We start from the raw sequence: 144,179 nt of genomic DNA on the forward strand, positions 1-144,179 counted from the left end.
GGGATCCCTGTAGAGCACGGACATCGCCCGATGTCACTGTTCTACATGGGAGATCGTCGTGGGACACTCATTATTAACTGGACTATGGCGAACAGGTAAGTATAGATTGGTTTATGTTATTTTTATTACAGGAGAATCAAGGGCTTTGGGGACTAGGTGTTTGGTAAGTATATACTCTATGTTACGTGTTGTATGTTATGTGTATGTACTGTATGGGTTTTTTTTTTAATACTGAACACAGCCATTGTCTGTTGGGACTACTTTCCCATCATTGGCAATGCTGTCACTGTGAGCATTCATTTCTGGATGGGAGTAGTAATCCCATCAGACAATGGCGGCTTACACAGACCAGCACACACACACGCGCGTGCACACACACACACACACACACACACACACAGACAGACAGACAGACAGACCCGTGCACACACATATATGCAGACATCGGCACACACACACAGCTATGCCCACACTCTTCCCCCTCCTGATCTGCAGCACTTCATGCGCAGCAAAACCGCAGATCTTTTTTACATCAGCGGGTTTGCTGCGGATGTGCCTGACTCAATGGAAGTCAATGGGTGCAGAAACGCTGCAGATCTGCCAAAAGAATTGACGCGCTGTGGGAAAAAAAAGCCGCAATTCTGCGCGTTTTGTTACGCAGCATGTGCACACCAAATGTCACTTTCACATAGACTAACATTGCTTGTGCACTGAACTGCAGATTTGATGAGAATCCGTGCGGCCAAAAACGCCACAGAAATGCATCAAAATCCGCAACGTGTGCACATTGCCTTATTCTTGTTTCCTTAAATCAGAAAGTTGTGTCACACAAAATAGTTAGTAAATGACATTTCCCACATGCCTACTTTACATCTGCATCATTTTTTAAACATTTTTCTGTTGGGAAGTTAAAAGTTGACCGGCAATTTCTGATTTTTCCAGCAGAATTTACAAAACCATTGCTTTTTTTTAGGGACCACATCACATTTGAAGTGATTTTGCGGGGTTCTAGGACAGAAAATACTCAAGTGACCCCATTCTAAAAATTGCACCCCTAAAAGTACTCAAAATATTCAAGACGATTATTAACCCTTCAGGTGAATCACGGAAACTAAAGCAATGTGGAAGGAAAAAAATGAACATTTTTTTTTTTTTTCACAAAAATTTTACCTTAGCTCTAAATGTATTTTCACAAGGGCAACAGGAAAAAAAAATTGACGCTAAAATTTGTTGTGCAATTTCTCCTGAGTATGCCGATATCCCATATGTGGAGGAAATACACTGTTTTGGCACACAGTAGATCTCAAAAAGGAAGGAACACCGTTTGACTTCTTGAAAACAAAAATGGCAGGAATCGAGATCGGAAACCTTGTTGCGTTTGGAGACCCTGATGTGCCTAAACAGTGGAAAACCCACACAAGTGACCCCATTTTGAAAACTAAACCCCTCAAGGAATTCATCTAGAGTGTAGTGAGTATTTTGAACCCATAGGTGCCTCACAGAATTTTATAACATTGAGACATGGAAATATGACATTTTAGTGGTAAAAAAAATAATTTTTGTATTTCCTGCAAGTTTGTCAGGTACACAAGATTTAATAGGTGAAACTAGACCACTCAATTTATTGCACAATTCCTCGCGAATGCGGTGCAAGCCCCATATTTTGTCATTAAATACTATTAGGCCACATGTCAGGGTTGAGAAGGAAAGAGTGCCATTTGGCTTTTGGAGCACACATTTTGCTACAACCGTTTGCGTGCGACATTTGCTGAGCCCAGAAGGTGCCAGAACAGCAGAAAACCCCCAAAAGTGACCCCATTGTAGAAACTGCACCTCTTAATGAACTAATCTACGGCTGCAGTGACTATTTTGTAACATCTACACCAGGCTTCATTCTGGAGCATTGCAAATCTGCCACTCTAGTACCCATACATTGTGCCTCCACGCAGTGTAGAGCCTCCATATTTTGTAGCAACCCCCACACATTGTGCCCAGCTTGTACTATGGCGATATGCAGCTGTAAATTAAGAGCCTTCTCCCCACTACAATAATGCCAAACATGTGGTCGCTTACAGTGGTTTAGGCATAGTGGGGCTCAGACGGAGGGGGGCATTTGGAAGCGCAGAATTCACTAGATTTTATTTGAGGGGGTGGGAGCCATATCGCTTTTCTACAGTCTTTGTTCTACAAGTAACGTGGGAACCCCCTATAGTTCCAGTTACAGATGACGGACCTGAGTGGGGACTGGTTTTGTTCAGGATAAATTAAGGATTTTATAGGTAACATTTTGGGGTGCATAAATATTTTGATGGTTTTCAGTATAAGGCTGGAATCACATTCTTGCGTTCAACGCTGAGCACTTACATTGGGATTTCTGTGTAAATGCCACAAAAATGCGATTCACACTAAACCTCCACAGAACCACCCACCATGAGGCACATGGAAACACTTTGTACTCCGTTTAGCGTCGGCTCCGGTGTTATCCATCTTTTTAAGCGTTCACAGATCTGTGGTCGCCCACACTTATGCGTTAGAAACACACCTTAAATGATGGGACACAACAGTAACAAAGACCAGTCCAAAGTGGCTCCATCAGGCCGGTTTCACATTAGCGTTTCTGGGCACAGGCTTGCATACTTCTTTCCTTAAGATCCGCATGCGTCTTACGTACCTACATTTAACATTGTGTACGCAGGGACATGCGTTGTATGCAGATGCGTCCCCGTGTGTCCTTTTGTCATGCCCGCCTAACGCACAGAAACGCTGTGAAACCGGCCTAAGGCTTCTTTCACACTTCCGTCGTTCGGAGGCCATCACAATGCGTTGTTGTGACGTATCGACGGATGTCAGGAAAATAAAGAAAAACGGATCCAACGCATCCAGTTTCTTGACCGATCCGCCGAATGAGGAAGTGCCTGATTTATATTGCTTTTTTTTGCTTTGCTATTTTTACACACTAAAAATATTTTACAAAAATGAATTTGTGCTTGCATTGGCATACCCAGAGCTGTAACTTTATTTTTTTACCGAATGAGCCACATTGGAGCTTGTAGTTTGCGGGAGAGTTTGGAATTTTCATCTATACCATTTATTTTTACACATGACTTTTTGATTACTTTTTATTCACTTTTTTGAGAGTCACTATGATGAAAGAGACATTTTTGGAATTTTTTTTTTTTTTTATGGCGTTCGCCAAACGGAATAAATAACATGCCAGTTTTATGGAGCGGGTTGTTACAGACGCGGCAAGACCAATTATCTTGTCAGTGTCTTCCGATTTATTCACATTGCGGGGCTGGGATTCACAGGCAGGGCGGCCGCGTAGGCGCAGTCAGCTGGACCGCATATGAGGAAACACGGACAGCGCTCACTGCGCCTGCACCAGGCAGGGGATAAGAGCGTAGACGCCGGCTATTTTGAAAACAGCGGTGAGGAGGCGGCGCCCGGCGCCAAGAAGATGTGAGTGACAGCTGTGTGGCGTCTGCAGCAGGGGGGAAAACGCCGGCCTCCTTGACTGAAGACCAGGTATTTCTGACAAATTCAAAAACTGATTATTTCTCTAGTTACAGCACCCAGAACTAAAAGAGCCACCTTGTCAGAATGCAGCATTACTGCTGCACAAGGTGGCTCTTTTAGTTTGAAACGACTGGGGGGGGTGACAGGTTCCCTTTAAGGGATTCTCTTCTTTTGGGGAGTGGAATAGCTGCTCTCCCATATAAGCAACGAGTTTGATGCTGTCGATATCCTGAAGGTCTGCATGTTAACACCACCACCCAGTGTCTTATTGATGAGGATATTGAGGAATGGCAATTTCATGGTGTTTGTTTCAAACATGAAGGATGAGCCTATATCACTGATTTTCAACGTTGGTACAAATTTAGAAAATTCTTGCGTTCATCTTCCTCAATTGCAGACTTGCTTATTTTCATGCTGTGTAACCAACTATCTCATAAGAAAATTACTAAGTCACGAAAGTATATTGGGGATTAGCCAATAGTGGATATGGACACAAAGCAACCAGCCGATATGGAATAGGGCGGCACCAGCTGCGAGACTGTAGACTCACATTTCACTTCCAGCTCATCACAACTGGCATTGCCCTATTCCATAGTTCCCTATCTAACCAAGGGGTCCTGAGTGTGGCATCCCTTCTAACATATGCTCGAACATGGGGGTATCCTAATCAGGCAGAAAATTTACCGTAAACTAGAGAACATGCTTAGCCCTATATCAGATGATACTACAGCATTTATTTCCCACTTGAGTATAAAGGTTTTGAAAATGCATTTTCATATATCATATTAGAGCATTATGGATAAATAGATTAGGAGTTGCTCCTTCTAAAGCCTTATAAATTAGCTAGAGCAGCTACAAAAATAATCTCTACCTCTGGAGGACTTGGCATGTCCATGTATTAGACACCTCATAGCTCTCAAAGCACTTGCTACAAGTTTCCTCTATAAAGTGAGTGCAGCAGAATTCTGAGGTTCCCAGCAGTGAGAACTTGTGAACAGTATATTTTAAGGTAACCTTTTGACAAAAATAAACAGCTTTATTTAAAAAATAAAAAATGGGGGCTGAATGTTTTCCTCAGCAAAAATGGCATTGTGGAATATGCAGCAGCTTCTCACAAAATTAGATCAAAAAGTTTATTTCAGTTCTTCAATACAAAAAGTGAAACTCATTATACAGTCATTACATACAGAGTGATCTATTTCAAGTGTTTATTTCTGTTAATGTTGATGATTATGGCTTAAAGCCAATGAAAACCCCAAAATCTCTCTCAGTAAATTAGAATACTTTATAACACCAGCTTGAAAAAGGATTTTAAAATCCGAAATGTTGGCCTACTGAAATGTATGTTCAGTAAAAGCACTCAGTAATTGGTTGAGGCTCCTTTTGCATCAATTACAGCATCAATGTGGCATGTGACAGGCGATCTGCCTGTGGCACTGCTGAGGTGTTATGGAAGCCCAGGTTGCTTTGATAGCAGCCTTCAGCTCGTCTGCATTGTGGAGTCTGGTGTCTCATCTTCCTCTTGACAATACCCCATAAATTCTCTATGGGGTTAAGGTCAGGTGAGTTTGTTGGCCAATCAAGCACAGTGATACTGTTGTTTTTAAACCAGGTATTGGTACTTTTGTCAGTGTGGTCAGGTGCCAAGTCGTGTATCATAAATACCCCTTAAAAGTATAAATTTTATTAGATATATTTTAAAATTACCACTTCCCAGTGAAAACAAATATAATAATTGTAACGGACCTAAGAAGTGCACCTGTCCTGATATCCTGACCCTACACTTTTCTGCTATCCCTTCCTAGCCTGTGGAGGTTGGCACCCTGATAGATGTTTTTGGCGCCCCCACTCCGCGACGGCTTTCGCCTGCTGGCCCTATAAAGTTTCTAACCAGCTAAAGGCGAGAAAACAAAAAGCAATAAAAGAGATGAAGGAAGGGCAAAAAAGAGACTAAGTGCACAGATTATGCCAAATAACCTCCCTTGATAACGTCCTACCCAGGACGATATAAAATATCACTCAAAATGCATATGTAATTATTTTATCACACAATGACTCAAATGAGCCCATACATACATGCAACAAAAATGGGAGGAAAAAAAGCATAAACAAAAATGACCTGGATCAGTCCAGATTAATTGAGGCCCATGCATGACCAACTTGCTGGCAGTATAAATACAGTCATAATAAATAAATGCATAAACATCCAGCCAATATCCTAACGTCTAGCAGCGCATAGAATAGAATGATGAACAAATGCCTATAGTTGATAGGCGGTAGTCAATGTCTATATTAATGCATGGAACACTGGACTAAAACAAACACAAAAGAAAAACAATTTGACCAAAAAACAGCCAGTGAAGGAGATATTGTCCCCCCCAAAAAAAACAAACACTTAGCTGTTAGTAAACAGACGCCCCGACGCGTTTCCCCGTCATACGGTTCCTCAGGGGGCACATATAGATATGATGAACCGGAGGTCAATGATGCAGGTGCCCTGATGCCGAGGTCTGTCCCAAATTAGTGAAGAATTTGTGGGTACATTTTTTTTTTTTTTGTTTATGTTTTTTTCAGTGTGGAGTTTAACACTTTTTTTCCTCCTTGTGTGAGAAAAAAAAAAAAAAAAAAAATTGTCAGTCCCCACCCAAATTGACATGCAGGGATATCTGCTATAAAATGTGTTCAGATAGATCTGTTTATATGCATGACATTATACCTGAGGAAGACTCTAAGAAGTCGAAACCGGTTGTATTTTAGTTTGAAATAAAAATCATCCTTGAATCAGAATATCGAGTTCCATCATCATCCTTCAGGAGCGCATATTGCTGGGAAAAACATTCACAAAGAAATAAACACTTGAAATAGATCACTATTTGTAATGACTATATAAAGGAGTCTCACTTTTTGTATTGAATTGAAATAAATTAACTTTTTGATGGTATTCTAATTTTGTGAGAAGCACTTGTAGATAATTTTGTGTCCAAAAATTTATAATTGGTGGAGAAATGTTAAACTTAATGGAACCAAATCTTTTTTCAACCTATGTAACAGACGATTCCTCCTTACCTGCACATATGTATGTCACGTGTCAAAAGCGGGTGTAGGGAGCCTACTTAGGAGCTTGGCCAGCTCCACCACGTCGGGTGCTGGCTGTGTTATACACAGTGTACATAGTAAGTGGTCAATCACCCCCTACTGATCAAATGCTACAAGCTCTGAAGGTTGCTGCGTGAAACAGTTTATCAGATGCTACTTGAGAGAATAGGAGCTGCTCTGCAGTACCCAGCAGTGGCTGCTACACAATAAATGAAGCTGTGCATTAAAACTTCTTTAAAAGGGTTCACATCTGGCAGCCAACCAGAGCTTGCAACAGCTGATTGGTGGGGGTGCCGGGCCTACCTCGATCTTATATTACCTATCCAGCGGATAAATCAATGTGATCGCATAACCACTACTTACATAAACACGTTTGAGGAGACAATTGATGCAAAGTAATAAACTCACTTAACATGTATTTTTCCATAGTAATACAAAGTTTTTATTAGCATATTTACACAATTGTATACTATACCTCTATTACAAACTTATACACTTCAGATAGATAGGCTGGTTTTAAATAGTCCTTGAGTTCATCCTTACTAACCCAAACATAATCTCCCTTTTTCTTATTTGTGGGTACAGATTTGTTCTTGAGCAGAGCTTTGAAAAAGAAAACCTTAGCTCCCATCTTATCTTCACTTCGCAATGCTTTGGGAAACTTGTACTTGTAAAATCCACATGGGGCATTGCCTAAAAAATAAGCCTCAATGCTATTTTCTGTGGAAAGAAAAAAAAAACGTTAGAGATGGTAGATAGATGGGCTGTGACCATTCACATTGCAAGGCCATCAGAATCCCCCAACATTTCACTGTGGCTTATAGTCAAGCCCTGTGATCACTCTTCATTCCACCGCTCAACATTCCCTTATTGAAAGGTCTTGCTGAGTAACTAAACATATGAGATTTTTCATTTGTGTGCCCTCTTAATTGCAAGTTGATCAGTTGGGGTTCTAGGTTTTGAGACCCCTACTGATTTCTCATACCCCCCTTCCCTTCCTGAGTAAAGTGCAGCACAAGAGACGGAGTGCACAACTCACATATAAAGCAGATACAATAGAAAACCACATTTCTCTATTGAATCCATACTGCACGCTGTGTGTGTGATCAAGCAGGAGTTTTGTGCTCCCGTCTCCTGAGCTGCACGCTTGTTGGGTGGGAGGGAATAAGTGATCAGTGGGAGTTTCAGGACCCGGACACCCACAGATGATATTGCAATTAAACGGATACAGATACAAAAAAAAAAAAAACAACAACCCCCCAAAGGTTTAGTTACTCAAGTAAAATCTAGCATCACACCTGGACAGCTTAGTTTGATTTATTTAAAACTTTGGTGCAAGATCCTAGATCAAAAATTTGAAGGTTGGGACTTGTACGACTGATTATGTGTCTTCACTTTCAGACTGGAAAATGCTTAAAAGGAATGTCCACTACTTGGACAACTCCTTCTCAATTCCTTGGTCCCTCACCCCCAGTATAACACGTAATGTCAACTACGGTGCCCTACGAGCAAGGTCTACGTTAGCTCTCCCGGGCTTGAGTCACAATGTTATCCCTGCAGCCAACCAGTGCTGGATTCACTCTCCTAAGGAGGTAATTGAAATCAGGAGGAAGTAAGGGTTGCGGCTGCTCTCCCAATTCCTTTAGCTATCTTGATTTGTTCGGAGGAGGAGATCGTGACACCAGTGATGGCTGACGGTCAAGGGAGCTCCAGGAGAGCTAGTGCAGACACTGCTGGAATGGCGCCAGCACCGAGAAAAGGTTTTATTATTTTACTGGGGTAAAAACATAGGGATTAACACGGGGTTGTCCAAGGAGTGGAGTGTCCTTTGAAGTGTACCTATCACTTCCTGGTATTTCATGACGTAAAAGACCACCAAATTATGCAATCTTTCTCACGTATAATTTGAGGAACTAAAAACAAAATTACCTAATTTAGTTAGTGAAGTTCTGGTCCTTTCAGAAATAGAGACTAAAGTTGTGATCTCCATTGCCTCACTGATTTAACAAGTGCGCTGAGAGATACGCTGTGTGGAGGAGGAGGAGTGTGCAGCATGTACACACAGGCGAAGGTTGTGCTGCAGTTTACAATCATGCTGGATGTCATGATGAAAGTAACATGGATTGCTGTGCAATCTGCAACAGCAAAGTGCTGGGCAATTAAAGGGGTTGTTTATTCAGTTTGGAAGTTATCCCTCACCCTATTCTTAAATTGCTGTGTGCCCGACCACTGTGAACCCCACCAATCCAGAGAACTGGAGCGGTCGATCATGCACACCACTGCGTTATTTGTTCTTAATAGAAGTGGTGAAGCCCTGATAAAAGCTGTGCTCTGCTATCTATGGTGGTCACAGAGAATTAATGGAAGTACACATGATTGACTACCTCTCCATTCATAAGGGGATCTTGGGTTTAACCTCTTAGTGACAGGGCCATTTTTTTTTTTTTTTTAATCTGCCATGTCACTTTATGTAATAACTGGAACGCTTCAAGATAGCCCATTGATTTTGAGACTTTTTGTGACACATTATACATTTAGGTTTATATGTTTTCCATTTATAAATATATCAGAAATGTGACATTTTAAAAAACAGAAAAACTGACCGGCACATCAACAACTAGTCTGAACAGGTGCATACAAAAAAAAGCAACTTGCATATCAAATCACATCAGGTTCCGACCAACCCATAAATATAGGCTTTACCAAGAGAGGTGTTTATATTCACCCATGCATTCAGATATTAGCCATAGGTAAGTGTTCACACTGGGCAGTTAGGTCAGGGACACATCCAATTCATGAGATTACCTTGACAATGGTTGATGGGCTCACACTATTTGGCCAAATTTTGTGTTAAACGTCTCGTGTATTTTTCCTACATTTCAAAAGCCATTTTGCTATTCCCATTTCACATTGACTTGCTTTAACGCAATTGAGTGCAACCATTTTCGTACTTTGATTTTAAAAAATGTGCAATTGTTTTGAAACTTTGAATGATTATCCCTTTAATCTAGATAGTCATACCACACAACAACATTAATAAATATAATTTCACTCATGTCTGCTGTACATCAGCAACATTTGTAAAATGTTTTATTTTGTTAGCATTTTAGGTTTAACCCCTTAATCCCATATGACGTACTATCCCGTTGAGGTGGGGTGGGCCTTAATTCCCACCGACGGGATAGTACGTCATATGCAATCTCATATGCGCTCACGGGGGGGGTTTGAGCGCGGCTGAGTGTCAGCTGACTAACGCAGCTGACATTCGGCACTATGTGCCAGGAGCGGTCACGGACCGCCCCCGGCACATTAAGCCCCGGCACACTGCGATCTAACATGATCGCAGTGTTCCAGCGGTAAAGGGAAGCATCGCGCAGGGAGGGGGCTCCCCGCGGGCTTCCCTGAGACCCCCGGAGCAACGCGATGTGATCGTGTTGCTCCGAGCGTCTCTTACCTCCTATCCCTGCAGGCCCCGGATCCAAAATGGCCACGGGGCTGCATCCGGGTCCTGCAGGGACTACTTCCGGGTCCAGAGCAGGCGCTGGTAAGCCTGCAGCGCTGTAAGTCAGAACGCTGATCTGACAGAGTGCTGTGCAAACTGTCAGATCAGCGATCTGTGATGTCTCCCCCCCCCCCCCCGGGACAAAGTAAAAAAGTAAAAAAAAAAAATTTGTAAATAAAGAAAAAAATATATATATATTATTCCCATAAATACATTTCTTTATCTAAATTAAAAAAAAAAAATAATAAAAGTACACATATTTAGTATCGCCGCGTCCGTAGCGACCCAACCTATAAAACTGTCCCACTAGTTAACCCCTTCAGTGAACGCCGTAAGAAAAAAAAAAACGAGGCAAAAAACAGCGCTTTATTATCGTACCGCCGAACAAAAAGTGGAATAACACGCCATCAAAAAGACGGATCTAAATAACTATGGTACCGCTGAAAATGTCATCTTGTCCCGCAAAAAACGAGCCGCCATACAGCATCATAAGCAAAAAAATAAAAAAGTTATAGTCCTCAGAATAAAGCGATGCCAAAATAATTATTTTTTCTATAAAATAGTTCTTATCGTATAAAAGCACCAAAACATAAAAAAAATGATATAAATGAGATATCGCTGTAATCGTACTGACCCGAAGAATAAAACTGCTTTATCAATTTTACCAAACGTGGAACGGTATAAACGCCTCCCCCAAAAGAAATTCATGAATAGCTGGTTTTTGGTCATTCTGCCCCACAAAAATCGGAATAAAAAGCGATCAAAAACTGTCACGTGTCCGAAAATGTTACCAATAAAAACGTCAACTCGTCCCGCAAAAAACAAGACCTCACATGACTCTGTGGACCAAAATATGGAAAAATTATAGGTCTCAAAATGTGGAGACGCAAAAACTTTTTTGCTATAAAAAGCGTCTTTTAGTATGTGACAGCTGCCAATCATAAAAATCCGCTATAAAAAATGCTATAAAAGTAAATCAAACCCCCCTTCATCACCCCCTTAATTAGGGAAAAATAATAAAATTAAAAAAATGTATTTATTTCCATTTTCCCATTAGGGTTAGGGCTAGGGTTAGGGCTAGGGTTGGAGCTAAAGTTAGGGTTAGGGTTGGGGCTAAAGTTAGGGTTAAGGTTGGGTCTAAAGTTAGGGTTAGGGCTAAAGTTAGGGTTAGGATTACATTTACGGTTGGGATTAGGGTTGGGATTAGAGTTAGGGGTGTGTCAGGGTTACCGTTGGGATTAGGGTTAGGGGTGTGTTTGGATTAGGGTTTCAGGAAGAATTGGGGAGTTTACACTGTTGGGGCACATCAGGGGCTCTCCAAACGCAACATGGCGTCCGATCTCAATTCCAGCCAATTCTGCGTTGAAAAAGTAAAACAGGGCTCCTTCCCTTCCGAACTCTCCCGTGCGCCCAAACAGGGTTTACCCCAACATATGGGGTATCAGCGTACTCGGGACAAATTGGACAACAACCTTTGGGGTCCAAGTTCTCTGGTTATCCTTGGGAAAATAAAAATTTGGGGGGCTAAAAATTATTTTTGTGGGAAATTTTTTATTTTTTATTTTCACGGCTCTGCGTTGTAAACTGTAGTGAAACACTTGGGGGTTCAAAGTTCTCACAACACATCTAGATAAGTTCCTTGGGAGGTCCAGTTTCCAATATGGGGTCACTTGTGGGGGGTTTGTACTGTTTGGGTACATCAGGGGCTCTGCAAATGCAACATGACGCCTGCAGACCAATCCATCTAAGTCTGCATTCCAAATGGCGCTCCTTCCCTTCCGAACTCTGCCATGCGCCCAAACAGTGGTTCCCCCCCCCCACATACGGGGTATCAGCGTACTCAGGACAAATTGGACAACAACTTTTGGGGTCCAATTTCTCCTGTTACCCTTGGGAAAATACAAAACTGAGGGCTAAAAAATCATTTTTGTGAAAAAAAAAAAGGAATTTTTATTTTCATGGCTCTGCATTATAAACTTCTGTGAAGCACTTGTTAGGTCAAAGTGCTCACCACACATCTAGGTAAGTTCCTTAGGGGGTCTACTTTCTAAAATGGTGTCACTTGTGGGGGGTTTCAATGTTTAGGCACATCAGGGGCTCTCCAAACGCAACATGGCGTCCCATCTCAATTCCAGTCAATTTTGCATTGAAAAGTAAAATGGCGCTCCTTTCCTTCCGAGCTCTGCCATGCGCCCAAACAGTGGTTTACCCCCACATATGGGGTATCAGCGTACTCAGGACAAATTGTACAACAACATTTGTGGACCATTTTCTCCTGTTACCCTTGGTAAAATAAAACAAATTGGAGCTGAAATAAATTGTGTGTGAAAAAAAGTTAAATGTTCATTTTTATTTAAACATTCCAAAAATTCCTGTGAAACACCTGAAGGGTTAATAAAGTTCTTGAATGTGGTTTTGAGCACCTTGAGGGGTGCAGTTTTTAGAATGGTGTCACACTTGGGTATTTGCTATCATATAGACCCCTCAAAATGACTTCAAATGAGATATGGTCCCTAAAAAAAAAATGGTGTTGTAAAAATGAGAAATTTCTGATCAACTTTTAACCCTTATAACTCCCTAACAAAAAAAAAAAAAAATTGGTTCCAAAATTGTGCTGATGTAAAGTAGACATGTGGGAAATGTTACTTATTAAGTATTTTGTGTGACATCTCTCTGTGATTTAAGGGCATAAAAATTCAAAGTTGGAAAATTGCGAAATTTTCAAAATTTTCGCCAAATTTCCGTTTTTTTCACAAATAAACGCAAGTTATATCGAAGAAATTTTACCACTATCATGAAGTACAACATGTCACGAGAAAACAGTGTCAGAATCGCTAAGATCTGTTGAAGCGTTCCAGAGTTATAACCTCATAAAGGGACAGTGGTCAGAATTGTAAAAAACAGGATTTTTGGTTGCTTACCGTAAAATCTGTTTCTCGGAGCCTTCATTGGGGGACACAGGAACCATGGGTGTATGCTGCTGCCACTAGGAGGCTGACACTATGCAAATAAAAAAGTTAGCTCCTCCTCTGCAGTGTACACCCTACCGACAGGAAGTAGGATATTCAGTTAGTGAGAAAGCAGTAGGAGAAACAACGTGTAAATGAGAAAGAATAATAATAATCTTCAATTATACAGCGCCAAAGACTGTAAAGCGCTGCTTAAGTTTGAACAGTTTCAAACCCTCAAAGAGCGTTCAAAGAACACAAACTTTAACAGTATAACACAATAAACAGAGCTGTTCAACATGGGAGGGTGCTGTGTCCCCCAATGAAGGCTCCGAGAAACAGATTTTACGGTAAGCAACCAAAAATCCTGTTTTCTCTATCGCCTCTCATTGGGGGACACAGGAACCATGGGACGTCCCAAAGCAGTCCCTGGGGTGGGAACAGCAGAAAACTCCATTCAGGTCAGAGGACACATCACTGCCGCCTGCAGGATCCTCCCGCCTAGGCTGGCAACTGCCGAAGCGCAGGTATATAACATTTGGCAAACCTTGGAGGCCGACCGGCCTCTTGGCGTGCCGTCTGGAATGACAAATAGACGGTCCGTCTTCCTAAAGAAGGCGATCCTAGATAAATAGATCCTCACCGCCCTGACCAGGCATAGCCTGCTCAGCGAACGACCCCAGAGAATCGGTCGGAGCAGGACAAAGGTGGGACGGACGATCTTACTAAAGTAGAAGGAGCGATGAAGGCCGTAAAACTACCCTATCCTGGTGAAGAATCCAAGAAGTGGGGCGACAGGAGAGAGCCACCAACTCCGAGGATAATGGAGGAAAAGGCCACCAGAAAACGTTACCCTTCAGGACAGAAAACAGACAGTGAGACCTCATGGGGGGGGCTCAAGGGGGGAACCCCACTGAGCCTCCAGAACAAGATTGAGGTCCCAGGGATCCACGAGAGTCTGGTACGGGGGAGCCGCATGTGCCACTTCTTGAAGAAAAGATCTGATCTGAGAACTGAACGGATATAAATCTCTGTACCGTGGTAGCCAGTAGCTAAGGACTACTGAAAGGGACTTCAGAAAAGGAATGGCAAGGGATGCTATCTGACCCTTTAGAGAACTAAGGGCAAGGCCAGCATCAAGTCCCGCCTAGAGAAAACGGCCAAAATGGAAGGTTTCAGGGGCAAAGCTGTTAAATCGAGCCACCAAGAACTCTGTGGCAGATCGGTCCTTAGTACAGACGATCTGGCCTGTCTGGGGCCTGCAGTGGGAGTCCACGAGGATATGAACGATCTCAGCAACCAGAACCTTCTGGGCCAATCTGGTGCGGTCAGAATGATCGGAACCCCCTCCGCATTGAGCTTCAACAGCCTGGGAAGGAAGGGAAGGGAGGAACAAATAGGGAAGTACAAAATGCGACCCAGGAATGGTCAAAGTATCGGTATCCGCAACAAGAGGATCACCGACCTGGAGACAAAAAGTGAAACCTTGCTAAGCAGTCGGGACGCCAGGAGATCCGCGTCCGGAGTTTTCCATTAAGGCAAAATTGAAGGAAGGCCCCCTGAAGAAGGGACCATTCACCTGCCGTAAGGCCCTCGTGGCAGAGAAAACACCTAGTTGACCACGACGGGGATATGCACTGCGGATAGTGCCGAAAAGGTCGCCTCTGCCCAGGAGGATGATCTTGGATACCTCCGCCATTGCCAAGAGACTCTGATTCCCTTCCTGGTAATAGACATATGCCACAATCAAGGCATTGGACGTCTGGATTCTGACTGGCAGACCTCTGAGAAGCCTTTCACAGTGACTCAGATAGAGGAATGGCCCCTATCTCAAGGGTGTCGATCGGCAAAGAGAACTCTTGCTCCAACCAATGCCCCCATCACTGACAGATGGCGAGAAACCACATCTCAGCCAGGAAGGCGGGTGACCGTCGTCACCACCTGCCTTGGAAGGACCGGACCTGGGGAATGAGAGGGAATGTTCCGACCAATGTCCCCATCACTGTGACAGCCACCAGTTGAGAGGCTATTGGAATCAAATGGAAACCCGGATCAGGGATCCAGAGACCGTACAGACGTGTCCCACTGAAAAAGGATGGCCTGCTGAAGTGGTCTCAAGTGGAACAGCGTAAAAGAGAACGCTCCCGATGCTGTCACCATGCGTCACAGTACCGTCATTGCTGAACGGAAGGAAGGCAGCTGAAGGCCTTGCAGAGGGCGTATGTAGAATTGCCCGCTTCTCCTCGAGAAGAAAAACCCCCGACTGACGGTGTCGAACAACATGCCTAAGAGGACAAAACGCTGACTCGGAATAAGAAAAGACTTTGTTCTGATGGCCAGCCACCAGAAACGGGACAGGGAGTCGAGGACAATGGTCAGACTCACCTGGGCCTGAGAGAGAGGCAGAGGCATGATGAGGAAGCACTAGGCCCCTGATCCTCAATATGGCCATAAATGTGGCCATGATCTCTATGAAGACACCAGGAGCGGTCGCAAGACCGAGCGGCAGGACGACAAACCAGAAATGACCCTTCTGCGTCGCGAAACGCAGGAAAACTCAGGTGTGCTGGGAAAATCAGGGCATGGAGCAAGGCATCTTGGATATCCATGGAGCACAGGAATTCCTGTGGATCCATGGGAGCCAGAACCTTACAGAGGAACTCCATCCAGAAATGCCGCATGCGGAACCTTCTGTACACTAACTTCAGAGCCAGGGTGGGTCGAGCTGCGCCGCTCTTCTTCGGCACTACAAGCAGGATTGAATAGAAACCTGTGAAGCGTTCCTGCTGTGGGATGGAAACGATAACCTCCGAACAAAGAAGGAAGGTAATGGACGCAAAGAAAACCTGGGATCAAAGGAGGATTTTTAGAGGGCGAGATTCGAAGAAGCGATTTCGGGCCGCGAAGCGAACCCTACCTTGTATTCAGAGGACACCACCTCCCTGATCTAAGCGTCCTCCACCGAGGCCAGCCAAACATTCCTGAACAAAACAGGAGACGCCCGCCCAAACTGAAGGGAACGCTGGGCCCCTAGCCAGAGTTCTGCCGAGGAAGATCTGCCAGATCTAGGCCTGGTGGACAAACTATGGGAGTTGCGGGGACGCCAGGAAGGGGTAGGCTTAAAGGAAGCCATTTGTCTAGCCAGACGAGATCGCGGTCTGTGTTAGCTAGAGGAATCTTCCGACACTGCAAAACAGCGAAAGGACAAGGGAGCTCGTGCCTCCCGTGGCGTCCTTAATAATTTGTTCCAGCATGTAGCCAAAGAGACGGGCCCCCTGGAAGGGGAGTCTGGTAAGGGACTTCTTGAAGACAAGTCCGCCTGCCGGGAGTAGAGCCGAATATTCCGTCGGATGGCCCCCATATTGCTGGACGTGTGAGTTGCACAAGCCGCACATCTGGGGAGACAGATACCAAATATTTCCCTGCACAGGAAATCTGGTCCGTCAGGTCGGCTAGCTCTCCCAGAGGAGCTCCAGCCGGGGTGCTCTTACAAGGCTGATTGATCCATCTAGCTATAGTCCTTGAGACCAAGGTAGAGGTGATGGCCGACAAAGTAGAAGCAGCCGTTTCAAAGGCTGATTTATCCAGCGATTCTAGAATTGTTGTAGAATTGCCCGCTTCTCCTATCCTTGGAACCCATGAGGGAAGTGGAGGGGCCAAGTTGGTAGCCAGTCTGGGGACTGACAAGTCCACAATTGAGCTCAGACGAGAAGGAATATAGGATGCAGAGATGCTTCCCTGTCTGAAGCATCTGGTATGGTTCGCCTTTCCCCTGACAAGTACCACCACAAATTCAGTGAGTGGGGCAAAGACCTTGGAAGGTGGTTTTGACCGTCTAAACGAAACCGCCTATCCTGCGGGTTCCGTAGAGGTATCCATGATGCTTAAGGTCTGGTTTATTGCAACAATAAGGTTATACCTGTTGAGAACCAAGTCTGAAACATCCTTTGCAAACATGACAGAGGACGCCCGTCTCTCTCTCTCTCTTGAGAGAGAGAGAGGAGGATCAGGAAGAGGGATCTCACCGTTCCAGACCGGAGGGCGAGAAGGAAGGTGTCAGACGTCCATGGAGCTGATGGTGGACGTCCTCGTCTCCTCCAACCGACAGGCTCTGGTGGGCGAGTGGGTGGGTGACGGAACTGGGACCGAACTTCTAAGCACGCTTGTGCGCTAGGATCATGGTCCTGCTGTCGGATCTGTGCGGATACGGGGTGGCAGTACATGCCGTACTCATAGTCCCTAATGTGGGAATACAGGTGTGAATATTCACCCTGTATCCCTCCGAAAAAGGAACCTAGAATTTCGCTCCTGTCTGGATCTCTTGTGCCAGAGTTGAAGAGGCCAGACGGAGAATCCTGTGACCCACTGGCAACTGCGGTCAAGCACAGACCCCAGGGTCGTGACATCCTGGTGTCTCGGTCTCGCCCGGTGAGGGGACTCCTGGACGGACAGTGGAGTTGCTGCAGCAGGAGAACGGAACGCTGTCGTTTTAGGATTAGGCCTGGGAGCAGACCCACTAAATGATTAGGGGAAACAGGAGAGGGGAGTAATGGACTGCATGGCAGAGCTACTCACAGCAATAGTAGGGTCCTGTAGACTGCTCCCGGCTGTAGCTGCGGCCAGATCACGGCACAGGTCCAGGGCACCAGCAGGGAGACGGAGGATGCAGGGGACCCAGTCACCGGGTCCGGAAGAGAACGCTCCTCAGCAAGACAGCGGCGATCCCAGGCCGAATGGGGCGGCTATAAGTGGGCGGAGCCAGCCGCTCTGTACCAGGGGAGCACCAAGATGGCGCCGGTGGGCGGCTCTGACAGTCGGGCGGGAGAAAAGCCCGCCCGACAGAGGAGGAAGTGGGCGGAGTCAGCCCCGGAAGAGTAGGCCTGAGTAGAAGCCGGGGGCTAAATTAGGAACCGCTGACCGCCGGAGAGTGCAGGGAAGTGCCGCGGCACCGGCACCGGATAGCGGAAGATCGGCGCGGCAGCTGCCAGACCGTCGCAAGAGCGCGGCCTAAGGTTAGTTGCCGGAAGTAGGCCCCGGGGAAGCCGGGGCCTAAATTAGGAACCGGCGACCGCCGGAGAGTGCCGCGGCGCCGGCGCGGCAGCCTGCAAGGGAGCGCGGCCGCAGGCTAGCACATCGCCAGGAATGGGCCCCGGAAGGAGCCGGGTCCCAAATTAGGCCAAAAACGGCGACCGCCAGAAGGGGCCGCGGCGGTTAAAAGAGCACGGCTGTCAGAAAATCAGCCGCTTCGGACAATGTCCTTGCTGCCCACTCCTAAAGGGGATACTCACCTAAAACATCCCACGTCGTCCATTACTAACCTCAAACCTTGTGAAGGTATCAGACGTCCATGTGAGCTGCTGATGGACGTCCTCGTCTCCTCCGACCGACAGGCTCTGGTGGGCGAGTGGGTGGGGGACGGAGCCAGGACCGGACTTCTGAGCACGCTTGTGTGCTAGGATCTTGGTCCTGGACAGGGATCTATGAGGATACGGGGTGGCAGTACACGCCGTACTCATAGTCCGCTATGTGGGACTACAGGTGTGACTGTTCACCCTGTATCCCTCCGGAAAAACCTGAAAAGAAACGACGCACATTGAGGTAGATAAGGGTCTAATGAAAGACCCGTGTCCACCTCCTACTGACACTAAGCTAAACTGAATATCCTACTTCCTGTCGGTAGGGTGTACACTGCAGAGGAGGAGCTAACTTTTTTATTTGCATAGTGTCAGCCTCCTAGTGGCAGCAGCATACACCCATGGTTCCTGTGTCCCCCAATGAGAGGCGATAGAGAAATTGGCCCGGTCATTAACGTGCAAACCACCCTCGGGGCTTAAGGGGTTAAAAAATGTAGCACTAATTTTTCAAGTTTTCAAGAAAATTTACCTAACTTATTTTTTTAGGGACCTGTTCAGTTTTGAAGTGACTTTAGGGGTCCAATATATTGGAAACCCACAAAAGTAATACCATTTTAAAAACCGTGCCCCTCAACGTATTCAAAATTGCTTTCAGGTAGTTCATTAAGCCTACAGATAATTTTCAGGAATTAATGCCAAGTGGCATGACAGGAATAAAAAAAGTTTATTTTTACCACCTAAGTCTACGTTCACATTTGCGGTCGGCGCCGCAGCGTCGCCGCATGCGTCATGCGCCCCTATATTTAACATGGGGGCGCATGGACATGCGTCGCACTTGCGTTTTGCGCCGCATGCGTCCCTGCGGCGCACGCGTCCGGGCGCAGAGGACGCAGCAAGTTGCATTTTTGCTGCGTCCAAAATCAATCAAAAAAAGGATGCATGTAGCGCAAAACGCAGCGTTGTGCATGCGTTTTGCTGCGTTTTTGTTTGCGTTGTGCGTTGCGGCGCCGACGCTGCGGCGCACAACGCAAATGTGAACGTAGCCTAACTTGTGATAACTTTTGAACAGGCCACTTTAGCTGGCAGACTAAGTCCACTATTTGGTCGTAAACTGCCATGGCAAACATGAGGACCACATGATCAAGATCTCTGGGAGCCAATGGGATTAAAAAGGGAGCCCCCCTCCCAAGCGATGTTAATTATATAGACGCCGTAGTCATTATTGAAAGCATTTAAGGGGTTAAACGAGGAGGGTTTAAACAACGCGGTTCCCGGTCTTGCACCCTAAGCTGAATAAAGTAGATACCTGATACGTTAGAAAGGGCTCGTTCTGCTGTCTGCCTCATGGTTTCTCCAGCCATCCACTCAACCTGAGGGAACATCCAGACTTCTTCATTGCCAATCTTTTCTTTAACCAATAGAACTAAAGGGTTTTCTAGTTTCCTGTTGAGCGATGCCCGATCATTCTGTTCATCTGCTTCTGTAACAAACGGAATATAGAGCGATTATGCTTTAATTGTCGCAAATATTACATTATACCCACCAGTCTTGTGCCATCTACACTATGGAGACCCTATTAGTAGCCCCCAGAGGCATTAAATATCACTCCTGCTATCTAATGTGGCCATACAGTGAGCTATGAAATGAAGTCAATGGAAAATGCGGACTAAGCTGCTGCTACACTCTCTGGCAGTGATTTCTGTGCCAAGAGAACAAAGGATCCTCTGACATTAAGGGTGGAGATGACCACATACACATAAGATGCTCAGCCAAGTTCAGCGATAACGGTGGGTTCAGCTGTCATTTATATTAAGTTTAAGGCCAGACCTAGAGCATAAAAAAAGGCAGAGCTCAGGCTGTGCCACTACAATGAATTAGCCAACCAAATCCTACGACCTGCATTGGCCAAAAAGCTGGAAGCATTCCTGGGAACTGGAGCATGGCATGACATGACACAGCCTACAGGCTACAATGTGCTGATTTTTTAACTTGGACATCGCACAATGATGAAAGCAACTGTTTAAGGCAACACGTTCTAGAAGCAGCAGAAATCTGGAGTAAGGAGAGCGGCTAGTGAATAACAGGTCACTGGATGAACCAAGAGCGTAGCAAGGTTAGTAGAGAAGAACCCAGTGTGTAAGGAAAAAGCCATTAATGTACAATCCAAAAGCAGGCGCTGCCCAGGGAAAGGAGTCAGGAAGATAGAGACTATATTACATTTTTAGTACTGTTTTATAAAATCCATTTTTATCTTTGTATCTCCTTTACCTGGCCAGCAGCTGTTTTTGGATTGTACAGTAACGGAATTTCCTTTCTTCCATGCAACACCTCTGGACGGCACCCTGTATCACAGAACCACAATCCCATGGTGCTGCAGCTCATCAGCCCAGCAAGAATCAAGTGTGTAACATGGATGGAGTGCTACATAGGGACATAAGGCTACTTTCACACTAGCATCGTTTGGAATATGTCGCAATGCGCCGCTGTGGCAAAAAAACGCATCCTGCAAACGTGCCCGCGGGATGCGTTTTTTTTGCCCATATACTCACATTAGCGGCGCATTGCGACGTGTGTCCATACGTTGCAAGCGTCGCACACTGGAAGTGTCGGCCCGTCGGCACAAAAAAATGTTACATGTAACGTTTTTTCGTGCGTCGGGACGGCCATTTCTGACCGCGCATGCGCGGCCGGAACTCCGCCCCCTCATCCCCGGACTTCACAATGGGCAGTGGAAGCAGTTTTACAACGCTTCCGCTCCCCACGTCGGGCATTATTTTCACAACGGGCGTCCGCACGTCGGGCCGACGCTAGTGTGAAAGTAGCCTAAGGTGGATGCACATAGATTTAAGGGATGCGGATCTGCTCCAAAATCCACATGCAATTTGGATGTGGATTTGCTGCAGTTTTTAGCTTAAGCCAATAAGTAAATGTGCAGCCAACTACACCCAAATCTACATGGAACACATTAATATGGTGCAAAAGATTCATTGTAGGCACATCAGTATTGTAAAAGGTTATTCCCATCCTAGCAAGTTATAACCCATTGTAAGGCCGGGGTCAGACTTGCGAGTGTGATGTGAGAAACTCGCGCAAGTCTCTCGCATCAATACCCGGCACTGCCCCCGGCACTCAGGACCGGAGTGTGCAGCTGCACAGAAATACATACAGCCACACGCTCCGGTCCGAGTGCCGGCGGCAGTGCCGGGTATTGATGCGAGAGACTCGTGCGAGTTTCTTGCATCACACTCGCAAGTGTGACCCCGGCCTAAGGGATGAGCTCTCTGGTAGACGCTGGTGTGCATACAAGGATCTTGATCTTTGGTTCAAAACAAAAGAGAAGTTTATTAAATGTCCACAAACCATCCAGCTTAACAAAACACAGCAGCCTCTTCTGGGTACAAAAGGTATAAGAAAACCAAAACGGAAAATAAACACTCTATATATAGCATGGGCTCACCCGTTTAGATGTCAGTCCTTCACTCAGCCTCTAGCAGAGACTACGCCACACAAGCAAGGTCTTTCTCCATACACACATCACCCCAATGAGACAGCCTGGCTACTTTACAGAGGCTGTGCCACATCCAAGGCTGGAGATATGGGAGCAGACAGTCCCGCCCATTTCTGACTGCTCCTAAAAACCGAACCCTTGCTATGCCCCAGTAACCCGCTCAGCACTACTTGTACTGGAGCCTGCTATTTTCAGTCTTTCCATCACTGAGGCTAATTGTCACACACATCACCCCAGGAGAACCTGTCCGTCTGCAAGCCTACACCATCTGATTGCTGGGGTTGATTCTATTATGGGGCTCTGAAGTGGATGCTTGTTAGTGCTCGATTTTCCCATCTATGGGACCACCAGGAATAGCTCAGGACAGCGCTCGCCTGATGGTCCAATAGGCAATAAATGAAGTGGTGGATCACGTGTGCAGTCACCTTTCTTTTTAAACGCCCTGTTCTCGGAATTAGTGGGATTCCCAGTGATCAGCAAATTACCTATTCTGTAAATACATGATTTAATATACTTGCTTATATGCTATTCTGTATATATATATATAGAGAGAGAGATTAGAAAAAGGAAGGCAGCACTCCAATATTTGCAAAGGTGAAAAAAGCTGTGACGTTTATTTCAGACCCACATCTTCATACGACGTTTCGGCTCACACTGAGCCTTTCTCAAGCCTTGAGAAAGGCTCAGTGTGAGCCGAAACGTCGTATGAAGATGTGGGTCTGAAATAAACGTCACAGCTTTTTTCACCTTTGCAAATATTGGAGTGCTGCCTTCCTTTTTCTAATCTCTATGATACTTGGGTGGATGAGTGGACTGTCCTGCCTGGAAGGCTTGGCACCCGTCGGTGAGCTTGTGCTGTTTTCATCTTTTTTTGTATGTGTATATATATATATTAATTATACTGTCCCAATGGGGCTCACAATTAAGGCGTCAGATTGTGAGCCCATCATACCATGGACATGGTGGTCACATTTATGTGACTGCGCTGTCCACTGTGGTGATTGCGTGAGAGACCTTGTAAATGTGAAAAAAGGCATGTTTTGTAAATTTCCTCCCCATTTAATATTGTCAGTCACCATATCTACATATCGAGCTGCTTGAGGGAAGGGAACAATACCTGTTACTCTTGGAGCAAGCTTCATTTGCTTCCATTTTTGTTCCCATGTATCCTCCATGTCTTGCGCTATCACAATGTCCTGCTCCTCCTCTTCATCATCAGAATCATAGGTATCAGATTGCTTCCTCCGCAGACGCTCTGCATCTTTCATAAGCTGGAGCTCGTGATCTGAATAGAAACTTTTCTCCAGGTCAATCTGGAATATACCAAGAATATGACAATAAACCCCCAAATGCTGATTAGCGGATGAGCAATAGCTACCTGTCCTAGGTCCTGACTCATCACCATGTCTAAGCCAGGATTCTGGCACAAAACACTTTCAATTGTTGCAAAATGTTTGCGTAATTTACACTCGTGCAAAAAGTTTGAAACTTTTGGTGTTTTTGCGCCAATCCCAGACAGCTTTGCCAAAATGGGCAGACCAGGAGTGGAACGGGTTGGCATGAAGCGCGCCACCAGGCAATTTGGCAAAAACGCACTTTAGTGGCATGAACATTTCTGGCACAAGCACACAGCACTTATAAAATGCACCCAATTCATTAACATACGCCTCTTCATTAATTAGGTGCATCTTACGCCCATGGTCCCCCCATTAGAACCGGCGTACAAATCAACCTTCTTCATTAATCGGGCCCATATTGTATCTGCTGCAAGATACTAACTTCAGCATTATCCTGGATTTACACCAACCCTCTGTGATCCACGAAGGGACTGACTACCAGACGATACAGAGGACACTGCTCTAGTCTTCAAATGCCCCAATAATAGCAGGCAGTTAGTCGCCTATTGCACTTGCTCCACAGGCTTCATACATCACCAGGCGTCCCATCAGCCCTGCTCGACTACATTACATGGCAGTCGTCAGTCAGTGTGTCACCATCTACAGTAATAGCAATGGCTGAGAGATCGTTCCTTAATGAATGAAACGCGAACTTGTGAGGCAGTTTTCTCACTATCGAAAACGGCAGAAAAAAAATAAAAATTAGGTGACCTAACATCTGCGGTTACACTTCTGGGGGTCTATTTGACCACGAATAACCTAGAGCTCAATTTTCATTCTGGCCAATAATCCATTTAGGTGTCCACCATACTGGAGACGTATAAAGTATCCCCGATGCTTTCAGGCCCCATGTGCAAAAATCATAATACCCTTCTACAGAAGTCTTTCCCTGTACCAGGTGATGATACACTGGTACCATACGCCACCAACATCTCTTCAGTGAGGGCCCAATGCAGGTAATGTGCAGCAGACTGGATCAGTGTGCCATCCCCTAGTATGGTGGGTAAGGGATGCGGAATTCTTATTACATAACCTCTGTACGAGCCCAACCTGCCCTTCCATTCACTGCACTGGGGTAGACTGAGCCAGCGCCATCCACAGTGGGTGTGGGGTCTCTCCCGTCCCATCATCCCCAGATACATGGCTATACGTATCCCAAAACGTTACCGACAAGATACAGCTCAGCATCCAGTAAGAAAAAGAATGGCAGAAAGATAAGTAAAGATTAGGGGGTTTTTTTTTGCACCATTTGCTGCACTTGTATTTTTTCCCCTCATTTTCCTGAGCACTGAACGGTAAAATTAAATTTCACCATCACAAAATTACAGAAAATCACAACCCGTCCTGCAAAAATACAAGCCGTCATATGGCGGTCAGGAGAAAAAGAAAAAAGAAAAAGGTCATGGCTGTGTGATGAAGGAAGGCGGAAAAACAATAAATGTCTACAATGATAGGATACATAGAAAATATGGAGACAGGCCCCGTGCAGCCGAAATGCTGCCTGCAGCACAGACACTGGCCGAGAGAGCTCACTGCAGTTTCCCGGCTTTGTATAGCTGACACCAGAGAGCAGCAGCGCACATCTCTCCGGGCTCCCCCTGTACCTGCTTGAGCAGCTCCTCCACCTCCCGCTGCAGCGGCGTCTTGCTCTGAGCCACCACTGCCGGCCTCTTCAGACACACAGCCCCGTGCAGCCTCCACGGAGACCCCGTGCTCCCCTGTGCAGAAGCCAAACCCCGGCATCCCGCAACCGAGGCCCGAAAACCCAGTGCCCTGCACCACAGCGCGCCGGTCAGCAGCCTCCGTACAGGCGCAGCCATCTTGTGATCACGTGATGCCGCACGCTGCTGACAGGGCATACTACAGAACGAACTTTACAGGGGGGCTGATATGTTTTGCCGTTACGTAGCTATTAAAGTTTTCTTTATGAAGAAATGATTTATACATATGAATATACATTTCAAAATTCGAACAAGCCGTTATTTTCAGCTTTAGTCTATACTTCTTAAATAACTCTCCTATTCGTATACTCCCCTTTCCTCCTCAGAAGAAATGGTTTAGTCCAGAGGTTGGCGCTGCTCATTTCTAAGGCGGGGGACGTGCAAGATTATTCTTCTACCTCAGCGCGTTTAGTTGTGTTAATATGAATAACATTGAAGAGAAATATGTTATTATTAATTCAATCTATTGGTAAGAAATAACAGATACTCCATTATTTGGGTAAATAGCCGTGGGAAATATGACCTGTTGACGACGCCCCCTCGTGTAGTGACATGGTATGGACCAGTGACCTTGCTGCTTGTTGAAGTGTGATGCTGAACCGGCCGGGAGTATGAGTCTGGTAATGAGGAGGGCAATGCTGCTCCCGGGAATACTGCACCGAGCATGGGGGTGAGTGGGGACCGCAGCCCGGTGCGGTCTAGTGACGGAAAGCCTGACCGGCACACACTATATACTACTGAGCCACGTGACTTACTGTTCCTCAGCAACTGCTGTAGACTGCAACCAATCAGATCACTTCTTACATTTTGTATCTTGACCTAAGAATGAACGCTGCAGTCTGATTGGCTGTTTTGGACCACTGCTGTGTACATGACATTTTCTCCACAGAGGTTGTTAGACTTTCTAACTTATGAGGAGAGACATCAGTCAGGGAATAGGACACAGCGCTGCAGGCCACCTGGGATGGCCCGGCTCATGTGCTGCCGAGTCATGGAACACGCTTGTAACATATGGCACGCCAAGTAAAAAGCGTACATGCACCCCAAAAGTAATACACCGTGCACAGGCCCTGCTAAAGAAGCGGAGACCCCCAGACCAGATTCCTAATCTATCCAGACCCCCTTATACCCAAAATGGATGCCACACCTCTTCAGGCCATAGATGTGACCCCCTAGGTAAAACGAGAGCAGTCTCCTCAATTATCCAGGCCCTCTAATACACCTGAAGACCCCCGCCCCTATCCAGACTGCAGCCATGAGCACCCGTTCCATATACAGTCCGTCCTTTGGGCGGAGGCGGCCATGAGCCTTGCTGCCAGTTCCCTGCTCACATACGTCCAGAAATCTGACCTTGTTTCCTTCTGGCTCAACCAGGGCTGTGGAGTCGGTAAGCCAAACCTCCGACTCCTCAATTTCCATGACGCCGCCTCCACCAAAATGGGCTCCGACACCACGACTCTAAGGCCAGCGTCACACTCAGCATATGGAAATACGGTCCGTTTTTTAAGGCCGTAATACGCAGTAATTGTCCCAAAACACTTCCGTATTCAATGCGAGGGTGCGATTTTTACGCACAAATTTATCCATGTGTGTCATCCGTATGGCGATTCTTTTCACGCAGGCTTCCAAAATGAACATATCATGGATCCATCGGCTCAAATATTCTAAAAAAACATATATACAGTATATATATATATATATATATATATATATATATATATATATATATATATATATATATATTGCCGGCTTTTGCTCTCTCCTTCACAAACCCGACAGGATATCAGTCATGGTTTACATACAGTAAACCATCTCATATCCCTTCTTTTATTACATATTCCTCTTTACTAATGTAACAAGTGTCTCTGTGTAAAATTTGGGGTCTCTAGCTATTAAATTAAAGGGTTAAATGCCGGAAAAAATTGGCGTGGGCTCCCGCGCAATTTTCTTCGCCAGAGTGGGAAAGCCAGTGACTGAGGGTAGATATTAACAGCTGATAGAGGGTCCATGGTTATTGGCCCCCCTGGCTAAAAACATCTGCCCCCAGCCACCCCAGAAAAGGCACATCTGGAAGATGCGCCTATTCTGGCACTTAGCCACTCTCTTCCCACTCCCCTGTAGTGGTGGGATATGGGGTAATGAAGGGTTAATGTCACCTTGCTATTGTAAGGTGACATTAAAGGGAACCTGTCCCCCCCCCAGGCGTTTTTAACTTAACGAGCCACCTTGTGCAGCAGTAATGCTGCATTCTGACAAGGTGGCTCTTTTAGTTATTGGTGCTGTAACTAGAGAAATAATCAGTTTTGTAATTTGTCCTAAATACCTTTCTTCAGTCAAGGAGGCCGGCCTTTCCCCCCTGCTGCAGACGCCACACAGCTGTCACTCAAGTCTTCTTGGCGCTGGGTGCCGCCTCCTCAGCGCTGTTTTGAAATGAGCCGGCGCCTGCGCTCTTTTCTCCTGCCTTGGGCAGGCGCAGTGAGCGCTGCCCGTCCTCTGTCCTCATATGCAGTCTAGCTGACTGCGCCTGTGCGGCCGCCCTGCCTGTGAATCCTGGCCCCGCAGTGAGAATAAATCAGAAGACACTGTGGGGCTGGGATTCACAGTGGGCATTTTTGCTGCGTTTTTTATGCTAATCTTCAGCTGCTTTTTACAGTACCAGCAAAGCCTATGAGATTTCAGAAATCTCATGCACACACATTGTTTTTTTGTTTGATCAGTATTTTGTGTTTTTTGGACATAGAGCATGTCACTTCTTTCAGTGTTTTTTCACCCATTGACTTGAATGGTTGGTGAAAAAAACACAGGTATTATTTGCAGCTAAAAATCCAATGACATTAGCATGGACAAAGAGAAAACAAACGCACCAAAAACGCACCTAAACCTGCATTTTTGACGCAGCTTCTTTCCTGCCAAGAAGATCAGGTTTTGCTGCAGAAAAAAAGAGCAGCAAAAACACCCTGTGTGAACTTACCCTTACTCCAACTCCACAGCCCTGGGCACAGCCTTTGTGACCCCGGACCAATGATCACTACATGCGGCATTTTCCTGTCTGGACCAGTGCATGGAGTCTACAAAAAGTCATGACTTGTGACCCCCAGCTTAAGCATAAAAATAAACGGGGCGCACCTGATAGATGTGAACTCGGCCATAGACATGCAGAGAAAGGATACAAAGAAGCACCACAGCAGTTTAAATATCCAAAGTAGCAAAAAGGTATATTTTATTTATAAAAGATAAAAAAACAGGTACATTTGAAGGCATGGGAACACATACAACAACACAGCACTATAGTGCCCAAAGAGAGCTGTGGACGGTATCCATATAGTATATTAAAAAAAGTTAATGGTAGAAGCAAGGATTTAACATGGCGTAATCCCTTATAAAGCCATGCTTGGCTCCCCAGGTACTAGTAATAGAAAATACATAAGACAATGTAGTAAATACGCTAGGATAGCAACATACCAGGGTATAATGTCCGTCACCACGCCGTCCACTGCGATCCCCGACGCGCGTTTCGGTTAAGAAACCTTCCTCAGGGGAACCGAAACGCGCGTCGGGGATCGCAGTGGACGGCGTGGTGACGGACATTATACCCTGGTATGTTGCTATCCTAACGTATTTACTACATTGTCTTATGTATTTTCTATTACTAGTACCTGGGGAGCCAAGCATGGCTTTATAAGGGATTACGCCATGTTAAATCCTTGCTTCTACCATTAACTTTTTTTAATATACTATATGGATACCGTCCACAGCTCTCTTTGGGCACTATAGTGCTGTGTTGTTGTATGTGTTCCCATGCCTTCAAATGTACCTGTTTTTTTATCTTTTATAAATAAAATATACCTTTTTGCTACTTTGGATATTTAAACTGCTGTGGTGCTTCTTTGTTTGCTTAGTGTTTATTGTAGTTTATCCCAATATGGTCCATATATGTGAGGGGGACCATATATTATATTCTTGGCTCTAATGTTGGGCCCTGTACTTAGGTCTTCTTTCCCTGCACATATAGGATGTCAATGTTGATACATGTGCAGAGAAAGGATGCCAAGCCCCCCCCCCCAATATCCGGAGTTAGGGGTCCACACGCTGAGCACATCAGCTGACTCCTATCTAGTGTGTGTTCAGCTTTTCTTGGTGGTCCAGTCGTGTTGTGTATTTTCGGTAGTTGGGTTTTCCCATTTTGGCTGGGCACATCCCGGGTCCATTGGCACAAACGCTTTCTGCCATGTGGAAGAGCCCACGTACACACTACTCCTCTTTACCTGTAAATCGCTCTGGTGACAACAACACGTGTACAACATAGATGGCATGTGACATTACACAATGGCCTTTCTGTTAATAGATGACAATAAGACGTTATAGAAAAGGTTCATTAAGCAGATGGAACAGGTAATGAATTTGTGCAGTGGATAAATAATTATAGTGGTGGCGTTCTCCTAGAGATAACTCAGCAGGGAAGATGCCACACTGAGCCGTGTTATGACTCCATTTTCTTTATATTCAGAGCGTTAGGATCTTCCTGGCTCCGGCCTCTGTGTGTGAGCGCACAGAAAACTCTCAGCTCATCAGAAAATCCCATCAGTGACCGAAGCTCAAAAGAACTGGGGTAAGTATAATGTCACACCAAATCTGTCATGGTGAAATGTGTCCTCATATAGGCCCTATAATGGGAGGAGGGGGTTAAAGGTCAACTATAGGGTGCAGTTATACTGCTGTATAAATCAGACTGAGATTGGCCAGCATCTCTCGAGTGTGATAGCTAAGTAGAAATACATGAAGCTGTCACACTTTGGTCGGTCGAGCCACCGGTCAGTCCATTCTCTCCATTTTTAAACTGGAAGGTGCCAAGGTTGGTTATCAAGAATAGAGGGGTCCTCATGCTGTTTTTTTTTAATTATTTAAAGAATTAAAAAAAGAAACGGCATGGGGTCCACCCCCATTTTTGAGAACCAGCCAAGCTAAAACAGACACCTGGGGGCTGGTATTCTGAGGCTGCTAAGGGGCCATTGATATTGATATCCCAGTCTAAAAATAGCAGTCTGCAACCACCAAGAAAAGGCATATCTATTAGAAGTGCCAATTCTGGTGCTTTGCCTGGCTCTTCCCACTTGCCCTATGGCTGTGGCAAGTGGGGTTGATGTCACCTTTGTATTGTCAGGTGATGGTCACAAGGTTAGCAATGTAGAGGCGTCAAAAAGACACTTATCCATTACTAATCTTATAGTTATATGTAAATAAAGACACAGCAAGAATAAAGTCATTTATTTGAAATAAAAACAAAGCACACTTAGGCCAGATGCCCACAATCCAGAAGTATGTTCGCTGCGTCCAAAGCACTATCGTCTATTGAACGCAGGTGAATCCGCATGTGTTCCCTGAACCATGCGAATTCACCACGTTTAATATATTCTTTGGGTGAAATTTCTCTGAAATTGACATGCAGTTTGGAAAGACGCGCCGCATGTCAGTGGACATGGAATTTATTGAAATCCCATCCACTATGCTGTAACATCTGGCCACTGCCCGGCTGGGAAAGCAGCCTCAGTAATCCGCGATAACCTCCATGAGGTCACCGCTGCTCACTGATGCTGCACTCGCAGTAGCTCATTCATCAGTAGTTCTCAGCCTTGACGGTCACATTTTGGCACCATCCAGGTTGAAAACTGGGCAGAATGTTATTTAAATAATTAAAAAATACGACATGGTGACCCCTCAATTCTTGATAACCAACCTTGCTAAAGCCGACTGCTGAGAGTTGCAGCCCGCAGCTGTCAGTTTTGCCTGGCTGGTTATCAAAAATACAGGGGAACCCCATGACATGTTTTAAAATTATTTATTTATAGCTCAGGTGGTGGCTGATGAATACTACCATCAGCCTCTGCCTGCTCTCACTGTTACCAGTTGAATAAAACTCTCAACATTGTCCCCTGCTAGCGCTGATCACAGCATGAGCAAGGGAGAATGATGAGCTGTCTTCAGCATCCAGCGGCGGGAAACAGTGATTATCATCGTACTGGTAATCTTATAAAATCATCATTATCGCACTTCAATGTGAACTTGACTGCATTGCATCTTCCCTCCCCTTCCCTGATAGTCAGATGGCCATAAGTCACATTCTGATTGTGGGTGGAACAAATGATTCATAGCCTTAGGACCCCCACCCCGGGCTGCCACCAGGAATTTCAGGGCCCCATACTGGCTAAATTTTCAGACCCCCTTGAGACTCCATCCAGTCTCCACCCCCACCCTCGAACCCTCCACAGCCCCATCGCCCACTCTTGAAAAAACTCCACTTCTGCACCATGTCCTCACCAATCACGAGTTAACAGTTCCCATCACCAGATCACATACATAGCTTTTATTGTTTTTGGCCAATAGATTTTTTTAATCCACCACAACAAGGTAGACTCCTTGCTGGACCCTACTCTGCTCTAACCTATTAAACATTTGTTAAAATATCCAATACTCTTTAGGTATATTTTTATTTATTTTTCAATTTTTAAAATGACCAATAAAGTCACATACAAGAGACAAATACTACCACACCATGACCAGAAAACATATTACCACCACATAGTGACCGAATAATACCACATACCAGGAACAAATACCGCCACACCATGACCAGATCACATATTACCGTCATGCAATGACTGAATGCTACAATACTGATCATTAATTAAAAAAAATACTAATGTTACCATAAGTGCCATTATACACAGGAGCTCTGTACATAGTATACAGTGTCAGTGTACAGGTAATACTGGGATTACCGATGACACTATATACGAGCTTTGTATCTAATATACAGTGTATAGTCTAAGTGTACAGGTAACACACTGACTCACAGGGAACATCTCTAGGTGAAGTCCTTCATATTCGCTTTTCTTCTTTATCCAGCACACACCACCATCACTTTTTCCAGCCAGGACTCGTCTCTGCATAAAATAATACAGTTATCTAGAGCACCGCTTCCAGATCACATTACTTAATTTTTTCCCAACTTCTACACTACACCAGATGAATTTAAAAAGACGACAGCGTCCCCCTGCACAGTACCAGCACCCCTCCCCCATTGAAAACACTATCCTCAAAAGTAAATTACATCACTGCAGTACTAATATCCCTCATCCTGGCCCCCTTGTCTCATTCCTGGCCCCAGCCATATGTTCTCCCATCCTGGCCCCATATGTTCTCCCATCCTACTTTCATGTGTCTCCATTCTCCCCCCACGTGATGTCCTATCTTGCCCCATGTGTCCCACGATGTGTCTCCATCATCTCCTTCCAGCCCCATGATCCTGCACAATCGGTCTCCATCCTGCCCCATGATCCTGCCCCATGTGTCTCCATCGTCTCCTTCCAGCACCGTGATCCTGCCCCATTTGTCTCCTTCTTTCCCACGTGTCTCCATCCTGCCCCATGTTCCTGCCCCATGTTCCTGCCCCATGTTCCTGCCCCATGTTCCTGCCCCATGTTCCTGCCCCATGTTCCTGCCCCATGTTCCTGCCCCATGTTCCTGCCCCATGTTCCTGTTTCATGTTCCTGCCCCATGTAACTCCATCCTGCCCCATGTTCCTGCCTCATGATCATGTTCCTGCCCCATGATCCTGTTCCATGATCCAGCGCTATGTGTCTCCATCCTGCCCCATATGTCTCCATCCTGCCCCATGATCCTGCACCATGTGCCTCCATCCTGCCCCATGTGTCCCATGATGCTGGCCAATCAACCTGCGTACATATTGCGGCTTGCCGCTTTCAAAAAATAAAAAAAAACACTTCCTCCTTATCTGGCCACGATCCAGCGTCATCTTCTCCTCCATCCATTTGAAGCACGGACTCACCGGCGTATGACAGTGACGTCATACGACGACTACATGTGCATGAATGTCAGCTGCCAGCCAGTGATTGGCTTGTGGCTTTTAACTATTGCCGAGGATACATGTTCAGTTACTGAAATGGCAGGATCCTCTTGCCCATGGGTCCTGGTGAGCAGAGGGGGGTCCAGTCCGAGCCCCCTCTGCTCACCGAGCCCCGTATGCCAGTAAGGGCAGTAATGCCTTGATGGTGGCCCTGACCCCTACCCATCTTGAGGATAAAAGGGGTGCAACTTTCCCTGCAGAGTTGCTGCCTCCTTCCACTCACTGCAGTCTGATCCATGTAAGTAGATGTGGCCAGCAGCAGTTCCCTGCACAGCTGAGTAGCGGGTAGAGCTGTGCAAGGGGATCTATGAAGGGGCTTCAGCGATTACCGTAGCTAGGGAGGATTGTGGCCACATCATAATTGGGGGCTGTTTGGGTCCCAGAACTCTAATCCCCACTGATTATAAAGTGATGAAATACTGTTCTAGCAATATGCCATGAGTTTTTCCTAACTATTTAAAGGGTATTTCCAGTTCACCACCTGACAGCACCATTGGAGGACGTCCTTCTTACCCTCAGGGTGACAGGAACAACAAGCGGTTAAAAGGACCCTCCCCACTCCACCCACCAGTGTTTTTCCTGTCCCACTGTGGATAGGAACGGCAAGCGTATCCTCCGATGGTGCTGTGCAGATGGTGGGGATCGGGGGGCCCAGCCTTTCCCTTCCCTGCCGCAAGATATCTGCGGCTGATACCTGCGATGGGGGGTCCCTCAGCCTCCCCAGTGTAGCGCTGCTCCTGGGATTGCATCCGTTCCTCCATACTGGGGGCTCTCGGTCCGGGCGCCTGTTTGCTGGGGGGTGTATGCGGGGGCCATCTCCAGACTGCGGTCAATCCCAGCATGCGGCTGCGTCCATTCCCGGCGAGCGCTCTCAGCGCGGCAGCCGCTGCTGGCTCCAGGACCTGCGGCCGCGTCACTTCTGGCCGACGGCCGCTTCACTTCCGGTTGCAATGAGCGCCGGACAGAGGGATGCCAGCGACGGGACGTAAGGAGGGCAGGATCAACCAGGTAAAAAACAATATAAAAGGGGGTATGTGGATTAGGTGCCGCCGGCCATCCTGATAAGGAGCACCCGGCTATTGTACCGTTATAATGAAGGAATCCGCCAGACCTGAGGGGCCAGAGCTGTCACAGGGGCAAGTGAGTAGGCTATTCAAAGCCATGCTACAATGCCTCCTGACTATTCCCTACCCCCCCCCCCCATTTGGTGATTTCTGTATTTTTTATGAAGAGCCTCCCAACCCCGCACCTGAAAAGAAAAAGGCTGGGAATAATAAGTGTCCCATTTGCGCAGCTAGATTTCCTGAGAACTGGCAGAAACCGCTCTGCAAATCATGCACATCTAAGATCGTCGGCGAATAACAGATCTCATTATTATCTAATATGAGAGCAATGATACGTCAGGAGGTTCAGGCATCCATCTCGAGCCTGAATCTTTCCCAGACCAGCCAGACAGAACCACAAACATCGCGGAAAAGACCAAGGGAGTCCAGCCCTTCTTCTGACCAAGAAGATACAGAGGGGTCAGATCAAGAAGAAAGGGAAGAACCATTAGGAAGAGGAAAGAAATATCTCTTCTCGGCAGCAGATACGGATGAACTCCTACATGCAGTACGTAATACCATGCAGTTACAGGACACTCAGGAGGAAACCTCAATCCAAGATGAGATGTTTGGCGGTCTGCATGCTCAACTCACGAAAGTTTTCCCGGTTAATAATCATATCCGTTCCATGATATTAGAGGAATGGCAGGAGGCGGAGAAAAGGCTAGTGGTACCTAGATACTTTAGACTCCGTTTACCTTATAATCCAGAGGATATAAAGGTTTGGGATGAAGTTCCTAAGATAGATGTGCCATTAGCAAAAGTGGCAAAGAAGACGGCAATTCCGTTTGAAGACTCCTCCGCTCTGAAGGATCCGATGGATCGCAAAGCAGATGGACTGTTGAGGAGACCTTGGGAATCCTCGGCTGCAATAATACGTGCTAATATAGCAGCAACCTCAGTAGCCCGGTCCATGCATTTGTGGATGGACGATCTGGAAGAACATCTCAGGGCTAAAACTTCTAGAGATGTTATCCTCAAATCCCTACCATTACTAAAGCTGGCAACAGGTTTTATGGCGGACGCTTCGTCGGAATCAGTACGATTTGCCGCCAGAAGCAAATCTTTATCCAATGCAGCCAGAAGAGCAATCTGGCTAAAAACTTGGTCAGGCGATATTCAGTCAAAGAATAAACTTTGTGGTATTCCGTTTTCAGGGGGTAAAGTGTTTGGGCCTATTCTAGACGACATATTAGAAAAAGCCTCAGACAAAAAGAAAGAGTTCCCTGAGGAAAATACTAAAAAATACCAGCCCTTTTGTAGATCCCGGCCTAGTCAGAAGACAGACTACAGGGGGAAAGGGAAGACTGGGAGATGGTCCTATCCCAAAGGTGGAAAAGGTAGAGACTCCATCTTCCAAGGTTCAGGCTCAGGGAAACCGAATAAATGACATCAGAGTGGGAGGTCGATTACAAAGGTTTCTGGGGGGTTGGCAGAAAATATCCAAAAACCCTTGGATTCTGCAGGTGATTGCTCACGGTTACAAATTAGAATTCACCAGTCCTCCTCCAGAAAGGTTCGTAGTAACCAGATCTTCTCCCCTCTTAAACTCTCCTTTGTGGCCAGACATCCAGGAGTTGTTAGAAATAGAAGCAATCATCCCAGTACCCATCTCGGAGAGAGGCAAGGGCCATTATTCGCACCTATTTTTTTTTCCCGGACGATTATAAATCTGAAACCCCTGAGCAAATGGATGAGGTACAGGAGATTCAGGATGGAGTCCATAAAGTCCACAATTCCTCTCATAGACAAGAACATGGTGATGTGCACCTTGGATCTAAAGAGTGCATACTACCATGTCCCAATACACGCTTGTTACCAGAAATTCCTGAGATTCGCCCTGACGAACAGAGAGGTAGTTTATCACTTTCAATTCAAGTGTCTCCCCTTCGGCCTAGCCTCGGCCCCAAGGCTATTTACCAAACTAATGTCAGAAGTAGTCGCCTATCTAAGGAATCAAGGTATTGCCATAGTACCATATCTGGACGACTTTTTGATAATGGCGAGGTCAGAGAAACTTCTCAAAATCGACCGCGACTTCACACTCTCTATTCTACAAGACCTGGGGTGGATTGTGAATTATGAAAAGTCATGCCTAGTTCCAAATTCCAGAATAAAAATTTTGGGGGTCATATTAAATTCCAACACCAGAACATCTTTTTTTACCAGAGGAAAGACAGATGTCGCTAATCGAGAACATATACCAGTTCAAGAAAAGCATTCCCTCTATAAGGGAAGCAATGAGAGTCCTAGGCTTAATGACGGCCTGTATTCCCTGTGTGAAATGGAGACAATTTCACTCACGGGGGTTACAGAAGCAAATCCTGAAATCTTGGAACAGAAGGCAAAATTCTCTGGAGAAGAAGATGGTTCTCTCTCCTCCAGTAAAGAAGTCCCTAACCTGGTGGACCGTCCCGGAAAACCTGAAGGTGGGAGTTCTATGGATCCTCTATCCCTGTGTCACCGTTACCACAGACGCCAGTCAGTACGGATGGGGCGGGCACATAGGAAGGACATACTACCAGGGGAAGTGGAGTCCAGAAGTATCGGCCAAGTCATTAAACTTCAGAGAACTGTATGCAATTTGGAAAGTGCTCTACCAGGCCCAGTCTCAGGTCAGAGACAGACACGTGAGGATTCTGTCCGACAACGTAACAGCAGTGGCATTTCTAAGGCACCAGGGAGGGCCAAGACATCCATCTCTACAACACTTGGCAGACCAGATTTTCAGATGGGCAGAAAAATCCGTCAGGTCCATCTCGGCAGTTCACCTGGAGGGTGCCAGAAACCAGGTAGCAGATTTTCTAAGCAGAACGACAGTAGATCCCAGAGAATGGGAATTAAATCCAGAAGTGTTCAGCAATCTGTGCCAGCGGTGGGGGACACCTCTAGTGGATCTCTTTGCCACCAGATCAAATGCAAAGGCCAGAGCATTTTTCTCTCTCAATCCTCTAGAGGGAGCAGCGGGAGTCGACGCACTGTCTCAACATTGGGGAGAAGGTCTTCTGTACGCCTTTCCACCCCTGCCACTGATCCCGAGAACACTCAGGAAGATACAGGACGAAAGAGCAACTGTAATCCTAGTGGTTCCATTTTGGCCCAAGAGGAGCTGGTTTTCTCTTCTATCCAGAATGACGACAGAAACACCTATCCTCCTGCCGAAGAGGCAGGACCTTCTGTGCCAAGGTCCAGTGTTACACAGCAATCCGGATTCACTACAGCTCCCTGCATGGATCCTGAACACCTGAGTGTAAGAGCCAGAGGCCTGTCAGAAGAGGTTGTCACCACACTGCAGGCAAGCAGGAAACCGGTAACCTCAGCGATCTATAACAAGATCTGGAAGCGGTATTGTTCCTTTCTAGGAGAGACTCCTATAGATACCTCAAAACCAGACATTCCTAAAATCATTGACTTTTTACAACTTGGATTTAAAAAAGGCCTCCGGCCTAGTACTTTAAAAGTACAGATTGCGGCCCTTAGTTTGTTTTTTGACTCATCATTAGCCTCCCATCCGTGGATAGCAAGATTTGTTAGGGCCATACAAAGAATGAGACCTCTTGTGAGGAAATCGTCTCCTCCTTGGGACCTGAATTTGGTCCTTAATGCACTGTGCAGATACCCATATTTAGCAGATACCCATATTTACTATCAGAGGACATGGACATAGCCAATCTCTCTTTTAAAACAGCCTTTCTAGTGGCCATCACTTCAGCTAAGAGATTAGGGGAAATGCAGGCTCTATCCATTCAGGATCCGTACCTCCGGATCTTTGACGACAGAATAGTCTTAAGACTTAATCCAGCCTTTCTCCCCAAGGTAGTCTCATCTACAAACATAAACCAGGAAGTAATTCTTACCTCATTCTGCCAACACCCTAGAAACACAAAGGAAGGGGGTCTATCATAACCTTGACGTTAGAGAGACAGTTCTGAAATACCTAGGGGCAACTGAGGGTTGGAGACGAGACACAAACCTGTTCACACACTACGGGGGTCCAAATAAAGGTTGTAAGGCAGCCAAGTCAACCATTGCTAGGTGGATTAAGACTACTGTAAACCTAGCGTATACAGTCCAAGGGAAGGATCCCCCAGATATCCTTAGAGCCCACTCCACCCGAGCTATTGCTACATCATGGGCAGAGAAAGGGGGAGCTTCAGCAGAGCAGATCTGTAGGGCTGCGACTTGGACTAGTCTTTCTACTTTTGCCAGACACTATAAACTAGATGTCTCGTCAGAGCAATTAGCTTTTCGTAGAAAAGTATTACATGCAGTAGTCCCACCCTAGGTTTCCATTCTTTGGTATTCCTCCAATGGTACGGTCAGGTGGTGAACTGGAAAACAGTAATTAGACATACCGGTAATTGTATTTCCAGGAATCCATCCTGACAACACTACTAGTTCCCTCCCACTGCAAATATGTATTAATAAACTAAAGTGATGTAACATTGGTATAAATTTGTTGAATAAACTCTTTTTTTGCATCCATCCAGATGTGGTACTTGGAAAATCACTGGTGGGTGGAGTGGGGAGGGTCCTTTTAACCGCTTGTTGTTCCTGTCCCACTGAGGGTAAGAAGGACGTCCTCCAATGGTGCTGTCAGGATGGATTCCTGGAAATACAATTACCGGTATGTCTAATTACCGTTTTTTCAAGTTCCTGTGCAGAAAGCAAGAACAATAATTAAAAAATTGCTAAAAGAAGCTTTACCCGCCTGTTAAATCACCTGCCGTATTGATGCTCCCAGTTGGCCTTTGTATAACTGACTGCAGCGATTATGCCCTGACTATATACTGGACCGCTGCTGCTAATCACTAATTTAAACTTTGCACCAACAAAGGCCTATGCGGATCACCAGGTGTAGGTTCTTGATGCCTTTCTTATTTTATATCATTCACTACCTTTCTACACATTTGGTAGGAACTTAGAAGTCCCCTTTATTGGCCAGGTAAGTCTGCTTTAACCCACATCTGCTGCAATATAAGAATTTATATTTCCAGTTATCGACCTAGAAAAAAAAATAACAGCAGCAAATAAAGTGGACCAATAGAAAATTGTCACATCAATAACTTATTTTTATTTAGAAATGTTAGTTTTGCTTGTATTTCATTGATCACAACAAATTCTAAGGAGATTGAGTTTTTTCTATTTTGCTTATAATATTTTACATTTGCAGACAATGGATAAAAAACACATTTTATTGATTATTGTTGTTGAATTACTTGGCAGTTGCTTTATTACCGTCATTGTAAATGCTTGCAGCCTGCAGTGATTGGGCGCTAGACCACAGGCTGCTTACCCCAGATCCATAATGCAGGTTCCTATAGGGACAATGAGCGCAGAAAAACGGAGAAATTTAGAATTCTTTATTGCTTTACATGTATTTAAATGGCAAATAATGTACCCAAAGAAATTGCCTAGTACAGCCGTCATAGTATGTGTGTGCTGGGTTCAGCATTTCTTAAAAATACTCAAGTATATTCAGTATTTTTGACCCCTAGTAATGGGATAAAAATATGGCCCATAAATATGGTAAATGGGTTGTAGAGCTAAAAAACAACACTTTATGTTTAAAAAGGCAAGATATAGAACTTACTATTGTACTTCAGTGAGCAAAGCCACCTGATCTCCAGGTCCAGGCAGCCTCAAATCTGGCTTGTCTTATGTCACCATGTCCTCAGTGCTGGGTGTGAAGGGGTCTGGCTGACTTGCTTATTTCAGTATATATGTTTTCAGAGGGTTTTCAGAGCAGAATAAGTTTGGACATTGGACTGGATTTGTAAAAAAAAATAAATAACAAACTCATTCCTCCTTCCTGAGTTAAGTGGCAGCACCTAGATCCAGCTTAGGCTGCTACATGTAAAACCTACAAGAGAAAAAATGAGCAAAAACTCTGCTGTAAATAAGTAAAAAGCAAAAAGTGCATCTAAATAACAGAGTTTTTAGTAATACTCTTTTTGATCAAAAATAGCATAAAAGCCATCCCACCACGACAAGGTGACTCTGATGGGGACAGTCCTACACTGTCTAATATTAAAACCTAATATTAAAACCTTACCCTGTGTCAATATTGACCTCAGTGTGAATAAGGGCAGAAAACAGGACTGGGCACAACCAGTGAACACCAGCCTGGGGGAGCTTTATATACAATCTCCAGCAAAGGGAGGCCACACCCTGGCTTGCACAGAGTGCAACATTACAAAGAAAAAACACAAAAATTGAGCACAGGCTGCTACATGGTCTGTGCAGATTCAGGAAGCGGGAACGTCAGCTCCACCATTCGCCGAACGGCTGTAGCCCATGATTGACTGCATTAGACAGGTGACTTAGAGTAGCGAATCCTCATATCTAATACACTCCTCAAAGTGATGTAACCGCTGCAGCCAATCACTGGCTGCTGCAGTCTGGCGGAACGGTGAAATCGACACTTGCGCGAGATGCAGGTGGGTGTCAGTGGGAGGTATGACTGCGTTTGTTATTTTATACATATCCCGGCCGCTGGGCAAAGTCTTATCTCATCCGGACAATACAATCAAATAGACGCAGAGCTATAAATAATCTTCCCTCTGTGTCGCCCACAAGCTGGAAGTTAGGCACAGTTATCTTCACCTCTGTTAGTATTAATAAGTCCTGTGTGCTGCTGTTTGTAACACATTGGCAGATATTTTTGGGGAGCTGGACAACCCATTAGATAACTGGTGACACTGGGGAAAATAAGTATTTCATACACTAACGATTTTGCACGTTTTCCCACCTACAAAGAATGGAGAGGTCTGTATTTTTTATCGTAGGTATACTTCAACTGTCAAAATCTAAAAATAAAAACAGAAAATCCCATTGTATGATTTTTACATAATTAATTTGCTTTTTATTGCATGAAATAAGTATTTTATATAATAGAAAAACAGAACTTAAAGGGAACCTGTCAGCAGTTTTTGCCAATATAAGGTACAGCCACCGCCTTTCAGGGCTGATATATAGCATTCTATAATGCTGCAGATAAGCCTCCGGTCGGACCTGCAAGTGAAGAAAAATAAGATATAATACTCACCTGGGGGGGGCGGCCCTGTGTGGTCCTGTCCAATGGGAATTGCAGGTCTGGGTCCCATCTTCTTATGATCGCCGCCCTCATGCTTGCGTCATGGCTCCCCGACACCGCGTTCCTGTGCAGGCATACTTTGTCTGTCCTGTTGAGGACAGTGCACAGGCGCCAGGGAAAGGTCAGAGAGGCCCAGCGCCTGCGCACTGCAGTACTTTCCTGCACAGGAGGGCGATGCCGGGGAGCCATGACGCAAGCAGAAGGGCGGCGATCATAAGAAGATGGGAGGCGCCAGACCCAGACCTGCGACACCCGTCGGACCAGATCACCCCCCCATGGGTGAGTATAAATAAAACTTATTTTTCTTATCTTCCCGGTCGCACCAGGGGCTTATCTACAGCATTACACTGTGTTCCAAATTATTATGCAAATTGGATTTAAGTGTTATAAAGATTTAATTGTTTTGTTTTTCAAATAAACTCGTGGATGGTATTGTGTCTCAGGGCTCAATGAATCACTGAAATCAATCTTAAACACATGTGATAATTAGTTTTCCAGGTGATTCTAATTAAAGGAAAACTACTCAAAAATGATGTTCCACATTATTATGCAGGTCACAGGTTTCAAGCAATATGGGAAATAAAAAGGATCTCTCTGCTGCTGAAAAGCATTAAATAGTGCAATGCCTTGGACACGGTATGAAAAAATTAGATATTTCACGAAAACTTAAGAGTGATCATCATACTCTGATGAGATTTGTGACTGAAACAGAGCACAGACAGAGTTCATGCAAATAAAGGCATAATGAGGAAGTTTTCTGCCAGACAAATTCATTGGATTAAGAGAGCAGCTGCCAAAATACCATTACAAAGCAGCAAACAGTTATTTGAAGCTGCTGGTGCGTCTGGAGTCCCTCGAACCTCAAGGTGTAGGATCCTTCAAAGGCTTGCTGTGGTGCATAAACCTACTATTCGGCCACTCCTAAACAGTGTTCACAAGCAGAAACGGTTGCAGTGGGCTCAGACATACATGAAGACTAATTTTCAAACAGTCTTGTTTACTGATGAGTGTCGAGCAACCCTGGACGGTCCAGATGGATGGAGTAGTGGATGGTTGGTGGATGGCCACCATGTCCCAACAAGGCTGCGACGTCAGCAAGGAGGTGGAGGAGTCATGTTTTGGGCTGCAATCATGGGGAACCAGCTGGTAGGGCCCTTTAAGGTTCCTGAAGGTGTGAAAATGACCTCAGCAAAGTAAATAGAGTTTCTGACTGACAACTTTCTTCCATGGTCTAAAAAGCAGAAATGTGCCTTCAGGAACAAAATCATCTTCATGCTGACAATGCACCATCTCATGCTGCAAAGAATACCTCTGAGTCATTGGCTGCTATGGGCATAAAAGGAGATAAACTCATGGTGTGGCCACCATCTTCCCCTGACCTCAACCCTACAGAGAACCTTTGGAGTATCATCAAACAAAAGATCTATGAGGGTGGGAGGCAGTTCACATCAAAACAGCAGCTCTGGGAGGCTATTATGACTTCATGCAAAGAAATACAAGCAGAAACTCTCCATAAACTCACAAGTTCAATGGATGCAAGAATTGTGAAGGTGATATCAATGAAGGGTCCTATGTTAACATTTAACTTGGCCTGTTAGGATGTTTTGGAGTTAAATAGCTTTTTTGTTCAGTGAATGTGACCTCCTAATGCTGCAAATTCCACAAATGAGCATTTTCAGTTCTTTAAAACAAATCAAATGTTTAGAAATTCTACTGTGCCTAATAATTTGGAACAGTGCATTTTGAGTTTTTATTCATTTTGGAGATTATACTGTTATCATTGGGAGGTTTCTTCAATAAAATTCGATGTATACTCTAACGGGTGATGACTTTTATTAGACTGACTGTCATTTGCACCGACCATTTAGTAAAATCCGAGAAAAATGTCATTTGCATAATAATTTGGAACATAGTGTATAGAGTGCTGTAGATAAGCCCTGAAAGGCGGTGGCTGTATCTTACAGCGGCCAAAACTGCTGACCGGTTCCTTTTAGTATTTGGTACAGAAACCTTTGTTTGCAATTACAGATGTCAGACGTGTCCTGTAGTTCTTGACCAAGTCTGCACACGCTGTAGCAGGGATTTTGGCCCACTCCTCCATACAGATCGTCTCCAGATCTTTTAAATTTCAGGGCTGTCGCTGGGCGACATTGAGTTTCAGCTCCCTCCAAAGATTTTCTATTGGGCTCAGGTCTGGAGTCTGGCTTGGCCACTCCAGGACCTTGAAATGCTTCTTACGGAGCCGCTACTTAGTTGCCCTGGCTGTGTGTTTCGGGTCATTGTCACGTTGGAAGACCCAGCTATGACCCATCTTCAATGCTTTTACTGAGGGAAGGAGGTTGTTAATCAAAATCTTGCGATACATGACCCCATCCATCCTCCCATTAATATGGTTCAGTCATCCTGTCCCCTTTGCAGAAGAGCACCCCTCAAAGTATGATGTTTCCCGCACCATGCTTTGCGGTTGGGGCTGTATTCCTGGGGTTGTACTTATCCTTCCCATACCAAACACTGCAAGTGGAGTTGATACCCAAAAGATCTGTTTTAGTTTCATATAACCACATGACCATCTCCCATGCCTCCTCTGGATCATCCAGATGGTCGTTGGCAAACCTCAATCTATACTGGATATGTGCTGGTGTGAGCAGGTTTATAATCCATGACAGCGTAGTGTGTTACTAATGGTAATGTTTGAGACTGTGGTCCCAGCTCTCTTCAGGTCATTGACCAGGTCCTCCTGTGTAGTTCTGGGCTGATTCCAGACCTTTCTCAGAATCCTCCTTGCCCCATGAGGCAAGATGTTGCATGGAGCCACAGACAGAGGAAGATTGACAATCGTCTTGTGTTTCTTCCGTTTCCTCATAATTGCACCAACAGTTGTTGCCGTCTCACCAAGCTGCTTGCCTATTGTCCTGTAGCCTGTCCCAGCCTTGTTCAGATCTACAATTTTGTCCCTGGGGTCCTTGGACAACTCTTTGCTCTTGGCCATGGTGGACAGGTTGGAGTGTGAATGTTTGAGTGTGTGGACAGGTGTCTTTTATACAGTAGGAGGGCTTCTAAAAGAAAAACTTACAGGTCTATGAGAGCGAGAATTCTTGCTGGTTGGTAGGTGATCAAATACTTCATTCAATTTAATTATTTAAAAGTCACACTGTGATTTTTCTGGATTTTATTTTTAGATTTTTACAGCTGAAGTGTACCTACGATAAGAATTGCAGACTTCTCCATTCTTTGTAGGTGGGAAAACTTGTAAAATGGGCATGGTATGAAATATTTATTTTCCCCACTGTATATAGGTGTCGTCTGTTCTCTAGAACAAGGCTCCCAGCAGAGGAGAAGCCACATGTTCTTTATGAGCTGCTAGAAGACTGGATGAGGCAGTGTGATTTATTTGGTATTCTGGTGTTGAGAACATCTCAAGATGGCAACTGAAAAAATGTCACGTTTCTGGTCACACTGGATACCAGTAACCTCTCTCTGTAGATATATACGTGTAACAGAAATGGCTTTTATCAACTCATTGCATTGTCTGATCACCCAGCAGCCTGTTTCCACCTATGCCTGGGGAGCCAAGTTTATTGAGGTGGAGAGGACTGAAGTATGAAGAAGTGCCAATCGTTCATATCAAAGCCACATATAACAAGTAAGTGGCATATCACAGAAGATCTGTCACCTGCCGGAAATATGTAATTGTATTACCCTGATATAAATGCCGCTGTTCCTCTGAATCTGGTGGTTTTCATTTGTTTTTGCACCTCTCCATTCCGGAAGTATGGACTCCTTTTCCCTTGTTTTTTCCCAAATGGGCGTCTTCCTCTGATCTTTTCCATGGGCGTCTTCCTCTGATCTTTTCCATGGGCGTCTTCCTCTGATCTTTTCCATGGGCGTCTTCCTCAGATCTTTTCCATGGGTGTCTTCCTCAGATCTTTTCTATGGGCGTCTTCCTCTAATCTTTCTATGGGCGTCTTCCTCTGATCTTTTCCATGGGCATCTTCCTTTCATCTTTTCCATGGGCGTCTTCCTCTCATCTTTTCCATGGGCGTCTTCCTTTCATCTTTTCCATGGGCGTCTTCCTTTCATCTTTTCCATGGGCGTCTTCCTTTCATCTTTTCCATGGGCGTCTTCCTCTCATCTTTTCCATGGGCGTCTTCCTCTCATCTTTTGCATGGGCGTCTTCCTCTGATCCTTTCTATGGGCGTCTTCCTCTCATCCTTTCTATGGGTGTCTTCTAGAGGACTAGATTTACATACAGGGAATGGAGAAACAGAGGGGGCTGGAACAAAAGGAAAACGACAAGTTCAGGACGGTGGCATTTATTTCACAATTAGAAGATATATCATTATGGCATTTGTTAGTTGCAGTAATGTTGACCCATCATTCCTTAGTTCTTTACAATTCAGTGTGCTTAAGCATCAGGAAGTGAGTGGCGCCAATGACGTCACATCTAGATACTTGCCTGTAAGAGCAGTTTCCACGCTGAGATTATATGTTTAACTATTTAAATGCCCTGTTCAAATACTGAGGCTTGGTCTCATAGGAGAGCCTCAATTTAACATATACTGCAATAAGTTAAAGGGAATCTGTCAGCAGGTTTTTGCTATGTAGACTACAGCAGCTTGTGAATGCTAGTCCGACTCCACCCCCTCCTCTGATAAGCCCCCCACTGTCTATAGACAATGTACATACAGAGCCTGGTGGGGTCAGGGTTAGCTTTCTCAGCTCTGCTGAGAAAGTGAATCGAAACAAAAGAATTGCTGTATTTCAGTTATCGCCTTTCCCATAAAAATATAATTAAAAGCAATGAAATGAGTAGAATAAGGAGTGCACTACTCATATATGCGTCAAAATATGAAACTAAGAGGGTGCTGCATGATGCAAAAGGTAATGTAAGGAGAGAGTCTAATGCATATATAATGGGCACCGACCGACAATAATAACTGACAATATCCACAAGATATCAACAGTAAGAGAACTATTACAATAGACGAATGATCACCTATGGGAGAGGTACCACAGAAAAAATAGAAATAATAATAATCCAAAATGGGTGTCCCCATAATTGGTAGAGTAACATACTCTCAGACTACAAATAATGCATAAGGGGGAGGGGAGGACACTACAGCATAGTCCCCAATAATAGATGGCAGTGGAGAATGAGTCTCTCTAGAGATAGTCAAAAGCATATAAAGGAGGGATGCATATGAGGAAAAGATCCCTACAAGGAATAATAATAGAACCCAAGCCTATGTAGATGTGGCATCAATGAAGAAACAACGATACTCTGTCAGGATTAGAGCAAATGATACCATTGTATTACTGTTGATACCTTGTGGATATTGTCTGTTATACCGTCTCTCATTAGTGGTTTGCATATGAATACAAGTGTTATTTCTTAGACCACCATGTGTTCTGGGGTGTTACTCCATGGGTTTTAATTGTTTTTAATTATCTTGTGTTTTTGGTGTCAATAAAATTGTGCTTTTTCATCTATATACGCCAGGTGTGTGCATTATATATGCATTAGACTTTTTCCTTTTTTGTTTGTTTAAAAAGCAATGAAAACATTGTATGTAACCCCAAAGGCTATGTTCACACGCTGCGGATTTTGCTGCGGGTCCGCAGCAGTTTCCCATGCGTTTACAGTACAATGTAAACCTATGGGAAACGCAATCCGCAGTGCACATGCTGCAGAAAAAAACCACGCGGAAACGCAGCGGTTTACATTCCGCAGCATGTCAATTCTTTGTGCGGAATCCGCAGCGGTTTTACACCTGCTCCATAATAGAAAACCACAGGTGTAAAACCGCAGTGGAATCCGCACAAAAACCGCGGTAATTCTGCAGGTAAAACGCAGTGCCTTTTACCTGCGGTTTTCACAAATCCGCTGCGGAAAAATCCGCAGGCAAATCTGCAACGTGTGCACATACCCTAATAGTACCAATAAAAACAGCATGGTGCACAAACTCAAGCACTCACACAGGTTGTTTTGATCATACAGGTTTGTTTTTATTTTACCTTTTCACCCCGCTGGAAAATTTTCTCCCCATTTTTTTAGTACACTGTATGGTAAAATGAATCGTGCCTTCAAAACTAGTTTGTCCTACAAAAATCATGAAGGGGTTAATGTAAGTTAGTTGAAGGGCTTGCACTACCTGTGAGATGAAAAGTATACTTCATATCCATACCTGTCCCTTTATCACAGTAATAATACTAGTAATAAGCCTGTAAGGTCCCCATTGCCCCCGGAGTTCCTCTCACTGCATGACGGTGGCTGTTTTGGGACATGAAGCCTTTACCTAGCGACCGTAATGATCAAGGATCGTCAGCAATGAGCAGTCCGATGTGGGAAAGGAATGAGTAGTTCTTTCCTGTGATAAGTGGTTCAGTGGTTATATCTGATCCCTTAGTGTCCCATCATGTGATATGTTCTCACACTGCCCAGATGATGGGACATGGAGGTGTTGTATGTGCACATGGCTGCCATTTCGGTCATCGGCCTCGCACTGCGCCCTTGGATTCATCCTTCTGGACCAGTGCACTGAACGGCAGTGAAAGGTACCTAATGAACAGCAATCAATACTGTTAGAATAGCAAGTGTGGCTAATCCCGCTATCTTGCCTAGTCCTGCCATGTAATCCTGCCTGCCTGCTGGAGAGGAGTAGGGCACAGGCTGCCCCCCACACGCGGCACAGTAGGATCTGTCTGCTGGAATAACCAAGTGTTTAATTGAAATGTGCAACAAAACAACGGGACTGTTCTGAGAAAAGCCGCTGCTCTACTTTATCCCAATTGTTCAAACTGAACCAAACTAGTGAAATAGAAAGACTCTTATCTGTAAGATTTCACTTTTAGTATATGGTAATATCACTGTAGAAAGGGATAATTAATGGGGCAGTACCAAATGTATACATTATCCCCAAATGATAGGATGAGTGTAACTTTTTTAATGCTGGGTATCCAACCTCTCAAGAATGGAGCGCAGCAGGGCCCTGTCTAAATGGAGGGGGGGTCTGCACACCTACGCAGCATGACTCCCTGTGGGACTGCTGGGATTGATGAGCGCTGTTCTCGGCTTCCTCCCTACAGTCCCAAAGAGAATGAATGAAGCAGAAGAGAATGTGCCCGACCTCTGCTCCATTCTGAAAGGACTGTTTTGCGCTCAGTCCCTAGCATTGTTTTGGGGGGCACGAGTCATCGGCTTCCTATAGATAGTTTAATTTGTATACTTGGTGCGGCCATTCTAAATATTTTGTGAGTCATGTATACAGAGTTTCCAAAATATATTTTCTCCTACGCCTCATTGGGGTACACAGGACCATGGGTGTTATGCTGCTGCCACTAGGAGGACACTAAGTAATACAGATAGAATAGCTCCTCCCCTGCAGTATACACCCTCCTGCTGGCTCCAAGTGAACCAGTTCTTGCTTAGTGTCTGTAGGAGGCACTTGGGTCTGCTGTCAGACCCCACCGTTTTTATTTTTATTCTATTTTTCCCTTAACGGAGCGAATGAGGGCGACGGATCCTTTCTGGGTTCCGATCTCCCCCGAACCATCAACAGGCAAGAACGCGGAGCGTCCCTCCCCGTACCCTTTTCTTCACCGTTGGATGCCAGCCCTGAGCTCACTTTATGGGCAACGGTTCCTACTCGTTCCGATCTCCCCCCTCCATAGCAGGCGACCACATGGAGTAGCCCTCCATTTACCTCTCCTGGAGCCAGGTGCATAGCCGGACATGATGTTTATGGCGTCCGTGCAGCTCCCCACTGCATCACCACTGTTATAGCGGATGATGGAAGGCAGCAGAAGCTCTCCACCCCCTCCCTGATTATGGCGACAGTGGATTGAGCACCGGCCCACCGCATCTACCGTGAGTACACCTGCGGGGCCGAGGCGTTGGGGGGTCCTGGTCCCTGGGATAAGGGAGGTCCGCAGATACCTTAAAGCCCGGGTCCGTGGATCACGTTGGTCCACACAAATAGCGGTCGCGGCGCTGCATGCCGCAACCGCAAGCTTAAAATTTAGCCCCCGGCTTTTTCTCTCTTCCAGGCCGGAACGTTGGCTCCGCCCACCGGCAGTTACCGCCGCCCACTCTCTCTGGCGCTTGTCGTTCTGCGAGAAGCGCCTTCTCTTCCTGATCTCGGCGGCCATCTTTGGACACCCACAGGGCTGATGCTGCAGCGCTGCTCCAGCATTTTGAATCACAGCTTCAGGGATTAGCGATTTCTGTGGACACATTGCGGACCTCCCCCGGGGACTCAAGACACAGGACCTGGGTAAGGCTACTTTCACACTAGCGTTAACTGCAATACGTCGCAAATGCGTCGTTTTGCCGAAAATACGCATCCAGCAAAAGTTCTTGCTGGATACGTTTTTTCGTCATAGACTAACATTAGCGACGCATTAGCGACGCATTTGCGACACATTGCCAAACGTCGCGTCCGTTTTGCGACGCTTGGGCGTGTGTTAGCGGACCGTCGGGAGAAAAAAAACCTTACATGTAACGTTTTTTGCTCCCGACGGTCCGCTTTTTCCGACCGCGCATGCGCGGCCGGAACTCCGCCCCCACCTCCCCGCACTTCCCCGCACCTCACAATGGGGCAGCGGATGCGTTGGAAAAATACATCCGCTGCCCCCGTTGTGCGGCGGAGACCACGCTAGCGTCGGGAATGTCGGCCCGACGCACAGCGACGGGTCTTTCCCGACGCTAGTGTGAAAGTAGCCTAAGCTGCAGAAACATAGCTTAACCCTTCCCCTGCTAGTAAGCGCTCTCCTCAAGGCTACACTATGTCTCAATCAAAGCCTAACAAAAAGTCTGGGAAAACCCACACTGTGTTTATTGCTGCTTGTACGTCTTGTAAGGTATCTCTACCCCTGGGTCACAATACTGCGTTATGCTCAGCTTGTGAACCGGTGACTGCTCAGGAACCACCTGTTACTGATACCGAACCCAGTGAGCCTAGTCCCCCTGAGTGGGCTACCTCCCTTACCCGGTCTATGGCATCCTTGGCCAAAGCGTTAGACTTGTTCCGAGACCCTTCCTCTAACCAGGGCACTCTTACGGACAACGCTTCCGATGATCGGAACCCCTTGTACACTAGGGGTCGCACCTTACCAAAGAGCTCTCGCTCTTCCAGGAAAAGGACTCATGCCTTGTCCCCAGACCATCACCGGAATCGGGTTCTGAGAGTTCCATTTCTCGCTCCCCCTCCCTTGGGGCTAGTAGAGAACCTGTCTCAGAGGATGATTCTGACGCGTTCCTAGATCAGAAATTTCAACACGATCAAGAGACTCTCGACTCTCTCATTGAGTCCAAAAACAAGGCCCTGAAGCTAGATGAGGAACCTTTATCTAAAACGGATCATGCTGTGTCCTTTAAGAGGACGAAGCGGGCTCACAGAGTGTTCGCCAATCATCCCGAATTTAAGGAAATCGTTGAATCTCTTAGGATCCATCCAGATAAACGCTTCACAGGGCAAAAGCCCATGGAGTCAAAATATCCCTGATCTAAGAAAGGATTGGTCACAGTCTCCTCCGGTAGATCCTCCAGTATCGTGCCTAGCTACTAAATCTATTTTATCCTCTTCAGAGGGCGCCTCGATTAAAAACCCCACCGATCATCAGATCGGCAATATGGCTCGTTCAACTTTTGAAGCCTCCGCAGCCGCACTCTTTCCATCTTTTGCCGCTGCGTGGGTGGCTAAGGCTATGACCCATTGGGCTGAGGTCTTGTCTTCAGCTGTTCTGGATACCAGTCTTCCCCCCGAGGTAGCAGACCTTGCTACTCAGATAGCCAGAGCTGGGGATTTTCTAGTGACCGCCTCTCTGGATGCCGCTGACTGCGCTTCTCAAGCAGCAGCAAACGCCATCACCATTCGGAGATCCTTATGGCTCAGGGACTGGCGTGCGGATTCTGCTTCCAAAAAGTCATTGACTTCTTTACCATATCAGAGCGGTCGCCTTTTTGATGAAAAACTCAATTAATTTCCGACGCCACTGGAGGGAAGAGTAAATTTCTCCCACAACAGAGACTCTTTCGGCCCTTCCAAAACCAGCAACAGCAGGCTTGGTCCAAATTTTTTCGTTCCAACTCAAATTGGTCCTCTACTTCCACATCTTCCGGACTCGGCCGGGCACAACGTAGGGATAGAGGTCCCCAGACCTCTTACAAACCTTCCCCTTCATGGAGAGGCAGGCCTAGGCAGTCAGGATCCAGGGGGTCCAGACCGGGCCTATCTCCCACACAATGACTCCCTGTGGTATCCGGAGGACACCCTCAAAGTAGGCGGCCACCTGCTTTCCTTCAGCGACGCGTGGCTCTCGGTCGTTCACGACGAATGGGTCTGTGACCTAGTGTCCTCCGGATACAAGATAGAATTCTCTCTTCCACCAAATCGTTTTTTCCTGTCTTCTCCTCCCAGGGCAAAGGCATCAGAGTTCTTCCAAGCCACAAGCGCTCTAAAGTAAGACGGGGTTATTATCCCGGTCCCTCAAAGCGAAAGGTTTCAAGGTTTTTATTCAAACCTGTTCATTGTTCCCAAGAAGGACGGTACAGTACGGCCCATACTGGACCTAAAACTGCTGAATAAGTTCGTCAGGGTACGACGGTTCCGAATGGAATCGCTTCATTCTGTCATCGCCTCCATGGAAAAAGGCGAGTTCCTGGCGTCTATAGACATCCAGTACGCGTACCTCCACATTCCAATTTTCCCTTCTCACCAGAGGTTCCTTCGCTTCGCAGTTCAGGAACAACACTTCCAATTAGTTGCTTTGCCCTTCGGCCTCACCACCGCTCCTAGGGTATTCACCAAGGTCATGGCGGCCTCCGTGGCCATCATTCACACCTGAGTAGTGCGTGGTGGTGCTACCGAATCTAGACGATATCCTCCTCAAAGGCCTCTCTTTCCGCGCCTGCAAGGAGGCTGTGAACATCACAATAGATTCTCTTTCTCGCCTGGGTTGGAAGATAAACTTCCAAAAATCTTCCCCAGTACCGGCTCAGCGAATTTCCTTTCTAGGAATGATACTGGACTCGTCCCAGGGGTTGGTGCTTCTTCCCCCGGAAAAGATCCCAGCCTTACAGCGGGAAGCTCAGAAGCTCTCTCAACCTCGCACTCACTCTCTGCGCTTCAGTATGAGAGTCCTCGGCAGGATGGTAGCAGCCATGGAGGCGGTTCCATTTGCCCAATTACACCTGCGTCCCTTACAGCATGCCCTCCTGGCTGTTTGGGACAGGAGCCAATTCTCCCTCGACCGTTGGTTCTTCCTTCACCAGCGAGTCAGACAGTCTCTCAGGTGGTGGACATTGAAGTCCTCCCTGAATCAAGGGAAGTCTTTTCTTCCAGTACATTGGCTAGTTGTGACAACAGATGCCAGTCTTCTAGGCTGGGGAGTTTCTACATCACACTGCTTGGGGCCGCTGGTCACTTCAGGAATCACGCCTTCCGATCAACATCTTAGAAATTCGGGCAATCAGGTTAGCCCTTCTCCAATTCCATCCCAATGCGGGTCGTCCCATCAGGATTCAGTCCGACAATGCCACTGCAGTGGCATACATCAACCGACATGGGGGGAACCCGCAGCATTGCAGCCACGATAGAGGTAGGCTACATTCTCCTTTGGGCCTATAAAAACCGTTCATTGATTTCTGCGGTTCACATCCTGGGAGTGGACAATTGGGAAGCAGATTTCCTCAGTCGTCAAGGCCTCGACTCCGGGGAGTGGTTTCTCCAGCCGGAGATCTTCCACCAGATCTGCTGCCGCTGGGAAACTCCGGACGTGGACCTGATGGCCTCACTGCTAAATTCCCAAGTTCCCGACTTCATAGCTCGGTCCCACGATCCAGCAGCCATCGGGGCAGATGCACTCGTACTCCCGTGGCATCATTTTCGACTTCTGTACATATTTCCCCCGCTCCCCTTACTGCCGAGAGTCATCAAGAAGATCAGAGCGGAGGGAGTACCAGTAATCCTGATTGCGCCAGATTGGCCGCGCCGGGCGTGGTACGCGGAACTAGTTCAACTAGTCGCCGATGTTCCCTGGCGATTACCGAATCACGCAGACCTGCTATCACAGGGCCCCATTTACCACCAGAACTCCGAGGCCCTGTGTTTGACGGCATGGCCGTTCAGTCCTGGGTTCTAACCCAGGCAGGTTTCTCTCCGGAAGTCATCTCTACCATGATCAGCGCTAGAAAGCCTACGTCTATGCGCATTTATCATCGCACTTAGAAAACCTTCTTTTCCTGGTGCAACGACCGGGGACGTTCTCCTCTTGAATTTTCCATTCCTTCCATCCTCAAATTTTTACAAACTGGTTTGGACTTACATCTCGCCCTTAGTTCTCTCAAGGGGCAGATTTCTGCCCTGTCCGTTCTGTTTCAACGCAGGATTGCTAACAGATTACAAGTGAAGACGTTAATTCAGGGAGTCTCCCATAAGGTGCCGCCCTATAAGATGTTGTTGGAACCATGGGATCTTAATCTGGTCCTCGGAGTCTTGCAAGAAGCTCCTTTCGAACCTCTACAGGAGGTTTCCCTGTCCTTTCTTTCATGGAAGGTTGCCTTTCTGGTTGCGGTCACATCCATTAGACGAGTCTCAGAGCTGGCGGCTTTGTCTTGTCAGGTTCCGTTCCTGAATTTTCATCAGGATAAGGTGGTTTTGAGAACATCCCCGTCCTTTTTGCCAAAAGTTGTCACATCCTTCCATCTCAATCAGGAGATTGTATTACCGTCACTCTGTCCGGCACCAGTACATCGCATCGAGAAGGCCCTCCACACACTGGATTTAGTGAGAGCTCTCAAGAGATAAAAAATCGTGATATTCTCACCTTCCGGCGTCCCCCGCAGCCTTCCCGCTCCTCGTGATGCTCCCAGCAGCTTCCGTTCCCAGTAATGCCTCGCGGCAATGACCCCAGATGACGTAGCATCACGCGAGACCGCTACATCATCACAGGTCATTGCCGCAAAGCATCACTGGGAACAGAAGCATTGCGAGGAGCGGGAAGACTGCCGGGGACACCGGAAGTTGAGAATATCACGATTTTTTATTTTAATTCTTTTTTTTTTTTTTTTGTTCTTTACAGGTATATGGCTCCCAGGGCCTGGAGGAGTCTCCTCTCCTCCACCCTGGGTACCATCCGCACATGATCGGCTTACTTCCCGCATGGTGGGCATAGCCACATGCGGAAAGTAAGCGGATCAATGCATTCCTATGTGTGTGGAATCCCCGCGATTCCACACAAAGAATGAACATGCTGCGTTTTTTTCCGAAATACGATTCCGCCGCGGAAAAAAAACGCAACATGTGCACAAAAAATGCGGATTGCATTCTAATAGGATGCTTATTGTATGTATTTTATTGCGTTTTTATAGCGTAAAACCACAAAAAATCCTGAACGTGTGCACACAGCCTTAAGGTTTGGACAGCATTAGTAAATCTGCCCCATAATCTCTGGTTTTGCTTCTGCATAGCTTTCAAATGTGCACGTAGCCACATAAACGCTAATCAAATTATTATATTTATGACAAATATGTGCAGCAATGTGGAGGAAGGTGATAAGTGAACAATATCAGTTTCGCCCTTATAAAATACTTATAATCACCTCTGCTGCCAGTGTCGTTCCAGTGGTGTCTGCAGTGGCTCTCCCAGAGATTGCATGACATTGTTACGCGATCGCTATGGCAAATCAGCTCTGGCTTCACTTTCCTCTTGTTTAGACGTATAACATACATCCATAGGAAGTGAGAGAGTAACAGCGTTACCTTCCTCCAGATGTATGTGATTTGTCTGAAGGCAGGAGAGCGATGCCAGCACTGATTGGGTGACCTAATAGAGAGCCAGCGCTGATTGGGTGACCTAATAGAGAGCCAGCGCTGATTGGGTGACCTAATAGAGAGCCAGCGCTGATTGGGTGACCTAATAGAGAGCCAGCGCTGATTGGGTGACCTAATAGAGAGCCAGCGCTGATTGGGTGACCTAATAGAGAGCCAGCGCTGATTGGGTGACCTAATAGAGAGCCAGCTCTGATTGGGTGACCTAATAAAGAGCCAGCCCTGATTGGGTGACCTAATAGAGAGCCAGCGCTGATTGGGTGACCTAATAGAGAGCCAACACTGATTGGGTGACCTAATAGAGAGCCAGCGCTGATTGGGTGGGGTGACCTAATAGAGAGCCAGCACTGATTGGGTGACCTAATAGAGAGCCAGCGCTGATTGGGTGGGGTGACCTAATAGAGAGCCAGCGCTGATAGTGCTGGAACAGCACCAGCAGCAGAGGTGATATGTATAATTATTTTCAAGGGGGAAAAGTAGGGATTGAGGAGGGGTTCTGCAGGTAATGGAGAACACATTTAATAATTGAACATGTCTACAGCGAAGACCCTGTAATAATACGGTACATAAAAATATGAAATAAGCAATGTCATATATTCCAGGTAATTTATAGGTTTCTTCATAAAATAAATCCTAGTAAATGTGCCCCAGTTTGCGATTGTATTTAGTTTAAATGGTGCAAATGAATTCACAGGACCCGTTTCAGCGCCACGTTACCAATCTGTGTCCATTGAGCCTTTAGCGCCACCTCCTACCGTCCAGCAGCCGCGGCTCTTCTTTTGATTAGCTGGCCTGGTGCACCGTCACATGTGCTTCACTCCACAACGATGAGATCGCACTAGGCCAGGTAATCAAAGGAGGAGGCGCAGATACCTGGAGCTAGAAGGTGGGTCCCATCCAGGAGCCACTGATTACTGAAGTTGCCACTCTATTGGGACCTGTGAATGGATATATACCATCCCTAGCACTCAGCTTCATTTACGGCTGTACTCAATATTGTGTGTGTGTGTGTGTATATATAAATATATTTTTATATGAAAGGCATGTTAGACTGACCCAGGGCAACTTTTTTTTTTATAGATGATAGAAAAAGGAATAATATTTTCTAGTGTATATTAGTCCTTGGGGAAAGCAGATTGAAGACCAGATAAACAATATGAAGACTATTACAGTTCTTGCAACCACCGACACACTAATAGGTTAATGTTTGTGGGAAAGTATGGATTGATAAAGGTGTACACCGTGTACAGGTATCCGTTCAGCATAGAAGTAACGTGTCCGTCTTTGTGTTGCAGCACACACATCCAGGTGATGCAGCCCGACAATAAGTACATAACGCGCACATCCTGCGGGACGGAGGGCTTCCGAAATGCCAAGAAGAGCTCATCAGTGGCCGCTCAGACAGCCGGGCTCTCGGCAGCGACGGTAAGTAGAGGCAGCAGTATTGGTGACATTATATAATCTGTATGTCTTCATTCACATGGTATTTTGTGTTGCTTTTCACAATAAAGGTCGGCGTTTCAAAATGCTTTTCAAGATATTTATTTTCAGACTGTAATAAAAAAAGAAGTGTGGTTAAGTGGTAATGCTTACCTATTGTGTGATCTCTCGTTTGAAGAAGTGTCAGCCTGTCCGTAAGCAACAAACGTTTTTGTGCGGTATTTTTTTTTAATAGTCTCCTTTTAAATTAAATTTACAATTTAAACCTAATCCTGTGGATAAATTATTGGTAGCAATGGGCAAAAGCTGGATGTTCTAATAGAAATCTTGTAGAGAGTGATACGCAGGTTGCAGACATAGGACTCTTCCTGTTTGATGCCTGAAATTTGTGATTTTGGCAAGCGAGAGGTTAGGGCTGTAACGTCCACTAGGTGGCAGCCCCCTCCTTCGGTTGCCAGACAGGAGACCCTGGTGTTCCATAGATTGTGTTTTCTTTCTTCCTGCCAAGATTTCCCAGCGTGATTAGCCGTACAGGCAGGTCACAATGTTTCACTTCACAAAATAAAACTAATTAGGACAAGGCTGTGAAATGATAAACCCATCAGAGTTTTCTGTGCACGGTTACATAAAAGGCCTTCGTGACCTGCACGCCCATTGTTACTGAAATTACTACTTCATGTTGCCCATAGTACGACCTCGGAAAGTTTTCCAACAGTATTACTAAGTAGCCGCTTCACAGACAAGAAAACATCAAGCAAGAATATAGCTGAACTGTTTGTATGTAAAGTGTGTGTGTACATGTGCGCTCCCTCTATACATTGTGGCATTCTGATCCTACTGATTGGACACACGTTTCTTAAATTGCCTGAGGTTAAAGGAAATCTATCACCAGGTTTTTGTCATTTACTCTGAGAGCATCATGATGTAAAGGCAGAGACCTTAATTCCAGCGATGTGTCACTTCCTGGGCCATTTGCTGTAGGTTTGATAATCTCCTGCTGATAAATCAGTGATTTTATCACTAGAGGGCTAATAAACCTACTTCCAGGTAGTCCTCTATATTTATGAGCTCTGTATAACCCCGCCACTGATTGGCAGCGTCCTGCCTATGCACAGTGTACACAGAAAGCTGCCAATCAGGGGTGTGGGTGCGGTTATACAGAGCTCAGCATTCAGAGAACTGGTGGATCTGCAGCAGAGAAAACAGTGATGTTATCAAAACTACAGCAAGCAGCCCAGTGAGTGATACATCACTGTAATCAGATTCTCTGCCTCTCCATCAGTGTTCCCCAACTCCAGTCCTCATAGCCACCAATAGATCATGTTTTCAGGATTTCCTTTGTATTGCACATGGGATAACTGCATCCCCTGCACAGGCAATAATTCATTTACCTGTGCGATACTAAGGAAATCCTGAAAACATGACCTGTTGGGGAACACTGCCATACATCATGCTTCTCTCAGATCAGGTAACAAAAACCTGGTGATAGATTCTCTTCAGATTTTTTTTTTTTCAGGATACCAATTCAATACAATCTTGCACCAGCTAGTAAAAAGCCTAAAGCTTGAGCAAATCCTTTATTTTTTAACTTGAGGTTCAACCCTCCTAAGCCGTATATATGGCCATATAGGTCATAGGAAGCTGAACAAAATGATACCTTGATATGTGTGATCTGATGTCTTATTCCAGAGAAATCTGTGTTTTTCCAATATGTAAATGAGCTGTTCCAGGACTATGGACTGGACACTGATCTGCATGAAATCTGCCTCCAGAGATTATTATAAATGAAGGGGTTCAATACCAGTGTGATGTGTAATGGCCGCTCTCCTGATCTCACTGCAGAGCTGGGTGTGATTATACCTGACACATCTGCAGGTTCCTTTTTATGTATTCAGCAATGGTTTCTTCCTTGGCTTTCGCCCATAAAGCTCTGCATATGGTACTTGTTGAAACTATAACCCCAGACTGTTCCAGGTCTTCAGATGTTTGACATGGTGTTTTTTTACACCATTCGCACCAAACTTCGACCTCTCTTGTCAATTTTCCTCTTTCCCCCATGTCCAAGGAGGTTCTTGATGGTTCCATGCTTCTCAAACTTCTTAATAATATTGCGCACTGTTGAAACTGATCTACCAAGTTCCTCGGAGATGGCCTTGTACCATTTGGAAGCCGTGTGTTTGCGAATAGTAGCAGTTCTGATGTAGGAACAGGGCCTACCATGTGGCTCTTTAAAGCACTGAAGCCATCATTCATTAGCATTAATTCAAGTCACATGGTCACCGACAATTAATCACAGGTGATTCTCATTTGTCATTTACCGGAGACAATTAAAAATGTGTTTCCATATTAATTTAATGTAAAGGGTGCCAATAGCAGTGCCACAGCAAGCTTTAGGTTTTTCTATTTTTCACTCCCATTGTTTTTTTTTTTTAAATTGTTTAAAACTCTTTTATATTTTATATTTAACTGGAGTGCTCTATACAACAAAACTGTTTCACTTGATTCATTTTTTTCAGGAGATATTCCACATTATGTCCTTTAAACTTCATGGGTGCCAATAATGATGAGCAGAACTGTACGTATCACACTGGTAATGGCCCCCTTCATTTATAATAATCTCTGGAGGCAGACTTTCATGCAGCTCAGTGTCCGGCCCATAGCCCTCGAACAGCTCATTTACATATAAGAAAATGTGGATTTCTCTGGAATAAGACATCGGATCCCAGATATGAACAAAAGTTTGCTCCAGATTTGCAGTGAAATCTAGAGATAGTCTTTGATATCTGCCATGTGGCTGTACCATACAAAGACCAATGTGATGCCAGCCAGAGATTATTCATTCCGTTATAAGAAAAAACGACCAAAGCGTGCAGATGGCTGACCTTGTGGGCTGTACGGAAGGTTTTTGTTTACCTTTAGGCTATGTGCACATGTCAGGAATCTTTGCAGAAATTTCTTGAACAAATGCAGGAAATCCGCATGCGTTTTTGGTGCGGATTTTTCGCGTTTTTTTCCGGAGCTTCCCAATCCATTAAATAGCTGGAAATCCACAAAAAATCTGCAAAATCAATGAACATGCTGCGTTTTTTACCGTGATGCGTTTTTTTTTTTAAGAAAAAACCGCAACATGTGCACAAAAATTGCGGATTGCATTCTATTAAAAGGATGCTTAATGGATGCGTTTTTTCAAGGTTTTATCGCGTTTTTATAGCGAAAAAAACGCAAAAAATCCGGAACGTGTGCACACAGACTTAGGCTGCATTCACACATCTGTGTCACGGTTCAAGTATGGGCAGGGATTCCCAGACAGGTCATGGGTCTCCTGCTTTTGAGGCTGTCCAGCTCAGGTCAGGGGAGCCACAGTCGGTCCGTGAATAAAGGTTGGCACTCAGACCATTACATGTGGATGTGTGAATGCAGCCTTAGTGACAATATGTCTGGCTGTATACCGCGCTAATTGTAGAGTTTAGGAAGATTTAATTCCCTTGCTCAGTTTATGGACCGCAGACTACAGGCTGCTGTGTTTGGCTTGTCTCTTACTGTTGAAGGGTCTGATTGCTAATTCTGTAGTGGGAACTTACCGTTCAATGGCTTTACGTAAGGTGGGTTTGTCAGTGTTAATCCTGCTGGTTACCTTGTGTACCTGAGAGAGGCCCTTGTTACAATGACTGGGATCTTTCAGAGCTCCGGCACATTTTAGAAATAACTTGTCCATTTCTCGACTGATTCTGCTTTTAGGAACTGTTGAAATGTGAGCTCGCTGACAGTTCTGCTTTCTAGTCTTTTATCTCCACGGGAGCCGACATCTAGTCAGTCTACTAAGGTGTCTGGGCTACAGCAGGTGTTCATGCTTCTACGTCCCGTCCCAGTCTGACTGCCATTTACGTCTTCGGAGAAATCTGCATTACATTACAGGAAAACCCCAGACTGTTTATTTTAATGGATGTGAGCTCCAGAGATTGGGGTGGCAGGGGGGACAAGATGTGGTTGGTAAAAGAGCAGCTGTATCTAGGCACGGCCAAAAACACCGTCTCTTGCTTAAAAATGGAAGGCCCTCTTCCCAAACTCCACGCCATTTACAGACAATGCGTCCTTCAGCTTGATGGTCAGTAGGTGTTCTGTTAAAAGGCATTTTCTGTGTGTAGATTAGTACCTGGCTGTTCCTTTTTTTTTTCAAGCTGGTACCCCTGCAGCTTAATTTATAAGCCACTTTTTCCCTTACTAATTTTCTCCGTTTGCCACTTTGTATTTGTTTTTTGCTAGGTAGATCAGTATGGGTGTTTCCTCAACATTAAGGCAAATTATTATTCACATTTTACTCCCTTTTGTGTTTTTAATTTGGTTTTCTCTTAGATCGAATATGTAAGAGCTCATGTAGGAATTCTTCGCGTGCTCATTAAGTCAACTCCGTCACTTGGGATGCCTGGGACTTCCAGAATTCTTAGTATTTCTAAATGTGTGTTGCCTGTTTTTGTTTTTGTTTTTTTTATATATCGTTTATCTTTTTTTTTTTTATTCTTTCAGAAAGCTGTTGATAAAGGAGTTCTTCATGTCAGAGTGATTGTGAAAGGCATGGGACCCGGCAGAGCGGTAAGCATTATTGCACAAGTTGTCACGGACATTAGTACTGTTCTGACATTTAAAGGGAACCTATAACGCTGGGCAGAATGATATGTACAGTACTATGCAAAAGTTTTAGGCAGCTTTTGGGGAAAAATGCTTCAAAACATGCTTTCAAAAATATCCGTGTTTAAAAGTTTGCATTTTGGTAATTGATAAAAAAAATAAAGTGAATGAACAAAAGGCAAATCCTAATCAATATTTAGTGTGACCACCTTTCTCCTTGAAAACAGCATAAATTCTTCTTTATACATTTGCACACTGTTTTTGAAGAAACTCTATGGGAAGATTGTACTAAACGTACTGAAGATCACCTTCCATCTGTTCATGTAATCCCAGACATACTCAATGTTGAGATCAGGGCTCTGTGGTGCCATATCATCACTTCCAGGAGTCCTCGTTCTTCTTTACACTGAAGACATTGGCAGTATGTTTGGGGTCCTTGTTCTGCTGCAGAATAAGTTTGGTGCTAATCACACGCCTCCTTCATGGTATTATTTGATTATTTGATAAGTATCTGCCTGTATTTCTCAGCTTTGATGATATCAAAAAGTGGACAAGACTGTAGACGCAGTGGTCAACCGAGGAAACTTAGTGCAGCAGATGCAAGACAAATCTTGCTTACTTCCCTTTTGAAGTCAGTAGATGTCCAGCCGTGCCATCAGCTCAGAACTAGCTGCAACCAGTGGGACCAGCTACACCCATCTATTTTTTAGAGAAGTCTGTCCAGAAGTGGTTTTCATGGAAGAATTATTACCAAAAACTTTACTTTTTACATGGAAACACGGGCAAGTAACTAAACTACACACAGAAACATAGAAGCTGGGTTTTAAAAAATGACAGCAGTTCATTTCTATTGAGGAGTCAAAATGTGAAATATTTGACTGTGAGGCTATGTGCACACGTTGCGTATTTTTCACTTTTTTTGGCAGTTTTCCCAAAAAACGCTTAAATTAAGCATCCTATCATCCTTAATGCATTCCGCAATTTTTTTGCACGTTGCGTTTTTTCCCGCGATAAAGACGCATCGCGGAAAAAAACACAGCAGGTTCATTAATTTTGTGGATTTTTCGCAGATTTCCCGCTATATTATTGCATTGGGAAGCTCCGGAAAAAACGTGAAAATCTGCACAAACGTGCAAAAAAAACCGCCTGCGGATTTCCTGTGAAAGTAGTCCGGATTTGCTCAGTAAAATTCTGCACACTTTCCTGAACATGGGCACATAGGCTAACAGAAAGCAGTTTGTTTTCCGAAGAACTGGAGAGCGATAAAATGTCAACAACATAAGGCAACAGTGAAGCATGGTGGAGGATACTTGCCAGTTTGTGTCTGCATTTAAGTAATTGGAGTCTCGGATTTGGTTAGGATTAATGTTGTTCTCAATGCTGGGAACTACAGACAGATATATATCCATCATGTAATACCATCAGGGAGAGGTGTAATTGGCTCCAAATTTATTCTGCAGCAGGACAACACCAAACATACAGCCAATTAATAAGTCTGCAGTCACACAAAGTGACTGCAGACTTGTCAGTTTTGACCGGTCAACATCTTTAACGTCACCTATTGGAACTACTACACATAATGTTAAGAAAAATATATATAAAAGTTTAAATCTCCCCTTCACACAGTCTTTCTTGTTGTTGTTTTTTTTTTTTAATAAACAAAATAAAAGCAAAAAATCCAAATTTTCAAACAGATCTGTGAGGTTTTGCCTGTGTAGCTTCATTTTTTTTTCTTGACAGTCAACTGATCATAATGGTGATAATGCCTATGTCTGTATCATGCCAGGAAGTTATTTTGACAGCTCTTTTGGGACCAAATTTGATGTCAGACCTGCACATAACCTTTCAAATCATGTACTTTACCTCTAATTTATGTATGTCAAGTGCCTCAATTGACATTTACTGATGTGAGGAGACCTACAGTAAGGTGAAGGTCAATAGCTATTTGTGCTTCCGACCATAGACTGGTAGATGTCACATCTAGGGTCAGTGAGGCATATGCAGGGTCTGAAACCACAAGGTGCCTCCAACACACAAGTAGCCCAGCTATTAGCATGTTTTAACTCTTTGTGCCATCGAGCGCTTGTCATGCATAAAAGTGCTGCTCTCCAGCACAGCGTGATTCTTAGTCAAATCCGCTGATCAGTCTAATTTAAAAAAAAAAAGAAAAGAAAATGGAAAAAAGCAGGCTGATACTGTGTACGCTGCCTAAGACTTCAATTGACAGTTTTTAGAATTTAGTGTTTTGTCTGTAAGAGAACCAAGCGTGAGATGCTCCAATTTTCCGATTTTATTTGCAAGGCTAACCATTGTATTCTAGATCTGTAGCCCATTTATGACAGCCTGATGAAACTGTAGACAGTAAGTAGAATAAATCCTATAAACAAATTACCCTTAATGAAGGAATCGCCTGGGTATATGTCTAGGTCTAATTGAACAATACAGGAACCAACCACTAGAGAAAACCAATTGAATTACCGGCTTTTATGTTATCTAGCGCTGTATGAAATATAAATATATATATGTGTGTGTGTGTCTCACTGAATATATATATATATATATATATATATATATATACATATACCTTCACTGTGCGCAGAATTATCAGGCAAGTTGTATCACGTGATACTTTTTATACTTGTTTTCCTACTCCAAGCTGTTCAGGCTTGAGAGCCAACTACCAATTAAGTAAATCAGGTGATGTGCATCTCTGTAATGAGGAGGGGTGTTGTCTAATGACATCAAAACCCTATATAAACTGTGCTTAATTATTAGGCAACTTCCTTTCCTTTGGCAAAATGGGTCAGAAGAGAGATTTGAGGGGCTCTGAAAAGTCCAAAATTGTGAGATGTCTTGCAGAGGGATGCAGCAGTCTTGAAATTGCCAAACTTTTGAAGCGTGATCACTGAACAATCAAGCGTTTCATGGAAAATACCCAACAGGGTCGCAAGAAGCATGTTGGGCAAAAAAAAAAGGGGCAAAATAACTGCCCATGAATTGAGGAAAATCAAGCGTGAAACTGCCAAGATGCCATTTGCACCAGTTTTGCCATATTTCAGAGCTGCAACATTTCTGGAGTAACAAAAAGCACAAAGTGTGCGAAACTCGGGGACATGGCCAAGGTAAGGAAGGCTGAAAAACGACCAACTTTGAACAAGAAACATAAGATAAAACATCAAGATTGGGCCAAGAAATATCTTAAGACTGACTTTTCAAAGGTTTTATGGACTGATGAAATGAGAGTGAGTCTTGATGGGCCAGATGGATGGGCCAGAGGCTGGATCAGTAAAGGGCAGAGAGCTCCACTCCGACTCAGACGCCAGCAAGGTGGAGGTGGGGTACTGGTATGGGCTGGTATCATCAAAGATGAACTTGTGAGACTTTTTCGGGTTGAGGATGGAGTGAAACTCAACTCCCAGACCTACTGCCAGTTTCTGGAAGACAATTTCTTCAAGCAGTGGTACAGGAAGAAGTCGGTATCGTTCAAGAAAAACATGATTTTCATGCAGGACAATGCTCCATCACATGCCTCCAACTACTCCACAGCGTGGCTGGCCAGTAAAGGTCTCAAAGAAGAAAAAATAATGACATGTCCCCCTTGTTCACCTGATCTGAACCCCATAGAGAACCTGTGGTCCCTCATAAAATGTGAGATCTACAGGGAGGGAAACCAGTACACCTCTCGGAACAGTGTCTGGGAGGCTGTGGTGGCTGCTGCACGCAATGTTGGTCGTAAACAGATCAAGCAACTGACAGAATCTATGGATGGAAGGCTGCTGAGTGTCATCATAACGAAAGGTGGCTATATTGGTCACTAATTTTTTGAGGTTTTGTTTTTGCATGTCAGAAATGTTTATTTCTAAATTTTGTGCAGTTATATTGGTTTACCTGGTGAAAATAAACAAGTGAGATGGGAATATATTTGGTTTTTATTAAGTTGCCTAATAATTTTGCACAATAATAGTTACCTGCACAAACAGATATCCTCCTAAGATAGCCAAATCTAAAAAAAAAGAAACACTCCAACTTCCAAAAATATGAGTCTTTTGGGTTGATTGAGAACATAGTTGTTGATCTATAATAAAAATAATCCTCTAAAATACAACTTGCCTAATAGTTCTGCGCACAGTGTGTGTGTGTGTGTGTGTATGTGTATATATATGTGTATATATATATATATATATATATATATATATATATATATATATATATATATATATATATATATTAGTGTATATATACTGTACATATATATGTGTGTGTGTGTATATATACTGTGTGTGTGTGTGTATATATGTATATATGTATGTATATATATATATATATATATATATATATATATATATATATATATATATATATATATATATATACACACACACAGTACAGACCAAAAGTTTGGTGTCACACCTCATTACCTCATTTAAAGATTTTCCTGTATTTTCATGACTGTGAAAATTGTAAATTCACACTGAAGGCATCAAAACTATGAATTAACACATGTGGAATTATATACCTTTTGCTTTGATGACTGCTTTGCACACTCACGGCATACTCTTGATGAGCTTCAAGAGCTAGTCACCGGGAATGGTTTTCACTTCACAGGTGTGCCCTGTCAGGTTTAATAAGTGGGATTTCTTGCCTTATAAATGGGGTTGGGACCATCAGTTGTGTTGTGCAGAAGTCTGGTGGATACACAGCTGATAGTCCTACTGAATAGACTGTTAGAATTTGTATTATGGCAAGAAAAAAGCAGCTAAGTAAAGAAAAACGAGTGGCCATCATTACTTTAAGAAATGAAGGTTAGTCAGTCTGAAAAATTGGGAAAACTTTGAAAGTGTCCCCAAGTGCAGTGGCAAAAACCATCAAGCACTACAAAGAAACTGGCTCACATGAGGACCACCCCAGGAAAGGAAGGCCAAGAGTCACCTCTGCTTGTGAGGATAAGTTTATCCGAGTCACCAGCCTCAGAAATCGCAGGTTAACAGCAGCTCATATTAGAGACCAGGTCAATGCCACACAGAGTTCTAGCAGCAGACACATCTCTACAACAACTGTTAAGAGGAGACTTTGTGCAGCAGGCCTTCATGGTAAAATAGCTGCTAGGAAACCACTGCTAAGGACAGGCAACAAGCAGAAGGGACTTGTCTGGGCTAAAGAACACAAGGAATGGACATTAGACCAGTGGAAATCTGAGCTTTTGTCTGATGAGGCCAAATTTGAGATCTTTGGTTCCAACCACCGTGTCTTTGTGCGACGCAGAAAAGGTGAACGGATGGACTCTACATGCCTGGTTCCCACCGTGAAGCATGGAGCAGGAGGTGTGATGGTGTGGGGGTGCTTTGCTGGTGACACTGTTGGGGATTTAATCAATTTTGAAGGCATACATGGCAACCACAGCATCTTGCAGCGACATGCTATTCCATCCGGTTTGCGTTTAGTTGGACCATCATTTATTTTTCAACAGGACAATGACCCCAAACACACCTCCAGGCTGTGTAAGGACTATTTGACCAAGAAGGAGAGTGATGGAGTGCTACGCCAGATGACCTGGCCTCCACAGTCACCAGACCTGAACCCAATCGAGATGGTTTGGGGTGAGCTGGACCGCAGAGTGAAGGCAAAAAGGGCCAACAAGTGCTAAGCATCTCTGGGAACTCTTCAAGATTGTTGGAAGACCATTCCTGGTGACTACCTCTTGAAGCTCATCAAGAGAGTGCCAAGAGTGTGCAAAGCAGTCATCAAAGCAAAAGGTGGCCACTTTGAAGAACCTAGAATATAAGAAATATTTTCAGTCGTTTCACACTTTTTTGTTAAGTATATAACTCCAGATATGTTATTTCATAGTTTTGATGCCTTCAGTGTGAATGTACAATTTTCATAGTCATGAAAATAGAAAAAAATCTTTAAATGAGGTGTGTCCAAACTTTTGGTCTGTACTGTACATATATATATATATATATACACATACACTGTATATATGTTTACACGAATATTTGAGCCCATAGATCCATTCTATGTCCATTTTGCAAGCTGGCGAGATTCTCGCCGTAAGGATGCCATGCGGATGACACACGGATAATTTTTGGAGAACAAATCGCATCAGAATACGGATCACTGATCAGGAACTTTTCTGTGTAACTCGGCCATAAAAAACGGACCCTATTTTGATACGTTAGGTCTGACCCTGGCCTTAACGGCATAAAAAGTGCCAAGAGTTTGGGGCTGTCTGCACAGTGCATGTCATTAATGTCAGCCTCCGAAACATCTCTGCCTGTAAGCAATCATGGTTTTAATAAATATTATCCAATAATAATACTCAAAAGGTGGATATTACTTTTACTAGCAGTAGAGCTTTGGTAATCCATGCACGTGTGTATAGCTGTAATTGTGCAGCACATTAAGTTACAAAAAATCATTTGCAGAATCCATGGTAAAAAAAACGGAGACTGATCTTGGATTTCTATTTGCCTTTTTATGGATCTACACTTGAGCGCCACATTATTAATGAATAATAAATTCCAAGTGTGGCAGATTCCATGTCGAAGTCCTGTCTAGTAGTGACATGTCACTACTTTTTTTTTTCTTTCCTGCAAAGCCGATGTCAAATGCAGACAATTACACCTCATATGAACAACAGATCAGATTCCCATTGAAAATAAAGGGAGGTGGAATGTGCATGTTTTTCGCTCCAAAATCCAGATGACAATCTGTTATTTGAGCAATCCGTAAGGAAACTACGTCCTGCAGGCATCCGTATACTTTTCCATGAAAAAGCTGGTAGAAATAGGAAATGGTAATAAGACCTATCTTTAGGCTCATTTTTAGTAATCTCTTCGGGCCATTGATTATTCAGAACTGTATGTCTGGTTTCTAGTTATTTTGTAAAACTGTAAAGTGAGTTAGTGGACAATATGCCGCGCTGCCGGCAGAATGGAGACGTATATCCCAGTATGGTACAGTAAGGTGGTTTATTTCAGAAATAAATATCCATACTGGGATATACGGAAGCGTGGAATTTGTCCATCAACTCCCTTTACAGTCTGATGGTCACTTGCTGACCCGAGGATCCACTGCAGCTGATTTTCCACATTTATGCGTTTTTAACATGTTGAACATGTGAGTTTAATTTGAGTGCAAAATTTACTGTGTTTCTCGGAGACGACCCTATTTGCACTGATCTCTTCTAAGTTTCTTAATTATTTTGTAAGAAAAAGGGGGTTCACTTACATAAATGCAATACACAACTGCTGTAGCTTGTCTTTGTCTTTAAACAGACAAGATACTTGAGATCTAAGTCCATTTATTATCTGCCATTGTGATAAATCTGATGGATAGGTGACCTTCAAGTTTGGTCCTTCACTGGCATCAATAATGGATTCAATTGAAAATAACTGCAGATGGGGGATGTCGTCAGAGACGTCCATGTCAGTCATGTGGTCGTGACTTGAAAATTATATGAACGCTGCCTACAATAAAGAGTTAAAGGTTTATATTTTTAATTGTCCCATTGCAGTTTGTTATTAAAGTCTTAGGGCTCGATTCATCATTTGAGAGGTTTTTTAGTTTTTTGTTTTTTTTTATCTTGTGGCTTTTGCAGATGTTTATTGTACCAAATTGCTCAGAATTGCACACACTCATCGTGAATTTGGGGCAAATTCCAAAATGGTCTTTTTTCAGTCTTTAACCATTTTTGTGACTTTTTGAGCAAAACAAGTTGCATCTTTTTTCAAATGTCACAACAATTGCTGAAAAATGTTTGGTGAACATAGAATCACCCCAAAGAGGTTGACTGGGATACATTTGTAACACATTTTTTTTAACTTTTTTGAAAGGTTGGAAATCACAAATCAGGCGAAAACATCTGGAAACCCTAAACCACGCCCTAAAAAACCATAGGCAACCACATAAAATAGTCATCCAAAAAGGTGCAAACGGGGAGATTAATTTGGTGCAAAAACTGCAAAACAAACAATTGCAAATGCAATAATAAATTGCGCCCTTAATTTTTTGGGTCTATAGTTTCTAAGGAGACCCCAAAATCTCACTCGGTAAATGGCTCCATATTCATATACCGGCCCAGGCATGGATAGCTCTTTAGATATGTTTGGCTTTTGTTGTAATTGCTGTTTTTTTCCAAAGATATCTAAATAAATTATTGTTTAAATGATTGATTATTTTATTATTATCTTATATCTTATGTAAATTTCCAAAAAATCATAAATCAACTAACCAATCTCTGAGCTCCACACGCCAACGGTTCCGTTTTCTTTTCCGTCTGTTTACCAGACTCCAACAATGTTGTGACATGTTGACATTTAACCGCTGTAACCAATCATTGGCAGCTGTTTTGATGTGTTTACATCACTGAGGTTACCATTGCAACCCAGTGAATGGCTGCAGCGGTCACGTGTTGCATCAACACATTGGGGATCGGTAAGCTGAGCAGTACTCCTTCTGTATTATTTTAAGTTGTATGCTGTTTGTAAAATAAATGTTTTGGGGGTTTGGAAAACCCATTTTAGAAAATAAGGCTATGTTCACACTCAGTGTTTTTGAAGTGATTTCTTCTGCAGTCAGAACCTGCTCTCTTGGCAGTAAAAACGCTGTGTTCAAAATGTTGGTTTTCCTTGTGCTTTTAGGTGTATAATTTGTATACAGTACATGTTTAATAAAGTTAGTTTTTTCAACAAAAAACGCCACAGCGTCTTTTCACTTTCTCATTCTTTTTTTAAAAAATGTCTGAAATCTCAGCTTTCCTGGTACTGTAAAATGCTGCTTCTTTGCTGAAAAAAAAAAAAAAAAAAAGAAAAGCAGCAAAAATGCTGCTTGTAAACATAGTCTTTTAGGCTAAAACATTCAGTATGTCTAAAAGTACAACTAATACACTGAATTACACAACCAACCATAGAAAAGATGTGAGATCCTGAGTGGGTTTTATTCTATTAATTTTTGTCTTATTTTATTTTTATTTTTTTTCACAGCATGCCATCAAAGGGTTAACCATGGGAGGACTGGAAGTGATATCCATTACAGACAACACCCCCATCCCTCACAATGGTTGTCGGCCACGCAAAGCGCGCAGATTGTAAACAAGATCACAGTGGGGAAAGCTGAAACCTTCCCTGCGGTGATTCCAGCAGAACGTTCTAGAAGGAAGAAACCGCACATCTCTCCGTAGGGATCTTCCTGATTGACTACCAGTGTTGTGCCGTAATACCATCCTTTTGTGGGAAAATGCTATTTTTAATTTTTTGCTTGGTATACGTACAGATGTTTTTTGTTTTTGTTTTTTTTCAGCACCTCCACAAAATGGTTAACATGGACTCGGAGGCTGAGATTTTTGTGAAAAAAAAAAAAAAAAAAATATATATATATATATATATATACATATATATATATATATTTATTTTTTTTTGCTTTTAAGATGGCTATAATAAAATGTCAGGAAAATGTTTGAGCTCACCTTTTGTGTAGCCCGAGCCTCGTGCATTTCTTCTTTTTCTTCTGTCCTTGAAAATTACATGAGAATTTGTATTCTCTACAAAAATTACAAGTAATAAAAATCACCACATAGAAAATTGCTTTTACAAACAATAGGTTATTCCCTGGCAACATACTGCAAAAAAGCCTTTGTACACTGGAACCACAAAAAAAAGCTTTAGCATTCAAAAATAAATATCTTTTAGAGTGAATTTAGAATCGACATATTTTTTTTTCCGAATTTGCATAACTTTTTATAATCTTGTGCAGCACGATTGCTCTTTTTCCACACTCGTTACCAGCTGTAGAACAATAGATACGTGATTTTATTATCCTAAATAAGGTTCTATTTTGCTTGTTTTTTGCTTATTGACATAAAGTAGGGAGCAATACATCTACATGGTTTTTTGTTAGCCAAATGTTGTGGGGTTTTTTGTTCACGAAAATGGCCAATGTTTTCTAAAACAGTTCAACAAATGTTCCAGTACATGCTAAGTATTGTTTGTTTTTCTTAGTGTTTCATTGTTTTTTGTTTTTTTCATTAAAACGCACTTCAAACCCCAGCTAAACTGTATGTGGATGAAACTCCAATGTGGCGGGGGGTTTTGCTGCATAAGTGCACTTGTAACATTTTTGTTTGCCATGCTGAAATACATACTACATTTTTTGTTATATCTAATTTCACATCCAATTTTTTTAAACAAGTGGCTATTTTGTGAAGTTTTTATTTTTAATTTTGTTTTTTTTATGCAGTTTCTGGCTTATTTTTTAATGCAGAAGTATGGATGTTTATTATTTCACAACTGCTAAACTGGAAATGTTACAATTGAAAGTGCATTTTCATAATCTATTTGCACATATAAAATGAGACGAGGTTTCTACTCCAGCTACAATTGCCATTTGTTACGAATATATATTGATGAATGATCATTTTATATTATACATGCTCCTCACAATATCTTTTCCTAAAGTTGCTTGTTGGTTCGAAAGTGGACAACTATTTCAAAACTGTTCTGGTCAATCTAAACCTAGAGGCCATGTGCAGAACTACAAATCTTGGAACTTGGAGCTATATGAAACATATATATGAGGGAAGTTTTTTTGTGGCTTTTAGAATTAACATAGTCTTCATAAATCGAGGTAAATTTAATCTAGAGCGAAAGATTAGAACGACCAAGGTCAAGGGTGATGGTGGTTCTGGAGAAAATGACATCATGTTAGAAAACAAAGCTGTGCACGAAAAGTGTGCATTATGTAAGCAGAATTCTTCCTACCAATACTATTTTTTTTTCTGCAGCAAAAACGCTGCATGTAAACATACACTTAAAGCTTTCAACGTACATTCAAGCTAGTCTGTTTCCAGCAGAAGGAAGTGGCAACAATACCTACCTAACCAAAGGGGTGCACTGAATTTTTATTTTTTTTTTAGTAGTTTTCAGAACGGAAACTGAGAAGAACCTCCCAAGTTTTTGAGGCATATTATATTTTTTATGTGGATTTGGAGAGTTTTTGCTCAGTTTGTGCTGTAAAACCTTAGTTTATGTGCACACAGAGGTGTTTTCTTACTTGTAGACTTTTTGGAGTAGGCACTGAGCAGAAGCTGCGCCCCCTGGCGGCATGAACTCATATGAACTCTGTAGCGTGAGAAAATATTCAGAAACTTTCCCATGCTACAGTGTTCCTGCCACCAAGGGGGGGACCAGCTTCGGTGATGGCACCGCTAGTTACCGAAGCTCCGTTCCCTGGATTTCATTAATTCCCCAGTCTTTTACAGTTGGGAGCGGCAGCATTAGCAGCGCTCCCGGTTGTAAATGTATTTAACCCCTTGAGATGGATTTACATCATGGGACTTGACTGTACGGCGGACAGGTATGGGATACTGCTGCTTTTTTATTTTGGAATTTTTTACAGGCGAACAAGGGTCTTCAGTTGTATTGAGCGTACAATAAAGATAATGAAACCTCTGTGTTTATTTATTTCACTACAATACTTTATTCTTAATGTGTGTGTGAGGGTTTTTTTTTAACCCTTTCAGACTAGTGGCTTAATGATGGATAGGTGTCTTATTGACACCTCTCCATTATTAACCAGGCTTAATGTCACCTTACAATAGCAAGGTGACTTTAACCCCTTATTACCCCATATCCCACCACTACAGGGGAGTGGGAGGAGAGAGAGGCTAAGTGCCTTTTCTGTGGTGGCTGGGGGCAGATGTTTTTAGCTGTGGGGGCAGGGGGCAATAGCCATGGTCCCTCTCTAGGCTATTGATATCTGCCCTCAATCACTGGCTTTCCCTTTCTGGCGGAGAAAATTGTGCGGGAGTCCACGCCAGTTTTTCCGTGAATTATCCCTTTAACAGAGCTCCCAAATTTTGCACACACACACCCTACTAACATTATTAGTAAGGGTATATAAAAATATAACGGATATTCAATGGTTTACTGTATGTAAACCATGTCTCATATCCTGTCGGGTTCGGTAAGGATTTAGCAAAAGCTGACAAATGAATTACCAGCTTTTATGCTATCTAGCTCTGTATTAAATATATATGTGTGTCTCAATTATATATATATATATATGTATATATATATATATATATATGAGACTATATATGTTTTCATTAATATTTGAGCCCATGGATCTATTATATGTCCATTTTGCAAGCCGGCGAGAAAATCTTGCCATACGGTTGACAGACGGATATTTTTGGAGAAAAAAATTGCATCCTCGCATTGAATGGAGTTTGTATGTTCTCCCCGTATTTGCTTGGGTTTCCTCCAGGTACTCCCATTTCCTCCCACATTCAAAAGACATACTGATAGGGAATTTAGATTGTGAGCCCCATCGGGGACAGTGATGATGTGTGCAAACTGTTAAGCGCTACGGAATATGTTAGCGTTATATAAAAATAAAGATTATTATTGAGTACGGATGACATACGGATCCCTGTTCATGAACATTTCTGCGTAAAAAACGTATTTTTATACATTAGGTGTGACACCGGCCTTAGACTCAGCTGCAGGCTGAGCCTAACAAGCCACCGTAGCTGGAAGTCATCACGTCGGAGAGGTGAGTATAGCAGGGGTCTCCCACTGCTATCTTCTAAATGCCGCGATAGTCATCTTGAAGACAACGGGTTAACATCATTGGGACCTGATCTAATCAGGTCCCGATGCTGTCACCTGGCAGAGCAATGGCTCTGCACAGGAATCGCAGTGCTTGCAGGACTCTGGGAGTCCTGAGCGCTGTGAGACCACCAACCGTAGACAAATAGCGCTGCACAAAACCCTGCTAGCGCCGACTTATATCTACCGTTGCTGGTCATGAAGCAGTTAAAATCTCTCAAACAAGAATGTAAAGACTCTTTTCTGGCTACATAAAGCATTTACAAGCTGTGATAATTTAAAAAGTGGGTAATGCTAGTTACCAGCCATGCAGAATGCCAAAACGTTTGATTGGCCCACTTTCCTTTTTGTAATTTTTAAAATGTAAAAGATGATGAAAATAAAAATGCAAAGGAAATGTGTGTAATCTTTAACTTTAGGCCTTTTAGAGATCATTTAATCTTCAATTTCATTAACTGTTCGCAATAAGAGTAATTTTGACCAATGGTGCCCATACTTTTAAATGCCATTGTATACCTTAACAGAGGACAGCCACCCAAAATTAATTTCAAGTGAACATTGTACAAGAATGGAAATAAACCTTAGGTGAAGGTTAAGGATATTCAGGGTTTTTTTTTTGCATTTTGTAACATCTTGGTTCCTAAGTCCACCAATATTTATGCCAAAAAAATATAAAATCAAGTTTATGGAAACTTAGCTTTCAGAATCGCACTGATGTTTACAAAAACAGTAGTCCATCCTAGGATTGCAGGAGACTACATGTCTTTTCTTCAAAGTTAATAGAACAAGCTTCTGTAGTAATAAGCACTAAAAATTGTACATGTTGAGGAAGATTTATCATTACTATCAAATTCTTACAGTGCAAACTTAACATGATTCATCATAGTAGTCCATTCTGTTTGATGGACTACTAAAGGGATTTTATAAAATTGTCTAAAAGAAGGGCTCATGATTGATTGATAATTCTGAGCAGTGGCATGGTTGTGCTGCTAGCTCGAACTGTGCGCTCTTCCATGCTGCTGGTAGAGGTAGCTTTACCCCTGTAGTATCAGGAGTGGGCATGGGCACTAATTCTGGCCGGATCCAGCAATTGGGCCAGCTTAAGAGCAGCACTTTCAAGCTCTATAGCAATGTTTTCAAGCATGGCTTATTGACACCTCTCCATTATTAACCAGGATTAATGTCACCTTACAATAGTAAGGTGACATTAACCCCTTATTACCCCATATCCCACCACTACAGAGGAGTGGGAAGAGAGAGGCTAAAGGCCCCATCTCACTTAGCGACGCTAAAGCGATCCCGACAACGATACGACCTGTCAGGGATCGCTGCTGCGTCGCTAAGTGGTCGCTGGTGAGATGTCAAACAGTGAGATCTTCCCAACGATCGCTGCTGCGATCTCACTGTTTGACATCTCACCAGCGACCTGACCAACGATGTCACATGGGAGCTATTATGACGATTCAGTGTCTGAGTCGTCAACGAGGTCGTTGGTAAGGTGTCAAACACAGCGATGTGTGCTGCCCAGCGGGACTTCAACAATCAAAAAAAGGTCCAGGCCATTCCGACACGACCAGCGATCTCACAGCAGGGGCCTGGTCGCTGCTCATATGTGTCACACACAGCGAGATCGCTACTGAGGTCGCTGTTGCGTCACAAAACTTGTGACTCAGCAGCGATCTCGCTAGCGATCTTGCTTAGTGAGACGGGGGCTTTAGTGCCAGAATAGGCACTAGAAGACTGACCCCCTCTGAGGGACCTGTTTGTTTTAATCACGTGATTGTTTCTCCCTTATCATCAGTCCCAGGAGCTCATCATAAATCAAGTCATTGACAAGTTTTAATCACGTGATTGTTTCTCCCTTATCATCAGTCCCAGGAGCTCATCATAAATCAAGTCATTGACAAAAGAGCTCAGTGTCTGCTGTAGCTTGTACATCACTGACTTGCTTTATCATGAGCTCACATGGCTGGTGACAAGGCTCAAACACTTGCTTCTGTGATAAAACAAACAGGCACGGAAATGTATTCCCTAACACAAAAAGCTTGTGATCCCAAGCTGTCCTATCTGCATACACTTCTGTGTCTTCCCCTGCCCATGAGATGTGGTATGATCAGACCATGTTCCGGCACAGTCAGACACAGCCATTACACAGTACATAGCAGGGGTACATTTATTAGATTATCTCGGCACAGGAACATTTTTTTTTATACATCCAATAATGGAACTTACTAATATTCCAAGATCTATTGCTTAAAATAACCTTTGTGGGAAATCCCCTTTTAAGGACCAATTTAAGGTATATGTCAATAAAATAAAAAAAGTTGTTCTCTCCTGCATAAGCCATCCTATGCACAGTTGTATAACAAATTTGTGCAAATTCTGAGTTGTTAGGATCTGTAATCTCCCCACTTAGAAGTCGGAGTCCATACGGTGACTCAGTATGCCTCTCAGGTTAATGCAACCAGAATATAACTAAACAAAACTGTGCTACTATCCTAAAGTGGTATCTTCCACTATGTACTGCTTTGAGGGAACACCTCCGTAATACAAAGTTGTATGCAGGCACCATTTAGTGGCACATTAGCACACATGAATCAATGTCAATGACTGTAAGAAAACCACGTGGGCCCTTTTACATTACTGTATTGTATGAGTGAGTCATTAAAGTGATATAAACCAGATGAGGAAATCAACAACAGAGTGGGCTTTTTTAAATGGGTAGTTCATGAATTGAAGCACGTAATAGAAATATGCAAATAAAAAAAAAAAACAATATTCCTAATCGCATGTGATCTCAGCGGATATGGATTATGTATGGTTGAAGGAAAGTTCTAATTAAAAATGAGTGATCAATTATCACAGTTCTTTTTGGACCCCACCTTCTCCGGTGCCCTACAGAGATTATTAGCGTAGTATTATATGAAGATTGGAATCTTTCTTTTTGCCAGTAAAGGAGATTTCTCTAGATATTTGATTAGAAGTTATTTTTCTCCCAAATAACTTTGGTTGTTGCATTTATTTTACTTAAAAAACTATTCTCTAGCACTGTTCTAATTAACAATGACTGTTTCATTGAGCGACACTGATGTAGGCCTTTGTCTTTCCCAAACTCCACCATAGCAAAGTGATTGCTATGACTACTTCAGGGATCCATTCACACTTTGTTCATACAGTTCAACAGTGTGTTCCAGTATCGTGGACTCTACTACTAACTTGACCAGCTCTAACATTAAACTACTGGCATTTCATGACTATGAAGAGGTCAGATATATTAACAAGTGAGCAGTCAGTTCTCGTTGATGTGTTCAAGCCATAAAAAAAGTCAAGGAATTGGAGTCTGAACGATATAAACAAGGAACAAATTGTGATGACTACACAATTGCGTCAGAGCATCTTCAAAATGGCAGGTTCTGTGAGTTTTTACTAGAATGCAATTGGTAAAGGAACTCTGTCAGCACAGAATCATTGTTCAATCCAAATGTAGGTGTTCGATGCACCCTTGGCATGGCCAAATAATTAAGTGCACCTTCAGCAGTCATGTGCTATCTACAGAGCAGCGTGGAAGAGAAAGCTGCTCTGTTGATGTAGAGTCAAATGAAGCAATAGATTCGCCAGCAAGAGCGGTCTGTGAGTGCTCTAAGCCGGCAGAGATTGGCGCCAAGCTGCACAGGCATGTAGTTAGCAACTACCTGCCTGTATGTTTTTAGCCTCATGATAAAAATAAAATAGTTTCCTTAAAGGGTATCAGAGCAGGAAGAAGCCACTTTTGGATTAGCCTTTTGGACCAGACTATCATTCAGCATGGTCTTCAGTCAGCCTCTAAATGTATGTTTTCTCTGAAACGCGGCAGTGTTTTAGAGTACAACAAAACTGACTTATATGAGAGATTCAGTGTCTCATAAATGCAGCCTGAACCACAGTCAGCATGTATCAGCTGCCAGGTCCACTGGAAGGGGAAAATAGGGTTAAGTGTCAGTGGACCAGTACAAACCTTGTTTCTTCAGAGCCAGGGCTGTAAAGTCAGTAAGCCAAACCTCCAGCTTCGACTCTTCAATTTCCCTGACTTCCAACTCCACAGCACTGATCACTACTGAACTTGTACATAAAGTGCAGCACAGATTCATCTAAAAGCCTAGATCCTTAGATCAGGAACAGAACAGACATTTATAGGACATTCCATAACTTTCCCAAGTTCTTATGAAAAAATGTACAGCACATCCTGCATTGTACTACTGTACCCAATTTATTATATATTTTAGGAGTCGATCTGTTTTATACCGACTCCAACAAAATGGGCATCTACTCCACAGCCCAGATCAGAGCAGTAATGGCAGCACATTACAAGCCGTGCTTAACTGACTGTCCTCGGAGCTTCAATTCTTGCCAATTGTTGCCGTGTGTTGAGAAACGTAATACTACACCAACAAGACAGCACCAAGCTCCTGGGATCACACTCACTATATCTAATCTCTGACAGAGCTGCCCCCGATCATTACTGCTATGATGATTATTACAAGCAGGAGATACAATTCCTAACCTTTGCCCACCTGCTCTTCCAGATGAGTCAGTAGGATCCTAATGCAGCAAGGCAAATGGTAGAGATTGGAGCCTTGGTTCTGTTGAAAGCAGGGAGCGATAAGCTGTCAAAGCAGGAGCAGACCAGGGAGACGTGCCATCAGCTGGGCTCTGGAAAATAAATAGGTGTGGGTGCCCTGCATTACAGTGACGCTCCTGACTGAAAGACTTTCTTTAATACCTATTAAATGTTGTCCAACTAAGGACATCCAGTTATTCAACACTTATTGATGTGCATGTGTAGCGAAAGCTAGCCTATGTGTTCCCCTATAGCTGAAAACCTGTCCGAACTGTTCAAAGGGCTTTGTAGCCCCAGGCTAGTAAGAGCGCTGATCACTGTGACTGTAGCAATGGGGGAAAGTTGTCTGGTCTGATGAATCGTGTTTTAGTTATTTTATTTTACAAAATGTAGATGGCCGTGTTCGTGTGCATTACTTACCTCGGGAAGAGATGACACAAAGATGCAATATGTGAAGAAGGTAAACCGGTTGAGGCTGTGTCATGGATTGGGTAATGTTCTGCTTGGAATTCTTTCGTCAAGGCATTCATGCGAATGTTGCCTTTACATATACCACCAACCTAAACATTGTTTAAAATTAAGTACACCCCTTTGTGGTAAGAATATTTTCTACTCACAATGGCCTCTTTTAGCAGAATAATGCACCCTGCCTCAATGCAAACATCATTCAGGAATGGTTTGAGGCACATGATAAAAATGTTCCAATGTGTTGACTTAACCATCACATTCTCCAAATCCCAATCCAAATTAGCATCTGTGGGTTTTGTTGAAAAACATGTCCAATCCATGTAAGTCTTACATGCCTTCAAAGCAGCGATTTCAAACTCACATACACTGAGGGCCAACATTAAAATCTTGGGCAAAGTCGTAGCCAACCAGAATAATGATCCCACATAGTCCTCCATAGAGTATAATGAACCCACATAGTCCTCAATACAGAATAATGGGCTCCACATAGTCATTCATACAGTATAATAGCCCCACATAGTCCTCCATACATAATAATGGGCCCGACATAGTCCTCCATACAATATAAAGGGCCCCACATGACTTGACTCCACCTCATTGTGTTTACATAAAAACAAGGCTGAATAGAGTAACATTGAATTGGGCAGAATTGTGACTATATATATATAAATTATATTTTTTTAGATGATTTCTAAAAAGAAAATAGCTTCACCTTAAAGATTACTAATAACACCATAATAGAATGTCATTATTATTATTATTATTATTATTATTATTATTTATTGTTATAGCGCCATTTATTCCATGGCGCTTTACAAGTGAGGAGGGGTATACATAATAAAAACAAGTACAATAATCTTGAACAATACAAGTCATAACTGGTACAGGAGGAGTGAGGACCCTGCCCGCGAGGGCTCACAATCTACAAGGGATGGGTGAGAATACAGTAGGTGAGGATAGAGCTGATCGTGCAGCGGTTGGTTGATCGGTGGTTACTGCAGGTTGTAGGCTTGTCGGAAGAGGTGGGTCTTCAGATTCTTTTTGAAGGTTTCGATGGTGGGCGAGAGTCTGATGTGTTGTGGTAGAGGGTTCCAGAGTAGGGGTGATACGCGAGAGAAATCTTGTATACGATTGTGGGAAGAGGAGATAAGAGGGGAGTAGAGAAGGAGATCTTGTGAGGATCGGAGGTTGCGTGTAGGAAAGTACCGGGAGATGAGGTCACAGATGTAAGGAGGAGACAGGTTGTGGATGGCTTTGTACGTCATGGTTAGGGTTTTGTACTGGAGTCTCTGGGCAATGGGGAGCCAGTGAAGGGATTGACAGAGGGGAGAGGCCGGAGAATAGCGGGGGGACAGGTGGATTAGTCGGGCAGCAGAGTTTAGAATAGATTGGAGGGGTGCAAGAGTGTTTGAGGGGAGGCCACAGTCATTACAGTTATTACAGTCACTCGGTATACATGTAGAAGCCAACAATTCTAACCTGCAGGGTGATTTACTACACAGACATTCCCCAGTTTTGCTTTGCAAAAATAGACAAGAAACAAGTTGTTTTTTTATCCATTAAAAAAGATGCAAAAGGTAATTTATATGTTAGTGAAAATCTAAATTGCAACATGAGCAAAGACTATTTACTATTTCTTAATGAAAAAAATGTCACCTCTGTTTCAGCGATATTTAGTTTGTTTTCTTTTTACATTTTTTAGTTTAGTAACTCTTCTAAGAGAAATGCCACAGACGTCACCTACTTTATATAAAATATACTGATATTTACCTCCATTGCAATATTTTGTTCTACTTGATTATAAGGAGATGCTAATCCTAAAGAGCAATCAACCAGCAAAATATAATGTCCTAAGGCATTATCACATGAGATACAAAAGAAAAAAATTATGCAAAGTATAAAAAGCAATTAATCTTTATTGAAATGATATAATAAATATAAAAATAAAAAGATCCAAACAGACATGAGGTGACACACAACAAAAGTTGGGTAAAGATGCTATTGATGGCTACAATATTTGAAATGTATATAGGAATACAAAATAGTAAATCAATAAACATAGGTTAATTTTGAATAAAGTGCCAGTGCAAAAGAAAAGGCTGAATCAAAGCCTATTAGCTGAAAACCTATTTTATATGCATAGATGGTAAAGTTCAGCTGGCTGAAAAAAAGGAAGGCATAAATAAACCTTCACATGTGTCAAAATTAGAGGACATACCATGAGAGTACAGGCTAAATTGCTAAATATTATGCCGTACCATAAACACCATAAGAGGTATAAAAGATAAGTCATTGTGAGTCATGGACATCCCAGCAGCGAGAGAGAGGACAAAGAGCTACGGGCAGTTAGCTACATTGCATGCAGTACACATACCCAGCCACAGGAGCACAAGCGCGTTTCTCCTAAGCTTCCTCAGGGGCTTAACACAGAAAGAGAAGCTGCAGCTATGTAAATGAACAAGAGCTAATTGGAGGGAAAGTCTAATAAATTCTTAAAATATACAGCTGGAAGAATTATTATAATGATTTACCTGGGTAGTAAACGCAGACACATCATGTAAGAAGAAATGGCGACGGACGCCAGCTTTCGCGCAGTTGCAGCCAGAAACGGGAAGCGGTAATATCACATGATCTGGCAGAATCAGGTGATTGCCTTATCAGGTATTATCACATGTTCAGGCAAAAAGGGAGAAATGTTAGCTTATACTCTAGGACCCAAAGTTAAGACTGAAGATGTGCATGCGTAAGCTATCAAGATATCAGGGCAAATCACGTATGATCACGTGACCTTAGGTCAGGTGGGGAATGATCTGACTGAACCTGTGCTACATAATTCTGCTTGATCATGTGAAATTACTTGTGGTCATCTGATGACGTGATCAGATGACAATTTTCTTGCCCTTTCAGAGTCAGTGCACGGCTTTAATTACAGCTATGTGAAGGCTTCCTGTTTCTGGCCGTAACTGCGCAAGCACTGGCGTCCGTCGCCATTTCTTCTCATAAGATATGTTGTGTCTGTGTTTACTACCCATGTAATATTATAACAATTCTTCCAGCTGTATAATTAATCAGACTTTCCCTGGTTCTTGTATGTGTAAATAGCAGCACATTCTCTTTCTGTGTTTCGCGCCGGACGAAGCTTGGTCGAAACGCGTGTTGGGTGTGCTCCTGTGGTTGGGTATGTGTCCATGTGAAGTTTTATTTATGCCTTCTTTTTTTCAGCCAGTTACCTTTTCTCTGACGCCCATGACGGCACCACGGAGAGAGGGGATCCGCCCACCAAGGACAGGAAACCTACTCTCCCGCATCAGTTGGTTTCCTGTCCTTGATGGGAGACCTACAGCTTACCAACAGGAAGACATCGTTGGATTCCGGGGCCAATCAGTCTGACTCAGGCAGCGGGGGTCCCCCTGCCTCGGCTGGTGTGGTGACCCGAAGCGCCACCGCTGGGGCTAGTGGGCCTCTAGGGTGTGTGGGGGAGGTGGCATGGAGTTCGCGGCCACCTCCTCGGGTAAGATGCTGCAGCAGCGATAAACATCCAGGGGGGGTCCCTCTGGTTGCGGGGAGAGTGGCGCTCTCCCTCCTGAAGCGTAAGCCTGCAACCTGCAAAAGCCGGGGCCTCCGGTGTGCAGCGTGAAAAAAAAAGCCGCTTGATGCCTCTCCCAGAATCTTCTCCAGAGAACGCCGGAGCTGAGCCCGGGGCTGAAACCCTCCTAGGGGGGTCCCTCAGCCACAGAGACCAGTGAGCGGACGAGGCTCCTGGGTGGAGCCGCTTCCTGCCGCAGCAGAGGCACTCTGCGCCAACGCTGTCTGGCAAGCCACCGCTGCTTCTGTTGCCAGGCCAGACTGATACAGGCGGCGGGGGTTCCCTGCCTCGGCTGGCGTGGTATCCTGAGGTGCCACTGCTGGGGCAGCGGGCCTTTAGGGTGTGTGGGGAGAGGCGGCAAAGGGGAATGAGACAGGCAACAGTCTGGTTTCCTGGATCTCATGGGGCAGGAGAGAAAGTAATTGACAGCAATGCAGCATTCCTGATGGGATGCCGCTTCCCTTCATGATGGGCTCTCGGCGTTACCTGCTCCCCCTGTTTTTTAGCAGGTATGGAGCCAGTACAGGTAAGTTCATGGTGGAATGTTCTGTTGATAGTCTCATGCCTTTGTGCCAAAGCTGTGCTAGAGCCTCATGTGCGAGGTATGTTTTCACATATACACAGCTAGGCCTTGGACCTCTAGGCTATAATAAGGCCATATGTCCAGGCTACATCTCATGATTTGACTTAAGTTAGTTGCATGTCTTGTCTGCGCAGAGCCTTATGATTGGACTTCAGAGTGAATTTTGGAAGCATATTTTTCATTTTTTTTGGTTTGATAAACAGGTGTCTCACTTTTCTTTGCAACTTAACTACTCTATGCCTTGGGAGGACACATGGTGTTGATGGAGCACTTTGTCTCCATGAAGACTGCCCTCCAGCTGCGGCTCATTAGCTCCTTCCGGTGGGATTAGTCTGACAAATGAGATGTACTATTCAGAGTGGAGGCTTATCCGGATCTCTGAGAAATTGCTCTTTTGCTTGTAACTGTGGGCCTGTTTGGCATCTTCAAGCATGACTGTAGCTCTATGCATTATATTGCGTGCCTCTGTGCATCATAGTGCCTCTATGCATTATATTGTGTGCCTCTGTATATCATATTGCATCATAGTGCTTCTATGCATTATGTTGAGTGCAACATGATGCATCATGGTGCCTCTATGCATTGTATTGAGTGCCTCTGTGTGTCATATTGCATCTTACAGCCTCTATGCATCATACTGAGTGCCTCCATGTGTCATATTGCATCATAGTGCCTCTATGCATTATATTGCGTGTCTGTGTATCATATTGCAACATAGTGCTTCTATGTATTATATTGCGTGTCTCTGTGTATCATGTTGCATCATAGTGCTTCTATGCATTATATTACATGCCTCTATGTATCATATTGCATCATGGTGCCTCTATGCATTACATTGCGTGCCTCTATGCATTATATTGCGTGCCTCTGTGCATCATATTGCATCATGGTGCCTCTATGCATCATACTGAGTGCCTCTGTGCGTCATATTGCATCATAGTGCCTCTATGCATTATACTAAGTGCCTCTGTGCGTCATATTGCATCATAGTGCTTCTATGTATTATATTGCGTCTCTGTGTATCATGTTGCATCATAGTGCTTCTATGCATTATATTACATGCCTCTATGTATCATATTGCATCATGGTGCCTCTATGCATTATATTGTGTGCCTCTATGCATTATATTGCGTGCCTCTGTGCCTCATATTGCATCATGGTGCCTCTATGCATTATACTAAGTGCCTCTGTGCGTCATATTGCATCATAGTGCCTCTATGCATTATATTGCGGGCCTCTATGTATCATATTGCATCATGGTGCCTCCATGCATTATACTAAGTGCCTCTGTGCGTCATATTGCATCATAGTGCCTCTATGCATTATATTGCATGCCTCTATGTATCATATTGCATCATGGTGCCTCTATGCATCATACTGAGTGCCTCTGTGCGTCATATTGCATCATAGTGCCTCTATGCATTATACTAAGTGCCTATGTGCATCATATTGCATAATAGTGCTTTTATGCATTATATTGCATGCCTCTATGTATCATATTGCATCATGGTGCCTCTATGCATTATATTGTGTGGCTCTGCATCATATTGCATCATAGTGCCTCTATGCATTATATTGCGTGCCGCTGTACATCATATTGCATCATAATATTTCTATGCATTATATTGAGTGCAACATGTTGCATCATAGTACCTCTAGGCATCGTATTGAGTACCTCTGCGTGTTATATTGCATCATAGTGCCTCCATGCATCATACTGAGTGCCTCTGTGTGTCATATTGTATCATAGTGCATCTATGCATCATACTGTACTGAGTGCCTCTGTGCTTCATATAGCATCATTGTGCCTCTATGCATCATATTGAGAGCCTCTGTGCATCATGTTGCATCATAGTGCATTTATGCATCATATTGAGTGCATCTGTGCTTCATATTGCATCAGTGCCTCTATGCATCATATTGAGTGGCGCTGTGCATCATGTTGCATTATAGTGCCTTTATGCATCATATTGAGTACCTCTGCTTCATGTTGCATCATTGTGCTTCTATGCATCATATTGAGTGCCTCTGTGCATCATTTTGCTTCTTAGTGCCTCTATGCATCATATCGAGTGCCTCTGTGTATCATGTTGCATAATAGTGCCTCTGTGCATCATGTTGTATTATAGTGTTTCATATTGCATCATGGTGCCTCTGTGCATCATATGGCGTCATAGTGCCTCTGTGCATCATATTGCATCATAGTGATTCACAGTGCCTCTATGCATCATGTTGCATCAATTTTGCATCATGTCGCATCATAGTGCTTCATATTGCCTTTATGCATTGTATTGCATCGTATTGCATCGTGGTGCTTCATTGTGCTTTTTTGCTTCATATTGCATCAGGTCTTCATAGCGCCTCTATGCATCAAAATGTGTGCTTACAGGCATCTTATTGCATCATATTGCTTCTGTGCCCCTGTGCCTCAGGGGGTATCATTAGTGTCATAGTGCCTCTGTGCTTCATAGTACTTCGGGCTTGGTGCCTTTTTTGCCTCTGGGTTAGACCTTCTGACTTATGCCTTGTTGCGTGGCTGCACATCGTATCGTTGGCGTATGGAACAGTTTTCTCAACCTATAAAAGGACATACTACTGTCCTGGGAGCAGAAAATACCAAGAGGTGGAAGGAAAGAATCCTTCCCAATTCCACATGTGACAATCAGGCTAGTTTTCTTGATTAACATCCAGTAGACAGATTCTCGTCCCATAAGTCTATTGTATTATGGTTACCAGGGACGGCATGTCTGCCTTTGGTACCTTGTGGCGAATCAGCACCTCTCTGGTGGGAAGAAACCTGCTTTTCTCTAGCCATAGAGTATGGCTTCTCCCTCCATGGCTGTCTGGGTGGATAAATAACACTGACAAGCTTGCCTTTTAGGATATGTATATGTGTGTAATATCAGTAAAATAGGAGTGATGATGCACGTTTCCCTTTCAGCGCTTCTAATGAGAAGGCCAACTCTGGTAATGTCAGGAAATATTACCTGCCGGATTGTGTATTCCTTAGTTGCAATAATATCCAACCCTTGCTTGGGGTTTAGACACCTAAGGATTCAGAATTGACGTGATCTCCTGGATGAGTAATGTGTGTACATCCTAATGCTCTGCCATTATCCATGTACTAACTGTTATTGGTTTCATCTTCCCGCAGTCCAGGACCGGAGGCTAGTGCGCACGCGTGGGGTGAGCGCGCACCCCTATGACGCAAGCAGACGCCGCAGTGCATGACTGGGTAATCCAGTCTGAACAGGCACATGTTGCTTCTCCAAGTCCCCTCCTTGTGTTAATATGGTGCAGGTGGTCGGGGGCCGGTACTCTGAGCCCTAATATGTGGCAATGGTCAAAAGGCTGGTCACCCAGACTTCACTGGTGCAACTCCTCAGAATATTAACCATAATATTGATTGTGAATGTTTCCAAGAGTGGAGAAGACCATATAGGAACCACCAAACTGCTGGGGGGGAACCTGGAGGAACTTCTTTTCAGGTTCAAAGTTAGAAGAGGGAGTTCCCAATAACAGCTGTCTTAGAGTTTGTGACCAAGGGGTTGGAACAGGGGCTAGCCACAAATACTTTAAAAGTTCAAGTCTTGGCTTTAAGGGCCCTGTACAATTACGACCCAGCTGGGAATCGGGGGATATCCAGGTTCATCAAAGCGTTGGCCAGGTCTAGACCCATCCCCTCTCAGTTTACTCCTCCTTGGGATTTAAACTTGGATCTTATATCCCTATCCAAACCTCCTTTTGAACCCCTGTCAGAGGCTTCTCTGGGAATCTGTCCCTTAAAACATCACTTTATGAATCAGTGGGTTTCCAGGTTCATCAGGGCAGCAGGTAGATCGAAACCACTTCCAGTAAAAGTTACCCCTCAATGGGATTTATATTTGGTCCTTAAAGCCCTGACTAAACCTCCCTTCGAGCCCTTGGGAGATATCCCATTGAAATTCCTATCCCTCAAAAAATCCCTGCTCGTCGCCCTCACGTCTGCACGTAGAGTTAGCGACATACAGGCTCTATCTGCTAACCCTCCTTACACACAGTTCTTGGAGGATAGGGTTGTTCTCAAAATAGACCCAGCATACCTCCCGAAGGTAGCATCCCGGTTTCATAGAACTCAAGAGTTATCTCTTCCCTCCTTCTGTCCCAACCCTAAAAACAAGGAGGAAGAATCCTTACACACACTAGATGTCCAGAGATGCCTCATGCATTACTTAGAAGCCACCAGAGACAGTAGGGAGGATGCCTCTCTCTTTGTGTGTTTCAGGGTCCCCGGAAGGGGAAAAAAGCCTCCAAAGCCACTTTGGCGAGAAGGATCATGGATGCCATCAGCCTATCATATTCATCAGTGGAATGTCCGTCCCGGGAGATGTCAAGGCTCACTCAATGAGAGCTGTAGCAACTTCTTGGGTGGAGAAGGCCGGAGTTTCAATTGGACAGATATGTAGAGCTGCTACCTGGTCCTCACCATCTACATTCTATAGGCACTATAGATGGGACCTTATCTCCTCTTCAGACCTTACCTTCGGTAAATGGGTTCTGGAAGCGGTGGTCCCTCCCTGAATGTACAATCTATGCAAATCTCTCCGTGGTGCCATCATGGGCGTCAGAGAAAAATATAGTTCTTACCGATAACGGTATTTCTCTGAGCCCATTACGGCACCCGTACTGTTATGAACTGGTGGCCTAGTAGCAGCATGGACGAGCTCTGGAGTAGGTGGCCTCTATACTGACCGCAGACCCTGAACTTAACACATCAACTAGAAGTAGCCGTGGGATGTTCCTGTCACTCCCTAGACACCTCGTCACGGCCGGAGGACTAATTACACCTAAAGAAAGAAACAGGAATACTATCTTGCCTCAGAGAAAATTCCCAAAGGAAAGGCAGCCCCCCACAAATATTGACTGTGAGAGGAGAAGGAAATTACAAACGCAGACTGAAAACAGAATTTAGCACAGGAGGCCACGCTACCTAGAAAGAAAAGACAGGAAAGAGTACTGTGCGGTCAGTATAAAAAAATACTACAAAATCCACCACAGAGAATACCAAAATCTCAACACCTAACTAAAGGCATGGAGGGTAACTCTGTGACTCCAGAGCTTCCAACTTGGCTGAGTAAGTCTTAACACAGACAAAGCTGGACAAGAAAAAACATAGCAATTCACAGAACTATTAAGTCCACCGCATGTGGACTGCAAAAACAGAGCCAGGACTTATCTTTGATGATTTGGACAATCCAGAAGGAGAAACCAAGCAGAGATGTGGATCCCTAGAAAAACAATGGACAACTGGCACTCACTAAAGGCAGGAGCCAGACTAAATAGCCCCGTCCAAAGTGGAAGCAGCTGATGACTGTTGTGAAGGACAAACAGCAGCACTACCACTTATAACCACCGGAGGGAGCCTAAGAGCAGAACCCACAACAGAATTCACAACAGTACCCCCCCCTTGAGGAGGGGTCACCGAACCCTCACCAGAGCCCCCAGGCCGATCCGGATGAGCCAAATGGAAGGCACGAACCAAATCGTCAGCATGAACATCGGAGGCAACAACCCAAGAATTATCCTCCTAGCCATAACCCTTCCACTTGACAAGATACTGAAGCCTCCGTCTAGAAAAGCGAGAATCCAAGATCTTCTCCACAACATACTCCAACTCCCCATCAATCAACACCGGGGCAGGAGGATCAACAGAGGGAACCACGGGCACCACATATTTCCGCAACAAAGATCTATGAAAAACATTATGGATGGAAAAAGAGGCTGGAAGGGCCAAATGAAAAGACACTGGATTGATAATCTCAGAAATCCTATAAGGACCAATAAACCGAGGCTTGAACTTCGGGGAAGAAACCTTCATAGGAACATGACGAGAAGACAACCAGACCAAATCCCCAACCCGAAGCCGGGAACCCACACGCCGACGACAGTTGGCAAAACGCTGAGCCTCCTCCTGAGACAACACCAAATTGTCCACAACATGAGCCCAAATCTGCTGCAACCTGTCAACCACAGAGTCCACCCCAGGACAATCAGAAGACTCAACCTGCCCTGAAGAAAAATGAGGATGAAACCCAGAATTACAAAAGAATGGTGACACCAAGGTAGCAGAACTAGCCCGATTATTAAGGGCAAACTCGGCCAATGGCAAGAAAGCCACCCAATCATCCTGATCGGCAGACACAAAGCATCTCAAATAAGTTTCCAAAGTCTGGTTAGTTAGCTCGGTTTGGCCGTTTGTCTGAGGATGAAATGCGGAAGAGAAAGACAAATCAATGCCCAGCTTAGCACAAAAGGACCGCCAAAACCTAGAAACAAACTGGGAACCTCTATCGGACACAATATTCTCCGGAATGCCATGCAAACGAACCACATGCTGAAAAAACAACGGAACCAACTCAGAAGAGGAAGGCAACTTAGGCAAAGGTACCAAATGAACCATCTTAGAAAACCAGTCACAGACCACCCAGATAACAGACATCCTCTGGGAAACAGGAAGATCCGAAATAAAATCCATAGAAATATGCGTCCAAGGCCTCTCAGGGACCGGCAAAGGCAAAAGCAACCCACTGGCGCGGGAGCAGCAAGGTTTGGCCCGCGCACAAGTCCCAGAGGACTGCACAAATGAACGCACATCCCGTGACAAAGAAGGCCACCAAAAGGACCTACTAACCAAATCTCTGGTAACAAAAATCCCAGGATGGCCAGCCAACACAGAACAGTGAACCTCAGAAATCACTTTACTAGTCCATCTGACAGGAACAAACAGTTTCCCCGCTGGACAGCGATCAGGTTTATCAGCCTGAAACTCCTGAAGAGCCCGTCGCAAATCAGGGGAGATGGCAGAAAGAATCACCCCCTCCTTCAGAATACCAACCGGCTCAAGAATCCCAGGGGAATCAGGCAAGAAACTCCTAGAGAGGGCATCAGCCTTAACATTCTTAGAACCTGGAAGATACGAGACAACAAAATCAAAACGGGAGAAAAACAGGGACCATCGGGCCTGTCTAGGATTCAGCCGTTTGGCAGACTCGAGGCAAATCAGATTCTTATGATCGGTCAAGACCACAATACGGTGCTTGGCCCCCTCAAGCCAATGTCGCCACTCCTCAAATGCCCACTTCATAGCCAACAACTCACGATTGCCGACATCATAATTGCGTTCTGCAGGCGAAAACTTTCGAGAAAAGAAGGCACACGGTTTCATCAAGGAACTATCAGAATTCCTCTGAGACAAAACGGCCCCTGCCCCAATCTCAGAAGCGTCAACCTCAACCTGAAAAGGAAGAGAAACATCCGGCTGATGCAACACAGGGGCAGAAGTAAATCGGCGCTTAAGCTCCTGAAAGGCAGAAACGGCCTCAGAGGACTAATTAGCTACATCATTGCCCTTCCTCGTCAAATCGGTCAGGGGTTTAACCACACTGGAGAAGTTGGCAATGAAACGGCGATAAAAATTAGCAAAGCCCAAAAATTTCTGAAGGCTCTTCACAGATGTGGGCTGGATCCAATCATGAATGGCCTGAACCTTAGCCGGATCCATTTCTATAGATGATGGAGAAAAAATGAAGCCCAAAAGAAAAACCTTCTGTACTCCAAAGAGGCACTTAGACCCCTTCACAAACAAGGCATTGTCACGAAGGACCTGAAATACCATCCTAACTTGTTTCACATGAGACTCCCAATCATCTGAAAAAATCAAAATATCATCCAAATATACAATCATGAATTTATCAAGATAATTCCGAAAAATATCATGCATGAAGGCCTGAAACACAGATGGGGCATTAGAGAGTCCGAATGGCATCACAAGATACTCAAAATGGCCCTCGGGCGTATTAAACGCAGTTTTCCATTCGTCACCCTGCTTAATACGAACCAGATTATATGCCCCTCGAAGGTCAATCTTAGTAAACCAACTAGCCCCCTTAATTCTGGCAAACAAATCAGAAAGCAAAGGCAAAGTGTATTGGAATTTGACCGTGATCTTATTCAAGAGGCGATAATCAATACAGGGTCTCAAGGAGCCATCCTTCTTGGCAACAAAAAAAAGAAGATGGCCGAATATGCCCCTTCTCCAAAGACTCCCTTACATAGCTCCACATGGCGGCATGTTCAGGCACAGACAGGTTGAAAAGTCGGCCCTTAGGAAACTTACAGCCTGGAATCAAATCAATAGCACAATCACAGTCCCTATGCGGTGGAAGGGAACTGGACTTGGGCTCATCGAAAACATCCTGGAAATCTGACAGAAACTCAGGAATTTCAGAAGAGGGGGAGGAGGAAATTGACATCAGAGGAACGTCATCGTGAACCCCCTGACAACCCCAACTAGTCACATACATAGATTTCCAATCCAACACCGGATTATGTACCTGTAACCATGGAAACCCCAGCACAACAGCATCATGCAAATTATGTAACACCAGGAAGCGACAATCTTCCTGATGGGCTGGCGCCATGCACATGGTTAACTGTGTCCAAAACTGAGGTTTATTTTTAGCCAATGGTGTAGCATCAATCCCTTTCAAAGGGATAGGACTCCGCAAAGGCTGTAAGGGAAAACCACAACGTCTGGCAAATTCTAAGTCCATTAAATTTAAAGCGGCGCCTGAATCCACAAATGCCATGACAGAGAATGACGATAATGAGCAGATCAGGGTCGCAGATAACAGAAATTTAGGTTGTACAGTACTGATGGTAACGGAATTAGCGATTCTCTTGGCACGCTTAGGGCAATCGAAATAACATGAGCAGAATCGCCGCAGTAAAAGCACAACCTATTCTGACGTCTGAATCCTTGGCGTTCCGCTCTAGACAAAATCCTATCACACTGCATAGGCTCAGGACTCCGCTCGGAAGACAACGCCATAGTGTGCACAACTCTGCGCTCACGCAAGCGCCGATCAATTTGAATGGCCAGAGACATAGAATCACTCAGACCTGCAGGCGTGGGGAACCCCACCATAACATCTTTAACAGATTCAGAAAGACCCTTTCTGAAAATTGCCGCCAATGCATCCTCATTCCACTTAGTAAGCACAGATCATTTTCTGAATTTCTGGCAATATGACTCTGCCGCTTCTTGACCCTGACACAGGGCCAAAAGTGTTTTCTCAGCATGCTCTACAGAGTTAGGTTCATCATACAATAACCCAAGCGCCTGAAAAAAGGCCGGATTCCCAGATTCCAGGGAAAATGCCCAATCCTGCGGGTCACCGCGCAACAGAGAAATGACAATTTTTACCTGCTGGATGGGATCACCAGAGGAACGGGGCTTAAGAGCAAAAAACAGTTTACAGTTATTTTTAAAGCTCAAAAATTTGGACCTGTCCCCGAAGAACAGATCGGGGGTAGGAATTCTAGGCTCTAAAACAGGAGTCTGCACGATATAATCAGAAATACCCTGTACTCTAGCAGCAAGTTGATCCACCCGAGAAGCAAGTCCCTGAACATCCATGTCAATGCCTAACTCCTGAGCCACCCAGAAGTGAAGAGGGAAAAAAAAAACACAACAGAGTACAGAAAAAAAAATGGCTCAGCACTTTCTTTCCCTTCTTTTGAGATGCGGTTAACTCATTGTTGGCCAGTTGTACTGTTATGAACTGGTGGCCTAGGAGCAGCATGGACGAGCTCTGGAGTAGGTGGCCTCTATACTGACCGCAGACCCTGAACTTAACACATCAACTAGAAGTAGCCGTGGGATGTTCCTGTCACTCCCTAGACACCTCGTCACGGCCGGAGGACTAATTACACCTAAAGAAAGAAACAGGAATACTATCTTGCCTCAGAGAAAATTCCCAAAGGAAAGGCAGCCCCCCACAAATATTGACTGTGAGAGGAGAAGGAAATTACAAACGCAGACTGAAAACAGAATTTAGCACAGGAGGCCACGCTACCTAGAAAGAAAAGACAGGAAAGAGTACTGTGCGGTCAGTATAAAAAAATACTACAAAATCCACCACAGAGAATACCAAAATCTCAACACCTAACTAAAGGCATGGAGGGTAACTCTGTGACTCCAGAGCTTCCAACTTGGCTGAGTAAGTCTTAACACAGACAAAGCTGGACAAGAAAAAACATAGCAATTCACAGAACTATTAAGTCCACCGCATGTGGACTGCAAAAACAGAGCCAGGACTTATCTTTGATGATTTGGACAATCCAGAAGGAGAAACCAAGCAGAGATGTGGATCCCTAGAAAAACAATGGACAACTGGCACTCACTAAAGGCAGGAGCCAGACTAAATAGCCCCGTCCAAAGTGGAAGCAGCTGATGACTGTTGTGAAGGACAAACAGCAGCACTACCACTTATAACCACCGGAGGGAGCCTAAGAGCAGAACCCACAACAGAATTCACAACAGTACCCCCCCCTTGAGGAGGGGTCACCGAACCCTCACCAGAGCCCCCAGGCCGATCCGGATGAGCCAAATGGAAGGCACGAACCAAATCGTCAGCATGAACATCGGAGGCAACAACCCAAGAATTATCCTCCTAGCCATAACCCTTCCACTTGACAAGATACTGAAGCCTCCGTCTAGAAAAGCGAGAATCCAAGATCTTCTCCACAACATACTCCAACTCCCCATCAATCAACACCGGGGCAGGAGGATCAACAGAGGGAACCACGGGCACCACATATTTCCGCAACAAAGATCTATGAAAAACATTATGGATGGAAAAAGAGGCTGGAAGGGCCAAATGAAAAGACACTGGATTGATAATCTCAGAAATCCTATAAGGACCAATAAACCGAGGCTTGAACTTCGGGGAAGAAACCTTCATAGGAACATGACGAGAAGACAACCAGACCAAATCCCCAACCCGAAGCCGGGAACCCACACGCCGACGACAGTTGGCAAAACGCTGAGCCTCCTCCTGAGACAACACCAAATTGTCCACAACATGAGCCCAAATCTGCTGCAACCTGTCAACCACAGAGTCCACCCCAGGACAATCAGAAGACTCAACCTGCCCTGAAGAAAAATGAGGATGAAACCCAGAATTACAAAAGAATGGTGACACCAAGGTAGCAGAACTAGCCCGATTATTAAGGGCAAACTCGGCCAATGGCAAGAAAGCCACCCAATCATCCTGATCGGCAGACACAAAGCATCTCAAATAAGTTTCCAAAGTCTGGTTAGTTAGCTCGGTTTGGCCGTTTGTCTGAGGATGAAATGCGGAAGAGAAAGACAAATCAATGCCCAGCTTAGCACAAAAGGACCGCCAAAACCTAGAAACAAACTGGGAACCTCTATCGGACACAATATTCTCCGGAATGCCATGCAAACGAACCACATGCTGAAAAAACAACGGAACCAACTCAGAAGAGGAAGGCAACTTAGGCAAAGGTACCAAATGAACCATCTTAGAAAACCAGTCACAGACCACCCAGATAACAGACATCCTCTGGGAAACAGGAAGATCCGAAATAAAATCCATAGAAATATGCGTCCAAGGCCTCTCAGGGACCGGCAAAGGCAAAAGCAACCCACTGGCGCGGGAGCAGCAAGGTTTGGCCCGCGCACAAGTCCCAGAGGACTGCACAAATGAACGCACATCCCGTGACAAAGAAGGCCACCAAAAGGACCTACTAACCAAATCTCTGGTAACAAAAATCCCAGGATGGCCAGCCAACACAGAACAGTGAACCTCAGAAATCACTTTACTAGTCCATCTGACAGGAACAAACAGTTTCCCCGCTGGACAGCGATCAGGTTTATCAGCCTGAAACTCCTGAAGAGCCCGTCGCAAATCAGGGGAGATGGCAGAAAGAATCACCCCCTCCTTCAGAATACCAACCGGCTCAAGAATCCCAGGGGAATCAGGCAAGAAACTCCTAGAGAGGGCATCAGCCTTAACATTCTTAGAACCTGGAAGATACGAGACAACAAAATCAAAACGGGAGAAAAACAGGGACCATCGGGCCTGTCTAGGATTCAGCCGTTTGGCAGACTCGAGGCAAATCAGATTCTTATGATCGGTCAAGACCACAATACGGTGCTTGGCCCCCTCAAGCCAATGTCGCCACTCCTCAAATGCCCACTTCATAGCCAACAACTCACGATTGCCGACATCATAATTGCGTTCTGCAGGCGAAAACTTTCGAGAAAAGAAGGCACACGGTTTCATCAAGGAACTATCAGAATTCCTCTGAGACAAAACGGCCCCTGCCCCAATCTCAGAAGCGTCAACCTCAACCTGAAAAGGAAGAGAAACATCCGGCTGATGCAACACAGGGGCAGAAGTAAATCGGCGCTTAAGCTCCTGAAAGGCAGAAACGGCCTCAGAGGACTAATTAGCTACATCATTGCCCTTCCTCGTCAAATCGGTCAGGGGTTTAACCACACTGGAGAAGTTGGCAATGAAACGGCGATAAAAATTAGCAAAGCCCAAAAATTTCTGAAGGCTCTTCACAGATGTGGGCTGGATCCAATCATGAATGGCCTGAACCTTAGCCGGATCCATTTCTATAGATGATGGAGAAAAAATGAAGCCCAAAAGAAAAACCTTCTGTACTCCAAAGAGGCACTTAGACCCCTTCACAAACAAGGCATTGTCACGAAGGACCTGAAATACCATCCTAACTTGTTTCACATGAGACTCCCAATCATCTGAAAAAATCAAAATATCATCCAAATATACAATCATGAATTTATCAAGATAATTCCGAAAAATATCATGCATGAAGGCCTGAAACACAGATGGGGCATTAGAGAGTCCGAATGGCATCACAAGATACTCAAAATGGCCCTCGGGCGTATTAAACGCAGTTTTCCATTCGTCACCCTGCTTAATACGAACCAGATTATATGCCCCTCGAAGGTCAATCTTAGTAAACCAACTAGCCCCCTTAATTCTGGCAAACAAATCAGAAAGCAAAGGCAAAGTGTATTGGAATTTGACCGTGATCTTATTCAAGAGGCGATAATCAATACAGGGTCTCAAGGAGCCATCCTTCTTGGCAACAAAAAAAAGAAGATGGCCGAATATGCCCCTTCTCCAAAGACTCCCTTACATAGCTCCACATGGCGGCATGTTCAGGCACAGACAGGTTGAAAAGTCGGCCCTTAGGAAACTTACAGCCTGGAATCAAATCAATAGCACAATCACAGTCCCTATGCGGTGGAAGGGAACTGGACTTGGGCTCATCGAAAACATCCTGGAAATCTGACAGAAACTCAGGAATTTCAGAAGAGGGGGAGGAGGAAATTGACATCAGAGGAACGTCATCGTGAACCCCCTGACAACCCCAACTAGTCACATACATAGATTTCCAATCCAACACCGGATTATGTACCTGTAACCATGGAAACCCCAGCACAACAGCATCATGCAAATTATGTAACACCAGGAAGCGACAATCTTCCTGATGGGCTGGCGCCATGCACATGGTTAACTGTGTCCAAAACTGAGGTTTATTTTTAGCCAATGGTGTAGCATCAATCCCTTTCAAAGGGATAGGACTCCGCAAAGGCTGTAAGGGAAAACCACAACGTCTGGCAAATTCTAAGTCCATTAAATTTAAAGCGGCGCCTGAATCCACAAATGCCATGACAGAGAATGACGATAATGAGCAGATCAGGGTCGCAGATAACAGAAATTTAGGTTGTACAGTACTGATGGTAACGGAATTAGCGATTCTCTTGGCACGCTTAGGGCAATCGAAATAACATGAGCAGAATCGCCGCAGTAAAAGCACAACCTATTCTGACGTCTGAATCCTTGGCGTTCCGCTCTAGACAAAATCCTATCACACTGCATAGGCTCAGGACTCCGCTCGGAAGACAACGCCATAGTGTGCACAACTCTGCGCTCACGCAAGCGCCGATCAATTTGAATGGCCAGAGACATAGAATCACTCAGACCTGCAGGCGTGGGGAACCCCACCATAACATCTTTAACAGATTCAGAAAGACCCTTTCTGAAAATTGCCGCCAATGCATCCTCATTCCACTTAGTAAGCACAGACCATTTTCTGAATTTCTGGCAATATGACTCTGCCGCTTCTTGACCCTGACACAGGGCCAAAAGTGTTTTCTCAGCATGCTCTACAGAGTTAGGTTCATCATACAATAACCCAAGCGCCTGAAAAAAGGCCGGATTCCCAGATTCCAGGGAAAATGCCCAATCCTGCGGGTCACCGCGCAACAGAGAAATGACAATTTTTACCTGCTGGATGGGATCACCAGAGGAACGGGGCTTAAGAGCAAAAAACAGTTTACAGTTATTTTTAAAGCTCAAAAATTTGGACCTGTCCCCGAAGAACAGATCGGGGGTAGGAATTCTAGGCTCTAAAACAGGAGTCTGCACGATATAATCAGAAATACCCTGTACTCTAGCAGCAAGTTGATCCACCCGAGAAGCAAGTCCCTGAACATCCATGTCAATGCCTAACTCCTGAGCCACCCAGAAGTGAAGAGGGAAAAAAAAAACACAACAGAGTACAGAAAAAAAAATGGCTCAGCACTTTCTTTCCCTTCTTTTGAGATGCGGTTAACTCATTGTTGGCCAGTTGTACTGTTATGAACTGGTGGCCTAGGAGCAGCATGGACGAGCTCTGGAGTAGGTGGCCTCTATACTGACCGCAGACCCTGAACTTAACACATCAACTAGAAGTAGCCGTGGGATGTTCCTGTCACTCCCTAGACACCTCGTCACGGCCGGAGGACTAATTACACCTAAAGAAAGAAACAGGAATACTATCTTGCCTCAGAGAAAATTCCCAAAGGAAAGGCAGCCCCCCACAAATATTGACTGTGAGAGGAGAGGGAAATTACAAACGCAGACTGAAAACAGAATTTAGCAAAGGAGGCCACGCTACCTAGAAAGAAAAGACAGGAAAGAGTACTGTGTGGTCAGTATAAAAAAATACTACAAAATCCACCACAGAGAATACCAAAATCTCCACACCTAACTAAAGGCATGGAGGGTAACTCTGTGACTCCAGAGCTTCCAACTTGGCTGAGTAAATCTTAACACAGACAAAGCTGGACAAGAAAAAACAGCAATTCACAGAACTATTAAGTCCACCGCATGTGGACTGCAAAAACAGAGCCAGGACTTATCTTTGATGATTTGGACAATCCAGAAGGAGAAACCAAGCAGAGATGTGGATCCCTAGAAAAACAATGGACAACTGGCACTCACTAAAGGCAGGAGCCAGACTAAATAGCCCCGTCCAAAGTGGAAGCAGCTGATGACTGTTGTGAAGGACAAACAGCAGCACTACCACTTATAACCACCGGAGGGAGCCTAAGAGCAGAACCCTCAACAGAATTCACAACACCGTACATTCCCTCCCTTCACTTATGGGTGTGCACACTAACATAGTGCCATATGCTATTTATAGGATTAAGTCACGCAGTATCTCAATTAAGTTAAGTAATGTTAAAACTAATATGCTATTCCATAGTCTCCCATTGTTCTCTAGTAAACAACTGATGCAGGAGAGTGGTACCGCCTTTTTATCTGTAGGTTTCCTGTCCTTGGTGGGCGTATCCCCTCTCTCCGTGGTGCCGTCATGGGCTCAGAGAAATACCGTTATCGGTAAGAACTACCGTATTTTTCCGACTATAAGACGCACTTTTTTTGCTCCAAATTTGGGAGGAAAGTGTGTGTGCGTCTTATGGTACGGATGTAGCATGTGGGGAGGGGGGCAGCAGTGAGTGGGATCGCACTGTTATCCCACTTCAGGATGTCCCGGCTGCCCGGAATCAGCGGCTGCCCGGAATCAGGGCTGGGAAAACCATGTGGTCCCGATGATTAAGTGCAGTGAATATTCATTAGCGGCTCCCTGCCCACCGATCAGCTGAGCGGTGAGCCGGGAGCAGCAAATGAATACTGCACTTAAGCAGGGACACGCATGGCTTCCTCAGCGCTGATTGCTGCAGCAGCTGGGGAGATCTGTGTGTCCTGGGGAGGAGGCAGCAGCAGGGGCCGGAGATCGCTGTATACCTGCCTGCCATGCCTGGATGCCGAGTGCTGTGCACAAACAGGACCTGTGATGATGTCAGAAGTGGGCGGGCTGGAGCATCACATGGCAGCTCAGAGCCCTCCCTCTTCTTGACATCATCACAGGTCCTTCAGGCTCTCCACTAGAATCTGCAGGCTTCCTCAAAACCTGTGCTGTGGAGAGGCAACAAGAGGGAGGGCTCTGTGTGCAGTCATGGGATGCTCCAGCTTTTACCTCACCACAGGCTGGCAGGCTGCCACAATTAAGAGGTTAGTCTTTACAATACACAATAAAGCACTCTGCCACTCCTTTAGTGAACTATAACTCCCAGCATGTCATAGGATCTGCAGGACATGCTGGGAGTTATAGTTCTCCCATGGGATTTTAAAGCAGCACTCCAGTGCTATTTTGCAGTGCTGGAATGGTGCTTTCAATATCAGCCCTGTGCCCCCATTCTTATACTCACCCTCCAACATCTTCATATAGTACTGTACAGACACCACACTGGTCCCGTAGCTTCCAACATAATAACATACTATTATATATAATAACACCACATATAATAGTATGTTATTTATGTTATTAAATATTTTACCACATTTTTTTGCTTCAAATATTTTTTTCCCCTATTTTCCACCTCTAAAACCTGGGTGTGCCTTATAGTCCGGTGCGTCTTATAGTCCGAAAAATACGGTATATTTTTTCCATCTATGCATATATACTTGATTTTCAGCTATCAGGGTTTGATTCAGCCTTTTCTTTTGCACTAGCCCTTTCAAAAACAAAATTATTCAAAATCAACCTGTCTATGTTTATTAATTTACTATTTTGTATTCCTATGTATATTTCAAATATTGTAGCCATCTATTACCCACCTTTTGTTGAATGTCACCTCATGTCTGTTTGGATGTCTTTTTTATATTGATTAAATTATTTCAGTAAAAATGTATTGCTTTTTATACATTTTATATATTTTTTTCTTCTTTTGTTTTAATTATAAGGAGAATATATCTTAATAAAACTAAAATTGTAAAGTGATTCCTGAAAAAAATAAATTGGATTTTAGCCACTTATATGATTTTGCCCTTTCCCCATTCAGTAGAATGACCCTTAACCCCTTCTTTTGGCAATGAAAATTAAAAATATCGCACAGAGAGAAAATAAATGGAAGATTCTTTAAACGATTGTACCTAAGTGGTGGAAAAAAAAAATCTGAAAATACCTAGGTAATGGGTTGGAGTTTTTTTCAGTCAAGAGCTGTAGTTAAGCACATGGCCCTAAGTCCAGACAATCGAGACTGTATGCCATACACTTTGTTTGCTCCTGAAAAAAGGGCGGAATAAAGGACTCTGAGATTGCTAACCTTTCTATGGGACTTGCTTTTTTTTGCCTTGATATTTTACCTCTAAGTACTATTATATTGTGATTGTAGATTAAGGTCCTTCATAAAGGTCGAACAGAATTGCAGATAAAAGCAAAAGCAGGTGAGTAAGTGTGCACAACTCAAAAATAGAAAAAAAAAGAGAAAACCTTTGGTGAGGAAGTTTTTTCTATAATGACCAAGGAATTGTTAGCCGTTTATGATAAAAAAAAAATAGGAAAAAAATACCATAAAGCTAAAGAATGTATGTACATATATGTGTGTGTATAAATAAATGTGTATACATTATTATTTATTATAGTAGAGGTGACTTTCATCCATGCATTAAGTTTTCTCGCCTTTGTAAAATAAACAAGTTTCTTTTTTTTTTCACTTGATTTTGTTTGTTCACTTTTTCACTTGCGACAATGATCTGTAGATAAAAGCAGCCTGACATAAGGGACCATTGGTACATGTGGTCTCCGCTGCATCTATAAGCCATCGTGAGCTTTGGCTTAGCCCAGTGCACTGTTATTAATAATTACCTAATGGTGCTTTTCCTCTTTAAGAGAGGAAGAGATGGGCTGCCATGGTAACCACTTTGGATTTAACTCACTCAAGGCCTCATTATAGGCATCAATGCCGTAGGATTTTTTTTTTTTTTTTTGTTTATGTATGAGGCGCACACTGTTGTTAAGCTTGTAGGGATTTCAAGAGTTGCTATTAGGCCATGAGTGGAAACCCTTACAGATCATAAAAAGAAATATGACCAGCGTGCAAATGAAATCCAACAATGTGGCGCATGGATGGTATTGAAAAGTTTAGGTAAAAACTTAAATATATCTTATTGGGTTTATCAAAACAAGCCCAAGGCTTCTTGGCTAATGCTCTGCTCCACGCTAGGAAGATCCATTCTGTTGTTCTGATCGTGATCAAAATGGGATGGATTTCAAAAGAGGCCACAAAGAGGAAGATTCCAACATTTTTCCTTCTTCGATCTTCAATATGTCACATTTTTTTCTGATAAGAATGTAAGACAGCAAGGATTTCCTTTACACTGCCAATAGCAGAGCGTTTTTTCACTTTCACATAAGCGTACGTTGAATTTAAACCATGCGAAAGGCTTTTTTAGGATAAATATAATCATTTTTCGCTTGAAAGTAACTACATTTTGTTTGTGTATGCATATATATTTATAATCACAATGTGGTTACTCTCTAACTCAAAATGATTTATCAATGTATATATACATTTTTTTTTTCTATTTTAACTTATTTATTTATGTTAACGGTCTTCAGCTCGATCTATGAAGACTTGATGGACGAACACTGTAGGAAGATTGATCTTGTATAAGCATAAATAGTTCCGCCAGGGTCTTCTCCGTCATTATCTTGGTAGTATCAAGCCACCGGGTTGCTAGTCTTCATCTTCGCCTTGTTCCTTTTATTCTTCCGACCATGATGTCCTTCTCCAGTGATTGTTATATTCCTATGATGTGTCCTATATATTATTTAGACCCTTTAACTGCCTGCAAATCAGTGGATATCTGGGTCCTGAGACCCCCAATAATCGCACAAAAGACCATGTAGAGAAATGCATAGCTCAGGAGGTGGGAGCGCACAGCTCCTGTCTGAATGTGCACGCAGAACAGGATATGGATTTACTAGAAAGGCTATGGCCCAATTCATCAAGACTGGTGTTATACTCTCCAGGTTTGATGTTCACTGTGCTGGAGGAAGATGCTCCAAATTCCCTAAGAGGCATGCTTGTCATAATGAATTTGGTGCACCCATCAGCAGTCGTACACCACCGCAAGAAGTATACTCTAGCCAGGTACTGAGGCAATTCAAGTGCCAACAAAATATTAAAAAAATATATAAAAATACCTAAAAGCTTAAATACCCTTTGAATTCCTACATTCTATGGCTGTGCAATGTGCCATTCTAATTCGATTTTTCAATTTTACAAAATATTTAACCCAACATGACCGAAGCTTTTTTTCATTTTTGTGTTTTCGTTTTTCACTCCCCTTTTTCCCAGAGCCATAACTTTTTTATTTTTCCGTCAATATGGCCATTTGAGGGCTTGTTTTTTGTGGGATGAGTTGTACATTTGAAAAACACCATTGGTTTTAACATATCTTGTACTGGAAAATGGGAAAAAAATTCCAAGTGCAGTGAAATTGCAAAAAAAGTGCAATCCCACAGTTGTTTTGCTTTTTTACTAAGTTCACTAAATGCTAAAATTGACCTGAAATTATGACTCTCCAGGTCATTATGAGTTCATAGACACCAAACATGTATAGGTTCTGCCGGAGCCCACATCAAAGGGAGGGGTCCTATTACGCCCGATTTCGGAAAGGGGTTAAACTTTAGGACCATTACTACTACATTCAGACAAGCATCTATAATAGTTTCCTTTTTCATATGTCATGGTTTGAGAATATGGAGGGATACTGAAAAACCATCATAATTTTTTTATTTGCTTTTATTTTCACAAATTTGACCTTCAACTATGATTCATGTACTTTTTCAATCCTAAAGTTCATAATTTTTGTGAAAGAAAAGAATGGATTTGGAGGTAATTATCAATAAATTGGAGCTTAGGTCCATTTGACATGGAAATATATTATAAAAGTATAAGTGATGAGCGAACGTGCTTGGATAAGGTGTTAATCGAGGATGCTCTTGTGCTAACTGAGTGTGTTCGGCGTGCTCGAAAATATATGTTCACGTTCCCGATGCTGCATGTCTTGCCTGCGTCCCCGATAACCAATGTGCGAAAATTTCGCATGGGCCAACTAGTATTAAATTAACTTTGCAAATCAACATTACTGATTGTTGCAGACTGCAGTGGCAACTCTCTTGAGAATTTTGCATTATAGAAAACTATGGCTACATTCATAGTACTACTGTATTACAAGAGTGTGATCCATCTGAGCCTACTGACCACTTCATTCTAGAACTTACTGTTGAACTGAATTGTAACCTAGATTTTTGTTGTTCTTTTGCACATTATGAATATTTTTTTTTGTACCCGTCATCATATTCATTTGATATAGTAAAGTTAGAAGAGGGCATTGTTACTCAAAGTGACAGTAGGTATAAATAATATAACCTATATATTTTTTATCCTCCACTTTCTAGAGCTTTAGTTTTTGTTGGGTTTGTAGCCTCTAGAAGTGTCTTACAACCTTATCTTGATGACCCTTCAGACATCAGTATTTCAAGATCACGTTCACGTAATATTAGGAGGTTACTGAACAACGAATACTTGTCAGTGTTTACCACTTTAGATATTACTTTTTATTTCTAAGGACAACTCTTATGTTTCCATATCATGAACACTTTTTCCTGTGCTTTGAAGCTCAATGTCAGATCCAGCCTCAGTGTCTCATAATCATGTGCTACATTAAATGTAACTGGATATCAATTAGGTGGGAACATCTACCCCCCATACCTTTAAAGGGAATTTTTTCATCAGCTTTTTGCTGCCTAATGTGAAAGCAGTATCATGTAGGAACAGAAACCTTGATTCCAGCAATGTGTAACCTACTGGGCTACTTCCTGTAGTTTTATCTACAGGAGATAATCACTAAAGGACTAGTAAACCTGCTGCCAGGTAGTCCTCCATATGCATGAGCGCTGTATAACCCCGCCTCACCACTGATTGGCAGCTTTCTGCCTGTGTACATACAAGGCTACCAATCAGTGGTGTGGGCGGGGTTATACAGAGCTCAGCATTCAGAGAACTGCTAGATCTGCAGCAAATAAAACTATGACTTTATCAAAACTGCAGCAATCGACCCAGTAAGTGATACATCGCTGGAATCAGGGTCTCTGCCAATATATCATGCTGCTCTAAGCACACACCTGGAGACAGATTCCCTTTAATGATCAGGTCTATATTTCACGTTGGATGTATGCTATACTGTGTAAGACTGGTAATTATGACCCAGTGATGAGCTATATAGGACAGTAGTAATGCTTAACACCCTAAATGTAGGCCAATAAAGTGAAATGGTCATTCCATATTGGTCAGATACAGAATCATACCTCAAGATGTCGGAATAATATAAATATCTGGCGCCCACCATATATGCTTTTATTCATAGTTTAACACAATAGAATGTTTTTAGGTTTCAAGTTACAGTCAGAATGAATGGAAACATCTTTAGCTAGCTAATAGGTTCTAGTCATCTGAAAAATTGGTGAATGTATAATATCTTGTTTGCAGGCGAGAAAGTAATTTCTAAAATTCTCTTTTGATTGATGTTATTTGAACAGTTAGTTTATTCTCCATGTTCCTTATCTTCTAGCCTCAGCTGATATCTGTGACACCTGCACCGCTTTTTTACAATGCATTTTGTGCACGCCATATGCTCATATTCAGGGGTGGTATAATCATGGCATCATGTGCTTTTATGTATCATTCGTTTTCCAAGTGTAGCGTGATTATACATTTTACATTAGCATTGGGAGAAGCCCAATAGTAGGTTTATGCACCACAGCAAGCCTTTGAAGGATCCTAAACCTTGAGGTTGGAGGTACTCCAGAGCTACCAGCAGCTTCAAATAACTGTTTGCTGCTTTGTAATGGTATTTTGGCAGCTGCTTTCTTAATCCAATGAATTTGTCTGACAGAAACCTTCCTCATTATGCCTTTATCTGCATGAACTCTGTCTGTGCTCTGTTTCAGTCAAAAATCTCTTCACAGTATGATGATCACTTTTAAGTTTTCGTGAAAATCTAATGTTTTCATACCTTGTCCAAGGCATTGCACTATTTAACGCTTTTCAGCAGCAGAGAGATCCTTTTTATTTCCCATATTGCTTGAAACCTGTGGCCTGCTTAATAATGTGGAGCATTATTTTTAAGTAGTTTTCCTTTAATTAGAATCACCTGGAAAACTAATTATCACATGTGTTTAAGATTGATTTCAGTGAATCATTGAGGCCTGAGACACAATAACATCCACAAGTTTATTTGAGAAACAAAACAATTAAATCTTTATGACATTTAAATCCAATTTGCATAATAATTTGGAAAATGGTGTATATGTAAAAATAATATAAGGAATAGCGGTGATTGTCTCCACATAACCTGAGTTTAACATTCTGGGAAAGGGGTGTAGGGTCAATGAGTGGCAACTGGCCATGGTAGATAAACCAGATAAAATAATTTAAAATAACAGTGATCTGTTGCATGTAAAAACAAACAAAAACTATATATACACAGTAGGATCTTCAGTATAAAAACCAGACTGATCGACAATGTATGCTTTTAATCCTTGCCAGTTTCAGCACAATTGTACACAAGTTAGACAGCAGTAGTGGTCGGTCTCCTAGACAATGTGCAAACTCCTTAATGATGAGCGAGGTTCCCATCTCTTTAGCTTGTTGGTACATTTCTGTGGAAAAGAACTTGTCTCCAACCAGCCAAGAATATGCTGTAAATGGTGATGTTACATAGGAATAAATACTTTCTCTGTACTCAGAGAGGTATCACTGTGTTATATGCGGTTTTCATTTTTTGGAAACAGTGCCACGCTGGGGACATCAGACAGCGCGGTGATATCACTGCATCAAGCCATACAGTGCCCACTGCTGTACCAGATAGAAGAGGAGATAGGGAGCAGTGGATGGGGAGCCGGATTAGGCAAGTATAAGCTTTTTTAAATTTATTATTAGGCCACAGAATGGGGGTCTGTGGGGGATTATTATTTCTGTAGTGTGGTGACATATTAAATGAAGGGCTTTGCGGGATATTATACTGTGTAAGGAGCTATGATGACCATATTGTACAGAGGCCTGTGGTACACATCATACAGTTTATTGGGTGGCTGTGGTGGATATTATATTGTGTGGGATACTCTGGGGGCCATAATAATGTATCAGGGCTGGGGAGTCATAATACAGTATAGAGTGCTGGTGGTGACCATCATACCTTGTAGGGGGACAGTGTGAGGAGGAGGTACATGTCTGAGAGGACCACGTGGTGGGCAGTATGAGGACATATTATGAAGAGGGGGCACAGAATGGATATGTTGAGGGGACAGCTTGAAATTAGAGCACAATACAGATAGACGTTAGCTGTTGTGAATTTGCTTTTTGCTCCCTCTAGTGGTTACTAGTTTTTTTTGACTCTGGTTTTTCTGTCATTCCTTTTATCCGCACCTGGGTCGTTAGTTAGGGGTGTTGCTATATAAGCTCCCTGGACCTTCAGTTCAATGCCTGGCAACGTAGTTATCAGAGCTAGTCTGCTGTGCTCTTGTCTACTGATCCTGGTTCCAGTTATATCAGCTAAGTCTGCCTTTTGCTTTTTGCTATTTGTTTTGGTTTTGTATTTTTGTCCAGCTTGTTCCAAATCTACATCCTGACCTTTACTGGAAGCTCTAGGGGGCTGGTGTTCTCCCCCCGGACCGTTAGACGGTTCGGGGGTTCTTGAATTTCCAGTGTGGATTTTGATAGGGTTTTTGTTGACCATATAAGTTACCTTTCTTTATTCTGCTATCAGTAAGCGGGCCTCTCTGTGCTAAACCTGGTTCATTTCTGTGTTTGTCATTTCCTCTTACCTCACCGTCAGTATTTGTGGGGGGCTTCTATCCAGCTTTGGGGTCCCCTTCTCTGGAGGCAAGAAAGGTCTTTGTTTTCCTCTACTAGGGGTAGCTAGATTCTCCGGCTGGCGCGTGTCATCTAGAATCAACGTAGGAATGATCCCCGGCTACTTCTAGTGTTGGCGTTAGGAGTAGATATATGGTCAACCCAGTTACCACTGCCCTATGAGCTGGATTTTTGTATTCTGCAGACTTCCACGTTCCTCTGAGACCCTCGCCATTGGGGTCATAACAGTTTGCCAGGCCAGTATTAAATGTTTAATGCATTGCAGAAGAGGGATTATAAGAAAGAAGATTCTGAGTTTTTTTTTTTTTTTTTTTCTTCTTCCCCTTTACCTCAGAGTGGCTATGCTTGCTGCAGACATGAATGTCCAGACCTTGATTACAAGTGTGGACCAGCTGGCTACTCGTGTGCAGGGCATACAAGACTATGTTATCAGAAATCCTATGTCAGAACCTAAAATACCGATTCCTGAACTGTTTTCCGGAGACAGGTTTAAGTTTAGGAATTTCGTGAATAATTGTAAATTGTTTTTGTCCCTGAGACCCTGTTCATCTGGAGATTCTGCTCAGCAAGTAAAAATTGTTATTTCGTTCTTACGGGGCGACCCTCAGGATTGGGCTTTTTCGCTGGCACCAGGAGATCCGGCATTGGCTGATCTTGATGCGTTTTTTCTGGCGCTCGGTTTACTTTATGAGGAACCCAATCTTGAGATTCAGGCAGAAAAGGCCTTGCTGGCTATGTCTCAGGGGCAGGACGAGGCTGAAGTGTATTGCCAAAAATTTCGGAAATGGTCCGTGCTGACACATTGGAACGAGTGTGCACTGGCCGCTAATTTTAGAAATGGCCTTTCTGAAGCCATTAAGAATGTTATGGTGGGTTTTCCCATTCCCACAGGTCTGAATGATACTATGGCACTGGCTATTCAAATTGACCGGCGGTTGCGGGAGCGCAAAACCGCAAATTCCCTCATGGTGTTGTCTGAACAGACACCTATTTCGGTGCAATGTGATAGAAAAACCGCAAATTCCCTCATGGTGTTGTCTGAACAGACACCTGATTTAATGCAATGTGATAGAATCCTGACTAGAAATGAGCGGAAAATTCATAGACGCCGGAATGGCTTGTGCTACTACTGTGGTGATTCTACACATGTTATCTCAGCATGCTCTAAACGTATAGCTAAGGTTGTTAGTCCTGTCACCGTTGGTAATTTGCAACCTAAATTTATTCTGTCTGTAACTTTGATTTGCTCACTGTCATCTTATCCTGTCATGGCGTTTGTAGATTCAGGTGCTGCCCTGAGTCTCATGGATCTCTCATTTGCTAAGCGCTGTGGGTTTACTCTTGAACCATTAGAAAATCCTATTCCTCTTAGGGGTATTGATGCTACACCATTGGCAGCAAATAAACCGCAGTATTGGACACAGGTTACCATGTGCATGACTCCTGAACACCGCGAGGTGATACGTTTCCTGGTTTTACATAAAATGCATGATTTGGTTGTTTTAGGGCTGCCATGGTTACAGACCCATAATCCAGTCCTGGACTGGAAGGCTATGTCAGTCTCAAGTTGGGGCTGTCGTGGTATTCATGAGGATTCCCTGCCTGTGTCTATTGCTTCTTCTACGCCTTCGGAAGTTCCGGAGTATTTGTCTGATTATCAGGATGTCTTCAGTGAGTCTGAGTCCAGTGCACTGCCTCCTCATAGGGACTGTGACTGTGCTATAGATTTGATCCCAGGCAGTAAATTTCCTAAGGGAAGACTGTTTAATCTGTCGGTACCTGAACATACCGCTATGCGTTCATATATCAAGGAGTCTCTGGAGAAAGGACATATTCGTCCGTCTTCTTCCCCTCTTGGTGCGGGATTCTTTTTTGTGGCAAAAAAGGACGGATCTTTGAGACCTTGTATTGATTATCGGCTTTTAAATAAGATCACTGTCAAATTTCAGTATCCTTTACCGCTGTTGTCTGACTTGTTTGCCCGGATTAAGGGTGCCAAGTGGTTCACCAAGATAGACCTTCGTGGTGCGTACAACCTTGTGCGCATTAAGCAAGGTGATGAATGGAAAACCGCATTCAATACGCCCGAAGGTCATTTTGAGTACTTGGTGATGCCTTTTGGGCTCTCCAATGCGCCTTCAGTTTTTCAGTCCTTTATGCATGACATTTTCCGGAAGTATCTGGATAAATTTTTGATTGTTTATCTGGATGATATTTTGGTTTTTTCTGATAATTGGGATTCGCATGTGGAGCAGGTCAGGTTGGTCTTTAAAATTTTGCGTGAAAATTCTTTGTTTGTCAAGGGCTCAAAGTGTCTCTTTGGTGTACAGAAGGTTCCCTTTTTGGGGTTCATTTTTTCCCCTTCTGCTGTGGAGATGGACCCAGTCAAGGTCCGAGCTATTCTTGATTGGACTCAGCCCTCGTCAGTTAAGAGTCTTCAGAAGTTCTTGGGCTTCGCTAACTTCTACCGTCGTTTTATCGCTAATTTTTCTAGCATTGTGAAACCTTTGACGGATATGACCAAGAAGGGCTCTGATGTAGCTAACTGGGCTCCTGCTGCCGTGGAGGCTTTCCAGGAGTTGAAACGCCGGTTTACTTCGGCGCCTGTTTTGTGCCAGCCTGACGTCTCACTTCCCTTTCAGGTTGAGGTGGATGCTTCAGAGATTGGGGCAGGGGCCGTTTTGTCGCAGAGAGGCCCTGGTTGCTCTGTTATGAAACCTTGTGCCTTTTTCTCTAGGAAGTTTTCGCCTGCCGAGCGAAATTATGATGTGGGCAATCGGGAGTTGTTGGCCATGAAATGGGCATTTGAGGAGTGGCGTCATTGGCTCGAGGGTGCTAAGCATCGTGTGGTGGTCTTGACTGATCACAAAAATCTGATGTATCTCGAGTCTGCTAAACGCCTTAATCCGAGACAGGCCCGCTGGTCATTGTTTTTCTCCCGCTTTGATTTTGTTGTCTCGTATTTACCAGGTTCAAAGAATGTGAAGGCCGATGCTCTTTCTAGGAGCTTTGTGCCTGATGCTCCTGGAGTCGCTGATCCTGTTGGTATTCTTAAAGATGGAGTTATCTTGTCAGCTATTTCTCCGGATCTGCGACGTGTGTTGCAGAGATTTCAGGCTGATAGGCCTGAGTCTTGTCCACCTGACAGACTGTTTGTCCCGGATAAGTGGACCAGCAGAGTCATTTCCGAGGTTCATTCCTCGGTGTTGGCAGGTCACCCGGGCATTTTTGGCACCAGAGATCTGGTGGCCAGGTCCTTTTGGTGGCCTTCCTTGTCAAGGGATGTGCGGTCATTTGTGCAGTCCTGTGGGACTTGTGCTCGAGCTAAGCCTTGCTGTTCTCGTGCCAGCGGTTTGCTCTTGCCCTTGCCTGTCCCGAAGAGACCTTGGACACATATCTCCATGGATTTCATTTCTGATCTTCCGCTATCTCAGGGCATGTCCGTTATCTGGGTGATATGTGATCGCTTCTCCAAGATGGTCCATTTGGTTCCTTTGCCTAAGCTGCCTTCCTCTTCCGATCTGGTTCCTGTGTTTTTCCAGAACGTGGTTCGTTTGCACGGCATCCCTGAGAATATTGTGTCAGACAGAGGATCCCAGTTCGTTTCCAGGTTCTGGCGATCCTTTTGTAGTAGGATGGGCATTGATTTGTCGTTTTCGTCTGCTTTCCATCCTCAGACTAATGGACAGACGGAGCGAACCAATCAGACTTTGGTGGCTTATTTGAGGTGTTTTGTCTCTGCTGATCAGGACGATTGGGTGACATTCTTGCCGTTGGCTGAGTTTGCCCTTAATAATCGGGCTAGTTCCGCCACCTTGGTTTCGCCTTTTTTCTGCAACTCTGGTTTCCATCCTCGCTTTTCTTCGGGTCATGTGGAGCCTTCTGACTGTCCTGGGGTGGATTCTGTGGTGGATAGGTTGCAGCAGATCTGGAATCATGTGGTGGACAACTTGAAGTTGTCACAGGAGAAGGCTCAGCGCTTTGCCAACCGCCGCCGCGGTGTGGGTCCCCGACTACGCGTTGGGGATTTGGTATGGCTTTCTTCCCGCTTTGTTCCTATGAAGGTCTCCTCTCCCAAATTTAAACCTCGTTTTATTGGGCCTTACAAGATATTGGAAATCCTTAATCCTGTATCTTTTCGTCTGGATCTTCCTGTGTCGTTTGCTATTCACAATGTATTTCATAGGTCCTTGTTGCGGCGGTACATTGTGCCTGTAGTTCCTTCTGCTGAGCCTCCTGCTCCGGTGTTGGTTGAGGGCGAGTTGGAGTACGTGGTGGAGAAGATCTTGGATTCTCGCCTCTCCAGGCGGAGGCTTCAGTACCTGGTCAAGTGGAAGGGCTATGGTCAGGAGGATAATTCCTGGGTGGTCGCCTCTGATGTTCATGCGGCCGATTTAGTTCGTGCCTTTCATGCCGCTCATCCTGATCGCCCTGGTGGTCGTGGTGAGGGTTCGGTGACCCCTCACTAAGGGGGGGGTACTGTTGTGAATTTGCTTTTTGCTCCCTCTAATGGTTACTAGTTTTTTTTGACTCTGGTTTTTCTGTCATTCCTTTTATCCGCACCTGGGTCGTTAGTTAGGGGTGTTGCTATATAAGCTCCCTGGACCTTCAGTTCAATGCCTGGCAACGTAGTTATCAGAGCTAGTCTGCTGTGCTCTTGTCTACTGATCCTGGTTCCAGTTATATCAGCTAAGTCTGCCTTTTGCTTTTTGCTATTTGTTTTGGTTTTGTATTTTTGTCCAGCTTGTTCCAAATCTACATCCTGACCTTTACTGGAAGCTCTAGGGGGCTGGTGTTCTCCCCCCGGACCGTTAGACGGTTCGGGGGTTCTTGAATTTCCAGTGTGGATTTTGATAGGGTTTTTGTTGACCATATAAGTTACCTTTCTTTATTCTGCTATCAGTAAGCGGGCCTCTCTGTGCTAAACCTGGTTCATTTCTGTGTTTGTCATTTCCTCTTACCTCACCGTCAGTATTTGTGGGGGGCTTCTATCCAGCTTTGGGGTCCCCTTCTCTGGAGGCAAGAAAGGTCTTTGTTTTCCTCTACTAGAGGTAGCTAGATTCTCCGGCTGGCGCGTGTCATCTAGAATCAACGTAGGAATGATCCCCGGCTACTTCTAGTGTTGGCGTTAGGAGTAGATATATGGTCAACCCAGTTACCACTGCCCTATGAGCTGGATTTTTGTATTCTGCAGACTTCCACGTTCCTCTGAGACCCTCGCCATTGGGGTCATAACAGTTAGCATGGCAGGTGGGACACTGTGGAGCTGTAGAGAGTGTAAGAAAAAACGGTGGAGTGGGGACAGCCATGGAATAGGTCATGGTTCATAAGGATGGACTGTGTGGCAGTTATAGCTGATAATGGCAGACAGTGGGGTGGTTATTTTTCATTAAGGCAGACAATGTGGAGGCCATATACCTTAGGAGGCTTAGTATGGACAGGTTTTTTTACTCAGAAGTAGTGATGAGCGAGTATACTCGTTGCTCGGGTTTTCCCGAGCACGCTTGGGTGGTCTCCGAGTATTTGTGGGTGCTTGGAGATTTAGTTTTTGTTGCTGCAGCTGCATGATTTACAGCTGCTAGCCAGCCTGAGTATATGTGAGTGTTGCCCGATTGCTAGGGAATCCCCATATGTATTCAAGCTGTCTATCAGCCGCAAATCATGCAGCTCCGGTGACAAAAACAAAATCTCCGAGCATATCCAAATACTCGGAGGACACCCGAGTGTACTCGGGAAAACCCGAGCAACGAGTATACTCGCTCATCACTACTCAGGAGCATTTTAATAATGCTCTTAATTTTAAGGGCACAATGTGGCGATGTGCTGAAGAAGACCAGAGAAGATAGAAGTCTTCAGAGAAGAGCTGTGGAAGGGAAAAGTCATCATGGAGTTTGGACCGGACAAAGAAGAAATGAAAGTAGAATGATACATTCAGAGAAGAGGTCACCTATAAGGTATCTGAATGTAAATGGGTATTTGTGATATTGACTACATCTCATCAGTGCTGTGGATAGATGAAACTTGACACTCAGAAGGGTGAAATGAAAGAAATCAATGTCTATTGTAACTCCAGAAAATTATTGATGTTTCGGTCACACAGTCTGCAACGACAGTTGCAATTCATAGCTCATTCACTTCACCCATAGCAATCTGCATTTTTCTGATTAATGTCCACATACAGGATCGAAAACATCAATCATTTTCTGGAGTTAGATTTTGGATTTATTTGTTGTTTTATTTCACTTCATTTACCTGAGTGCCGAGTTTTCATCTATCTACCATTATGAATTGAAACCCTACTCAGGCACCAATCTATCCACACCAGAGAAACATATTTCATCAGTACTGTGTTTCTTGTATGGTCCACAGTCTGATGATGGCTGTTAACTAAGGATGAGTGAATGTGCTCGGTGATAATCGGATATCACTCGAGCATCTGTGTGCTCGGATGTGTTTTGCATTCGGCGAGCATTAGCCAGTGCTTGAATTTGAAACTCGAATCCCCACCCCACGTTTGGTGCCTGTACACAGACCATGAGCATGCATGGATTGCCTGTAAATCACTGTAATGCCGTAGCCATCCTTGTAGTGAAATTACTGTGATTGGCTGGCCGTATGACATCATAAAAGGTTATAAAAGAATAGGCGCCGCCGAGATAGGCACATTGATGCCATTGCACAGCTCAGGGACAGTTCTTATTGGAGGGAGAGATTGCTTGTACAGGGCTGTGTGTGCACAGTTGAACGAACCAGAGCCCTCTAACATTGATACTGTTGCTGATTCTTATACTAACAGCCCATTTAAGGGCTAAATCTGAGCTTTGCTATTTCTGTCAGATACATTCTACATTTAACCTAGGGAGGAACAGTTGCAGGAGCAGGGAGAGTCGCAGAATACAGTCTCTAGGCAGGGCGTAGGGTATGCAGTTCATTGCTAAATATGTAACTGCTGCACGTGTACAAATTTTTGGGGGGAGTGGGGGAAAACTGACTATATTTTCATCCAAAGAGTATTACGCGCTTTGTGGTACATTTCTGAGGTATATAAAAACCCCAAAAAGCGTAGAAAAAAATTCTCGATTCAATTACTAATCCATACAGTATTACATGCTCTGTGGTACATTTTGGTGGTATATAGCAATCCAAAAAGCATTATAACATTTTTCTACTTTGACTTACTCGTCCATAGAATATTACATGCTTTGTGGTACATTTTAGTAGCATATAACATTCAAATCAATTAGTCATCCATACCTTTTAACGCTGTTCTTGTTACATTACGGTGGTATATAAAACTCAATATAATTAAACAAAAATTAAGGGCGCTGCATAATCAATATATGGAGTAGACCTGCTGCAGCAAATATTATGACCACCTACCAAATAGTCCAATATTAGGCAAAACGCCAAAGTCAATAATCTATAAATGAAAATATTTGCGCTGCGGGTGCATTAGAAATACCCCTTAGATTTCCAAATGATAACAACAATAATCCAAAATAATTCAAAATAACACAGAGATTTGCACCAAAAGGTACCTTGTATTGTCCCTTGCACACACTTTTACCTTCCTTATTGTGGTAATGCGATTTTCATGGAGCGTTGTCACAGGTCCTTGTCGTCTTCAAGTGATTGTGTAGAAATGTCCACAGTTTGCTTGAATGGATCCGCAGGACTTCAAAAATATAGGTAATGAGGTGTAGATCTGTCCCGGCCGGTGACAGACACCCCTATTCTATTATAAAAAATCACCCGCTTACTGAACAGTGATGCACGCTTCCAGTAACAGCTTGCCGGCGAGGTGCAGTCATGCCATGAAAATCGCATTACCACAATAAGGAAGGTAAAAGTGTGTGCAAGGGACAATACAAGGTACCTTTTGGTGCAAAACTCAATATAACCCTTAAAAAAAATTTTTATGGATTAAATTATTCATCCATACAGATTAACGTGCTTTGTGTAAAATTACGGTGGGTTCAGATTTTTAAAAATGCTTGGCCTGGTACAGTTCACAAAATATTTTTGATTAAAAAATTGATTATTGTTATACACATATACAGGTCCTTCTCAAAAAATTAGCATATAGTGTTAAATTTCATTATTTACCATAATGTAATGATTACAATTAAACTTTCATATACTATAGATTCATTATCCACCAACTGAAATTTGTCAGGTCTTTTATTGTTTTAATACTGATGATTTTGGCATACAACTCCTGATAACCCAAAAAACCTGTCTCAATAAATTAGCATATCAAGAAAAGGTTCTCTAAATGACCTATTACCCTAATCTTCTGAATCAACTAATTAACTCTAAACACATGCAAAAGATACCTGAGGCTTTTAAAAACTCCCTGCCTGGTTCATTACTCAAAACCCCCATCATGGGTAAGACTAGCGACCTGACAGATGTCAAGAAGGCCATCATTGACACCCTCAAGCAAGAGGGTAAGACCCAGAAAGAAATTTCTCAACAAATAGGCTGTTCCCAGAGTGCTGTATCAAGGCACCTCAATGGTAAGTCTGTTGGAAGGAAACAATGTGGCAGAAAACGCTGTACAACGAGAAGAGGTGACCGGAACCTGAGGAAGCAGTGGACTGAGTCTGGTGTGGAAACATCCAGAGCCACCGTGCACAGGCGTGTGCAGGAAATGGGCTACAGGTGCCGCATTCCCCAGGTAAAGCCACTTTTGAACCATAAACAGCGGCAGAAGCGCCTGACCTGGGCTACAGAGAAGCAGCACTGGACTGTTGCTAAGTGGTCCCAAGTACTTTTTTCTGATGAAAGCAAATTTTGCATGTCATTCGGAAATCAAGGTGCCAGAGTCTGGAGGAAGACTGGGGAGAAGGAAATGCCAAAATGCCTGAAGTCCAGTGTCAAGTACCCACAGTCAGTGATGGTGTGGGGTGCCATGTCAGCTGCTGGTGTTGGTCCACTGTGTTTCATCAAGGGCAGGGTCAATGCAGCTAGTTATCAGGAGATTTTGGAGCACTTCATGCTTCCATCGGCTGAAATGCTTTATGGAGATGAAGATTTCATTTTTCAGCACGACCTGGCACCTGCTCACAGTGCCAAAACCACTGGTAAATGGTTTACTGACCATGGTATTACTGTGCTCAATTGGCCTGCCAACTCTCCTGACCTGAACCCCATAGAGAATCTGTGGGATATTGTGAAGAGAAAGTTGAGAGACGCAAGACCCAACACTCTGGATGAGCTTAAGGCCGCTATTGAAGCATCCTGGGCCTCCATAACATCTCAGCAGTGTCACAGGCTGATTGCCTCCATGCCACGCCGCATTGAAGCAGTCATTTCTGCCAAAGGATTCCCGACCAAGTATTGAGTGCATAACTGAACATTATTATTTGATGGTTTTTTTGTTTGGTATTAAAAAACACTTTTATTTGATTGGTCGGGTGAAATATGCTAATTTATTGAGACAGGTTTTTTGGGTTATCAGGAGTTGTATGCCAAAATCATCAGTATTAAAACAATAAAAGACCTGACAAATTTCAGTTGGTGGATAATGAATCTATAGTATATGAAAGTTTAATTGTAATCATTACATTATGGTAAATAATGAAATTTAACACTATATGCTAATTTTTTGAGAAGGACCTGTATACTGTAGAACCTGCTTTGTGTAAAATTTTGTTGGTTTCAAAAAAAAAAACAAAATTGGCCTGCTACAGGTGTTCAAATTTGGTTGTTCAAAAATTGACTTGTCATATATACTATAGAACTTGGTTTGTGTGCAATTTTGTTGGTTTGAAATAAAATACAAAATTCGCCTACTACATGTGTACAAATTTGGTCCCTTGGTAGTTAGTTCTCAGCCGCCTCTATTTCCATCGGTGTAACATCCCCGCCTTGTACCAGCATGTGTCCAGGAACAACACCCACGTCCTTACCAACACGGTTACTGGGATTGTCCACTTATCGACCGACACGTGGACAAGCACTTGTGGCCAGGGACCCTATATTTCACTGACGGCACAGTGGGTGGACATTGTGGAAGCCTGTGCCGAATCCAACCCAGGCATGGCACATGTGCTACAAATGCCAAGGATTCATGGCTCTAGTTCTATCACGGTTTCCTTTACCTCCTGTGGAGTAAAAGTGTGACACCATCATTCTCTGCAACGATCTGGGATTCAGAGATGCTTCCAGGGGTCTTCCACATGCTGTTCTCCTTCTATTCAGTACTTTTTCCATCCATTTCAACATTTTCACTGCCCCCAGACCTACTTGTAGGGTCTGATGGAAAAATGCTTGGATTTCCCATTGACTCCCATTATACTCGTTTCTCAAAATGAGCATCCGAGCATTAGGAATTGCTTGGTTCGAATAAAGAGCATCTGAGCATTTTAGTGCTTTCTGCCATCTCCAATCTCAGTAATGGGAATGTTTGTCTTCACTGAATAGAGAATTTTGATAATGACCCATCAACAGTGGCAGATTTCTCTGGTATGACGTCTTACAAAGTAGCTTATTTTCAGGTGTATTATTGATTTATGAAATATAAATTAAAACGGCTAACCTTTAAGCATGTCAAGCACATTGCGCCTTGTCATCTGCACCATTTTTATAAATTTGCCTCAATTTTTACATTACTATAAAATTGTGCATCTTATTGTTAGAAATACGTATTGAAGCCCCATGACACAGCTGTTCAAGCATTGCCATTTCGCTTTTACATGAATTGTATGAAACAGACAATTTAATTTACCACTGGATAAGATAATTCTAACTCATTAATACATGCCTACAGAAAATTATCTATTTCAGTGTTTCTCCGTTGTAGTCGACAAGGAACCCCAACAGGTCATGATTTCGTTAATACCGTACAAGTGATCTAATTAGTATTGCTTTATTAGAATCGGCCACAGGCTTCTTCCTGTGGGAAATCCTCAGTGCTTGTTCTAATGGAGCTCCTTGACCTGTTTTATCAGAATCTCACCAACAAAACCCAAGCCAAAACCAAGTAAGACTATCGTTAGTGGAACACATGAATGCACCCTTAGACGAGAACACGCCTCTAGTATTTAGTGTGATTTTTCTATTTTTATTGTTACATGTCATACTCCGAATGTTGAATACAAATAATGATTTCTAGCAAAATTCCACTACAGTTTTTCATCAGTTTGGCTTATACTTGAATAAAAAAAAATCAGACAAAAATATTTCACACCTGTTAACCAGAATTTAAATGACTATGCATATAGAAAGTGAAATGTTATGTTTTAGAAGGGTACAAGAGTTACTGTCTAGCATTAAGTAGGTACATCTAAATCTTGCCTATGTGACCTTGGTTTCTTTGTTTTTTTGATACAGACATATCCAAATTACTTGCGTACGACCTAAAAGGTCACAATAAGGTAAAGGGCACTCACATTGTTTTTTCCTTCTGCTTGCATAATACTCTCCATTCCATTCTGCATTTTAGACATTAATTGGCACTCAATGACTGCAAGGCTCGCTTGCTGTCTTTTTTATTGAGCTGGCTAATAGCTGGCTGCAGAGGAACAAGGACTTGCTTAGCAGAATACTTCTCCAAGCTCGCTCTTTCTTTGCCCCCCTCCCGACGTTTTCATTTTTCCTTTCTCCGACCACCACCACTTCAGTTCCTCTATACAGCTGAAAAACAGGAAGCGAGATAGGACTGAGCATCAATTTATCCATACAGCAAAGTGCTCTTAGGTTCTTTTCAGACCATGCAAGTGATTGTTTTTGTAAAAGCCGGGTTGCTTTTTTTTTTGTTCGTTCTTACGTTGTCCTTTGTTTCTTTCGTCCTGATCATCTGCTGCTCTTGGGGATGAGACTCACTGGGGGATGGATGTTAAATAGACGGTCCATGCGTCTATCTTGGTGTCACCATGATGCCTTTTTGTCGAGATTTAATACTAGAAGTGACATTGTTACAGATTGCTCTTTCTGAACCGCGGTTAGCTTTATTACTAGTTCCGAAACGATAGGTATCAAGCACAATTCAACAGAAATAAAAAAACCAGAATTATTATTTATAACCAAATAATGGCGTAAAGTTATTCTTTATTACTCGGTTTTGTTATAACCAAGTGTTCTAAAGTGTAAAATACGCTGTGATAAGATGACATTGTGCTTGCCTAATTCCCTTTTCTACAGCAAATGAATGTGCGTGAGAAATAGGTAAAGTTGTGTTAGCACATGAATTGCACAGTTACTGTGAAATATCCTCTTAATTAAAGAAGAAACCTCTTAGAATTAACTAAGTGACTTTTTAAATCTTTAAATAAAAAATAGCTTTTATGGAATCGATCATAAGGATAAAGATTTTTTTTTTTTTAAATTAAGACATATTACAATGGGCCACAAAAGCACTGTTCAGGCCTGGGATGTAATACGCCACATTCAGTGATAAAGGTATTTCCATGCATGTGACATGCCCCCCAAATCTTTTAATTTTTTTCTTTCATTAGGGTCAAGGTTTTAAAAATGTAAGAGACCACACATTCCAGTGGATTAATGGATATAATTGCAAGTAAAATGACTTAATTAAAGTTGTATGTGTCAGTGATAGGCTCCAGGGTTGACAACTTGACTTTATATTTTTTCGGAACAGCTTATAAAAAAATCACGGACAATATTTTTTATGGACACTTTGTAAAACCATATTAAATCATTATAATTACGAGTGATCCATGTCTACAGCTCATAATTCTAATAAAAAGACATCAGCTGGATTCACTGTGATCTATAAAATTTATGAAAATTACTGTCAAAATAATTTGTAATTATGGTTGCCTTAAACTTTTTTTAATGAACAAGGTAAAAAAGTGTCCTGTTTTTACGGACTCTTCTGGAATTTCTGGATGGCTGGCAACCCTGAGCAATGGAAAGACATGGCCATAGTGGCGCGGTTATACTGCTTAAATTGTTATCTCTGGTGAAAAAATCTGCTCTTTGGTTCTTGTTTAATCGGCATTACTGTTGGTAGAGTCTTCTACTCCTCTTCTGGCCCCTCTGTCTGCCTCCGGTGTTTCAATGACAGCTCACAGATCTGAAAATCAGAGGTGGCACTATGATATATCTTCATTGAGCTGAAATCTCAATGTGCACATGCGTCACCTCCAGCAACATTTTATTGTAGCCCAGCCGTGAAGTCAAACTGTGCACGTCACTCATGCCAATGATGGCGGCGGTGCAAAATTTCCAACAGAAGTCAAGTTTACTGGAAAATCACAGACCTGTCAGTGAAACATCAGAGGCGCTCAGAGGGGTCAGAGCAGGAGAAGAAGACCCTACCCATATGGACATGTTTTTACATTGCTAAATTGTACTGACAGCTTCTCTGTAAAGCATTGGTAAGTTTTGACCAACTTTTACTTAGCAATACAGATGTGTCTGTCTTACTGGATCCCCATAATCTTAATGAAACATTGGTTGGTGTATTCAAACTAAAATGATTACTCCTAGCATCCATGCCTGTGACTTATTTTCCTTGCCACCATTTCAGAGATTGTGTTGGTACATTATCTTAGTACCACCCACCATATACCACTAGTGTTGAGCATTCCGATACTGCAAGTATCGGGTATCGGCCGATACTTGCTGTATCGGAATTCCGATACCGAGATCCGATATTTTTGTGATATCGGGTATCGGTATCGAAACAACATTAATGTAAAAATGTGTAAAAGAGAGAATTAAAATAAAAAATATTGCTATACTCACCTCTCCGACGCAGCCTGCACCTTACCGAGGGAAGCGGCAGCGTTCTTTGTTTAAAATTCGCGCTTTTCTTTCCTTTACGTGAGTCCCGGCTTGTGATTGGTTGCGTGCCGCCCATGTGACCGGGACGCAACCAATCACAGCAAGCCGTGACGTAATTTCAGGTCCTTCAGGATTTTAAAATTACGTTCCGGCGTTGTGATTGGTTGCGTCGCAGTCACATGGGCGACGCAACCAATCACAGCAAGCCGTGACGTAATTTCAGGTCCTTAAGGATTTTAAAATTACGTCCCGGCTTTGTGATTGGCTGCGTCGCAGTCACATGGGAGACGCAACCAATCACAAGCCGTGACGTCATGGGAGGCTGGATACGCGCGCATTTTAAAATGGGCGCGTGTCCAGCCTCCCGTGACGTCCCGGCTTGTGATTGGTTGCGCCGCGATCAACCAATCACAAGCCGGGAGGCTGGACACGCGCGCATTTTAAAATTTTAAAATGCGCGCGTGTCCAGCCTCCCGGCTTGTGATTGGTTGACCGCGGCGCAACCAATCACAAGCCGGGACGTCACGGGAGGCTGGACACGCGCCCATTTTAAAATTTTAAAATGCGCGCGTGTCCAGCCTCCCGGCTTGTGATTGGTTGACCGCGGCGCACAAAATGAGTGAGGATGAACTAAACCAAACAAGGGGAAACTGCCAATGTTGTCAAAACATCAATTGTTGCATAATAAGTTTGGTCGAATTTGCAGGATGTGTCTCACATTCCCATGTATCACCTCTCAGCTGATGTATTATACAAGCCTCCCGGCTTGTGATTGGTTGACCGCGGCGCAACCAATCACAAGCCGGGACGTCACGGGAGGCTGGACACGCGCCCATTTTAAAAAGCGCGCGTGTCCAGCCTCCCGTGACGTCACGGCTTGTGATTGGTTAATGGCGGCCATGTTGCCGGGACGCGGACCAATCACAGCAAGCCGTGACGTAATTTCGTCACGGCTTGCTGTGATTGGTCCGCGTCCCGGCAACATGGCCGCCCTGACCAATCACAAGCCGGGACTTCACGTAACCAAGTAAAAGCGCGAATTTTAAACAAACAACGCTGCCGGTTCCCTCGCTGAGGTCCAGGCTGCGTCGGAGAGGTGAGTATAGCAATATTTTTTATTTTAATTCTTTCTTTTACACATTAATATGGATCCCAGGGCCTGAAGGAGAGTTTCCTCTCCTTCAGACCCTGGGAACCATCAGGAATACCGTCCGATACTTGAGTCCCATTGACTTGTATTGGTATCGGGTATCGGTATCGGATTGGATCCGATACTTTGCCGGTATCGGCCGATACTTTCCGATACCGATACTTTCAAGTATCGGACGGTATCGCTCAACACTATATACCACCTTTCACAAGAAGTTGCCATGAAGTTTTCCATGACCCCTCTTGGATTATGCAGGTGACTTCTAGCTGCCAGCACAAGTCTAAAGGATAGTTATCTCCGGTTATATACCCAAAAACATTGCTCAGTTAGACAATTCTTGTATGGAAATACATTAACTGCAATCTGCTAATATTATCGAAAAAATAATTCTGTAGATGCAACAAAACCATACAAGATAGCTCTTTAATTTTCAGCTGAATGTTACAGTTGTCAATCATTTCACTCTTATTTAGGAATGGCAGGTTTATATCCATCCTTGTTCTTCCATTATAAGGATGGAAAACTGAAAATAATGGCAGTGCTGGATCCATTACATGACAGGCACCAATGGCGCCCCATGGACCATTGGATAGAATCCGATCTATCAGGTATCTATCAGGGTGTCTATCATTTTGTTGGAAACGATAGCCCATCAAGCTGCACTCTTTTTTTTTCTGGAGGAGCAAAGAAAATGTCAATCTAGCCTTACAATGCAGCACCATAAACTGTAACTGATGGTCTGTGTTGACTGTTTGTTAAAGTGAAAATGTGTTATGGGTTTGATTTCAATTTTATTAATTAGTTGTATGTCTGTAGAACATAAAGTTTTTACTTTTTTTCTTAATTGTTGTAGATATTTTTTTAATTAACACCTTCTTTGGGCACGAGAATTATTAGAGACATTTTCTGTAACGATAGTGCAGGAGTACAAGTGTACTCTACGGCAACTGAAATTAACAGGAATGTACCTGCATTGCCGGCCAGTGTCAAAACCCAAATGTTTTAAGATTTTTTATGTGGAGATTCAGAAATAAGAATTACAAGAATTTTTAAATAAAAGCCTAAATTAAAGGAAGCCTGGCACTTTCGAACACCATTTACCTGCAGATACACGGTTAGTTTATGTTTGAGGAAAAGGGGCTTGGTTTATATTTAAACTCTATTATTTTTACTTAGTCCTATCAGGGACTTGAGTCTCCAATCACTTGATTGCCCGTGCAATATACTGCTATACAATAGTCTTATAGCAAATTGTGAAATGGACGATCACTTGTGAAGCTCGGCCACATGGCAGCTGTTCAGTACTTCACGATCATGTTATGTGGGGTGCTAGTGTCCGTCAGAAGTGATAGCTGCCATCTTGAAGACTTTTAGATACTTAAAAGATCGAATTAGTGCAATCAGCGCTATCCCTATTCGCATTAGTTACTGTTGGGTGATGGCGAGGCAACAAAGCTGCTACCCGCGCTGCATGTACGGCGGTCAATGCTAAGGCATTAATTATTGTCAGCTGCAGTGTCCAAGTAGAAGTTCAGAATAATATTTGTGTTATTTAACACTCTGCCATGTACTTTATTATTACCCTGAATTTGTTATTCTCTTTATATTTCCATGCTTCTTGTTCTATAAAATTCATGACCTAAGAAATCCTCAGCCAACAGTTATTTTTCATAAGAGCTTATTCAATTTTTTTTTTCTTTAAAACAAACAAGTCCTTGACTTGATAGCTGCGTTTTCAGTATTTATTGCCCAGGAAATACAATGTGTGTTGGGGACTGTATATACTAAGCATAATACTGTATTTTCTTGCTTCCTTCTGGCTCCTATTTAAAGGGAACCTGTCAACAGGTTTGGCTGATAACAGATTCGGCCATCTCCTTTCATGGCTGATATACAGCATTCTATAATGCTGTATATCTGCCCCAACCCTACCTGCAAGAGAAGAAAAATAACTCTTATTATTTTTATTATACTTACCTGCGGGGCGGTCCGGTCCGATGGGTGTCGCTCGTCTTGGTCCGGCGCCTTCCTTCTTCTGGCAATGCCACCCTCCTGCTTGCTTCGTGTGGATGACGTGACTCCTTGGCACCAAGCTCCTGCGCAGGTGCACTTCTCTGTCCTGTTGAGGGCAGAGTAAAGTACTGCAGTGCACAGGCGCCGGGAGGGGTTAAATAGCCCCGCCGCGGTGACCAGAAAAATGCCCACAGGAAAATTGCCCACAGGAAAAATGCCCAAAGGAAAATTGCCCACATGGAAAATTGCCCACACGGAAAATTGCCCACACGGAAATTTGCCCACACGGAAAATTGCCCACACGGAAAATTGCCCACACGGAAAATTGCCCACACAGAAATTTGCCCACATGGAAAATTGCCCACACGGAAAATTGCCCACACAAAATTGCCAATTGCAGCATCACAAAGTTTCAGATCCATGATATTTGAGGTGCAAGGTGAAGAATGCCCACAGAAAATTGCCCACAGGCTGAATTATAGGTTAAATGCTCTGTAGGACAGGGGGAAAGTATATGCATGTACACATGAGATGCTCTGCAGGGCAGAAGAATAATATATAATAGGTGAGATGCTCTGCAGGACAGAGAATAGCAAAGACCTATAGGTTAAATGCTCTGCAGGACAGGGGAATAGTATGCAGGTATACATGAGATGCTCTGCAGGGCAGAAGAATAATATAGAATTGTAGGTGAGATGCTCTGCAGGACAGAGAATAGCAAATATATATAGGTTAAATGCTCTTGCAGGACAGGGGGATAGTATGCAGGTATACGTGAGATGCTCTGCATGGCAGGATAATAATATAGAATTATAGGTGAGATGTTCTGCAGGACAGAATAGCAAAGAGATATAGGTTAAATGCTCTGCAGGTCAAGGGGATATTATGCAGGTATACGTGAGATACTCTGCAGGGCAGAAGAAAAATAAAGAATTATAGGTGAGTTGCTATGCAGGACAGAGAATAGCAAAGATCATAGGTTAAAGGCTCTGCATGACAGGGGGATAGTATGCAGGTATACGTGAGATGCTCTGCAGAACGGAGAATAGTATAGAATTATAGGTGAGATGCTCTGCAGCACAGAAGAATGTCGGCAAAGATTGCCCACATAAAAAACTACCAACAAGTTTATTAAGAACAGTTTATTAAGGAGTTCTAATAACAACAATAACTTAAGTTTATTAAACAATCATTGCAAACCTGCAAATAACTAGCTGCCGGGTGATTGTCCTTGACTTCCATGGGCTCCATTGAAATACAATACAGCACAACTCAGGCAGCAAAGAAAATGCAGAATGGATTTCAACAAAGGTCTCTGGGCCCAGTTTACTTCTCCAGGTTTGGTTCACTCATCCCTAGTCCCAGAGTACGGGTTCTGTTCTTAGGAGTTGTCTGTCATGATCTCTGCAGGCAGAGATCATAGCAAGCCTATAGAGGGACAAGCTCTCGGAAGATGGAACTATACTGACCATGAACTAAGCCTGCCGCGCAACTAGAAATAGCCAGGTAGCATTTCCTATTTATCGCTAGATGCCCAGCTCTGGCCTAAGACCTAAATAGCTAGCAGAGGGAAATATAAGACCTGGCTCACCTCTAGAGAAATATTCCAAAGAAGACAGTAGCCCCCCACATATAATGACGGTGAGTTCAGATGAAACAACAAACGCAGCAGGAAAATAGTCTTAGCAAATTTGAGGTCCGCTTACTAGATAGCAGAAGACAGATAGTATACTTTCATGGTCAGCAGAAAAACACTAACAAAACACCATCCAGAGATTACCTTAAACTCTGGCATTAACTCATAACGCCAGAGTAGCAATCCCTGATCAACGAGAGCTTTCCAGACACAGTAACAAAACTTCAGCTGTGAACTGGAACAAATAGGCAAAACGAAACATGGACAAAAGTCCAACTTATCTAGTAGTTGTCAGAAGCAGGAACAAGCACTGAGAGGCATCAGATAACATTGTTGACCGGCAAGAAACCACCAGAGAAATGAGCTTAAATAGCGACACCCACTACTGATGGAACCAGGTGAAACAGGAAAGAGGATGACAAGTCCAATTCCACAAGCGGCCACCGGGGGAGCCCAGAATCCAAATTCACAACAGTACCCCCCCCTCAAGGAGGGGGCACCGAACCCTCACCAGATCCACCAGGGCGACCAGGATGAGCCCTATGGAAGGCACGAACAAGATCAGAAGCATGAACATCAGATGCATTGACCCAAGAATTATCCTCCTGGCCGTAACCCTTCCAGTTGACCAGATACTGGAGTCTCCGTCTGGAAACACGAGAGTCCAAAATTTTCTCCACAACGTACTCCAACTCACCCTCAACCAACACCGGAGCAGGAGGCTCAACTGAAGGTACAACAGGTACCTCATACCTGCGCAATAACGACCGATGAAAAACGTTATGAATGGAAAAGGACGCAGGGAGGTCCAAACGGAAAGAAACAGGATTAAGAATCTCCAATATTCTATAAGGGCCGATGAAACGAGGTTTAAACTTAGGAGAAGAGACCCTCATAGGGACAAAACGAGAAGACAACCACACCAAATCTCCAACACAAAGCCGAGAACCAACACGACGATGACGGTTGGCAAAACGCTGAGTCTTCTCCTGGGACAACTTCAAATTGTCCATAACCTGCCCCCAGATGTGATGCAATCTCTCCACCACCGCATCCACTCCAGGACAATCCGAGGATTCCACCTGACCGGAGGAAAATCGAGGGTGAAACCCCGAATTACAGAAAAACGGGGACACCAAGGTGGAAGAGCTGGCCCGATTATTGAGGGCGAACTCTGCCAATGGCAAAAAAGCAACCCAATCATCCCGGTCAGCAGAGACAAAACACCTCAGATATGTCTCCAGGGTCTGATTAGTCCGCTCGGTCTGGCCATTAGTCTGAGGGTGAAAAGCAGATGAAAAAGACAAATCTATGCCCATCCTAGCACAGAATGCCCGCCAAAATCTAGACACAAATTGGGTACCTCTGTCAGAAACAATATTCTCAGGAATACCGTGCAATCGGACAACATTCTGAAAAAACAGAGGAACCAACTCAGAAGAAGAAGGCAACTTGGGCAGAGGAACCAAATGGACCATTTTAGAGAAACGGTCACAGACCACCCAGATGACAGACATCTTCTGGGAAACAGGCAGATCTGAAATAAAATCCATCGAGATGTGTGTCCAAGGCCTCTTAGGAATAGGCAAGGGCAACAGCAGTCCGCTAGCCCGAGAACTACAAGACTTGGCCCGAGCACAAATGTCACATGACTGCACAAAGACTCGCACATCTCGTGACAGGGAAGGCCACCAGAAGGATCTTGCCACCAAATCCCTGGTACCAAAAATTCCGGGATGACCTGCCAATGCTGAAGAATGTACCTCAGAGATGACTCTACTGGTCCAATCATCCGGAACAAACAGTCTATCAGGCGGACAACGATCCGGTCTATCCGCCTGAAACTCTTGCAAGGACCGCCGCAGATCAGGAGAAACGGCCGACAAAATTACTCCCTCCCTAAGGATACCTGTGGGTTCAGCATTACCAGGAGAGTCCGGGTCAAAACTCCTAGAAAGGGCATCAGCCTTAACATTCTTAGAACCCGGTAGGTATGACACCACAAAATTAAAGCGAGAAAAAAATAAAGACCAGCGCGCCTGTCTAGGATTCAGGCGCCTGGCAGTCTCAAGATAAATCAAATTTTTGTGGTCAGTCAATACCACCACCTGATGCTTAGCCCCCTCCAGCCAATGGCGCCACTCCTCAAACGCCCACTTCATGGCCAAAAGCTCCCTATTCCCAACATCATAATTCCGCTCTGCGGGCGAAAATTTGCGAGAAAAGAAGGCACAAGGCCTAATGACGGAGCAGTCGGAACCTTTCTGCGACAACACTGCCCCAGCTCCGATCTCCGAAGCGTCAACCTCAACCTGAAAAGGCAGATTCACATCAGGCTGACGTAACACAGGGGCAGAGGCAAAACGGTGCTTAAGCTCCTGAAAGGCCTCTACAGCATGAGGGGACCAATTAGCAACATCAGCGCCATGTCTGGTCAAATCAGTCAGTGGTTTAACGACATCCGAAAAACCAGCAATAAATCGGCGGTAAAAGTTGGCAAAGCCCAAAAATCTCTGAAGACCCTTAAGAGAGGAGGGCTGAGTCCAGTCACAAATAGCTTGCACCTTGACGGGATCCATCTCAATGGAAGAGGGAGAAAAAATATACCCCAAAAAGGAAATTTTCTGGACCCCAAAAACGCACTTAGACCCCTTCACACATAAAGAATTAGACCGCAGAACCTGAAAAACTCTCCTGACCTGCTGGACATGAGAGTCCCAGTCATCAGAAAAAATCAGAATATCATCCAGATATATTATCATAAATTTATCCAAAAAATCGCGGAAAATATCATGCATAAAAGACTGGAAAACTGAAGGGGCATTAGAAAGACCAAAAGGCATGACCAAATACTCAAAGTGGCCCTCGGGCGTATTAAATGCGGTCTTCCACTCATCCCCCTGCCTGATCCGCACCAAATTATACGCCCCACGAAGATCAATTTTAGAGAACCACTTAGCACCCTCTATACGAGCAAACAAATCAGTAAGCAATGGCAACGGATATTGATACTTAACAGTGATCTTATTCAGAAGCCGATAATCAATACATGGTCTCAAAGAGCCGTCCTTTTTTGAGACAAAGAAAAACCCAGCTCCCAAGGGAGAAGAAGATGGACGAATATGTCCCTTTTCCAAAGACTCCTTTATATATTCCCGCATAGCAGCATGTTCCGGCACAGACAGATTAAACAAACGACCCTTTGGATATTTGCAACCCGGTATCAAATCTATGGCACAATCGCACTCACGGTGCGGAGGTAACGACCCAAGCTTGGGTTCGTCAAAGACGTCTTGATAATCAGAGAGGAACTCAGGGACTTCAGAGGGAATGGACGACGAAATAGAAACCAAAGGTAAGTCCCCATGAATACCCTTACATCCCCAGCTCAACACAGACATTGCTCTCCAGTCCAAGACTGGATTGTGAGACTGCAACCATGGCAATCCCAGTACCAAATCGTCATGTAAATTATACAGCACCAGGAAACGAATAATCTCCTGGTGATCCGGATTGATACGCATGGTTACTTGTGTCCAGTATTGTGGTTTATTATTAGCCAATGGGGTGGAGTCAATCCCCTTCAGAGGAATAAGAGTCTCCAAAGGCTCTAAATCAAAACCACAACGATTGGCAAAGGACCAATCCATAAGACTCAGAGCGGCGCCAGAGTCAACATAGGCGTCCGTGGCAATGGATGACAAAGAGCAAATCAGGGTTACAGACAAAATAAACTTAGACTGAATGGTGCCAATGGAAACAGACTTATCAAGCTTCTTTGTACGCCTAGAGCATGCTGATATAACATGAGTAGAATCCCCACAATAGAAGCACAATCCATTCTTCCGTCTAAAATTCTGTCGCTCGCTCCTGGACAGAATTCTATCACACTGCATACTTTCTGGCGTCTTTTCCATAGACACCGCCAGATGGTGCACCGGTTTGCGCTCCCGCAGACGCCTATCAATCTGAATAGCCATTGTCATGGACTCATTCAGACCTGCAGGCACAGGGAACCCCACCATAACATCCTTAACGGCATCAGAGAGACCTTCTCTGAAAGTTGCCGCCAAGGCGCACTCATTCCACTGAGTAAGCACAGACCATTTACGGAATTTTTGGCAGTAAACCTCAGCTTCGTCTTGCCCCTGAGATAGTGCCATCAAAGTTTTTTCTGCCTGAAGTTCCAAATGAGGTTCCTCATAAAGCAAGCCCAAGGCCAGAAAAAACGCATCCACATCGCGCAATGCAGGATCCCCTGCTGGCAATGAGAAGGCCCAATCTTGAGGGTCACCCCTGAGCAAGGAAATCACAATCCTAACCTGCTGAGCAGGGTCTCCAGCTGAACGAGACTTCAGGGACAAATAAAGCTTACAATTATTTCGGAAATTCTGGAAGCTAGCTCTATTCCCTGTGAAGAACTCCGGCAAAGGAATTCTCGGCTCAGATACTGGAGCATGTACCACAAAATCTTGTAAATTTTGTACTTTCGTGATGAGATTATTCAAACCCGCAGTTACACTCTGAAGATCCATTATTGTCAGGTGCACACAGAGCCATACAGAGATTAGGAGGAGAGAGAGAAAAAAGACTGCAGCAAGGCAGACTGGAGGAAAAAAAAAAAAAAAAATTTCCAGCAGACTTCTTATAACTCTCCTTTCTCAACCTGGGTCTTTAACACTTTATTGGCCGGTCAAACTGTCATGATCTCTGCAGGCAGAGATCATAGCAAGCCTATAGAGGGACAAGCTCTCGGAAGATGGAACTATACTGACCATGAACTAAGCCTGCCGCGCAACTAGAAATAGCCAGGTAGCATTTCCTATTTATCGCTAGATGCCCAGCTCTGGCCTAAGACCTAAATAGCTAGCAGAGGGAAATATAAGACCTGGCTCACCTCTAGAGAAATATTCCAAAGAAGACAGTAGCCCCCCACATATAATGACGGTGAGTTCAGATGAAACAACAAACGCAGCAGGAAAATAGTCTTAGCAAATTTGAGGTCCGCTTACTAGATAGCAGAAGACAGATAGTATACTTTCATGGTCAGCAGAAAAACACTAACAAAACACCATCCAGAGATTACCTTAAACTCTGGCATTAACTCATAACGCCAGAGTAGCAATCCCTGATCAACGAGAGCTTTCCAGACACAGTAACAAAACTTCAGCTGTGAACTGGAACAAATAGGCAAAACGAAACATGGACAAAAGTCCAACTTATCTAGTAGTTGTCAGAAGCAGGAACAAGCACTGAGAGGCATCAGATAACATTGTTGACCGGCAAGAAACCACCAGAGAAATGAGCTTAAATAGCGACACCCACTACTGATGGAACCAGGTGAAACAGGAAAGAGGATGACAAGTCCAATTCCACAAGCGGCCACCGGGGGAGCCCAGAATCCAAATTCACAACAGTTGTCATTCCACTGTGCTAACAATAATTCTACTCTCATTGTGGTGTGTCTGGGCCTAGAGACCCTTAGGCTATGTTCACACGCTGCGGATTTTGCTGCGGATTTTGCTGCGGATCCGCAGCGTTTCCGCAGCTGCGGGTCTGCAGAGGTTTCCCATGCGTTTACAGTACAATGTACTGTACAATGCACATGCGGAAAAAAACGCATTGGAAACGCTGCGGGTTACATTTCGCAGCATGTCAATTCTTTGTGCGGAATCCGCAGCGGTTTTACACCTGCTCCATAATAGAAAACCGCAGGTGTAAAACCGCAGGTGGAATCCGCACAAAAACCGCGGTAATTCCGCAGTAAATCCACAATAAATCCGCAGGAAAAATGCGCAGTTATTGCCCTGTGGATTTATCAAATCCGCTGCAGAAAAATCCACAGATGATCATTCTACGTGTGCACATACCCTCATTCAAATCCACTCTGCATTTCCTTCCATCCTGTGCCTGCCTGCACCTGCAGTATATGTGTATGATACATAACTAGGTAGGATCTGTTCACTCTTACTCTTGGTAGTCATAAGTGGACAGGGAAGGAAGTGCATGCCCCAGATTCACTGCCACTGCACTAGGTCAGCTGTAAATCACAAGTTGATCACATATCATGTGAACATCCTCACCTTTCACCTCAAATATCATAGATCTGAAACTTTGTAATGCTGCAATTGGCAATTTTCCATTCCATATGGGCAATTTTCCATGTGGGCAATTTTCTGTGTGGGCAAATTTCTGTGTGGGCAATTTTCCGTGTGGGGAATTTTCCGTGTGGGCAATTTTCTGTGTGGGCAATTTTCTGTGTGGGCAATTTTCCTGTGGGCATTTTTCATGTGGGCAATTTTCCTGTGGGCAATTTTCCTGTGGGCATTTTTCAGGGAACCCCCCGCTGCATGTGCACTGCAGTACTTTGCTCTGCCCTCAACAGGGCAGAGAAGTACGAATGCGCAAAAGCGCTGTGCCGATGAGACTGTGTGGATGAGGAAGAGACATGTCATCCACAAGAAGCAAGCAGGATGACGCGGATAAAAGAAAAATAAGTCGCCGGACCAGACCGCCCCCCAGGTGAGTATAATAAAAGTTATTTTTCTTCTCTTACAGGTCGGGTTGGGGTCAGATATACAGCATTATTGAATGTTGTATATCAGCCCTGAAAGGTGGTGGCCGTAACTCGTATCGGCCAAACCTGGTGACAGGTTCACTTTAAGTATTAAGCATCATCATGTACTTTCCTCCTTTTACTGTTCTTGCAAACAATGCTGGTTTATCCAAAGTTTACTGGTTCAAGCCATGCTACTGAGATTTTTATATGAGATCAATGGGATGAGGTTAGTTACTTCACATGTGCGGGATCATCTATCTTTTGTTTTTGGGGCTCTGAAGTGTCCAGGCACCGAGAAGAAATACCTGTTTCACCTGTTTAGCATTGAAAAGGCAATTGGCAATTTTCCAAAAACACGTAAGGCTGTAAATGAGGAACTGTTCCATAATCATTTGCACAAAATCCGATAACCTTCTGTATCAAAACATGTGTCCGACACACAGCACCCACAGTCCCCACAATGTCGGTTATGTAAAGTATGTTTCTAATTTCATTTAATACAATCTAAAACTGGTCTGAACTTCTTCCAAGGCTTGCCCCAAGCATCTTTTCCTGTGCTTCATAACAATGTCAGTGACTGGATTACTTGCATCAATTTTTATTATTCTTAGAAGAGAATTGGCAAAAATAATAATTTATTAATTCAGGTTTCAAAATATCTGCTATACAAATTGTGGGGGAAAACATTTGTAATGATTTCTTAATGTTAGACGCTCTGGTATTTTCTTAACAATTTTGACTGTGATATGGTCATGATAAGGATGCAATCAACATGAAAACACATAAGCCTATATTTTTATGGAAAATAATTGTTTCAGCTGTATAATTAATAAATATATCATAGAGGCAGTGTAACCCCTTCATGACCAGTGCATTTCCATTTTTTTGCTTTAATTTTTTACCCTCCTTCCAAAGGGACTGGTTGGTTTACAAGCTTCTATTATGTGGTGTACTCATATAGTCCCGATAAGACCACCTGATCTAATAGTATGGTCATCACTAATTGGCTGTAAGCCAGACACTGCGCATTATGTCTGTGTGACTGGTGCCCAATACGAGCCTTATCCATGCGCATTGCTAATACTAGGTGACAACTCCTTCCATGAATTGGTAGGTGTTTGAGTGGTTGTTTCATAAGTATTGTGCACTGGTGCCAACTCAGTCTTCATCCAGGAAGTCTGCTGCACCCTTTGGTGATCTATGTTGGTGAATATAGGCATTGAACAGGCATAAAACACTTCAAATAGTCACAAAATTGTAGCAAATTTTGGCCAGTTTTGGGTATCTCTACCAAAATGAGGGGAGCTGGGTAGGAGCCGGGACGGTCCATGGCAAGGCCCACCCATCAAATTCATCAATAGTGGTGGTGTTTTTTATTCTAGAAACGTTACTCTAGACCTCTAGTCCCTGACTAGAGTAGCATTCCTGGCAAGGTGCATGGAGGCGCACGTCACTTAGAAAATTTGGCAACATTTTTTAATTGGTGTGTGAATCCTAATGAATTCAGGACATCCTACTCCAAACGTCCCTTCCTTAAGACTGGCCTGCAAAACGCCAGTCTTAAGGAATTGGATCCTAAGATTTTATAAAGAGATTGGAACAGCCACTACCAAAAGCTGTAAGAATGCAGCATTTTTAATGAAACAATGGCATAAATCAAGAACTAGGAACGTTGGATTTTGGGCTGGGCACCTCAGACAGTTCTTCGTACCTGAGGAGCATGTAAAGGGCAGACAATGTACTGTAGCTGTGATATTGTATGGTGTGGTTCAGTTGCCACCGCACCAATTGTAATTGGGTAATTGTATACTTGACAATCAAGTTGCACATGATTGCTAAGTGCCATTATCAGCCGGAATAATAACCATCATGTAATTCTGATCAGTTTCTGTCATATTCTTCTCCTGCTAGCAGGGCCATAATGGGTACAAAATCTAACAGGATGCCTAAAAGACATTGGAAAGCACGAGTAGAGATTAAGCTTTGCATTCTTATCTGATGAAGACAATTAATGTCTCTACATTTGACAAGTGCTGATTTTAAGGTTCAGAAAAGGCACTTACAAGAAATACAGGTCTGATATTGAAAAGAAGCAAGCATGGAGTACGGGTACTTCAAGAACATGGACTAGCAAATCAGCTTTGGATTAACTCTCCATCTAGTGTAGGACTTTATTTCGAAGCTTGCACATTGCTGAGAAATCTGTAATTGGAAGCCAGATTAAAGCCGGTGTTCGGAATAACCTGCGATTTTTACCTGAAGGGCCCAGAATCCTTATTCTGAAAATGCTCTGTGGATCACAGTAGGCTATAAATTGTAGTGCTCGACACATGTGTGAAAAGAACTTTAGGCCTTTATGATTCTTTAAATAAAATAAGGAATATTTGTTCTTCTACTCCCTGTGATTTCCCCCCCCCCCACCAAAAAGTTTGCTTTTAAACTGTACTATTGCTTATCAGAGACACATATTCTACTACTATGGTTTAGTGTGTTCTGAGGACCCGCGATTGTAGCATGGAAGCCAGTGATTATCTAGTTTTTCTTTTAAGTACTTAAAGCTGAGGTTTGTCAATATGTCCAAATAACGGTAAGAGACAGTGACCCTAGCAGGCGCTGAACATTGTGCAGACATGTCTACAATAAAAATAGGTCTAGGGAGATATGAGATGTGGCATGCTTGTCGTATCAAGTCAGACTTGCATAAGCAGCACTCTAACATGATGCGATATTCCTAAAAGTGCTGTAAAGTTCAGCATAAAGCGCAGCGGTCAATGGTCGATCACAACCTTTCATCCAGCTAGGCAATAAATGACTTGTTTCCAGCAGAGAGTTCTCAGAGCATTCAACTGTTTCTGAATTTTATGTAATGGTCAGCTCCCCGACCTAAACATGCTCTCAAGAGTCCCCACATATTACACATTTATTGGTTTGTCATATTAATTTATGAGAAACCCCTATAAAGGGAATCTGTTACTAGGTTTTTGCTTCCTCATCTGAGAGCAGCGTAATGCAGTTAAAGAGATCCTGAATCCAATGATGTATCATTTAGTTTACTCAGTGCAGCCATTATAACACAATCAGAGTTTTTAGATTTGGCAATAAAGATTTGGCAACTCCGCCCTCAACAAGCTCTCTATGTACATTGTCTATAGACAATGAGCTGCTTATCACAGAAGGGGCGGAGTCATACTCGCTGCTTTAGCTACTGTAATCAGGGCAATGATAATCACCACGTGATAAAACCTTCAGTATACATAAACAACAGCACACAGCCTGATATGGGATAAATCTTAAAATCTGTGTTTAAACCCCTACCTCAAGCTGTCCTCAGATTACATAGCAAAAATTTGCTGACAGATTCCTTTTACTATTAACCTAGGGTCGAGATGATAGATACACCTATAGAAAGTCCTACAATTTAAGGTCTGGAAGCAAGACTTATAAGAAACACCAAGAAAAATACTATTAGACCAAAAGATAATTTTTATTGAATATAATGTAAAATAAAAACATGGACATGATATACGTAAGTTAAAAACAAGGCAAACCACAGATGAAAAAAGATGGAGACCCGGACCAGGTAACAATTACATAATGTGAATGAAAAAAATAATAGTAGTGTAAATAATATGTATAAATGGCAAAAAATAAAGTAATGCTTATGCAAGACAGCCCAGTGCACAATATAATATCAATTAAATGAAACCATATATAGTAAAAATGTATAGAGTAAAAACTGGGTATGGGTGAAAAATGTAGTTAATAGTAATTAAACATAGTGTTAGGACTGCTCACACATGTCCAGAATTTAATAGTGCAAAAGTAATGATTACATAACCTAATAGCTGCCAAGTAAGATAATTCAAGCAAACAAGATATCACATGTGCCAGTTGTTAGGGGTCGAGTTCCCGCCTCTGCACAGGGGGAATCTCGAGCCATCTCTGCTGTGGTTTCCCATTCTTCTCCTGCCGCAGTGGAGCCTGCTCAGTGGAGACGTCGGTCCCAACGTCTTGCTCAGTCTGACACTGTGCAAAGGGTTACTGCTGCCTTTCCAACTTCTGCCATTGTAGCCAGTACTGGTCAGCGGCGAGCAGACGTCTTTGGGACGAAGTCCTGCTTTTCCCCTTCTGAGCATTCCCAAGATAAGATCTCTCATTGGAGATCAAGGGTCACGTGCTCAGGTACTGCAGCAATTCCCATTGGTCCTCTAGGAAGGTCCTGAAGTTGCTCAAGTTCTGTGGCAGCCTCCCATTGGTCCTTCTGGGAAGGTCCTGTAGTTGCTGCAGCTATAAAAGGTTTGCATGACCGCACGGCCATGCGCTAGTATCAATCTAAGTTATGTGCTTTGCGCCAGTGTGGTTATGTGTGTGTGTATTCAGAGACTCGGCTGAAATAAGCCCCTAGAATACCGGCACCTCCGATGAGGAGATTGTGTGTTGTGTATGTATTCAGGGACCCAGCTGAAATAAGCCCCTAGAATACCGGCACCTCCGGTGAGGATGTTGTGTGTTTGCATGACAACTGACTGCTATCAGCTCAGCAGTTAGCTTGTGCTCCAGTAAGTCTAACAGGGCGCAGTGCTTTCCTTTCACGGCGACTCTGTGAAGTAACAGAGCTAGCTTACACCGCCAAATAGTGTCACCATTCAATAGCAGCAGGTTCCTCTTGCACGGCGGACCCCGAGCTGCGAACGCACCAATAATAAACATCTATATTTACTCGGTGCGTTCCGCTAGCCCTAACACCAGTAAAGTGCATAGTGCAGTGCAACAGCATATAAAATTCACATATGAGTGCAACAATTGTTACCTAAGTGGGTGCCACTGGTGCGAGTGTCCACCACGTTTCGCTATTACTGCTTGGTCCAGTAGTTTCATCTGTGGTTTCCCTTGTTTTTAATTTATGCATATCATGTCTGGAGCGCCCCCACATTAAGGGCAATGGGGTACTCGGTACCGGGTCCTTCTCAGTTCTGGGGATGTCACGGTGTCCCGACCCGGCCCGTGGCCCTTTGGGGGATGTCCAATGAAAAGGAAAGTTTGTATGATGTTCGTGACGCCACCTGTGGTATTCGGTCAGGGTGACCGACGCTGCTTAGGGGTCTGCTGGGGTGATGTTATGGCAGCTAGGTGGTATACCTTCCCACAGGTGAAGTGTATCCCCAGGGCTTCCCAGAAGTGTAGATGGTGATGGTGTAAGGCGCGGTGAATAACGAGGACACAAGGTTGCAGTCTCTTTACCTTTTACTGAAGGCTTCAGTGTCCACAGTCCAGGGCACCGGATCACAGGGTAGGCAGAGTCCGGCCGGTCTGAAGGCAAATCCAGAGTCTCCTTATCCAGGTGGAATGCAATAGCCTTCCTATGCGCACAGTAACACAGTAGGTCCTCACTTGCTTAAGCTCTAATGAAGTCCTCACTGTTATTACTCTTCTCTCTCTGTTCCCCGTGGTCGGATAGAACAAAACCCGTATGACTAATGGCCTGAGGCTTGTTTATAGGGACCCTAGAGACGCCCCGACCCCCACAAGTTGGGGTTTTAGGTCGGGCAGCCAACTTGGAATTGACTGTCCTGCCAGTCTCTGAAGCAATGGCATAGAGCACTTTACTCCCTCGGTATCCTGGCTACCGGAACGCGCACCAGAAGGATGCAGCTCCTCTTGTCTACTATCCTCTCTGGTATCCACTTGTTGCTATGCCTTCGTTTCTCACTCACTAGAACACGCTTCCTTTCAATGTCTCTTTCTTAGGATGCTGCCGCATGGGGTGCAGGCGCAGCTCCGTGTACCCTCGTCCTCCTCAGACCGAAGTCTGGATCTGCTGGAGATCACTCCAGACAGCTCGGCCTGGAGACCTTTCTCTCTCAGTCTCCAGCCAGGAACTCTCTGACTAACTTTCCCTCCAACTACCAGTTTTACCTAACTGTGAGGAGTGGCCTAATAGATAGAACCTTTGCTCCCCCTGGTGGCTGGAGTGTGAAGTGTGTGGTGTGTTTGTGATACCTGGACAGGAGATCTCCTTTATTGCCTCCAGACGTAATATCACTCCCCCTGGTGGAGGAATAACATTATTGCAGCAACCCGGACTCTGGGGCACTGCACTCCCCCCCGTTAAATCCAGCACTCCCGGTCTGGGAAAAGAAAACAACAATACATTAGCAAAAAGACATACAAGATTTTTGAAATGCTTTAAACAAATTAATATAACAATGCTTCCCTTTATGGGAGGTGAGAACACTTGAAAGTTGCAAACAATTAAGAACATATTTACATTGTGCGTGCGTGACTTTAAATAACAGTTGTTAATTAACTAACTATGAATGACCATTACCCATACGGGTATGCTATCTACTAAGTGCAAGTACAAAACAGTATTTTTCCTTTAAGTGTGAGTACCCTCTAAGGGTGTACTATAAAACTTCAAAGTGCAAATTAACGTCTTCCTTATTCTCACTTCTTCTACATATGCAGGACTATCTGTCTACCCCTCCGGGCCTACTGCATTTTTCCTTCAGTTTATTTCTATAAAACCTAGCAATTACTTTAACTTCAATTTTATTCAAAGTACATCATTAAACATTTCTATTCCTAGCTACATACTATCACTATGTAAAAACATTATTACTATCTATCTATTTAAGGCAACATTATCACTTTTAAGCAAAAGTACAACAACTAACATTCCCTTTAAGAGGAAACCAAGTCTCTTCTGAGGTAGAGCAAACATTCAATTTGCAAGTCAATTATCAACTTGTAAAACAACAAGAACTTTCACGCTGTCATCAGGAACAGTCTCTTCGCAAAGCTCTTCTTTGTAAAACCAGTAGAGGGCACCTTTAAGAAGGTGCAAACTATATACAGGAACAGTTTGTGAATCATTCACCATCCATGATTCCGCAGTTCTTTTAAGGCAATAATAAAACTTGTGCAAACTTGAAACAACAGGGATCCTGGGTAAACAAAGGGATCCCTTTAAGAGTTAACCCTAGACGGGTTTAAGCAGCAAAACAAAGAACAGTTTGAAACTATATACATTCCTTCTTCAGGGTTTTGAGGTTTATTAGTGTTCTGTGGGCGGTACCGGTGGGGGCAGCCCGGCTGGGTTTCGGCTACCACTAGGTAACACGTAGAGTGCATCTGCACCCCGGATAGGGGTCTGCCTTCTCACAATTCTCCTTGCTACCAGGGTCTGGGTGCACTTCGAACACATGGTGACTGGTACAGGGGTCACCTGTTCTGGTGGAGAGTAGTAGGATGGTGGCATGGTCACTTCAGGCTTGTATTTATACACGTGGAGGGCATACCACCCCTTGTCTCCCCAATGGCGGGTGTACCAAACACGGTCACCAGGGTAGAGATCCCGACCTGGGTGTCCCTCCATGAGGTGCGCCTCCACATCCCGCCGGTTGACAAATACCTCCAGGGCGAGGCCGGGCTCTTTTATAAAGCCCCAACCCCCTTGCATGTGGAAGGTCACGACTTTGTCGTAGTGCTGGGGGCCACAATTCTCTGGACTCGTCTGCCTAGCCTGAGCTTGAGCTTTGGCCTGCAGGTCTCTCTCGCGGTCAGCCTGACGCCTGAGTTCTTTCTTCCTAGCCCACTCTTCTTGCTGCCGCTGTAGTAGCTGATGGTAATCTAGCTGGGAGACTGTTATGGTTCCCAATGGCAGGGGAACATCAGGAGCATAGAAAAACGAACAAGCTCTCGGGTGATGGAAACTAGAGCTGACCGCGATGCTAAACCTATACACACAAATAATAGTAGCCAGGGAACGTACCTACGTTTTCGCTAGACGTCTCGCACCAGCCGGAGAACTAACTACCCCTGGTAGAAGAAACACAGTCCTGGCTTGCCTCCAGAGAAAGTCCCCACAGGAGATAGTAGCCCCCCACATATAATAACGGTGAGTTCAGATGAAAAGACACACGTAGTATGAAAGCAGATTTAGCACAGCGAGGCCCACTAACTAGATAGCAGAAAGATACAATAGTGGACTTCGCGGTCAGCTACAAAACCCTATCAAATACCATCCTGAAATTACCTTAAACTTATGTGCCAACTCATGACACAAGAGTGGTAATTTCAGCCCACAAGAGCTTCCAGCTGCAGAGAATCACATAACTGCAAACTGGACAAAACATACAAAAATAGACTAAGGACAAAATAGTCCAACTTAGTGATCAGCAGACTGGGAGCAGGAACATGCAACAGAATGACTCTGGTTACATTGATGGCCGGCACTAGAATGACTGAGGAGCAAGGCTAAATAGGAACTCCCACATCCTGATAGAAACAGGTGAACTGAAAAAGCAAAGCTCACAAGACACCAGTACCACAAGTGACCACCGGGGGAGCCCAATAACCGAATCACAACAGTACCCCCCCTTAAGGAGGGGGCACCGAACCCTCACAAGAACCACCAGGGCGATCTGGATGAGCCCTATGAAAGGCACGGACCAAATCAGAGGCATGAACATCAGAAGCAGTAACCCAAGAATTATCCTCTTGACCGTAGCCCTTCCACTTAACCAGATATTGAAGTCTACGTCTGGAAACACGGGAGTCCAAGATTTTCTCCACCACGTACTCCAATTCACCCTCAACCAGCACAGGAGCAGGAGGCTCAACAGAAGGCACAACTGGTACCTCATACCTCCGCAACAATGACCGATGGAAAACATTATGGATAGCAAAGGATGCTGGGAGGTCCAAACGAAAAGACACAGGGTTAAGAATTTCCAAAATCTTATAAGGACCGATGAACCGAGGCTTAAACTTAGGAGAAGAGACCCTCATAGGGACAGAACGGGAAGACAACCACACCAAGTCCCCAACATGAAGACGAGGACCAACACGACGATGGCGATTAGCAAAACGTTGAGTCCTCTCCTGGGACAACTTTAAATTGTCAACCACCTGACCCCAAATACGATGCAACCTATCCACCATAGTATCCACTCCAGGACAATCCGAAGATTCCACCTGACCAGATGAAAAACGAGGATGGAACCCCGAATTGCAAAAGAAAGGGGAAACCAAAGTGGCAGAACTGGCCCGATTATTAAGGGCAAATTCTGCCAACGGCAAAAAGGTGACCCAGTCATCCTGATCAGCAGACACAAAACACCTCAAATAAGTCTCCAAGGTCTGATTAGTACGCTCCGTCTGGCCATTCGTCTGGGGATGAAATGCAGACGAAAAAGACAAATCAATGCCCATCCTGGCACAAAACGCCCGCCAAAATCTGGACACAAACTGGGATCCCCTGTCGGAAACTATATTCTCCGGGATACCATGCAACCGAACCACATTCTGAAAAAACAGGGGCACCAACTCAGATGAGGAAGGCAACTTGGGCAAGGGCACCAAATGAACCATCTTAGAAAAACGGTCACACACCACCCAGATGACAGACATTTTCTGAGAAACAGGGAGATCAGAAATAAAATCCATAGAGATGTGTGTCCAAGGCCTCTTCGGAACAGGTAAGGACAACAACAAACCACTAGCCCGAGAACAACAAGGCTTGGCCCGAGCACAAACATCACAAGACTGCACAAAAGTACGCACGTCCCGAGACAGGGAAGGCCACCAGAAGGACCTAGCCACCAAATCTCTGGTACCAAAAATTCCCGGATGACCTGCCAACGCAGAAGAATGAACCTCCGAGATGACTCTACTGGTCCACTCATCCGGCACAAACAATCTACCAGGCGGACAACAATCAGGCCGATCCGCCTGAAACTCTTGTAAAGCACGTCGCAGGTCTGGGGAGACAGCAGACAATATCACCCCATCCTTAAGGATACCCGTAGGTTTAGAATCACCAGGGGAATCAGGTTCAAAACTCCTAGAAAGGGCATCCGCCTTCACATTTTTAGAACCTGGCAAATATGAAACCACAAAATTAAACCGGGAGAAAAACAACGACCAGCGCGCCTGTCTAGGATTCAGACGTCTGGCCGACTCAAGATAAATCAAATTCTTGTGATCAGTCAATACCACCACCTTATGTCTAGCACCCTCAAGCCAATGACGCCACTCCTCGAATGCCCACTTCATCGCCAAAAGCTCCCGATTACCAACATCATAGTTTCGCTCGGCGGGCGAAAATTTTCGAGAAAAGAACGCACAAGGTCTCATCACTGAACAATCTGAACTTTTCTGTGACAAAACTGCCCCCGCTCCGATCTCGGAAGCATCAACTTCCACCTGAAAAGGAAGTGAAACATCAGGCTGGCGCAACACAGGGGCAGAAGAAAAGCGGCGCTTAAGCTCCCGAAAGGCCTCCACAGCAGCAGGAGACCAATCGGTAACATCAGCACCTTTTTTAGTCAAATCAGTCAAAGGCTTGACAACGCTAGAAAAACCAGTTATGAATCGACGATAAAAATTAGCAAAGCCCAAAAATTTCTGAAGGCTCTTAAGAGAAGTCGGTTGCGTCCAGTCACAAATAGCCCGAACCTTAACAGGATCCATCTCAATAGAAGAAGGGGAAAAAATGTACCCCAGAAAAGAAATCTTCTGAACCCCAAAAACACACTTTGAACCCTTTACAAACAGAGAATTGGTACGTAAAACCTGAAAAACCTTCCTAACCTGTTGAACATGAGACTCCCAGTCATCCGAAAAAATCAAAATATCATCCAAATACACAATCATGAATTTATCCAGATATTCACGGAAAATATTGTGCATAAAGGACTGAAAGACCGAAGGGGCATTTGACAGACCAAAAGGCATTACCAAATACTCAAAATGGCCCTCGGGCGTATTAAATGCGGTTTTCCACTCATCCCCCTGCTTAATTCGCACCAAATTATACGCACCGCGAAGATCAATCTTAGAGAACCACTTGGCTCCCTTAATGCGAGCAAATAAATCTGTCAGCAATGGTAAAGGATACTGATATTTGACTGTGATCTTATTTAAGAGTCTATAATCAATACAAGGTCTCAAAGAACCATCTCTTTTGGCTACGAAAAAGAACCCTGCTCCTAAAGGAGACGAAGAAGGACGAATATGTCCCTTTTCCAAGGACTCCTTAATATACTCTCGCATAGCAGCATGTTCAGGTACAGACAGATTGAATAGACGACCCTTAGGAAATTTACTGCCAGGAATCAAATCTATGGCGCAATCGCAATCTCTGTGAGGGGGAAGAGAATTAAGAGTAGACTCCTCAAAAACATCACGATAATCAGACAAAAAAGCCGGGATCTCAGAGGAAATAGATGAAGCAATGGAAACCAAAGGTGCGTCCCCATGATTTCCCTGACATCCCCAGCTTAGTACAGACATTGTTTTCCAGTCAAGGACTGGGTTATGAGTTTGCAACCATGGCAATCCCAGCACTAATACATCATGTAGATTAAACAACACAAGGAAGCGAATCACCTCCTGATGGTCTGGAGTCATACGCATAGTCACTTGTGTCCAGTATTGTGGTTTATTACTAGCCAATGGTGTAGAATCAATACCCTTTAAAGGTATAGGGACTTCCAGAGGCTCTAGATCAAACCCACAGCGCCTGGCAAAGGTCCAATCCATAAGACTCAAAGAGGCGCCGGAATCCACATAAGCATCCGCGACAATAGAAGATAACGAACAAATTAAAGTCACAGATAAAATAAACTTGGACTGCAAAGTGCCAATAGCAGAGAACTTCTCAACTTTCTTTGTTCGTTTAGAGCATGCTGATATAACATGAGTTGAATCCCCACAATAGAAGCACAACCCATTTTTGCGCCTATAATTCTGTCGTTCGCTTCTGGACAGAAAACTATCACATTGCATACTCTCTGGTGCCTTCTCAGAAGACACCGCCAAATGGTGCACAGGTTTGCGTTCCCGTAAACGCCGATCAATCTGAATAGCCATTGTCATGGACTCATTCAGACCCGTAGGCGCAGGAAACCCCACCATGACATCTTTTACGGCATCAGAGAGACCTTCTCTGAAACTTGCCGCCAGAGCGCACTCATTCCACTGAGTAAGCACAGACCACTTTCGAAATTTTTGGCAATATATTTCGGCTTCATCTTGCCCCTGAGAGAGGGCTATCAAGGCTTTTTCAGCCTGTATCTCTAAATTAGGTTCCTCATAAAGCAACCCTAAGGCCAGAAAAAACGCATCCACATTGAGCAACGCAGGATCCCCTGGCGCCAATGAAAATGCCCAATTTTGAGGGTCACCCCGCAGTAATGAAATAACAATCTTAACCTGCTGGGCAG

At 44.0% G+C, this 144,179-nt stretch overlaps 2 protein-coding genes across 4 annotated transcripts; one reads left to right on the top strand and one right to left on the bottom strand.

Moving 5' to 3' along the window:
• Positions 1–7,030: 7,030 nt before the first annotated feature.
• On the bottom strand, positions 7,031–25,176 carry MRPL46 (mitochondrial ribosomal protein L46). The gene is made up of 4 exons (XM_077263449.1): positions 24,926–25,176; positions 23,042–23,237; positions 19,723–19,896; positions 7,031–7,332 (listed from the first exon to the last, which is right to left on the bottom strand). Exons 1-4 carry the CDS (start codon positions 25,139–25,141, stop codon positions 7,082–7,084), a joined length of 837 nt encoding a protein of 278 aa, XP_077119564.1. The 5' UTR covers positions 25,142–25,176; the 3' UTR covers positions 7,031–7,081.
• A 412-nt stretch (positions 25,177–25,588) lies between these two features.
• On the top strand, positions 25,589–71,423 carry MRPS11 (mitochondrial ribosomal protein S11). 3 transcript variants are annotated; one of them, XM_077263451.1, is made up of 6 exons: positions 25,589–25,712; positions 29,550–29,651; positions 44,707–44,808; positions 56,289–56,418; positions 60,958–61,023; positions 70,044–71,423. In XM_077263451.1, exons 1-6 carry the CDS (start codon positions 25,654–25,656, stop codon positions 70,149–70,151), a joined length of 567 nt encoding a protein of 188 aa, XP_077119566.1. In that variant the 5' UTR covers positions 25,589–25,653; the 3' UTR covers positions 70,152–71,423. The 3 variants fall into 3 exon arrangements, with proteins under 3 accessions (XP_077119566.1, XP_077119567.1, XP_077119568.1); XM_077263452.1 differs by having other exon boundaries at positions 25,590–25,712; positions 44,710–44,808; XM_077263453.1 differs by lacking the exon at positions 44,707–44,808 and having other exon boundaries at positions 25,590–25,712.
• The last annotated feature ends 72,756 nt before the right edge of the window (positions 71,424–144,179 follow it).

This window comes from Ranitomeya variabilis, chromosome 5 (genome assembly GCF_051348905.1).
Source record: "Ranitomeya variabilis isolate aRanVar5 chromosome 5, aRanVar5.hap1, whole genome shotgun sequence".
NCBI classification, from domain to species: domain Eukaryota; kingdom Metazoa; phylum Chordata; class Amphibia; order Anura; family Dendrobatidae; genus Ranitomeya; species Ranitomeya variabilis.

Coding starts and splice junctions, on each gene's coding strand:
- MRPL46 (XM_077263449.1), bottom strand. CDS start 25,141: ATGGCTGCGCCTGTACGGAGGCTGCTGACCGGCGCGCTGTGGTGCAGG. Junction 23,238..24,925: donor TGGAGGAGCTGCTCAAGCAG/GTACAGGGGGAG, acceptor GGTATATTCCAG/ATTGACCTGGAGAAAAGTTT. Junction 7,333..19,722: donor AGCCCTTTCTAACGTATCAG/GTATCTACTTTA, acceptor TTCTTTCCACAG/AAAATAGCATTGAGGCTTAT.
- MRPS11 (XM_077263451.1), top strand. CDS start 25,654: ATGAGTCTGGTAATGAGGAGGGCAATGCTGCTCCCGGGAATACTGCAC. Junction 29,652..44,706: donor CGAAGCTCAAAAGAACTGGG/GTAAGTATAATG, acceptor CTGATCACCCAG/CAGCCTGTTTCCACCTATGC. Junction 61,024..70,043: donor GCATGGGACCCGGCAGAGCG/GTAAGCATTATT, acceptor TTTTTTTCACAG/CATGCCATCAAAGGGTTAAC.